This window comes from Ictalurus punctatus, chromosome 5, assembly GCF_001660625.3.
Source record: "Ictalurus punctatus breed USDA103 chromosome 5, Coco_2.0, whole genome shotgun sequence".
Classification (NCBI taxonomy): domain Eukaryota; kingdom Metazoa; phylum Chordata; class Actinopteri; order Siluriformes; family Ictaluridae; genus Ictalurus; species Ictalurus punctatus.
Window position 1 is genome coordinate 26,996,272 of NC_030420.2, and position 144,179 is coordinate 27,140,450.

Sequence of the window (144,179 nt, forward strand, 5' to 3'; positions counted from 1 at the left end):
GGTTGTTGAACCTACTTTTCCACTATGCAACTACGTAATATATCATATAGAACTTTAATGTTCTGATGAGACCCACACAGGATTGACAGGATTTTTTGCTCGGTGCATCCAGGCCCTAAAAACATATTAATGAAATAAAATTATTTTGATTATCAATACCCAAATATTTTGAGGTATTGATGCGGGATATGTGGCTTGAAATGGAAATGGAGGAGCATAAACCTATGCTCTGATTTAAAGTTTTCCAGTTTGATGGATTTACAATTACATGTTTTTGCAAAAACTGTTTTTCCCACATGGACTTCTATATAGAAATTGTAGAACCAGAAATGCATTTCATAGCTCAATTTAATTTCATTCTATTATATTGATGTGAACTACGTATATCCTGTGTTATTCTTTTGACTTGTAAAATAATTATTTCTAGGTAGGATTTGTTTTCTGATTTTATTTCAGCAAAATTACCCAAATAAGTAACTGCCATCATTTATATCTCTTTGGCTTTGTTTTTTTTTGTTTTTTTTTTTGCAGTGATTTGTGAAATGAATATCACACAGACACAGAAGCAGACATAGGCACACACACAAATGCACACAGGCACACACTCAGCTACCTTCCCATTTCAAGTGTTATCATGGGTCATTTCTATCCTTTCACCTGGTTGGATAATAAATTAATTTTATTTACCATTTCATAATCGGAATAAGATTTGAGAAGAAGCACAAAATGAAATAAAACCTTAACAGCTCTCTGTATACTGGAATTAGCCATACAGTTTTAAATAAAAATCCACTTCAGCATCACACCAGGTGACATTTCTGCATTTGGTACATACATCTTACTTTCTGAAGCACACTAATAAATAATATAAATGTTATGAGTGTGTGTTTAAATGATTCAAATGACTTGGACTTGGCACTCAACAATGACTTGGCACAAAAATAAAGCATGTGATGTGTTTGATATTAAGTCCTAGAAAACGGATAACTGTACAGTTTCTGTAAAAAAAAAAAAAAAAAGAAAAGGAGTCTTTTAAATTTTGATGCACAAACCGTGAAAATGTATTGCGTACCATTGTGGAAAAATTTGACCAACCAATGACTAAGGCTCTTTGACAGTATAGATATAATACACAAACTGTGACCATAGCCACCCAACATACCAACTGTCATTTATAAGTAATGGCACCCCGTAGCAAATAAAATGGCTTCTATGGATGAACAATCATCAGGACCTGTATTACTGAATCATCACTAATAACGACGAGGGTCTTCAAAATGTCTCTTCCCCCCTGACTGAATATCATATTAACAGTTCCAAGAGTTGATGCACCACAACTGAGTAAGGTGATGTGTGTCTGAGTATATATGTGTGTGTGTGTGTGTGTGTGTGTGTGTGTGTGTGTGTGTGCGTGTGTGTGTGTGTGTGTGTGCGTGTGTGTGTGCATGTATGTGTGTGTGTTTGTGTGTACAAAAATAGAGAAGACTATTCTATTTAAAACAGGGCCTAAAAACAATACGTTAAACTCAAAAGTCAGCCAAGGTTCTCGTCATTTCGTTTCTTTTACCTAATCAAAATCAAATAGTGCTCCTTATAAATATTTTTGGACGTCTGCAACACATTTTGTTCAACTATTTCAAAACATAGTTCAAATACATATTTATAGATTCTATACAAAAAAAGGATGGGTTGATATAGAATAACTGTCACAGAAATGACTCGTCCTTGTGTCTGTAGTTTTCAATAGACTCCCAGACGCGTCCCATCTGTACATATTGGCACATATTGGCGTTATTGGCACATAGTTCTGAAAAGTCTGTTCGCCCTTTTCACAGAAAGCAGCCCATCGGGAAACAGCATTCCAACATGTCTGTGGTGGTGATCTTCCTCGGATACTTCTACACATACAGTAATTTATGTATATAATATATTAGCTTTAAGTATATTGTATCATTTCTAAATGACCGGAAGTCTACATGGAAAATAATCTGGAGTGGGAACCATAGAACGACTCTCATCAGTGATCAGCTTAGAAAAATAAACATCTTCGCTCCATGTCCAGGAACTCCATAGTTTGTAAAAAAAACGGTGTGTACGTTCTTATTCTTCTTTCTGCAATGCATGGGCTTTTGTTTCTTTTATTGTTTTGTATTTTTAAGTTTTCTTTATTTGAGAATTCAAGGTGTTCCAATGGGATTCTGTAATTTGGGAAATTGGGAAAAAGTTACAATTAGGACACAAAATTGCAAGCACTTTGCAGCACAGCTATTGTTTCATTAAATTCTATTACGGCTACTAATTACCGTGAACCGAAAAGTTCCACAAATAGCATATAATTACGGGATGTTTTCCAATCTTAAAGCCTACTTCTAAAGCAAGCAATTGCTGAATATAGTCTATTTGTGTTGTCTTCATAATTACAGTTTAAGTAAAACAGTGTATGCCATAACTAGTACTTCTCTAGTTCATCTACATGGTGTTATACAAAAGAGAAACATACTCCTTTTTTGAGCATCATGACTCAGTGGTGAGCCACAGCCTGCATGTTTAGCTGGGTAGAATTGTGAAACAACTGAGAAAGGGACATACCAGGGTCCAAAATTGAGGAAGCTGCAGTTACCCACAGGTACTAAAAGGCCTTCAGCAGGAGATCTCGAACCATTTATCAGACACAAAGGCCACAGGGATTAGCTGTCTTTCAGTTGGTGATGGTCTGGAAACAAACACAGTTATTTCTAAGATAACATTTATCTCTAAATATTTCTCTTAAAAATGGTCTGTCCGAATCCAATAACTACTTACATTGCACTCACTGATATTTAAATACATTATTTTATATGATGAAACACTTTTAAATGCTTATCACATATCCTCCCAGTGTCATTTATCCAGCGGCTAAACACTTCACAAGTTTAAAGCACCCATAAACATGTAATTTATTACCATTAAAATAACTTATGTACATTATATGTGTGGAACAGCAAGGTACAACCCTTCACCTTGAGACATTTGTATATTTTCTACTATATGCAATTATAATTCACCATGTAAACTGTGTCTATCTTTATTGCAGCCATAAGGGCAGTTGTGGCTCAATGGTTAAGGCTCTGGGCTACTGATCAGAAGGTTGGGGGTTTAAGCCCCTACATCACCAAACTGCCATTGTTGGGCCCTTGAGCAAGGCCCTTAAACCTAGCTGCTCCAGGGGCGCCATATCATGGTTGACCCTGCGGTCTGACCCCAACTTCCTAACAAGCTAGGATATGCGAAAAAATAATTCACTGTGCTGTAACGTATAGGTGGTAAACAAAGGGTTCTTCTACTGCTTCTTCTTCTTCTTCTTCTTCTATTCATAGCCTGCAGATAGACAGGTGATTTGGAAGTCCCTTCTGTTTAGGTAGACTTCTTGGATTTGTCACAGGTAGATATTAGTGGAATTTCAATACAGTTGCAATCAATATTATTCAACCCCCATTGCAAATAAGGTTTATTGTCAAAATTTACAGACCGTCAGCTGTTTGCAATGAACAAATCAAACAAAGGTGATTGAAATAGGTCTGCACAACGAATGCTTCAAGTGTTTGCCCCAACTTCAACTGAAAATGCAACTTATATTGATTTCTCCAGTTTCAAAATTATTCAACCCCATTCATGGCAAGCACCTTTAGTACGTAGTAGAGCACCCTTTTGCTGTTATGACCTGCTGCAAATGAGATGCATAGCTTCTGGCAGCGTTCCTGAGGAGTCTTAGCCCATTCCTCATGAACAATGTCCTCCAGTTCAATAATATTGACATAACAAATAACATTGTTCATGAAGAATGGGCTAAGACTCCTCAGGAACGCTGTCCTCCAGTTCAATAATATTCTTGGGTTTGCGTGCTACAAACGCCTTCTTCAAATCTCACCAGAGATTTTCCATGGAATTCAAGTCAGGCAACTGTGATGGCCTTGTATAATTGTCCAGGACCTTTTCTGCAACCAAGCCTGTGTGGAATTTGAGGTATGCTTGGGATCATTGTTCTGTTGGAAGGTCCAACGATGCCCAAGCTTCAGCTTCCTCACAGATGACATGACGTTTTCTCCTAGGATTTCCTGATACTTTAATGAATCCAGCTTGCCTTCCACACGCTGCAGGTTTCCAGTGCCAGAGGATGCAAAGCAACCCCAGAGCATCACCGAGCCACCACCATGCTTGACTGTGGACAGAGTGTTCTTTCATCATTCTTCTTTCTCCAGACATATCGCTGATCCATCGAGCAGAAAAGTTCCAGTTTTATTTAATCGCGCCACAGAACAGAATCCCAAAACTTCTGTGGCTTATTCATATTATTTTAAGCCGACTTTTCTTGTGCTTTTGGGTCAGTAGTGGTGTACATCTTGGAGTTCTGGCATGGAAACCTTCTGCATTTAGTATGCGCCATACTGTGCTCACTGAAACCTTAGTGCCTGCTGCCACCAAGTCTTGCTGCAGGTCTTTTGCCTGCCTTCTCAGAAATCTGGTTGTAGCCGTTGATAGCTTTGTTTTTCTGCCCCTCCAGGTATTTCATATATTTTCTGACCCTAGCCAGTTCAGGTATTTCATGTGTTCCAGCTCAAGCACACCTGTGCAACTAAAGAAGCCCTTGATTAGTTGCATCAGGTGTGCTTAAGACAACAGCTATTTTGCAAATTTGTCCTGTTGTGAGGGTTTCCATTCAGTGGGTTGAATAATTTTGAAGAATTGGAGAAAACATTATAAGTTGCATTTTCAGTTGAATTTGGGGAAACCAGTTGGATCATTTGTTCTGTTGATCTATTTCAATTGCTTTTGTTTGATTTGTCCATTGCAAACAGCTGAAAGTCTATAACTTTTGACAATAAACCTGATTTGCAATAGTGACATTCTCAGCAATTTATTTTTTAACAGTGGAAGTAAACTTTTTTTTGTTTATCACTAATATTAGGTAATATAGTTAGCAGAGATATTAGTTCCTAGTAAACTAGCTTACATTAGTCACAGGTCAATGACTACATGCAATGTTTACATGCACATCAAATTCTGTTTAAGGTCTGTTTGGAATGCAGGCATATTCCAAATACAATGTTTATATGCGTACAGGCATCAGGACATTCCTGTATGCATGGTTATTCTAAGTATGATGATCTACATGTGCACTTTTTCTTTCCCACTGTTATTTCCTGGGAAACTCAAGATGCTGTCATTGCTACCCACGACTCCTCACAGACTGCGCATGCAGGATTTTCTGAATAAGGTGTTTGCATGCAACAAATTTCCAATTAAAACAGGCATGTTCTGAGGGTTGGGATCAGAATTTGGGGAATCAGAATATGGTCTTAAATTGAATCAGGCAATCAGATTGCTGTGTTTACATGACTCAATACTAATTAGAATATTGCCAAATTGATGTGTATGCAAATGTAGTCAGCGAGATTAAAGTGCTGGGCTCATAATTTACATCCGCTTATTCTCTGTCATTTATTCAGCAATATCAAAACCTGTCAAAACACTATATATCATAACAACCACAGTTTTGTTCATCACTTCCATTAGTTAAAGGCGCAATGTTGTTGGTTTTTTTTTCAGTGGTGGCTTGACGGTTAAGGCTCTGGGTTACCGATCGGAAGGTCAGGGGTTCAAGCTCTAGCACTGCCAGGCTCTGGGTTACTGATCGGAAGTTCAAGGGTTCAAGCCTCAACACTGCCAAGCTGCCACTGTTGGGCCCTTGAGCAAGGCTCTTAACCCTCTCTGCTCCAGGGGCGCTGTATCATGGCTGACCTTACACTCTGACCCCAAGCTCCTAACATGCTGGTATATGCAAATAAAAGAATTTCACTGTGCTGTAATGTATATGTGACCAATAAAGAATCATTTATTTTTATTATTTCCTGCTTGTACAAATAATCTAGAAAATATGTAGAACATTATTTAAAAAAAAATGTTGAATTCATTGCCTCACCACAAGTGTATTCTGTGGCTGAGAAAACACATGGGTTATAGTCCAGAGTGCTTGTTTGTGTTTGGATGAGCAAATTTTGACAAATATTGCTTAAATCACTTTTAACTTGCATGGAGCATGGAGGATTGATTAAAATCTGATATATTAAGAAAGTTTCTGTTTTAAATGGGAAAAATGACACAAGTACCTATCTATATAATCAGTTATCCAAGACATTGAGGAATCAAATAATGTGTTTTTGAGTTCAGATTTACTGTACTATCAAAAATATTGTTTACTGGATTGGTAAATATGATACCATGTAGTTAAATCACATCTATTGATGCTAGTTATATAATTGCTTTATAGTTGTTGTAGTATGAGATCAGTTTTCTCACCTTGCAGCCAGCTGTACATAAAACGTAATGGGAGGCAGAGAAAGGACACTCATTTAGAAGGGACAGTTTGGCAGAGGGAGAACTTGACAACCTTACATGTCTAAATATTTTCACAGATTTATGGCCTGGGTTAGTAAATGTGCATCTGAATGCAAAAGGAAAGAAAGCTCTGAACTGGGTTTTGTTTTATTATGTGTAGTGAGTTTTCTTCATACCATTCTTCAACTGTTTTTTTTCCCCCTTGCAATACAGTGCATCCAAAGAAATTACATGTTCACATAACCTTCTTTGAGGGGAATTTGATAGCTCCAAAGACCTTTATGTAATATAGGACTGTCAAAGCCAATGAAATGTTTGCTCATTGTTCAAAATGTTACATCTTTACATGCCTTTAGACTAATTGCTAGGTCAAAATAATATCCTTTAATGCATGTTTGTGTCCCAGGCTATTCAACCAATTGAAGTATAAAGGCAGCTAAGCTTTACAAAACCAGCACAAATAATTAAAACACAAATATACTCTGAAGAAAAAGTGCAAAGAAATATCGGTTGGTCTCCACCATGCACATTTTCAAGCAGGGATTTTTAAAAAATATGAGGAATCAACAGAAAAAATATATAGTGCTTGAGGCAAGATTCTAAAAACTCTAAGTGTTTTGTAGAAATAGGAAATAAAACCAGCCATGCACTACTCAGAGTAAGACAGCCTATGATCTTTCCTCTTATGTGTTTTAGAAGTCCACTTTTTGTAGGCAAGATAAAACAATAATAAAAAGAAAATGAATAAAACATGTACACGCAACAGAAACATGTAACCATGTCAAAGTCTGTCATGATTGATGTCATAATGTGTCATAACAGTAGTCAGTGTTCCTGGGATATGCTCCAAATCCACCGCAACCTTGACCAGGATAAAACAATTACTGATTTTTTTTTAATTACTGAATAAATAAATAAGCCTTTACAAATCTTGTTCAAAGTTATAATTAAGCAGAAAGTAAGTGTTAATGCCAAAATTGTGATGAATTGTGTTCCTAGTAGGGTGCCATTCTTTCATTATGTGACATGTTTTATCATCACTGTTATGACCATTATCATATAATATGTGTAATGATCTGACATACAATATCAAGAGCACACTTAAGAAAAATTAGCATATGACATCAGCAGTCACTTGAATAACAACTATGCAGTGTTGCTGTGTCTCTAGATTTGGTGAATTTTAAGACCCCTGAACAACTTTATGTAAGAAAGACCCTAGCAAAAAAATACAACTTTATTAATGAAGGTTGTACAAGCTGAGAGAGCAGGTTTGGTCAACTCACCATCACTGTGTAAAGCCTGTCTTAATTTCGCTTGCACAAGCCTATGTTCCACCAATGATCAACTACTGATCACCACTGTTCAAGAACCCGCAACTTTTAACAGGGGTGTGTAGACTAGTTAAATCCACCATAGGTAGTGGACTATTTTGTAAACAACAACAAAAAAATTTCCTCGTTCTATAAGAAATGTTACAATATATTATTTTCTATTCTGACAAAACTGTATTGTATTTTTTATATATTCTATTCTATTCTATATAAAACGTTGGTCATTATTATTTGTGCAGGCATTTTGACTTAATACATCGTCTCCATTTCAAGACAAGTCTAACCAGACCATCTGGCTTTCAGTCTCCAAGTACAAGATGGAAAAATTAGTTTTGATAGAGCAAATCACTTGGTGTATGTAAATATATTTCAGTCATGACAACTCACAGAGTGAAATTGTGAGCTTTAGATGGGGACGGAGCGTAAATAGGCTTGGTCTGGTGGACTAGATCTGCTACTGCTGCTGCTGCTGAGCGAGTATGAATACTTGGTCTTATAGACATGGACAGACATAAAAGTAAAACTGAATGTGTTTGGATTGGAAATGTAAAGAACAAATTTTCAATTGATATCCCAGAAGTACAACAGTTAAAAGTTTTGGGAATATATATATATATATATATATATATATATATATATATATATATATATATAGATAGATAGATAGATAGATAGATAGATAGATAGATAGATAATGGTTGTGTCCATCATAATTGGTCAAAAAAAGAAGAAATCATACAAGTAAATGGAAATCATGTAGTCTAAGACATAAAACCAGAATCAATATTATTAAAACCTTTATGTTGTCTAAAATATTATTCCTATAATCTATCTTACCCCCAACAGATGTGTGGGTGAAAAAAATTTAATAAATTGTGTTGAAATTTTATATGGGACACAGCTACAGAGGTTACAAAAGTGAGCTGCTTTTTAACATGGTTAATTGCTGTAATAAGGCTTCAAGTAAGAGCAGTGTTTAAATGGAGTTGCTTCGTAAAAACAAGTAAATGCCCGATGCCTAACTGTGATGAAGAGGAAACACTCAAACATTTCTTTCTGAAGATTCTTGACTTTAAACCAAACCTTCATCTCCAGTTATGTTGTATTTAAAGGCATTCAAAAGGAATTATGAAGACTAAAGACCAACACATCCTGGTTTAATGACTCTGCAGTGTGGGACTCTATTTGTAAGTAATGGTACCTTGGCTATGTAAGTATTTTTGATTATGGTTGCACCGTTTCCATATTCCAATTAATAAAAAAAATTTTAAAGAAAGAAGAGAATCATCCTGCTGCTGCAAAGGGTATGGAAAGAGGAGCCCCCCCAGCAGATCCAGATGGTGGAGCTGTGATGGAGGGTAGGGTACAAAATTTAGTAGCACACACAGGCCATAGGCGCCGAGTTGGTTGGAATTATAAAGGGTTACGTGGGCAGAGAAGCGTGGCTTATAGGTTGTTGCACGGCATCGAGGGAGCCAATCAGCTCTCAGACAGCGTTTCATGGCTGAACTGGGCATTTAATCTTCAGAAACATAAGCAATTTACCATATGAAAGCTGTCATTCGTTTTGCTTAGTGTGTGTGTGCATTGTGTGCATTGTGTGCATGTACGTGAACGTGTCAGAATTTTTTGAGCATTGTTAAATATGTATTTAGCGCTCTGTTCAGGATGCCTCTCTCACCTGCTTCCATTGTAGGTGGTCTTGTAAATCGGTGTGTGTTGGATCATCTCGTCTGTGTAGACTGGCACAGCGGTGCGCACACACTCGTGAGAGCACTGTAAACTGTCATTGTAGGCGGTGAAGATGTCCACCTTGCTGGGCACACGTGCCGGCGTGAAGTCAGTCAGGTTCTGGCAGCTCTCTTCCTGCTGGTTGATCTTCCTCTGGTGGCTAGTGTGGCGGCCATTCCCCGACTGTGCACAGCTACAAAAACACGCACCAAATTCACAAAGCCAACATAAAATCATACCTTGAACCCCTGTGTCTGTTTTACACTTAACATTTACAGGGGAAACAGACACAAAAATTTCAGTCCCGATACAAGTGAAGGTATGAATGTGATAGAGAGTCAGACTGAATGACAAGGACAGGGAGAGACTGACAGAAACCACGAAAATATCATTAATTACAATTGTGATAGAAAAGAATCTTTCCTACCAGTTTTTAAGGACTAGTGTTGTTATCAAGGCTGCGACGACCATGATGAGGGAAACAGTGATAGTGATGATCTGATGCACTGCCAAACCTGCAAATATAGACAAAAGGCCACAAACAACCACAATTCAGTTAAATTCTTTTCAACTCTGGTCAGTAGCACATCTAGGTGGCATGTAAAGGGTCCATGGGTAGTTGGAGGCCCAATAGAGTAACACTGTATGAAAAGTAATCATTAAAGTGAAAAATTGTAAATTTTATATGGGAATTTTTTTTGTAACAAATGTACAGATGTTAATTAAAGTAAAAATTGGCTCTGTTGTGCTGTGGGAGGATTCTTTTTCTGGCATGGGTCTGGGTTCCTTAGTCACTGTGACATCACTGCATATCACAAAGTTTTGATATGAAGCATTTTGATGAAGTATTTTCTATCTTGGTGGGTGTTGTCTCTTCCAGGATGACTCTACCCCCACCCACAGGGTGAGAGGGCTCACTGAATGTTTCTATCAAGCTTGAAACTTATGAAAATCATATGCCATGGCCTTGACGGATACCAGATATCAACCCAACTGAACATGTACAGTATGTGAGATTCTGGAGCGACATGTTAAACAGCGCTCTACAACACCACCATCAACACTGAGGGAATAGCTTTTGGAAGAATGGTGTTCATCATTCCAGTACAGTTCCAAGGACTTGTACAATCTGTGCCAGGCCATGTTGAACTAATGCACTTTTTTATATTATCCTTTAAATTGTCACCCATCTGTATTCTACTATTACTACTTTTCACACGCTTGATATTCTCAAGCACATTGCCCTGGAGGAAAAGCAAAATGAAAAAAAAAAAAAACATAATGATGTGCTGATATCACTCACTAAAGAATTTTCTTCAGTTAGAGCCAAATGTTCCAAAAATGACAGTGAAGGTTATTACAGCAAACTGTACATACTGAACAGCCAGTTCAGATATTTATACCTAGAGCTCCAATCCCTGCAACTGACAGGAACTGAAGCGTTACCATGCTCTCTGTTAGTAAATTCATGCAATCTTGTTGTAGGATAAAATACATCAACCTACGTCACTCCTGGCTACAGACAAACTATACGACCCTGAGGCTTTTAGGGCTAACCCACAGAAACCTTGGCCCTCCGTGTCCTATTTATGCAAATACTGTATGCCTGGCGAGCACCTGAGAGCAACTTCAACCCCATTGAATGATGAAGCAGAGATGGTCTAATCGAGGCAATATGCCACCAATTTGACATAATCGGCCTACACATTAGCAGAAGTGGGGTGCTGCTGAGCAATACTGGCTGCCATGGTAAGTCACGGTTTCATATAGTTCTGCTTCCGAAGCAATAACACACTCCATGACCTGAAGACACCTGGCACGGACACTTCCCTTGGCAAAATGGTAAATTGAGCACGGAGGCCAGCAGAAGTCCACTGACAGAATATCATCAATAACGCTTCCACGCATTTTACACAGTCATCTCATTTATAGTTTATGTTATATTCATTACCCTGGCAAGGATACAAAATGAGACCATGTTCTGTAGGCTAAATCAATACATTTTTCTTGTGCAAACGTAACCTTTTAAAGGTGTTTGAACATGTCATATTATGAAAGATTGAAGCTTTGAAATGCCATATTCAATTGCCATTCACTGCCAGTGCTCTGGAATGCATAGCAGGCGACAGGTCAATGGGCTCAACTTGTAGTGATGTGACTCAAACTCAGATGAGTGAGATAGAAAGGGCAGCCAGCCTTGAACTCTGTGTTTATGGTATAATTGAGGGTATGGGCACAGCAAGGAAATATAACAATCCTGGGTGCTGAGTGCTTGGCGCTGGCTGAAATACCTCCTATCACTGCCTTCCTACTGTGCTACGAAAGCCCCAATTCAATTTTCTTCTAAAGTAAGAAAGAAACTGAGGTTCTGTAAACTAAGTTAGACACCAGACACTCAGTGCTTCAAAATACACAAGTACCAAGGCCTCAGGTTATGTTTTCTTCTCCAATAAGCAACTTGATCAAATTCATTTTTCAGTCCAGCACATGCCAAACTTTAATATACTGTAATAGCATTATTTAATATACTGTAATAAAAGCTATGGATCAACTGTGGAACAGGGACCAACAATCTTGCTGGAGCATCTGTTATAACAAGAAATGAATATCCACTATCCTGCTGTTTTCACATACTACAACAAATTTCGCTTAAATATGTGTGACCAGCTTTTAGGTAATAGGCTGAATGATACATCTGGTTTATCCATTTGTCAAAATCATCCAGATTGAACTGATGTCTGAGTGTTCATGGGTTTTGGGTTTTATTTTTTGCCATGTACCTTGGAGTTATAGCTGAAAACTCAAGTTTTCAGGTAAAATGGTGGCAGGTTCTCAGTTGAGAATGACGGAACCATATAATTCATTCGTTTATTCATTTTCCGTCACAGTGGCATCTGGTTGATAAGTTCTGTCCAGACTTCTCTATCCCCAGCCACAAATTCCTGCTCCTCCTTGGGGAATCCCCATATGTTCCCAAACCAGCTGTGAGATATAATCTCTCCAGCATGTCCTGGGTCTGCATCAAGGTCTTTGTCCAGTGGGAAAGTGGGATACAGCTATTGGAGGTTGTAAGGTGCACCTGTTTAGGAACCTCAGCTCCATTGCCTGTACTCATGACTATCCACAACTCAGGACCACATGTGAGGATCGGGATGTAGACTGACTGGTAAACACAGAGCTATTATCTAATCAGCAACATTTATTTGATTTGTCTTCACTATAGGGTCAATATTATAGTCTATTTATAATAGATTATATATACAAGCTACTTGATTTAAAAAGGAATTAATGTATTTGAGAAGCAGCTCAACCCACTGAGTCCCATTGAGAGGCAGAGTCATCTACAAATGAAAGCGGAGGTGATTCATGATTCGGAAAAATGTGACTCAGCAACAAGCACACTGAAATGAAATCCTGCTTATGCATCCCCGCTACTCACAAAAATGCCTGCAGTGGCATCATAGAGAATATTTAAGATATAGAAAATACATAAAGATGCATTTTGTTTTATCCATCACATTCATTAGAAATAAAGTACAAATTTTCTTATTTAATGATAAATAAAGTTCTTATTTAACGATCAAAAAGCAACAAGAAAGCTGCTATGCTTTTGGGATTTGCTCACCATGGTTTGCCACCTTAGACTTTTTAACACACTTTTTAGTACACTGAACTTGATATGGTACACCAATCAGTGGCCTGTGCTTTTTAATGAGCTGTTGTTGTTTTTTTAACCATTGCTGCTGTTGTTGTTGTTGTTGTTGTTGTTGTTGTTGTTGAGGTACTGTCTCGTTAGTGCCACATCCTAAGTTCTGTGCAAGGCTTCATCACTGTTGCTAATTAGCCTTGAGAATGTGGCATCACCACTAAATCGATTTATGTGCGTCAGTGTTTTTGAATGTAGGGCTGAATTGATAACCATATGTGGGCTGGGAGATTAAGGCAAGCAAGCAGGATGTCACACCAAGCCAGACTGACTCAAGCGCACAGGATGTTGAACATGTGAGAGTGAATGTTTTTATTTCTGCAAAGATTAAGCAGGATTATTGCAGCAGTCTTACTAAACACAGTGCCTCAGCACAGCTGTCAACATGATGGTGACTCAAGTGGTCCATTAGTAAACACAAAACGAGTATTAGTGGTAGGGTAATGTCTAATCAGTAACAAAAAACATCATACTTCATGATTTTACTAACAGTGGGCCTTTGTGCGGCGTATGTTTTAGGTAAGGAATAAAACCAGACAGGTGTGCAGTTATAAAAAATAAAAAAATAAAAATCAACAGCAGAGTGGCCTGGTGCATTATTAGACACATAAGCCCAAAGTGTCTAATAATTCTTTGTAAATTCTAGTATAGTGACAAAGAAATTTCCACCAGATTACTTAAAATCTTTCCTAACATCAGTAATATCAAGTGTGAATGAGTGTGATTTAATAGCATCCTTTTTAGACATTTAGAAATGAAATGATTTCATGTAAAGCTATGTACATACATGCTGAGTATTAATGTAGTTTAATTCAGCTTTATATCTCCCCCTAATAATAAACCACCATGCCAAATATACTAAGTTTCTGCACTGAGCCTGTACTCTGAATACTAAGGTGATAAACAGTTGATTTCTACAGTGGCACAATACTATTGGCCCAATTCTGAAACACTCACAACACTATAACCAGCCCTGACATTTCATTTACTTTATATAACAGCAGCCCACTTGTGCCAAGGCAGCTCAGTTTGAATAAGCAGCTCTACAGAAGTTTGATTGCACCTAAGAAGTAATGTTCTACAGTTTGACCGAGTAGGTAGCCCTTAATAATGGTGTTGTTGTTGTTTTGTTTTTTCTCCTTTCTCCACTGCACTGTATTACCTGCTGTCAGGGGGGTTCAAACACTCATTTAGCCCATATCGATTTGCTGAGCTGTCCTGATTGGTTAGCTGACACTGGCCCATGTGCTTCTGCATATGCATGAGGACAAGTTCACTTCCTTTGCCTCTATTCAGTTCTGCGGTCACAGCAGGTTAATGTCATCTCCTTCTCGCTTGCTAGAAAACATCCTGCACACCTATGTGGCTTTGAGGGTGGTATAAACCTCCATCACAGGGTTTTAACCCATTAAAAATAAAACAATATTAGAAATGCTTGTGCCAATGTGGTGTTCTTAATGTAATTTGTAAAAAAAAAATAATAATAATAATAATAATAATAATAATAATAAATAAAAGATACCTGCTGTCCCCTGTATGTAACCTGCAAGGCCGATTCTTTTGTTTTTGCTGTGCACTGAAGACAGTTGGGTTTGAGAGCAAAATATGAATATGAGACGATAGATTTAAGCTCAATTCAATTTCAATTGCAAATCAAGTACACCTAGATGTGTTATACAACTTAGAACATAGCACCTTTCATTTGAAACCACTCATTTTTCAAGTAATCAAAAATATTTGAATATATTCAAAGTTTGTTGTTGCCCTTGATAGATTGATTGTTTCAGCAATTAATAACTCTGAATATCTACTCTTGGTTTGAGACCTAGGTTTTGCCTGTGAAAACTGCATTTGTTGTTTATAAGGATAAACCAACATGAAGACCAGAGAGCTGTCCATGGGAGAAAAGTAAGGCATTCTGAAGCTGAGAAAAGAAGTAAAATCAATCACTGCACTTTGCACAGGCATTGGGCATAGCCCATACATCACTTTGGAATGACCAGAATAAATAAAAAAATACTAGTAGACTAACAACCAGACATGGAACAGTTCGGTCAAGGAAAACGGCAGTTGATAACAAACATTGTGAAAGCTGTGATGACAAACATCAGTGACATCACCAACAACCTCCACAGTGCAGGGGTGAAGGTATCACAATCCACCATTCGAAGACGACTTTGAGAGCAGAAATTTTGCTACCATATCACAAGATTCATCAGAAGGACAGATTGACATTTTGCAAAAAAAATAAATAAAATAAAATGCACAGTTGAGCCACAAACATTCTGGAACCAAGTTTAACCTCTACTAAAGTAACAGCTCCAAAACATACTAGCATTGGTCAAGCATGGTGGAGGTAGTTTCATGGCTTGGGCTTGGATGGTTGCTTTTGGAATGGGATCATTAATCTTTTTTGATGATGTAACTCATGGTGGTAGCAGCAGAATGAGTTCAGAAATCTACAGGAACATTCTGTCTGCCAATTTACAGAGAAATGCTTCCAATCTAATTGGGAGGAACCTCATCAAGTAGCAAGACAATGACCAAAAATACACTGCCAGCACAATAGAGAATTTCAGCATGGGGAAAAGTGGAAAGTTATAGACTCGCTTAGTCAATCACCAAACTGTAACCCAACTGAGCATGCATTTCACCTCATGAAAAGGAGACTGAAGGGAGAACACATAAAAAAAATAATTGGGTGGTCTGTCACAAAAGGTGCCATGTTCTAAGTTGTTTAACACATCTAGATGCAAATATCAGGAAATGAAAGCTGAAATTCTGATTTATTGTCTCATATTCATCTTGATCTGAAACCCAAATGTTTTCAGTGTATAGCAAAAACTAAATAATTGGCCTTGCCATTCAAAATACTTTTGGATTCTACTTTACAAGATTTTTCATAAACATTTATATTGCATTTATATAACTCTCATACATTTTCTTCACCATCATGAGTAACATAATAAAGAACAGTCAAACAGTGTATGCCAAGATATTAATAATGGAACAATAACAATTATAACAGTTCAACAGTTTGCATCATATAATTATGTTCTAATAACTAGCATGCTCACCTTTTGTCTTCATAACTGCCTCCAACCTATGTCATATCCTTTAAGGAGACTTCCTGCCAAATTTGTTCTAACCCTGCCAGATTTATTGGCCAATCATCACCGGTTCATCTTGACATATCTGTTATAACTCAGCCAGATGTCATCCACTGCCTCCTTCATATCAGGTCTGGAGACTTTCATGGCAAAATATTCTTTCTTTTGGTTTGTCTTTTGATTGTTGCCTTATGTTTTGCAATGCACGTTTTTAGCAGGATTTTTAACTATTTGAACATTTATTTCTTTAAAATAAATTATTAAATAAAGTTACAATTTCCTTATTTTTTACCAAAAAACCAGAGAGGGTGCAAAAAGTTGCACTCAATCATATGCTCATTTCACCTGAACTCATACCTGTCATCATTGCATATGTCATGTAATAGTTGAAAAGGAAAAAAAACTACGTTTCCCATCAGCCACTGCACCATCTCACATGTCTCATTCACCTGTTTTGCGGTTAGCTCATTAGCACTGGTGCGTATATTTAGTCATGTTCAGCACTGCACTGTTGTCTTGCGTTGTTTGTTTTGTCCCCATTTATCACATTATGCTCGTCTATGATCCATGTAAGGCTTGTTTGTTACTTTATTAAACATTTCACTTATATTCTGCAATTGCGTCTGCCTCTAAATCCAAATAGAGACAAATATAGTTTTATAATTACTGCTAACTATGCATATAATATTACTAAATTAATAAAATTTTGGGCATATTTTTAAAAATATTTTACAAATATATTTTTTAAAGATATATTTCAAAAATTATATTTAATTGTGTTGCTATTAAGACAGTTTGCATCAATCCTCTCCCCTTTTCTCCTTCAAGTCTCTTCCTTCCTCTTTCATGCTCTGATGGATGCAGAAAGCCAGGGGTAAGGGAGTCTTGTTTACGATGGAATGCCAGAGTTTTTATGAGACTTGTGTTTTGCACTCGACCTTGAACAACGCTCAAAATCTAACAGGCTGATTCACCTCTTGTTCCACATATCGATTTCTATCAGGGGACTCATTCCCCAGCCGTCATAAGTAACCCATCACATTCATGAGACAAAGCCATATAATACCGAGAGGGACTGGTGCTAAAGGTACGTCTATTACTCCCTGGTTTACAGAATCAAAGAGAAGGGCAATGTGTCATTTCATTCAGTCTGAGCCTGAGGAGAGGTAAATACTGCATGCTGAAACCAATTTTCAGAGAAAAATATCCCTGGTCAAACTTTTAACAGTTTTGTTTAACTTGTTATTTATTGAAATATCTATTTAAACTGTGTATCTACCCCCCACCCCTGGATTCTATGAAGAAAAAGAAAAAGTTATCTTATTAAACTGCCAGTGGCATTGTTGCCAACTTAGCAACTTCATTATATTAACATCATTTCAAAAGCCAAGCAACAAAGCTAGTGTTTTTTCATTGATAACGAAATCATTCATCACTGATTACCATTGTTCTTAACAACCAATCACTGGTGACCAATGTTCCCAAAAGCCAATCATTGATAACCACTGTTTGTCCAACTCTCATATTTCCTTGTTCTTCATTTTAAACTCTCTTCTCAGTTATATTTAAAAGTTATTCTACCCATTATTATTTCCTTCCTGTACATACATTTTGCTTACTGACAGGTATGTGATTTACAGTTAAAACAAATATTAGGAATGTGCAGTTGTAAAAATCTCAATATACAGCACAAGGATTAAACATGCTGGCTTCAATAGAAACTAGTAATACTGGTCTCTGATAATGGCAAACTGTTTTATATTTATATTTAGCATTCATGGTGGCTTTGTCTAAGGAATATAAAGAGAATGTGATTTTTTTTTAAATAAGAAAATAATGCATGTCTATATTTGCTGTGTACAATCCACGTATGTCCATTTTAAATATGAAAATGTACACCAATGACCTTTCAAGATCATTTTAAGCTGAAATATGTCTAAATTTCAGACTTTTTTTCAGTGTGGGACTTTGTTCCTGAAAAACTGCCTTTTTTTGGAAGATGCATGCGTTTCATGAAACAATGACGATATTCTGCATTCCCAAATGAGAAAGAAGGCTCTGCAGCTCCACACAATTTGCTCTTCTGTGCCCTGCCACGTCACTCAGTCACCTTGCATTTGATGCAGTGATAGTATTCGTTTCCCAGGCAGTTTTGCCAATAAACAGGACAAAGGCACTTGTACCTGTGGGACAGAGATACAACTCGAGTATCATTACTCCAAAATTGCAGGTGTGTGCTGCTGTCAGCTCTATAGCTAAAACCAGATGTGATGGTGACAGGCCACACCATTCCCATCCTATAGTATACATACCCTCAGGGCATGGCACAGATGAACAGGGATTTTAGAGGGTCATTCAGAAAGACGTTACAGGTGCAAGGCTAAAAAACACTGCATAGTGTTGTCTATCTATAGTAACAGGCAGGCACAGAAATGTCAAAAGGACAGTGTAGTGGAAATAGGACACTTAAAAAAGTAACACGTTTATGGGACAAATAGGCTGCAGATATAGAGCTTACTGACAGATCTTTTATACAGCTTACCCATTTTTTTGACAAAACTATGCATTGCACATGGAAAATTGACATAGTATGTCTTGTGATTGTGAGCAATCAAGCTAATGAGCATGGAGACTATCTAAGTCAGATAGATACCAAGACCTTATGGACCTTATATCCCTATGGATATGGGTTTCATATAGGTTAGATAGTAGATCTATCACACTGTCGTGGTGTCCCCATTTGTGTCCTGCTGTATCTTTGTAGTTTCATGAAAACCTATTGTGCAATTGGTTAGTTTAAATCTGAGCCTTTTTCCAAGTTCTGCTTTTATTGCACTTCCTCTTTCCTTTACCTAGACATGGATTATGGATTATCCTTGTTTGAGGTTATCTGCCTGTATTTTGACCCACTCTATGAACTCTAACTATGATTCTTGGACACCATGCGCAGTGCGGCAGGTAATGACATCATTGACATATGTTTTGACATATGGATATGGCTTCCATATGAATCCATCCATCAGGAGCAGAAAAAAGAAAGAAAAGGTGCCAAGAACGTGAAGCAAAAGAGCAAGACGAACTTAAAGGTATGTATTTTTTGTAATATTTTAAATTCTTATTTAGTCTTGACAAACCATGCAATGAATTAATTAAAAATAATACTCTAGTCAGTCCATATCAACAGATTCAATCGTAGTCCATTGTGTTTCGTTAGAAATGTCCCATGATGAAATGTAATTTTCAGTTTGTGTCAGTAGACACCAATAATCAAAACATTCTTATACATGTTTTAATGTAAAACATAATCCTGTTCAGCAAGACAAGCTGCCATATGACTCCTGTCAGTGCTTTAAAAACAATGCCCATTATTCTAAAGTTTGCATATGTAGAGAGTTATTGATGTATTAAAATCAACTCACTATGTTGTTTGTTGACAGTAAAACTGCTCTGGCAGATTAAGGGGTGGGGTTATTTGGGGGTTTTTATGAAGGCACTGATAGGGGCCCCATGACAAAGTTTTGCTTAGGGCCCCCAGAAGTCTAGGGCTGGCACTGAGTCAAACTGTTATTAAAGGTCAAAGTAAAGGCATTTGCACACTTGGTCCAAATACTTCTACCAGTTCTGGTTTCGTTTAGAGGGACTTATAATTCCAGGTTTACTTTCACATAGAATAATACCTTGTGAAGTCTGTACATGCTAGCTTACAAAATGGTGGGCACCATGTCCATCCATATCTTATGAATTTGATTTGGTACCAACACTCAAGTGGTGAAAAACAATGCTTTTTGGATGCATGGTATACCATTGTGTATGAATACCTGCAAATGAAGAACCGTTTTTGTACAAGAAGATTTTAGCCATGCAGGCCAGCACACAACATGCAATTTCCCCAGTGTTCTCAGTGCAAGTACTCACATCGCAAAGATGAATGAATTACAGTGCTCTTGTCCTATGAAAGTCTGGTCCTATGAAAGCCTGGATTTATATATCAATAAAGAAGTCACCTCTGCTGACAATAACAACTCTTTACCTGTCATCATGAAACTTGAAACAGGAAGTGGCGTGAAAGTCACATTACTTGGAATGTAGTTGTGGGAGCGAATAGCTTCCATAACTGATGTGGATCACACCACGGTTCAGTGGATGCAAGCTCAAGACCACCATTATTAAGGAGAAAATTGACGACTCCTGGGCTCAAAAGCAGCTTTCACACTCCACATACCAAACTCTCGACCCCTTGTCCACAAAAAAGACTGAAAATGACCTCTGTAGTAATGATGGTTTGCAGTTTTGTTGAGCGGTTTGGTAATGTAGACCAGGCATAATAGACTGATTAAGCAGTAATTAATAAAGCACAGCCTTAAAAAATGCACACAAGGCATTTGATCTTAGAGCTATAATACTATGTAACAAAGGGTTAGAATGAGAGGAGCATAAATGACATTGGACCAAACAAACTTCAAACACTGACTCTTAGAAAAATGCTTACTGAGGTCTATTTGTGAGCCCTCTGAAGAGAAAATTCTCTGTTCCAAAAATCTTTGGCATGTTATGTTTCCTAAACATGTGCATTGTCTAGATAGGGTTATTTCTTTTAGGTTTTGATGATTTACGAAAATCTGGCTAAAGATGCATGTTGAACCCTACAACAGAAGGTGTAAAACCTTAATCATTCAAAGTACCATTTAAAATAAACCTTAAGAGAGTAGATACAGCACTATGCAGTAGCCTTAGCAACTGATCAAGGCAGTGAGTGTGTGTTTGTTAAAAAAAAAAAAAAAAAAAAAAAAAAAACTGTATGTGCAATTCATTTATTTTTAATTTGTAAAATGGGAAGATAAATGCCATTTTTTTTCTCTTTCGAATGTCTCCTTGAAGTACCGCTGCTATTAGTAGCCTGGGTGAAGTAGCCTACTGATTTTTAATCTTAACAAATACAATGTTAAATTGCACCACAAGCACATATTATTCCATTTAGACTCAGCCAAACCTGGTGTGCTAGTGGTAGAATCAAGCAAATATACTGCATATGCATACTGGGTGGTAATTATGAATACCTAGGTGCCTCAAGCAGGGTTTGGCACCAAAGTCAATGCTTAATCCCTGAGATGAAGTCTAGAACAAATTGTCCTTTTTGGGAACACTGCATGGAAGAAACATTTTTTGTAGAAAGACAAAGTAAAAAAAAAAGATCACAGACCTCTAAAGGCTATAAAGCATACCACAGTAACTAAAGGCAGAAAATCTTGAGTCATTTCAGGTGGCAGTATGTCAGAAGAAGAGATGGTAAAAAGCACACTGATGCCTGTCTGCACATTTTGTGAAGGTTGCTCTGTCATGGAGTGACTTCTTGAAATCTTGAAAAAGGCAACCTTAAGAAATCCAGGCTGCAGAAGGTTCAGATCCTTTAAATCATGTGGTTGTGAGAAATCCGGCTTCGAAATTTTCAAAATTTGTCAAAATTCAATAACTTCTATTCAAAAATAATTTACTTTAAGAATAATTTTCTCAACTCACCTAAAACATAAGCGCACAAATGTAGTCTTCACAATAGTAGTGTTAGTCTGTACTGCTCCAGCTCCCCTCTGGCTGGAAACTGTTCTCACCTGCAGATAGTCAGCTTCACCTTTGTCTTGTTGTTATGCATAATATAACAGTCAGTGTTTAAATATGTTGTTGCTTGTTGTGCCCTTGCAAAGTCTTTCATTAGTTAACTCCATTTTTGGAGTTTTGAGTTCCTGGTTTTCATACTTCTGTTCTGTACATTTCCTTGCATTTATTCATAGTACAGTATTTTCTGGCTCTGATCTCTGCTTGCTTATTTGAAAAGTATGGATATAATTAAGGACAATTATATGGATTTTATGGATCAAGTGAAAAAAAAAAAAAGCCTAGATTTAAAAAAGAAGAAAAAAAAGCAAAAAAATAATCCACCATGAAGCTTACTAAGTATTGGAAATAATACGGTGTTAGATTCAACCAAACCTGAATTCATGATACCTGAAATATAATGCATGTGTAATTTGTTGTTATATAAAGTCTCCACTTATTCCAGGTCTTACAAGTTCAGGATTTAAAAACCAAGCAGTAGAAAATTCCGAACCTTATATTCATGTGAAAATTCAACAAAAAAAAAAAAATCAGGTTCCAATCCTGATGAGTCTGATGTAACTCCATAAATGTTAGCAGTTTAGGATAAAAAGTACTGAAATGAAAGAAAATCCTGTACAATAAGCTGCTATGCATCAGCCAGATTTGATTGGCTTTTTTAATACCTTACTCTGATCCAAATGCCTGTGACAGGCATTGCAGATTCTCTCTCCAGTAATCTCCAAACTCAATTTACTTTTAATACGAATGATGAAATTTTATAGTGCAAGAAAATATGACTCACTGTGGGAGAATAAAGTGACAGAATAATTTCTGATGAGATCTGGGGGTCTATAAAGATTTCTCTCTTACCCTCTTTCTCAATCTCTCTGTCACTATAATAAAATTATTAGCTTCAGGAAATTCTTATAGACACCCCATGTGCACTTCAAGGGCATAAGGGTCGAACTGAACTGTGCTTAAATGACTTGCCAAAAGCAAGCGCACGTGTAATGTGTAATTCTAATATGGTGCTTTTAGGATCCAATTTCACTATCAGTTATATTTTTTAGCTACCTTTCTAATCAGATCAATCAGCCAGTAAAAAAAAAAGGTTGAGTAGAAGAATCCCTCATCTCTCCATTTGTCATTTCTTTAAGAAATGTTCTTAACAGGCCACAATCATTGAAACTTATGAGAGATTTAAACAAACAATTCAGCTAAGCCTCTGCAGAGAAATAAATTCTAAATTTAAAAGCAGTTTTAAAAGCCACACGGATAGAAAACTACATCTTAAAGCAAATTACTGCTCTGGTTTTCTCACTGCATGAGGCTGAGCCTCCAGCACTTTATTCCTTATAACAGAGAGAAAGCTCACATTTTCCATCTTTATTTGGAATTGGATAGCACCGTTATCTATCAGAGTGTGGAGGGTAACTTTTGAAAAGCTCCTTCTCCCATTTGTCTGAAAGAATAGACAAGATAGAAATCTTGCCAACCAACAGACCTCCAAAAGAAAGATAGCCAGCCCTGCCTTTTTTAATGCAGGAGAACTGCAGGGAACGGGTATTGCCTTCAATACATCTACGAATAACCTTCACTCATTGTTTTGCTTGAAATTTGGGGTATTTGTGGTATTTCTTGTATGTTTCTAATGATTTCACAGTAAGAAAAAAATGTGCTCTTTCTTGACCTTACCAGTCATGCACTGAGCACACACATACATACACACGTTTGCCTTACTATGCTTGTAAGGACCTTCCACTGACAGAATTATAATACAACTTCTTTTATTCTATGCCTGCATCCCAAACCAAATCCTAACCTCAGTAACCAAAAGGAAACCTTTTTATACATTTGTTTTTTTTAATAAATGTTGCATTTTTCTTCATGTGCACCAGCTACAGTAAATGACCCCACAAGGTCAAAACTGTCTGATATTTCTGTCCTTGCAACATTGTATAAAAAGCATGCCCCCCAACCACACTCTGTCTGTCTGTCTGTCTGTCTGTCTGTGTGTGTGTCTCTCTCTCGTTCTCTCTGGGCCACACCAGGTGTTTCTCTGTCTGCCCTTGTAGATAGTGAGACTGTGAGCACTGAATCAGTACTTGGTCAGAATCTGTATATGCTTTATACCTCTGACAGTGAAACGGTGCTCTTGCCAATCCATACTCTCTGTTCTAAAGCTGATATCAGTCAAATGTACCAGTCTAATCCCGAATTCTCACATGACGCATTGCAGCTATGACGCAGGAGTGGTTCGTCACAACTGTCCTTTAAATCCAGACACATGTTCCAGCACAGCAGACAATAAAAATGTTGATATATAGTTATTCATGCATATCATTGCTACACAAATTGTATTGGTTGCACAGTTCTGGCATCTTTGCAGATAATAATTAGAAATAACATTAACAGTATGTAGAAAGTGTGATTGTGTGATTTCAACGGTTATGTGGATTTTTTACACTTCACATATGCAAAAACAGAGATGAAACATAAACTAAAGACAGCCTGATACATGGGCTTGAGTTTGACACAGCTGATGTGGTTGAAACATTTGTTAAAAAATAAGTGTAACTTCTGCATATGACACAATTTTTCTTAAATGCTTCAGACGTGTGTCCAGTATAAATTGGCCTTGACAGTCCCAAGGTTGCAGATGTTCCAGGTGGGTTGTAAAGATGGTCTTTTAGCCTGCACTTTAAGAAAATCCATCATAATTTTATCATAAAATGTCAGCTTTCTGATATGTGTTCATTTTTTCATTTGCCCACCGTAATCAATCATCAGCTCAACCTCAGAAACAAATGAAGTAAGAGAAAGGTTTTACTATTATAAATAGACTGAGTACACTTTTTGTTTTACTATTCTTATTCAACAATTAATTTAGTACCTACAAATATAGCAAAGTAAATGAACATTACTGCCCACCTCTGATATCAAGATGGAGCACTGCTTAGCCAATTATGTTAATTAAATTAAGTCAAGTGTGGAGATGTAAAAATGTCATGCAAGAATGGGGCCTAAAGTAAGTGCAAGGAACAGCAGCACCAGGTCATCTGAAAAGGGCACAACTCTGATGCCTCGTTCCTGTAGGGGGAATCTGGAGATTTTTCCAAAAGGATCTCACTCTCACTAACTCATTAATATAAATGTTGAGTGTTTGACAGAGGCTTCATCACTTTCCTGACTGAAGAATTCAGACACTTGTCACTCATTCTTAACATATTTGTTGCTTATATACATTGAATTAAAAAAGTATTTTTCTCACAGCCACTGTCTACCCATCCTTATTCACCCCTCACTGTTCCATTCTCTCATTGCTCCTCTTCTCTTTTTGTTGTACCTCCCACATTCTCAACCTGGCCATAGGAAGCCTCTTATTGCACCTGCTGATGCTTTGCAATTGCCAATTAAAGCTGATGTCAATGTGTCAGTCTCAGCTGATTTCCACTGAGCCATGGCAATCCAAAGCACTTAATGGTGGCAAAAGGAGAAAAAAAGTGAGAAAGCGAGTCAGAGAGAAACACAAAAAGGAGAGCTGAGAAGGAGTGGAGGGATCAGAGTCAATTATTGTGAATGCCTTGGTCTTCAGTGTGAAAGGCTTTACTGCATAATTTAATTAATGTACAGAGACGGTTCTCTATAAGGCAGAAGGGGGTGGTCAGATATGTGCTCAAGTGACTGTGATTGTATTACTTAACACATAATAAAGTTAGCCAGGACACAACTACTTGATTTCTCCACTGCCTTGAAAGCTTATCTAGCAAATATTAAGCATCTTCTTAGACCGACATCTTTTTAAGAGGCTGCATTTATGATATGATGAATTGAATATGTCATGATAATAATAGTCCCAAAAGGGAAGTCTGAAATTGAGAGGTTTATGCAGCCTTCCAATAGTACTAGACATAATCTATTGCCTTTAATTGGCATTTTGAATTAACAAATAGAACAATTACATTTCAGTTCAGGTCTGCTGGATATTTTTTTGTGGTACTCACTGATGGCTGGCTATTAGAAGAAGATTTGCACATTATAGGATAATATTAAATGGATCATTTAAAGTCTATAATAATTATTATAATGCTCATCCTGGCCTAGATGTGGTTGGATAACCCCCTGTAGAGTCATCAAGATGTCAAAGCATAATTCCACTGTATTTTATAAAGTACCCTTCTGAATCCTATCCAAGTCTTTAATATTATCATTAATTCTTAAGCACACTTCGTTTCAGATATATGCATAATTTAACTTCTTACAAAATATGTAATTAGCCTATAGTCCGGGGAAAGGAATGGGTGGTGTGATAAAGAGCTCAGTGAGGAGAACAGCAGGTATGTGTGAGGCTTGAATCATCACAGCCACACTGTCTGACACTTCCATCTGGCAGCATCCACTCTACGAGCTCCCAGTGCTAAAGACAGAAGCACACCCGCACACACACACAGACACACACACACACACACACAGAGGCACACACACATTGTACCTGGCTAACTATATACAGAGTTGAGCAGAATACTCTGAAAAAGTATTGATAGCATTGATTGTATTTAGTTTGTTCCAAGAAAACCGTTCAGCGGTGGCTGGTCAATAGGGGGCACTGGGGCGCCACCCCTTCAAGTTATCCAGAGAAGAAGTCTACTTAAACATGTTAAACATAAGTTAAATATATATTGCAAAATAATTCTGAAATAAAATTATTTAGTCGTACTATTTGCCTGGTAGTCATGCTAGCATTTATTTAAAAAAATAAAAATAAAAACTGTATTTTGATCAAATCTGTGTACAGGGCTCCAGCCAAATGAGTGTGTATGTAGGTCCTTAAACTTTTGAAAAGCAAGTGACTTGAAGCTGCTCTCTAATTGGCTTGCCTCAGATTGTCCTCTGGGGTGTGCCCCAGACATTCCCTCTTGTGTTGTTAGCAAATCAAAATTGTTTTTATATTTTTTGACCCCATGTTATTGGACCATTCTTCACAACTCTCTTTCCCACTACATTAACAACGTAGAAGTAGGTGCAACATTTCTTCTAGATGAAAGAAAATTCGGTTTTATCTTTACAAAAAAAAAAAAAAAAAAAAAAAAACCCTAATAGGATAAAGGAGTTTGGACCAGATTAACCCAATTTACAAATTCAGCAGCAGTCAAGTGATAACGAAGTTGGCCATTTAGATGAGATGTAAGTCATGCATTTTATTGTTTTCCTTGTTAGCTGTTTCAAAGTCCTGGTACCGGGGGTACGAGACTTAAACATCTTTCTGAAAAATGCAAAAGGCATGAAAGTAGCTGCAGCCACCTTGACAATGCTTATGATGCTACAGTTTTTTGGGAAGCTTCGCTTTGCTGAACATTCAGTCCCACTTTACTAACGGTGTGATATTGCGTTTGTTTGTTTGAGTACCAGCTTCCACTGACACCTTTCCCAACTCCCGAAATATTTAATAATAAAAATATGCCCATTCACTTCTACCTTTTCCCTGGCTAGATTTTCAAATTTTTGATTATTATGAGGCAATATAAATGGAAATGCTAAAAAACAAATAGTTTTTTAGCATTTGTTCAAAAATCTGTCTGGAAGTCTATGTATCAAGAAGAACAGAAGGAAGAATGCAGATGCTGGCTTTTTAAAAGTATTTGAACCAAACAACCAGATGGGGAAGGCAGTAAATGTAAAGCATAAACAGGCAGAAGGTAAGTTGATTTGCAAACAGGAACGCGCTAGGGGAGACTTAATGAAGAATTAAATAGACTAAGATTAAAATCATAGAAACAGGCATGCAATGAGAGGCTCAATAACGCCACAGACTGGAATCTGGGGCAAGACTTTGCAATGGTTGAGTGTGAGTCTGGGTTATTTCAAGAAATGTGAGAAATTGGAAACGGATGTCCAAGAGCAGGAATGGGTACAGTACAGAACCCTTTGACCCGTCTCCACTGAAAAGCTCACTCCATGAGAAGACGTAGTTCATCTTGGGCTGACTTCAGGATGTGGAGCCTGACTAGTACCTAGAGTCTAGGATGTCCACAGCAGAGACCAAACTCCCAGTGCATGAGATATTGCAATTGCCCCCTGCGGTGAAAAGAGATAAGAATGGTCCACATGGTGTATGCAGGAGACCCTTTTGTATATCCAAATGAGGGGTGACTCGACCAAAGAATCAACCAAATGGTCCAGGGACTATGGGTTTGGGCAGTGATATGATGCCTCATAAATGTGTCAAGTGATCTTAAAGGGGTGATGTATTGGGGCATAAACATTTGACCATCTCTAGACCTAGGGCTTTGGCAAGACCACCATTATTGAGTCAAAAGATTGACCAGTACAAGATTAAGACAGGCAAAGATAAGGACTAGCTGAGAACAAGTCAAGAAAGAGTCTTAAGGTGATCATGGCCAAGTCAAGAATGAGTCCAAATGAAAGCGAGACCAAGTCAAGATCAAACAGAGATTAGAGATCAAATAGATTAGCCTTTAGTTCAATTTCATAAATGATTCTTTTGAGAATTGCAGTAGATTCCTGCAGAATCATTCTGCACAGTAAATTTAGAAGTATACTTGGATTACAACTAGAAGATTACATGAACATAATTTTTTACAAACTATCAGTCAAGAAAAAGACCATATTTTGCAAGACCAAGAATAAATCCCAATAAGTCCTAGACAAGTTAACATCAATACAGATAACATCCCCAAGACCTGGCTCAACCCCTACAGTTATATCTAGACCTCTCTAGTAGATAGCCCTACCCAGACCCCTGGTTCATATGTAGGTGTTTCAGCAGCATATGTCATCAAATTTGTTCTGTTGGATCATTGCAAGTGTGTGCTGGCTTCCTCCCAAGCTCTTTCACTTTTACAAAAGCACTCGTCTACTGTAGGTGTATCAATGGGAGAGGCATTGCTGTTGATAGCCTTGTACACATTACAAGTTGGGTTGCATGGATGCAAATTATTTTGTCATGAAACACAGGCAGGAGAAAACAGGGGGAGGTTTGGGTTTTATTAAAAGTAAACAAAGCAGACAAACCAGAAGGAGAAGGCAATAATCATAAAGCAGAAAAAAGTTCAAGCAATCAGTAAACAGATAAACACCTAGGGCTGGGCAATAACACAGTATCGGTATTTACAGACGGTACACCTTTATCGGTAACGACAGAAAAAATTTTGGTATAACGCTCGATAAAACGATAAAATGTTAACAGGCATAACGTTTGGTTGCATGAACAACCCTCAAGCGTGCACCGTCCCTACAAGTGACAAGCAAACAGCCAATAAGGCCGTGGTCACAGTAGGTTTTAGTGCTCTCCTGACTTACATTCAAACGCATCCGAAAACGGCAAACCACAAACACGAGCTCATGCGTAGAATTTTCATACTATGCTGCATGATGAAAGTTCAAATTTAAAAACTCTGACCTGCGTAATCGTCTCACGTGAAGACGTGTGACCAATAGATGATCGCAACGTCACTGTGTGAGCTTTTTATTTAAAAAAAAAAGACATTTAAAAATGGATGTGCTAATTTTAGCTGTATTGAGCTGTCCTGTACTTTAAAACACAGCTCTGAAAGATTATAAAAACAACTTATGTGTGAAGCAGCGAAAGTTTTGATGGATGATATCCATATCCTTTTCCCGCCCATATTCGCAGTGGTGTTCGACAAAAATATGCATGCTTAAAGCCTAGTGTGACCGCGGCATAACAAGTTGCATATCTGTGGGGTTCGGTTGCACCATCAGAGCACATGAACACATACGAAAATGAGTTCAGCACCTGACGAGGAGACTGTGAATAAAAATGGACATGTCAGCTCACCAGTGTGACAGTTTTTTTGGTTTCTTTTCGTCTGACCAACATCAGAACACCGTTGTGTGTAAGCTTTACAAAAAAAACCCATCCCGGCCAAACAAGACTTGTAGTGCGTGTGCAGTGCTCCGAGCATGTACAATGCGTATGACTCTGAACAGCAGGCAAAGAAGAAATATGACATTTTACCGCTTTTTGTGTTTTCTGTTAAAATGTCTGCTCTGGGGAGGACAGTGAGTGTCCTCAGAGCAGGAGCTCGGCTCGTCAGACACGGACCTCAGAACAGTGTTATCCGGAAGTAAGTGTTAAAGTGGAAGTTTTATACGAGGCTAGGCTAACTATGCTAACAGGCTGAGCACAAACCAGAGCACCAGGAGTCACGTTCTGCACTATAATGTGATGCTGATCTCCCTTAAAGTTTGCCTTGATTTTTCTACATTTACACTTTTACATTGCACACATTTTGTAACACTTCATTCATTAATTTCAAGAGTTTCTTTAACACTTGTTTATTTAATCTTCATATAAGAGAAGATATCCATTTAAATTCAATTTTTGTTTTGACTGTTAAAACTAAAATTATTTGTTGTTTGGGTAAAGTGGGTAAATTAAAAATACAGTAGTTAAATTCAAACCTTTTTGTCTACCAGTCTTTATTTAAAAATTATTAAAATTTATCAATTATATCATGATAATTTTTTTAGCTGTACCGCCCAGCCCTACAAACACCAAGCGAGACTTAAAATGTTTATACATAAAAACAACTGTATGCTGCCTTATCATAAAACTTATCATAGTCTTAATACAGATCCAGTTTTAAATGCTAAATATATAATGCCATTACTTAACCCTGTTAGCCCTTAACCCTCTCTGCTCTGCTCCGTATCATGTCTGACCCTGTGGTCTGACCCCTGCTTCCTAACAAGCTTGGATATGCGGAAAAAGAATTTCACTGTGCTGTAATGTATATGTGACAAATAAAGGCTTCTTCTTCTTTATAACAACCTTGGATATTTATCCATTTGCACACAAAATGGCTGATACTTCATGATACATCGCTGTTAAGTGTAATTCATGCTGTGACCAATCACTCCTCAGAATCAAACCCTTGGATAAAATCTGCACTGGGACTTGGCAAATATTACCTTTTGATGGAGAGGCTTGTATGCAGTAAAACTGCTCCATGACCTTAAGAGGAACACAAGTGAAATTCAGCGGAAAATGGATGCATGCAATTTCTAAGCAGCCTTGAACATTGATTAAATGATAATGTCAGCGGTTGTTTTTCAAAATTGCTAGAATCAGCACAGCAGACTGTGGTGTCACTAGATTTCATGAAGCAGTGATTCTGACTAATGTTTCCACAGAAGAAACAAAATCATGTTTGCGTTGATTCGACATGTACACACGTTTCTGCATCAAAATTGGAAAATAAATAAAAAGCTCTCTCTGTAGTAAGTTGAAATATTATTTATGATCAATAATAACTCCGTTAAAAATTAAGTTTAAAGAGAATATACTGAGACATTTTACTTAAGTGAAAGTATAGATATGTTGAAATCTTAATTAAAATTGAAAGTGTATCCAACAACAAAATGTGCGTCTTTTAAATGTAGTTAAAAGAAAAGTTCATAACTCATGAAATTAAGTTACTGATATGTTTTCATGTGAAAAGTAACTTATTACAATCTGAAATGGTTGATGATCATATACATGACAAATGCTACGTAGTTTGATAATGAATTAAGAATGAATTAAGATGCTGCCTAGCCAAATATGTTGGAATCATATAGAATATGTTACTAATCTAAACTGGCATTAGCAAACAGGATAACTTATTTAAATATACCCAGTTAACTTTAGAAATGACCAAAACTTACCTCAACATGACTTTTCAAATTAAATGGAGTTCATGCCTTCTAGAGAGGTAAAGGAGACACCTCATTTTATACCAGTATTTTCTTCCTCCAGCATATTGAAACACTTTTCTCAGTTAGAGCCAGGGGCACTCATCCTCAAGTTCCATACCACAGTCCAGTGGGTTATTCAACTGCACACAGATAGCTATATGCTAAATATAGCTATAATACCTAGAACGCATTACAAAGCCCTACAAATGCAATTAAATCTTGCCTGTAAAATAAAGCAATAACGTTTAATATGGGTTTACTGGGTTAAATATATTCTGATGATCCTTACAGCCACATTTCTATCTAGGGCCATTAAAGTCAAATTAATTTGTGACTACCTTACTACATTTCCAGGCAGGTTTTACAGTTACTAAAAAGCAGGGTGGCGTACAATAGAAAAGTTTAAATTGTAGACAATATTTCTGTACATTTTGTACTATGGTTTCTCAGGGGAGAAAACTGCAAATTTATTTAGCTGCAAATATTGGATTATTCTGCTTCCTGCACCATAATACCATAATATACAGTATACTGTAGGACTTAATATGGTTATGTTCTTAAATCTGCATATAAAATATGACTTTCATAAGCTGAGCATTATTATATTGTGCTTTTCATCTCAGAATTGCTGTGTGTATTATCACCTATTCCATGCCAGACAGTTTATCCAAAGTCAAATATTCATTCATTCATTTCCATCTTTATGCATTGTGTGTTTGTTAATCATTAATCTCTTGGTAAAGGCTTTGCAAGCTGGGAAGATATTATATAATCTTGAAACCATATACACAGCCAATATATATTAAAAGAAAGGGCTGTAATATCTCTTGACAAACGTTTTGTATGTAAGCAGTGCAGGTGGGTCAGTCTATAATATAACTTAATCCGGTTTTCAGGATCAAAAATATAATAGAAAAAATGCATTTTGAAATTTAGCAACTTAAGCCGTACAGAGAACTGTTTCCATTTCCACAACATACTTGACACAGCACAAGAAATGCTGGTTATTGTGCCTAACCTCAATACGATGCCAATTTTCACTGGATTCGTGTGGCTCACGATAATAGATCTCTTGAGGTGGCATTAAGCCTGAGGATCAACAGGCTGGCTATGATATAGCCAAGGACTAAAGCCTTTAAACAACTACACAGGGAAACTACATCATATGGCAACCCTGTAATATCTTTTTACAGGGGAAAAACAGGCACATGAGATACAAGTCTGCTTATTAAGGATAAAATATATACAGGACAGAGCAGTTCGATTGCATTATGAAAACTGGACTTAAATTCTTTTTTTTTTTTTTCCGTTAAGAGAAAGGTCTGACTTACTTGTTAATGCAAGCCCAGCTAATCATTCTTCGGTATCAAATAGGGATGCACCGAATGTTTGGCAACCAAAATTATTCAGCCGAAAATAGCAAAAAAAGTACTTTCGGTGTTCGGCCGAATAAATGAAAAGTCAGAATAAATTTGACCGAACAATGACGTGTTTGATGACGTGCCAAAAAGCCTAGCAACCAGAGTGAAATGCGCGAATTTCACGACCTCCACTTCCGGCAGTGCGCTCGGAGAGATGAGGAGGTGCGCGCATGCACGAGCTACGTGCACGAGCGCATGCTCTTCGGATGTTAACAACCGTGACATTGTTTACTGTGGACATGTGCGTTTGTTTTGTTTCTGTTCCGGAGTATCCTGTCACGTTGCGAGACGTAAAGGAGTAGGGTATGGAAGCAGGTAAAGACGTATTTATTTAAGAGAACATAACATTAACAACGTATCTAACTATACTCTATCTACTATAATACTCCGCGAGGTGTACAGGGACGCAAGTGGTATATATCCCCAATATAATCAGCCGAATATAACCATTTTCTGCAATCTTCTCAATGCACTTTTTAATGCACTTTTTTGTTGTAGGCTACAGAGTGTTACATTCTTTCAGCAGTCAGTTATAGCCCTAACATAGGCTACTCAAGGGGGGCTCAAAGATGACCACATCAAAATATTTTAATTTTACTAATTTATTTATTTAAAGTTATATTGTGCCTTGTTGGTAGCCTATGCCTGCTGGAATGGAAAAAAAATGTTCAGTGTTAAATAAATATTTTGAAATTGTAGTTTTTGTAATTGATTTTTTTTTCTTTGAAAAGCAAGACAAAATAGTAAAAAGCACATTTTGAGTATTTAATTTATGAAATGGTAAAATAAATGGAAAAAACGCAAAAAAAAAACGTGTTCGGTATTCGGCCTTCGGCCTTCGGCCAAGTTTTTCATTATATTCAGTTACGGCTTTGGACAAGAATTTTCATTTCGGTGCATCCCTAGTATCAAACTGAAAATGCTGCTGGAATTATTTATGTAATAAAAACAGATAATCATTAAAGCCAGGTAACATGCAAATATATGTTTTTTTTCTTTACCATATCATATTAATACACTAATTAATTTAACTCTGAGTAATTTCATTTTTTGTTCTGTTGGTATATCACACCCTATGGATGGTTATCAAAATATTGATATGTAGTTTTATTAATAAAATGACACTTAAAATTAAAACTATTCAAAAAGGTCTGTGAAATGAAGTGAATGTTGCTCATTGGAAAGCTGTGAAAAATGGCCAATAAACTTCAAATCAATAATAAACAGAATCCAGGAAACAGATCATCTTTCAGCACCAGTCAATTCATCATCTAATGAAATACTTTTACATGGAATACATAACATCATATTTTAAGAAATAAGTTTTTCAATGCTGTTGAATATTATGTGGAAATGCCTCATTATGTGGAAATTTGAAAAATTGTTTATGAGTAGGTAATAGATAATAAATAAATGGCTATATAGAAATAAAGTATTTATATAAATAATTATCAATTTCTTTTTACATATTGTGGAGGTAAAAAGTCATAGATCGTAAAATCTACAAAATGACGATTGGAAATATAATAATTTTTCCCTGTGGTGTCATGAAGATTATTCAACTAAACATAATTATTAAAGGTAAATAATAGTTTGGGGGTTATGGATATGATTTGTGATTTGTATGTATTGTATGTGTCTAGAAATTCGTAAAATCTTGTACAATATTGGTTAATGGTATCACTAACCCTGTTTAGCATTAGCTTGCACAGCCATAATAGTCTTTACACATATCATATCAAGGTTATCACCTAGTAGAAGTGTCCTGGAACAATCCTAAATACTATTATACCTGAACAAGGTATAATAGTTGCACCTAATAAAATTTGGTTTAACTTTGTATATGCTCTTACCTGGTGTATCTCCAAATGGCTTCTGTGGCTTGGCGGTCACGCCGAGATTAACAGCAGGCTGTGTGGTACTCAGCCTCCTTGGACGGGCAGTAGTGACCACTGCATGAGTCCTTTGTGGGCTGCGTGTGGTCGTGGTAGTTGTAGTAGTGGTAGTAGTGGTGGTGGTGGACTTTGTAGTGGCCATGGTCTTGGGGATAACTTTCACCTCATCCTCTGCGCCATCATCCGTCCCAGTGGGCCCCCAGTCAATAAATCCTGCCACTGTAGTGGTCCTTCCTTCCTGCGAATAACTATCATAACTATCCCACTTCAACTGCCTGCGTTGTCGCAAAAAGTGCTGCACAATGTCGGCTTTACTCCCCTCCAAAAACTCCAGCGACTCGCCTCCCTCTGAGACAGGGAAACTGGAGGTGCAGTTCTCACAAAGATGACGTTTGTGCCTCTGTGGCCGTGGTTTGGACCCTAACCCCACTCTTCCTCCTACTCCTCCTCCTCGGTGGTCGGGTAATGGTACCGGTTGTGAGACACCACGCTGCCAGGTACCGAGAGTCCTCCAGTGTGGACCACTGGGTACATCCCGGGTGAGAAGACGAGGGCGTAGGCGAGGCAGTGACCGAGGGAGCAGCCTAAGCCCAGTCCCCACTGGAGCACACATGGAGAGATCCATAGTGAGGTGGACAAGGGTGAAGAGGACCCACATTCTGCATCCCAGGAGTCCCAGTGGTCTCAATGCAGCCATGAAACTGGACAGAAGAAGAAAAAGGGCTATGAGTCTAATTGGGGCACCTTGACAACATTTATCCTATACCCTCCAGCATCACCTTGAAGTGAGTAGATGAGAGACAGGATGTTTTAGAGGTGTGTATCATTCCACAGGATCAGAAATAGGCTTGTTATAGACGCCCTGTTTTCCTAATGTGGTTTCACAGTCTACTGCTTACTGTTATGCTTCGTTCTGCTCCTTGACTCAGTAATTCTTGCAAATCGAACTCTAATAATTATTCATTTTGTATGTCCCCTTTTCATCACAAAGGTCAGAAAATAGTCACAGTGAAATACTTGTAAGGCTTGTCATCACTTTCCTAATCTCCAGTTTTGTTGTTATTGTTGTTGTTTACCTTGGGATGGAACAGTAGTTAGCTTTACTAGCAAGTTTTTTGTTTTTTCTATGGAAAATCCACTATGTGTGTGTGTGTGTGTGTGTGTGTGTGTGTGTGTGTGTGTGTGGCTGTGTGTGGGTGGTGGTTTTGGCGCAGGATTGGGGAGGGCTGAGGCATCACACAATGGCACTAATTTGCATTTAACATGACAAAAGCAAAACCGCATGATACAACTTTCCATGCTACAAGTCACCCACATAATGTCTGCATTAGAATATCAAAGCAAATTTAGACCTGCCAATCCCAAGGAGGAATAAAACCTAGCCACAAATGTAATACATTTCTATCTATTGTGCATATAGACAGGGTTTTACAGTAACCAGCAGGTGTTTGGAGATGGTGCTGGCACTGCACTTGTTTAAAAAAACTATTTTTTATTCATAGTGTCTTCTGTAGACTAACCGATGCATAACACAGATGACTATGCATATTTAATTGCTTTTAGAAAGTAGCTATAATTGGGAAATGACGTATTCACTTACCTTTTTCTCCGAAACCCCCACAATAACATAAAATAACTTTGGTTATGTGCCTACACAGGCTGTCTCAAACCACATAATACTGTACTAGGCTAAAACATTATATATATAGGTTAATCAAAAAATATATTTTTAAATATGTGCAACGATTATTGGCACCCCTATGAATTCATATGACAAAAATATATTTTAATATATTTTATATTCCCATTTATATTTAATTTTGTTTTAGTATACCTGGTTGACTAGGAACAGGAAATTGTTCAACCATGACTTCCTGTTTCACAGGGGTATAAATATGAAGTAACACATAGGCCAAATTACCTTAGTCATTCATAACAATGGAATATAGCTGTGATGTGTGGCAATTTCCACCACCAGGGCAATAATTAAGAAGTTCTAGTCAACTGAAAATGTTATGAATCAACCTGGAATTGAACGTGTGTCTATATTGTCTCAACACACTGAAGACTATGGTTCGAGTGTCCAAAAAATCTCCAAGGATCACAGCTGGAGGATTGTAGGTCTTAGTTCTGGTTTCAAGAAAAAAGCCTCTACTCTCATCCAAAAACAAACTCAAGCATCCTCAGTTTTCCAGATACTTCTGGAACTTCAAACGGGATCGGCTTCTATGGTCAGATGAAACCAAAATACAGCTTTTTGGCAATAAACACCAGAGGTGGTTTTGGCACACACAGAGAGGTAACCATTTGAAAAAGCACCTCATGCCCACGGTTAAATATGGTGGTGGCTCTTTAATGTTTTGGGGCTGTTTTTCTGCCAGAGGTCCTGGACATTTTGTTAGGATACATGGAATCATGGATATGAAAACATGATTGCCTCTGCCAGAAAGCTTAAAATGGGCCGTGGTTGGATCTTTTGGCAGGACAATGATCCAAAACATACATCAATATCAACATAAAAATGGATTACTGACCACAAAATTAAGGTCCTGCCATGGCCATTCCAGTCCCCTGATTTGAAACCCATACAAAACCTGTGGGGTGAACTGAAAAGGAGAGTCCACAAGCATGAACCTCAAAATTTGAAGGATCTGTAGAGATTCTGTATGGAGGAATGGTCTCAGATCCCTTGCCATATACTCTCCAACCTCATCAGACATTATAGCAAAAGACTCAGAGCTGTTATCTTGACAAAGAGAGGTAGCACAAAGTATTGACTAAAAGGGTGCCAGTAATTGCTGCAAACCTATATTTAACTATTGTTTTTCTATAAATCTGTGTTTTGTTTGCAATTATTTGATATGCACGAGAGTAGAGTATTTGTGTGATTTTTTTTTAACAAAAGAGCAAACTGTTAAACAATAAGGACAGTTTTTCACAGCCTCCTTTGCTCATATTTACCAAGGGTTCCAATATTAGTGAAGGGCATTATATATAAGAGAAAGAGAGTGGTCAAAGTAACAGTGATAGAACAGCACTACTTCAACAAATGGAATCATTTAGTGTAAAACTGCCAACTGGACAACAGAGCTCAAAACCAGACTTTGCGAACTACAACCAGACACCTGCTAACCAGACTTGGGGGGGACCTATAAAATATTGTATAGAGCCAGTTATAAAATGACACTAAACAGTGAAACACTTTGAGCTCTGACACTCTGTTCAGTAGCTGCAATCCCAAGGTACTGGTACACTTATACCAGACAAATCCCAAAATATCTTATCCTGGTTGGCTTGTCTGGTTTTTGTTTTGTTTTGTTTTCTAAATAAATATTAGGATATATTTTTATGGTGTTCATGCTCTCTATCTATGTCTTTGCCTTAAATATGTCTAGTTTACTTTTGAAGTCTGTTTAGAGTTAAACAGTGTAAGGACATTTAGAGATAAAATCACATATGGCATGGTGTCATTCAGCTGCTGTGATCATTTTAATGACTGGATCTATAATATAGCCTAACAGTAAAATTGGAGGTTTGGCACCATGGCTCAGAGATGATTTATTTCAAAAGCATTCACAATATCCACTAACAACTCCTGCCTCTGTAGCTGTGACTGTATATTTGAGGAAGCCTGAGTCACTCTAAATGTAGACAAATGTACTGATCAGTGATGTAGCTAATTCATCAAGATGTATCTGTAGACTGTCCTTCAGAAATAGTCAAAGGCTAAAGGAATTAGCAACTCTCACACACTAAAAGGGGGAAAAATGGCAGGTTTTCCAGCATCTGAAAACATTAATGTCATTTAGGTCATTCTTGGAAAAAATGGGTTTTCAGTTAAATGTCCGTTGGATAGTTAACTGTGCTCCTGAAGAGGTCTACTTGAAACCTTTTCTTAGAGTAACCCATCTGTCTTAAAGCTCCCTTAAGACAGATAAGAAAATAAACCAAAGAATTCAAGTGTCATTTGGATGTTTAAATATTCTAGATATTTAAAGAGATCTACTTGAAACCTTCTTCAAGTAGCCCATCTGTTTTACAGCTCAATAGAAGAATCCATTTTATTGGTCCAAACCAATAGCTCTGTGGTCTTTATTGCTCTATTGCATGCTACTTCAACGATTCAAAAATAATTTTGAATGATCTCACCCCCTGCTATAGCTTCTCAGAAGTTTCCTTCTGGAGTTTTCACCCTTGTGATCACCAGGGTCTACAAAGGGTGCCCAGTGCCCCTTTATCAACAGATCCATTTGATGTTCTAGCCATCTGCCACACCAAGATCAAGCTCACTCAATCAAGAAGCTCATCCAGTGCTCCAGCCCCTCAGAAGTAAGCCCCCTGCAGTTTCACCCGTATGATTATCAGGTGCTGCCAAAGGTTTCGTTGCCCTTTTGTCTTACATGCACTGTTCATGACTCAGCCGTCAGCATCATAAAAGGGCTTGCTTGCTTGGCACACCAATCATAAAGCATAAATTCATAAATTCTTCTTTGATATATGTTGATATTCTTGAATTTTGCAGACTTATATCACCCTATACCATGCACCACGTTATCTGTAAGGGAATTTTATAAATGTGTTATGTGAACTGAACTGCACAGGGAGTTGTAATGTTTTGTGTGAAACTGATGAACATACCATGTATCAAGTTCATGATCTACATGTTTTGAACATTGTCCTAAATGAATAATCCATTTAGAGGTGGGAATTAGAATAGCACCCAGGACATCCTTCTAGAGGACTTTCCAAACAGTGCATGACTGTGTGTTTAACAGTTTTATACTGCTGCACAGTAACAAATATGTCCCACAATAATTAACACTAAACCATTTTAACAGTCGATACTGAAACCTGTCCGGAAGGGATGCTTAGGCTCAGACATGCCATCTATAAGATGCCGCTTTTAATCTTCCAGATGCATATAAGGTGTGCAGATGAGTTGTACATATTGAGCAAGCACTGTGAGCATGACATATAAACCAAGCAGCCTACCAATATAATAGCATAAGAAAGGTCTATTATACTAAGTCTATTATTCACTTACATTTCTGAAAATTATAGTTATATCAGACATATTAAATGAATTCACATAATGGCATGAATCCTGGAAATGGAAAAAAGGTTGGCATTTTTTTAAAAAGGGGGGCTGTATTTTTTATTTATTTATTTATTTAGTCATTTGTCTTTTTATGGGCACAGCATCTTCCTTTTTATCTCCTCAAACCTTGAATATCCCATCTATCATTTGCCTTTCCTGTCCATTCTGTATCCTTATTTAACCTTTATAATTGAATACTTACTTTTTTCTATTATTACATTTTGTGTATTTGTTAATGTTGTGTTTCTCTCATCAAAGAAGCTTTAGTTTTAGCAAATTGACACTACATTTCAGCAAATAAAATTAATTCAGATATTAGATAAATCATTATTTCTTGGAAATAAGAAGATTATCTCAGCCTGGAATATTTATTTCCACTGGACTGGGGCATCATTTATGTTATTAATTATAATAATGTGTGATATTTTAATTGAAAATTTTATCAACCATTCTTACAATAGAAAGTTTTAGACTGTCTCTCTTTCTGTTTATATAGTTATATATGTATGTATGTATGTATGTATGTATGTATGTATGTATGTATCTGTCTGTCTGTCTATCTATCTATCTATCTATGTACCTATCTATCTGTCACTGTATTGACCCATCTACTCGTTTAAAAAAAAAAGTACCTGTGAGATTTAAGGTAAGTGAAGTGGGGTATGACCCTGAGTCAACTGCTCATCTGAGAGCTGATAGATCATGCAGGGAATGTAATTCCATTTCAGTTCAATCTGTAAGAACTGCTCCATAACCTGCTTCACTCTCCATGTTTCCCCTCAGTTCCTATATCTTACCTGTCTCGTTTTATCCTAAAGTGGGTAATTATTATCAGGATGAGTCCACTACTTTACATAAGACATGTTTGCATAAGAGATGTTTTACGTGAATCGTTAATATTTAATATTTAAAAGCAGTCTGTCGTCTGCTTGGTATTAATAAGATTAGCTGAGCAGAAACAGATACAAACATGTTCAAGCTACTGCCGGGGACTGTAATTTCTAATCGGAGGATGTGTGTTTAATAAAATTCAGAATAGGGTATAAATGCCAGGTTTGTTAAATGTACATCAAGTCAGGGTAGTTTTCTTTTTAATGTCTTTCTCTTTTAGACTTTTAGATTTTAGTACTGATCCACAGAAAGTAGTATGTACAAATAATGTGTGCTGATTAGGGATGGGTATCATTAAGGTTTTGACAGTATTACTACTCTTACTGATAGTGCGTAACGATCCTGTACTTTAACGGTATTCTTATTGGTACTTTGTGTGGTGTTTTTTTGTTGTTGTTGTTGTTGTTTTTTTTGTTTTTTATGAAAAAAAACAATTGAGAAGAGAATTAACATTGCTTTATTTTTTTAAAAATAAGATTATTATTATACATCTATTTGTAAATGCACCAGATTGAAGGCATTTTTATAAATACTCTAAAGAGTTATATATAGGCTATTTGTAAAGTAACTGAAGGTGATGTGCATTTAATTGCCCAAATGTTTACATACTGATTTATTTCTTTATTTGGGATTTTAATAACAGGTAGAAAGTATGTTGAATGCGTAATGTGTTTCACCAAAATGAAATCAACATCATTTCAACGTAAATTAAGCAAAGCAATTATTGTGATTTTACATTTATTTTATATGACGTGAAGAGCGTTGATTCAACATGACTTTAATGAGCAAAAAGATGTTGGATCAATCTCAGACATGGACATTGTTTCGATGCCGCGAGAGACCTCGATTATGCGATGATTATATGTCATTGTTGGTAAGGCTGCTAGCATACAAAACTGACATAGATGGGGCAAACAGACACGAGCTAGCTAGCCAGTCAAAAACTTTGCATTTCTCTGTCTGTACATAATGCACTTTTGAAAGATGCTTTGACAGATTGCTTGTGTTTTTGCCCTTACAAGCAAAAATCTTGTTGCATTTGTGGCAACGAGCGTTGTCTGCATCAAGTATAGTGAAGTGTAACAACACTTTTGAAGGTTTGGTTCTCTTCAATATTGTTACTCTGTGTATTAAATGGGAGCTTTCGTGTTGCGTGTGACAGACGGCCTCCGCGCACGAGAGATCTCACTTCTGGATTGCGAGTAATGAAAATGCAGATGAATGTCTTAATATTATCGCAAATTATAAATGGTTGGTGAGATAAAATGTGCAAGATAACATTTATAATAAATAATAATAAATAAATAAATAAATAAATAGGAAATACATTTATTTAATTTCTCCAGTATTGAAAGCAAAACCGATAACCTTATCGATACTACGGTCTTTCATAATTTAGCACAAGACCAGTTTAATACCGGGTTTCGGTACTCATCCCTAGTGCTGAAGTATACTAGCAGCATATATTGCAGAAACCATTTCATATAAATGTCACGCCCTCCAGGATTTAGCAATTTTGCAATTGTAGAAATTAACATGAAAACAAGCAAACTGTGCAATATTCAGAGGAGCTTGCAATTTTTCAAAATTACTGCAGATTTTCCACAGATTTGGTCCAAGACACATCATCACAACGTGCATTCAGCCAAAGCCCTCTTAGATTCACATGCATCCACATGAGTACAGCTAAAAGGTCTCATTTACCAACAAACATCACTGTGAAAGACAATTATGTGCAATTGCAATTTCACCAATTCAAGTAGTTTTCCGCAAAAAAAATCACAAAAAATTCTGCAAATTACATCGCAAATTTTGAAAAAAGCCACAGCAAAATCAAGCATTTATAATATATGCAATATAACAATAATTATTAATAAAGGAGATGTTTCTAAAGAGCGCAAGGTTTGTTATTTTTAATAATGATCCATGATCATGATCATGATGTTGAAATGTTTTACACGTTTTAGATAAAGCAACCACTCAAGCTCATGAGGCATAAGGCAGTGTACACCCTGGATGGGGTGCCAATCCATCGCAGGACACACTCACATATACACTCCCACACCCATTCATACACTACGAACACTTTGGACATGCCAATCAGCCTACCACGCATAGCTTTGGACTGGGGGAGGAAACCGGAGTACCTGGAGGAAACCCCCGCAGCACGGGGAGAACACGCAAACTCAGCACACACAGGGCTGTGGCGGGAATCAAACCCCCAACCCTGGAGATGTGAGACCACCGTACAACTATTACAGTATAACTATTAGTGTGAAAATAAAATTAATGATTCTCAGCCAAGTACTAAGAGCTAGAATGTAATTAAGGAGTGAGGTACACCTATATTACATTTACAATCATTTATTTTAAAATAAATGATATTTGCAAGAGTAGTTTTGAACTGTTTTTTTTTTTTTAAATGTATTGATTTCGCCCATATGAAACTGCCTGATGTACACACACTCATGCAAGAATCAGCCAAAATATGAGAATTAATATAACTACAAATAATTGAATAGAAATATGCATCCTTTATACTTGATAACTGAAAAGTTGGACTACGTTTCAACCTAGGCATGACAATTATGTCAATACCATACAGAAACTGACAATAAAACAGTTTGACATTTTTCCACATAGTGCATAATGTTTTATTACTAATGACCCTGTCCTTATAAAACATTTTATTTTACAAGTTCTCATTTCTGAAACTCTATATCCCCATCCTATTCATGATTACAAATCTTTCTGCTATGTAATAAAGATCAAGATCCTAAACGAGACTAGAGCTGCAACATCTAATCGATAAAATCGATAATAATCGATTATGAATACCGTTGTCAACGAATCTCATTATCGATTAGTTGGCCTGCATGCAGCACGGGGTACATTTACTCCCCACGTTACTTCTGTTCCGAAAACACACTTCGGAGAGTAAATACTAAAGTTGTGTCCCAAATGACGTACTATACACTTATACTTATTGTAGAGACTACAGTTTACAGACTAAGTTGACAATGTTTTGTATTGACACTTTATGTAGTCCTTGGACCGTGCCACTGTATTATGAAATAGTATACAATTTACATGGAGAAATGTTAATACAACCCTTTTGATTTGACTTAAAGATTGAGTAAATAACTAAAACAAGGATGTTCTAGGTATCTGACCTAATATTGATGTAACACTTCATATACTGACCTCATATTGATGTAACACTGGTACCTTATTAAAAGGGCCAAACTTGATCAATGAGATAATTATAGATAGGTAAAAATCAACTTCAATCTGAGAGTCAATTCAGGCTAATTATATTTGCATACAATGTTAAGAAATCACAAAAAATTAAGCTCCACCGTTGTTCTATATGATCGATGTTCTTTCTGCCAAGTGTAATTTGAAAATAAAGAATAAAGTAACTAAATTAATAAATAGGCTTGACCGCATAATAAATATAGGTAATGGCTGATTGGTACATAATAGATAATAGATAACAGCTAATAGTAATGATACATTTGATCAAGCAGAAAGGATCATAAAAAAACATTAATTTATACATTTGTCCTTGTTATAATCAATAATTGCTCTCAGTTCTTTGTATTATAGCAATTGTGTAAAGACAGTCACCATAACACTTACAACATACAGTACATCAGTGGATCAGGTTAGAAACGTTCTGTAGTTATGATTGTGAGGAAGTCTAGGTGAGAACTTCTAGGTCACTGTGTCTAGTGGGAGACTAGAATTCTTCAATTATGGGTACAGTGCAGTGACCTGTAGGTCTCATATCATTGAACCTGTGAATCACAAAGGACAACAAGGCTGACGTGTGTTTGTTTTATGTATAATGAAAGCCTACGGGGAAGATCTCTGACAGCAAACACTGATAAGATATGAGTGCATGCTTTGCTGATAGCATACACATACTTTTATACACACACACACACACACACACACACACATTTCAAGACATGGGATTATATATGCAAAGTACAAATAGTATGTATATGTATGTAACTATCTATATGTAAAACACATTTTCTATCATGGTTGTATTTGTTCAGTCCAAATAATGCATACATATTCATTCACATCACTGGAATGTAATTCTAATCCTAACCTTTACCTCAGTAACTTCAAACAGATGTGTTTTATCCTTACAGGTTTGCAAAAACAAGAACCTAACATTTAAGAGAAAAAAATTAGGCAAGATAAGCAAGATAAGAACAATGTAGGTTATCCCTATTTTATTTGCTTGCTTGTTTGTTTTGTTTTCCTACATAGTCAGGGCATTTTTGTCCTGACAATTCACTAACACAGACACTCAAGCTTCTTGGTCATCTTAATGGAAAGCAGGATTTGTTCTCAGCCCTGGGGAAGACCATCAGAGGGAAAGCCCAGCCGTCTTACAGTAATTACATCAATAAGTCCCACCAGGACCAGACTAGAAAGGCACACTCGTGTGCATATATATATATATATATATATATATATATATATATATATATATATATATATATATATATATATATATTCAATTCAATTCAATTTTATTTGTATAGCGCTTTTTACAATAGACATTGTCTCAAAGCAGCTTTACAGAAATATCAACATGGTATACAGATATTAAAGGTGTGAATTTATCCCAACTGAGCAAGCCACTGAGTGGCGACGGTGGCAAGGAAAAACTCCCTAAGATGTTTTAAGAGGAAGAAACCTTGAGAGGAACCCGACTCAGAAGGGAACCCATCCTCATCTGGGTAACAACAGTTAGTGTGAAAAAGTTCATTATGGATTTATATGAAGTCTGTATGGCCTTAGGAGCAGATGTAGTCCCAGCAGTCTGGAATTAAAGAAGATTTGAGCTCCATCCAGAGGCAGAAAGGATCTGGATCTCTAGTATCTCCATAAATTCGTGTGGGGCTCGGCAAAAGGAGAGAAGGAGAAAAAAGATTATTATGACTGCGAAGTAGTAGAACAGAATCTAGGGTAGGCTTGAGTAAACAAATACGTTTTAAGCCTAGACTTAAACACTGAGACTGTGTCTGAGTCCCGAACACTAATAGGAAGACTGTTCCATAACTGTGGGGCTCTATAAGCGAAAGCTCTCCCCCCTGCTGTAGCCTTCACTATTCGAGGTACCGTCAAATAGCCTGCATCTTTTGATCTAAGTAGGTGTGGCGGATCATATAAAACCAAAAGGTCGCTTAGATATTGTGGCGCAAGACCGTTTAGTGCTTTATTGGTTAATAAAAGTATTTTATAGTTAATGCGAGATTTTACTGGGAGCCAATGCAGTATTGATAATATCGGTGTCATATGGTCGTATCTTCTAGTTCTTGTTAGGACTCTAGCAGCTGCATTCTGGACTAACTGGAGCTTATTTATATTCCTACTGGAACATCCAGACAGTAAGACATTACAGTAATCTAATCTAGAGGTGACGAATGCATGAACTAGTATTTCCGCATCATGTAGTGACAATATGTTTCTTATTTTAGAAATATTTCTGAGATGAAAGAAAGCTATCCTAGTAATATTATCTACATGAGCATCAAATGATAGGCTGGAGTCAATAATCACTCCAAGGTCTTTAACTGCTGTACATGATGAAACAGAAAGACCATCCAGAGTAACCATGTGATCAGAAAGATTACTTCTAGCTACACGTGGGCCTAATAAAAGTATTTCTGTTTTATCAGAATTAAGTAGAAGGAAATTAGTTAACATCCAATGTCTAATGTCCTTTACACAATCCTCAACTTTACTAAGCTTCTGTCTGTCCTCTGGCTTCGCTGAAACATACAACTGTGTATCATCAGCATAACAGTGGAAGCTAATTCCATGTTTACGAATAATTTGACCTAGGGGTAGCATATATAAAGTAAAGAGCAGTGGGCCTAAAACAGAACCCTGTGGAACTCCAAAAGTAAACTCAATACGCATGGAGAAATCACCATTTACATCTACGAACTGATAACGATCGGTCAGATAAGACCTGAGCCAGGAGAGGACTGTTCCCTTAATACCAACAACATTTTCTAATCTATCAAGGAGAATAGTGTGATCTATAGTATCAAAAGCTGCACTAAGGTCGAGTAACACAAGCAGCGAGACACAGCCCTGATCGTAGGTCAGTAGAAGGTCATTTACTACTTTAACTAACGCTGTCTCTGTGCTATGATGAGGTCTAAATCCTGACTAATACATTTCATGAATGTTATTCCTATCTAAGTACGAGCATAACTGCTTTGCTACAACCTTTTCTAAAATCTTAGAGATGAAGGGGAGATTTGATATTGATCTATAGCTGGACAATTGAGACGGGTCAAGATCAGGTTTTTTAATCAAGGGTTTAATAACTGCTAATTTAAGTGATTTAGGTACATAGCCAGTGCTTAGGGAAGAATTGATTATATTTAAAAGTGATTCAATTACTCCTGGACAAATCTGTTTAAACAAACATGTAGGTACAGGATCTAGTATGCAAGTTGATGAATTGGCTGAAGAGATTAATGTAGCTAGTTCGGTCTCTCTAAGCGGAGCAAAACACTCTAAACATTGATCTAATATTGCTACATTGTCATGTAATGGGTTTGTTACAGTACTGTCCGGTTTTAATTTAATGGCCTGTATTTCACGTCTAATATTTTCAACCTTATCAATGAAAAATTTCATGAAATCTTCACTGCTATGTAATGATTGAGTGTTTCTTTCTGTAGTGGTTTTATTCCTAGTTAATTTTGCTACTGTGTTGAAAAGGAATCTAGTATTGTTTTTGTTGTCTCCTATTAAGGTGGAGAAATGGATTTTTCTAGCATCGCCAAGAGATTTCCTATATTTCCTTAGGCTCTCCTTCCATGCTGTTTGAAATATCACCAGTTTGGTTTGATGCCATTTACGTTCTAATTGTCGAGTTGTCTGTTTTAAGGTTCGCGTTTGATTGTTATACCAGGGTGCTAATTTTTTCTCTCTAATTATTTTCCTTTTGAGTGGAGCCACTCTATCTAGCATGTAGCAGAGTGTTGACTCCAAGCTTTCAGTCGCCTGATCGAGTTCTATGGATCTGACGGTGATCCAAATCTAATTGATGTTTCTGCAAGGTTATTTATGAAGCTCGGTGCAGTATATATATACTATATATATATATATATATATATATATATATATATATATATATATATATATATATATATATATATATATATGTATGTATGTATGTATATATAGGTGTGTGCGTGTCATTCTGTGGATAACCTACATGCATGTGAAAGCCTGTTTGAAAAGGTGTAGTAAAAGACAAATTCTTCTCGTATTCAGGGTTCCAACGTCATCCCAAAGCCTGTGCAATTTCTCATAGTAACATGGTGAAATGGAATCCGTTGCTGACATATAGAACCAACAAGATGGGTTACATTAAAAATGTGGCCAAGCACTTTAAATTTGTGAAAGTATAGTAATGGGTCAAATCACTCTACTTTCAAACAGTAACTATGCAAAGTGTACACTTGTATGCAAACCTGATATCATGAGGTAGCCAAACAAATTCAAAAGATGGAATTGGTGGATTTTGTTGCAAATAAAGTAAATTAGGGAAGTTACAGACAAAAATATATCAGCGAGTCCTGCTAATTTTATTAGTGAGAGAGCAAGCTGTGATAACCACAGAAACAATAACACTTAGTGTTATTAAACATATCAGTCAAACACTGGTACATAAGGATCAGTTTTTGCCATTGATATCCTAATGAATATGATGACTGTATTGTAGATCAGAAATCTTAGATAAGAATAGGAGAGAATGGGAGAGATTCAATCACATGCACTGGTTTCTGATGGTGGAATCAACTTCCCTATCAGTCACTGGCTGTCTTCAAATGAAGACTGGAAACCCACTTCTTCACTAAGAACTCAACTAATACGCTTTTGCGTTGGGGGTTTAAATCCTGCCTCTGCCCTGTGTACACAGTGTTTGCATGTTCTCCCTGTGCCCCGGGGGTTTCCTCTGGGTACTCCAGTTTCCTCCCCCAGTCCAAGGACATGCATTATAGGCTGATTGGCATTTCCAAATTATCCATATTGTGTGAATGTGTGTGTGATTGTGTGCTGCGATGGCTTGGCACCCCATCCAGGGTGTCTCCTGCCTTGTGCCCCGAGTTCCCTGGGATAAGCTCCATGCCCCCTGCAACCCTATGTAGGATAAGTGGTATGGAGGATGGATGGGTGGATGGGTGGATGGATGAGTTACATGTTTTACAAAGTTGACTATTGATTATGTGACTAATAAAATGATGATTTCATTGTTACATCAAGGTATGATTACTCTGGACAGAGAGCCTTAAAAAGTCTTTAAAAAAATCTGATGTGAGTGACTTACATGGAGTGCTTTCCCCACCAGAAAAAACATATTAAGACCTTTGAATTATAAGTTTCTACTGCTTATGTCATATAATTTCAGAGTCTTGGAATGAATGGAAAAGAATGCCACTGAATATCAGCTCTGTGGTAGCCTACTACTGTAAAAATATATTTTTGCATAAAGTACTATTTCACACACACACACACACACACACACACACACACACACACACACACACACAGAGAGAGAGAGAGAGAGAGAGAGAGAGAGAGAGCTATTCTATTAAACATGAATTGTTATGTTGAGTAATGGCTACTCCGATATTTAAAGTGAATGCTGGTGAACACAAAAGGCAATACCACTCTGTAGAGCTGTAGAGTTACACCTAGCTTGTGAATATGATATGTAATTCGCCCCTGTATGACAATGTCTCTCTCTTTCTCTCTCATTGTATTTCTCTTGCTCCCTAAATCCCTCATCCACTTTTCTTCTCTTTCAACGGTTAGTTAGTGATTACATGCACTCCGTGCAGTATAGATCCTACTCTTCAGATGCAGGAGCAGTAAGTGAAAGAAAGATGTTATCATCAGTTTCTTTCCTTTCCCTGACACCACGACTGCTTCGTCAAATGGCAACCATAGCAGCTGTTCATCTGAAACAGAGGACACACTGATGGCTTCCAGCATGCCTGTCTTGGCATCTCATTCCCTCTCCCTCTCTCTTTTTCTCCACTCGGATTTTAAGTAGACATATTGCTGTGTTAGGCATCAAAGTTTGTTTTCACACACACACGTCCCACACTGTGCGAGTCTCTGCACAGCATATTTCTGTAAGATTACAAGCTCTATGAACTACTAGAAAACAGAACCCCCCCACCCCAACATCTCACCCCCATACAAAATCGTATGCCTCTCTAGAAGATAGCATTTGTTTATTGAATCTAGCACAAGTTATAAATAATTGACTGGCACTTAAGATGGCACAGATTAGGTATTAATTATACAGGTTCCATATGCAGAGTGGCAACCAGATGATGTGACACAGCTATCTAATGAAATCATAATGTACAGTGTCCGTACCAGAGCTGAAACCCAAAAAATAAAGATGTCAGATATGAAGTATACACATTAAAGGTGTATATTTGTATTTGCAAATATCAGTATCCATTCATCAATTTTCTATATCACTTATACTACACATGGTCGCGGGAAGCCTGGAGCCTATCCCAGGGGACTCTGGGATCAAGACAAGGGACACCCTGGATGGGGTGTTAACCAATCGCAGGGCACACTCACACACATACTCGCACACCCATACACACACTACGGAAATCTAAAGATGCCAATCAGCTTGCAACGCATGTCTTTTTGCACTTGGGGTTTACAGATATGAATTGGGGTGCACTATTCTTTTTCTTCTTTTTTTTCAGAAAGCTTGCCAGGTCTACTTGAGACTAGAAGTGTATATCGTGGCAGGTTTTCCTTTCATGCAGGTGCAAATAAGGAGTCATATATGAAGTTGTAGGACAAACAAAGGCTACAGTCATTAACATAAATGTACAATGTTCATTCATTCATCCTTAGTAAGAAGTTACAGGCTATGATGATAGTGCTGGCATTCCTACCTCTGTGTTTTTCCCCCAGAGTTTTAGGACATGCCTACTTTGGATTTAAATCTGAGTACAGATACGAATGTTTGGAGCACTAAACAGCTACAGACACAGATTGTGACATTGTTTGACAGCCTTAAAACATGCATATATATTCATTAAAATTAATGTACAAAACCATTTCTTTGTGATTACTGAGGTTAAGGTTTAAGAGTGTAGAAATTTGTATTACATATAGGTAGTTACATAAATGTACATACTATTTGTACTGTGCATATATAATCATGTCTTGAAATGCATATGTGTGTGTGTGTGGAGAATGTATGTGTATGCTAATATCAATATCTGTATCTGTACTCAGTTTTAAGCACAAAGTAGGCATGGGCTAAACTGTCACTGTATTTTTTGTTTGTTTGTTTGCTTGTTTGTTTTGCTTTGTCTCTGGAAAACCCTTAAAAGGAACACAGCATCAGAAATGCCAGCACATGGCATTTCTGTTGTATCCCAGTGCATAGATCTACTCTCAACCAGATCAACTTTTCTGGAATGCTTTCTAAAAAAAAAACTCACCTCTTAGTGCTCCTTCTATTCATATCTATATTTGTATCAATTTACAACACATTATCTGTTCAGTCTGGCTAATGAATTTGTATTCAGTTACATTAATACACACAAGCTCTGAAAGAGGCTAAATTCAACACTTCAACACAGGTGTATTCCTCAAATCATTCCCCTTCCATCTGTTAATAAATTAGATATAGCATGATCAGTTGGACAATAGGCCTAGTCCCCTGCATAAAATTAAAGTATGAAAGTGAATCAGGGAACATGGTCACTCTCTCTCTCTTTCTCTCTCTCTCTCTCACACACACACACACACACACACACACACACACTCAGTACAGCTCAGAGGCATCAACTGTAATCTGTTCAAATGAATATCATACCCGCAGGCACTTAGCGCGGGCGTGAGAGCAGCATAGATAGATAACAAGGGTGGGAGGGAGGAAAAGATACCCATGCCATGCCAGCTTAACCAACCCACATTTGAAAGAAAAAAAGGGCGGGGGGCATAAAAAAAGAGAAAAAGAGAAGGATCTAGTTTACAAAGCATGCCATGGGAATCACCATGGCAACTGTGCACTGCTCTGTTTTCTATATAATTCATATTGCTATGTCTTTCTATCACTGCAAAAAAGTGAAGGCCAGCATGCGTGATGTAACAAACTCACACGCATGCACACACACACACCTAGCCACTTTTTATGTAAAGCCTGAAGAGAATGTGATCACAGAGGTAGAGAGGAACAGCAAGAGCAGAAGAGTGTGTGTTTGAAGGGCTAGCTGACCCGGAATAATCAGGATTTGTGAGCCCGGAGTCAGCAGTGCTCAAGCATCTGAACTAAATGGCGCAGAGCTGCTGAGAGATCAACACATTAGGAAAGGAGCTTTAGAGCGCCGGCTCCATTTTCCATCCGACTGCTCAGCATCACATTAAAGACACGGGCATGGATTAAAGCACCAAATCTCCCATTGCATGGCCTACACTACAGTGTGTGTGTGTGTGTGTGTGTGTGTGTGTGTGTGTGTGTGTGAGAGAGAGAGAGAGTGAAAGAGAGAGAGAGAGAGAGAGAGAGAGAGAGAGAGCAACCACATTATTAATGAACTAACAGAAAGGGAGAGGGAAAGATAAGCAGGGGAGAAAAAATATGGAGCAAGATGAAGGAGAATGAAGGAGAATGCATCTTAATGCTGAGGAAACGTTATGCAAGGAGGAATAGCAGGCGGGAGGTGGGTGTAGGAGGATGTTGCATTGTGAGCTTTGGCTCTATGAAAAGGATCGAGAATAAACATCAGGAATGTGCTAATAATTTATATTATAAACTGTGATATCCACCATGCATACATATTATGGACAATTCCTATTAAGATAAAAGTCTTAAAATCTTTCACAGATGCATCCATGATGGTGCAATTAGTCACAAAATGTTCCCCATCATAATAATCATAATTATTTGAACTCAAATTGCAACAGAGGTTGCAATTAATCAATTCCACAATCGTGAACATTTTATATAAATACACTGTATAGTGATACTGTAATAAGCCTGTAATTTGTCTTGCAGCAGAACTGCTGCCAGAGCTGCTGTTTTAGAAAATTGATCAACACCTTCTGAGAATTTTACAGCACTGTGGTGTAATTTCATTTCAATTTCAATTCGTTTCTGGTAATACATCATCAAATTGTAGCATCATCATATATTAATCATTCTTCTCAGTCAAAGGATTCTGTCTACATGGAACAAAAGTAATAATTACTGGATTCATGTAGCCACCAATTCAAATATGCTGTAGATTTAGGAAATTAGTGCATTATTTATTTTCATCTAATTTGCTATAGTACTTTTTTTTACATTCTTTATTGTTCAGTAACCAATTTGGGTATCCCAGTAGTACATTTAATATATTCTTTGATTTTTGCACTCATCTGAAAAGAAAAACTGACCTACAGGTTCATTAATTACAAGAGACTGTGTATATGCAGTGTTACATACTGCTATGGTTATATTTTCAAAGTGAACAGAAAAGACAAATAAGTCACAATTATGTGTATGCCAATCATCAACAACTATAACAATCATACCAAGCTCTTCTAATTTCTGAATAAAAACATAAACCTACTCCCACACATGGAATTTATAAACTATCTCGATTAGCTCACATTAAACTAATCTCATGGGTTTTATCCAAGCTATGTCGCATATATCCACTGAAGCTGACATTTAAATTTAGGTATGGAGTGTGGTATGAAATCAAACTGAAAAGCGCAGTGAGGGCTAAACTGGGCATGGCTAACATTTCACATGGTTGTCATTTATTTTGCATTCACCAGCCACGACTCAGGGCATAACTGACTGCATTTAGCCCTACAGTCTGTCCTGACTTTTAGACAGCACTTTGGACTCATTTTCTTTCCAGCTGACACACAAACACACACACCAATTCTCTGCAGCTGCTGCCTGGCACTGTTCATGTTTGGTCACTGGGATATGGGCAACTTTCCTGAAGCAATACCAACTCATTGCCAATGAACGGCTGAGAACAAAATGCTGAGAATGGTCCAATATGTTGAAGATTCTTTCTGTGCTCCTCAGAGAGAGAGAGAGAGAGAGAGAGAGAGAGAGAGAGAGAGAGAGAGAGAGAGAGAGAGAGAGAGAGAAATAGAGAAATCCTAGTTTTCTTGTAGACTCAAGAGATGTTAACACTGAGATGTAACCATTCATGATGTGCATTTTATGAAGCCAGATGTCAGTAGAGAAATCCCATCAATAGTAATTATGTGCCTTTAATACTGTTTGTGAGCTTCACCTTCATAGAACTGTGGATTGCACTTGACAATCTCAATGAACAAGATATGCAATATGGATCTATTTCATCTAGTCAGCCAGCTGGATCAAAAGTGCTATGGATTTATGAAAAGCTCTTTTTTAGGGTGACATGCTCCTTTTTCAGGTTAGAAACAACCCTGTTTGTCCCAAATGCTCCCTTTTCAGGTCAAACAGAATCTCCTCATGGAAAAACCTCACTGTTTTGAAATTTTTTATTTCATTTTTTTTTTTTTTTTTAATCCAAATAGAAGAGACAGGTGATGGGCTGTCAGTTAGTCACCCAGAGATATCTGTCAGCCATTTTGGAATTCTTTTAGAACTTTGCTTCTATATTTACCCAAAATATCCCAAAACTCAGTGTTTGTTATTATCATCCTATGCTTGTCGGTCCTAACTACACTCAATTCATTATTATTGTTCATGGGCAAGTGTAGCACGCCCCCCGTCCAACTGGCGGTGCTGCAGTAAGTTTTTTATATAAGAGATGGTCAGAGATGTGCTGTTATTCATCCCCTTGTAATGGCAGTCTTTTCTTCGCGGCTCACTGTTACCCTCGCAGTCTCTCAATAGCACATCGTCTCCCCCTACTGTACGTTCAGGGCATTTCACGTCATCAGTCCAGCATTCGTATAACAATCGTAAACAAAATGATAAACACAATAAAATAATCAAATACATGGAAAAAAATCATTATTCCTGTGACTATACATAAGCAATTAAACAAGCAATTGAACAAGACTGTAATCATATCTTAAGTTACGAGAAAAAAAAATTCAGTGTAATCCTCTAAACTAGTTGTGTGAATTTCATTAACAGCTAAGCTATTGTGCGCTATCAGTGCATACTTAAACAGCAGCTGGAAGGACTGAGTTATTTTTGCTATGTGTATTAGGTTGGTGGAGTTAGGCGCAGATCTGATTAAAGACTCAGTAAAGACATAAAGAGAAAGGTGGACGTTGCATATGTAAAGCCACTTACCATAAGCCATAAGAACAGGTATGAACTTTGTTGTATAGTGTGGAGTTCTAATAACCTGACTGTCAGAACTCTGGCATTAGAGACAATACAAGTATAAAATTTTCCCATTATCAGTTGTATAGTGTAGGCAATAATATACTTGTGTAGAAAAAGTAATTACTTTCTGGAAAATGACTGAAGTAAAGATTTCAAATAACCTATGAGATATCTGCGCAAGTAAAAGTTTTAAAAGTATCTGCTACATACAGTATTTATTATGTTTGCATTATTGTTGTGGAATTCAGTCTACTATTGTACACTTTTTGGGGTTTAATTTTATACAAAAAAAAGCTCCTTTGTTCATCCTTTAATATTCACTTTCTACAACAGCCATGCAACATAATTGCAGTGGTAAGTAAAATGTGCTATTTTCCAGGCTGGAAATTGCTTCTGCACACAAAGAGGTCTTTAATATGTTTAATAAATGCTCCACCATATTGTACGAGCTGCAAAGGTGCATTTTCTTACATCCAAATATTACCTTTTCCGCTAAACATTATTAGTCTCTGATAGCCAACACACTAAGGCATTGCTCCTAATGAATGCTGGCTGCTGTTACAAGAGCTATTGTTTGAATTTGTTGATGCCACCAGATTTACCCCTGGCTGCTCTGAGTTTGAATGTACAATTATGGCTTTATTGGAATTACAAAAGATCATGTGTGCTTAAGCTCTTATCCGAAGTGACAAAGCAAACAGCGCTCAGGCAGCTAGAGGAAAAGAATATGGTACTCACCGAGTCAGTGTGCCATGCAGAGCCACCAGGATCACTTTAAACCTAATTTTTTAGCTCAAGGCTCTCGGATTAAGTCCTGAAAGTGTGGAACATCACACAGTTCAGTGTCTCTCACTGCTCAAACACGGCTGGTAAATCAACTGGTTTAAACTGGGAACTGACTGACTTTAAACTGAGCTGAATTGGGTGCTATAAAATAAAAGAAAACACACAGAGCCAAATGTGAGGTGTGTAGAAAATCCTTTGTGGAGGTACAGAGGCTTGCCAATGTATCCACTTGGATTTTTCCACATATTGTAGCATTATAGTGAAGCATGATGGTGGTAGCATCATGTTGACAGTTACCCTTGGCCTCTTGATTGCTTTTCTGACTAATCCCCACATTACCTGGTCAACTTGTATGACAAGGTAAACATAAAACTGTTGAGCAAAAATGTAGGTAAAAGAAAAATTTACACCAATCATCCTGTACAAAAGTTCACACCCACCTGGCTCTTAATGTAGTGTCTTGCCTTCTTGAGCATCAGTGAATGTTTGCACCTGTTGTAATAGTTGTGTCTGAATAGTCTGGCTATGTCTTCATTTTTGCTCAACATTTTATGTTTAATTGCTAGTTAACTTTCTGGCATGTCACTGTTTTTTCAGTGTTTCCACATCACTAGGAATGTTAGTAAGTGTTTGTCTGATTTTTAACTCGTGTCTGATGTTTAAAAAGCAGGCCACCATTTCATTTTTAAATCTTGCCAAATAATTTGAAGGACACGCAGCACCTGGAAATATATATTTTTTATTTTGTGATACCATTATTTATACGAGTTTATACTACAACATTGAATTAATATTCTATAACAATTTTAATTTACAATACGTTTTCTATAACAGCAACTCTGACAATAGTGCTGCAATTCATATCACATGTTTATGTTAATGTGCTCGTTCCGATGTATTATCCTTACTATAATAAAAGTTCACTCACAGGGACTTGTCAGGTGGATGTGCCACATAATTTAAGGCTAAAAATAACATAGAAAAATGTGTTGTTATTTAACAAAGAAAAACTTATAACCATTGATATGATGAAGCTTTCTACAATGAGATATTTGTTAATTTGTGGAAAGAAACTTCAGTCACAGCACTTTTGACAGTTTTCCAACAGTTTACAAAGATGGGAAGCCTTCAGGACAGAGTAGTTTGAGCTTTCCAGTTCCTCTGTAACATGACAAGCTGCAATTTAACCTCAAGATAGAAGAAGAAAAAAAAACAACTGTTTATAGCTGCTAAAGGAACTGATAACAGGAACATATAACAGGAACTAACTTACACAACATTAAACATTACTATGAATGGGTAAAAAGTACAATGTGTGGTTCATTATGAATGAAGGCATAAGAGGAGTAAAAGCATTTTACAATAGGAAAACAACCAGTAATGCAAAGCAGAGGGTTGTGACCACTCTAAGATTAATTATTTTCCTATTACAGAACATGCTGAAGTGTTTATTTCTTTAATAGCATCCGATTGCTTTATTATCATCCCTGTAGTCTGGACTAAGCTTAATACACATGGTCTCTAGTGAACCCATTCAGATATTCACTGATGACTGCGTATATTCTCATTGGCAAACACTAATTCTATTCTTTTATCTGTAAATACGTTGAACCATTATACCCATATAGGAATACTGACAGTCTGTCTTACTGTCATACACAGCCAGTAATTACCTTCTTAAATTATATTATTAATGTACGGCTAAATTGTAATTAGCAACAGGCTAACTTGAAGCTAGCCTTACCCTGTCAACTACCATTCATGCTTTATTACAATGACTCATAGTCTCGTCATTACAGGACACGATGTAGCAGGCAGCTATTTAACGGATGTCCCACTCACTATTTATGCAACATCTCTAAAGCATCATACGCTTTATTAAACCTGTCTAGGATGCTGTAGTACTTTATTTCTTACTAGATATATGTGATGTTTTATTACTGTGTAACAAATTTGATGCTCTTCACAAGGACTGAAAGAAATAATTGGCATTACTAATTTAGCATTTCTAATTTCTGAATAGACCTCCAGTTGACATTGAGTTAATGACTCACAAATGGCCCAATTGTTAGTGTTTATCAATGAGGAAATACAATACACTTCTACAGTAAGTGTTTAGACTGAAAAGTTAGTTGTGGTACACTTAACATTCATAACGTTTAACAGCTTTAACAACTGGAATGTCTAAAATTTGTTAGCTTAAACAAAAGTAAAAAGCTCATCCTGTGATCTTGCTCATACGTAATTGTGAAATAAAACAGCATCAAACATAATGCTGACTAAAATACTGCAACGGAGGGAGATATAATGTACATATGCTAGGTTTAATAAATCTTGTCTAAAGTGAAATTATCTAAAGCATTTTCCCACTGTTTTATATGTGAATAGCAAATTTCATTCAATTAAATTTGACTAGATATTATAGGGTTATATTTTTTTAATAGTCAAAAGTCATAAGTTGTTCAGACGCAAGAAAGTGTTATTATATTGTTAAGGAAAATATTTTAGTTTTTAGGGTCAATACAAGTCAATATCACAATGTGATAAAGCAAAAATTTCATCTTTTAACCCCTTCTTTCAGTTTATTTAGAAATATTGGCCATATCAAAATATGGAAACCTCATTTTAGAAATCAGGCATTAGTACAAACCCTGTTGTTATTTATTAATTATTAAGTCAATACATGCACTGTACATCATCATATTAACACATCAAGAGTAATAACCAGGCACCTATCAAAGCATAAAACTACTTCCGCAATTAGATGAATGCATTGATTAATAATGAATTGCCAAAGCCTTGTGAAAACCCTTATTACAATCACTATCTTGTGAATTCCCAAATAAGCCAAAAATCGGACTAGTTTGTTTGTTGTTACGTAAAATATCCTCTTTTAGACTTATGTACATGTGAACACATATACAAGCCTTCATACAGTCACACCTACACACAGACACACACAAGCGCATACAGAGTACAGCAGTGGCCTGCAGGCTTGGAATCAGCTGTTATAAGGGGTGAATAGAGGAATACTGCATCAGAACTGATGGGACATCCTGGTTCCTTCTGAGTAAAATTTACTGATAAAAACAAGCAACAGCCGCAGGCACTTGAATGGCCCAGTAACAAATCCCCTCACACAACTGTCCTTAAATCTCCTGAAGTAAATACTCCCACACTCACACACATGCAAATGCCAGAGTAGAAAACTCAGTGAATGGCAAAGCTATTAAAACCCACCAATTCACTCGCCTCCAGCAGATCCCACTAATAATAAACAATGATCACTGGTTTGCATCATATCTGCAATTAAAATATCTGGTCCTGTTGGACTACAAGGAAAAAGCCCACAGAGACCATTCACAATCAGCTAGGAAACTTTTTCACTTCCTTTCCACATGAGTTGAGAGCGTAAGGAGGACAGCAAGCCCAGGAGGACACCAGGATAAGTTGAAGTAGCAGTGTGATGGATAAATCTGAGGCTTTTTAGAAGCAGTATTGATTGAACAAAAGCTCCAACATGAATCGGTATATGTAGACTCCCTCAGCCCTATTAAAGACTTCATACAGGAAGGCTGAGGGCGCCCCTCAGTCACTATGACTCATCCACACCATTGCTTTCTGACGCACTCGGGACAATGTTCCCGTGTCTTTACATTTATGGCTCCCACAAGGCAACTTGTATGACACGTTATGATTTAACAGTAGGGGCGTTCAGAAAACAAGAACAACAGTAGTAGGTGAATGCAAGTATAAGAATTAAAGGGACACACCAACCAAAATGTTTAAAAAATACTATCTTTTGGCTGTTGTCTACTCAAGTCTTTTACTGGTGACAGAGTTGCTTCATACTGGGAGTACATTTAGAAAAACTTTAACCATGTAGGATTATTGCTGGTATTTTTATTTATTTATTTATTTTTTTGGTAACTGCCTCAGATTTAAGGTGCATTAAAGGACAAATGGTGGAGAAGGACATGTAAAGGGAAAGTGGGTTCAGGCAATAAAAGCTCACATTCAATCAATCAATCAATCAATATCTATTTATGTGAAATGATGAAAAATACCTTTAGCAGGGATGCCAAACTAAACCCAATGCAGTCTTCTGCTGTTGTAGCCCATCCACCTCAATGTGTGCATTCTGGGATGTTTTTCCACTCATCACAGGTGTAAAGACTGGTTATTAGAGTTACTGTAGACTTCCTGTCAGCTCCAACCAGTTTGGCTATTCTCTCTTCTCCTGCACTCTCCCATTTCTGCCCACAAGACTGCTGTTCACTGGATGTTTTTTTATTTTATTTATTTTTTTTTTTTTGATTGATTGATTGATTGATTTTTGCATATAATCACAGCCCATATACATACATAGGTGATTATGCATTTAGTGTTTGCATTTAAAATAGACTCCAGGTTACATACTTGATTTGCAGAACATTGATATAGATCAGCCTGCAGCCCAAAGCAAGTCAAAAATAGCCCAATTCTGTTACAAAATACTTGAACTTGGCAAACCTGAACTATAAGTCGACTGGCTAGTAAACTGGTTACTAATGAATCCTGGCTTGCACTAAGGATTCCCAAAGATTGTATAACATATTTGCATACTACATGCTGAGTTTGAGACGAAATATATTCATGGATGTAAATTCTGCCAAAATGCTGGTGCAATGCTGCACAAAAAAACATATTAAATGCTAATGTTAGGAAACCTCAGAATTTATCCTGGGAGTCAATTACTACAATGTTAGCTGGTCCAAACTTCCTTTAAAACATATTTGTTTTAATTCACCAAATAAAAAGAAACAGTTAAATGAGTAAAAAAAATCAATTATTCTTTACTGAGATACCAAGTCTGTGCTATTCAATAAGATAGTATCATATTTTTCAAGGTGAACACTTTCAGCAGTAATAATATTCTGTGAATTCTTCACTATATTCATTCAAACTCATCAGATTATGATATTTTTGAATTTATGTCCTCTGCTCCACTTGCTTCTGTACAGACCACTTCTTCAGCCTTACTGAACCTCTCTGTGTTGGTTATGCAATGATGTTCAACTGAGAGTGTGCAATCTAAATCTGTCCTACTCTACTATCGGCCTATCTACCCTATACCAGCAACAAGTACCCGAAATCAGCTCACACTAAATATATCACTTTTTATAAGAGATAGATGAGCAGAGAAGGAAAAAGAGATAAAAGGAAGAATTTGGCATTAAAAGTCTACAGAGTGGCCGATATGACATGCTAGTTTTCTGCTAATGAGATGCTGTGGCTGCTGCAATGCTATTAAATGAACTCTATATACAATTATTAAACATTTCTTTTAAAAAGCCTTTTGTAAGCTTCACAAATAGTCTGCAAACATAAAATGAACATCAAAATATGTCTCAGTAGTGCAGAACTGTCTAGACACTACGCCAAATTCAGCAAACACAGCAGTGTTAAATTCTTGAATCTAATTGTTTAGATGGCATTGATTATTTTTCTTTAACAGCAGGTCTGTCAATTGTTCCAGCTGAAATTCAATTGAGTAGTTTATATCAATGCACTTGTTCTAAATGTTATCTTCTATCTATAGTAACAACTCATTCATGGGACTTGTATGGCAGATGTTCCACAAGGGATTCCAGGGATAACAATATGTGAATTTTTAAATATGTGTTGTTATTTAACAAAGAAAATGCCTGTACTTACTGATATTCTGAAGGTTTCTGTTAGTAGTCATTTTTTTTTTGTTAGTAAACATTTATTTTACATTTATGGAAGGAGTCTCCAGTGTTAGTGCTTAGTAACAGTCAATAAGTTTTCTACCATAGGAGTCTCCAGGTCAGAAAAGAGGCTGGTGAAGAAATTCCTGTTTATAGTTGCTATATATCATAAGTGAAAAAAGTGCAAACTCTATAACATTAAATTGAACTATAAATGGTTAATAAACATGATATGCCTTTCATTAATAAATTAAAATTTGTAATCCTTCTAATGCAAATCACTGTGGTATAATACTTTGTGTTGGTGCAAATCCGACCGTATCCCAACAACCCCCCCCCCCCCCCCCCCCCCCCCACTGTAAATTATTTCCCTGTGACAACATGGCCTGTCGTGTATTATTCCTTGCATACAGTATATGGAAGTCCATATCAAACTTAGACTCTGGAAGAAGCATATATCTTGCTTGTAGCGCCCTTAAAGAGATGAATGCTGGCAGGAACAGCATGTTTTCTTCCACTCTGCCTTGTATTGGAGGAGAAGAGGTTGTCTAGTGGGATGTAACACACCTGGACTGTCTTTCACTGCCAATTCAGGTCTTCCATTGGAAAAAAAAAAACCTTTACAATGTATATCAGTGTTCATTTGTGTCAGTGTGAAAAGCACACTGTCACATTAAATCAGACAGTCATAACACTTGAAGCGCTCTTTCCCACATTATGCCATAATGAACTACTGTTAACTGTGTAACATTTAGTACTAAAAACACCTTACATAAATCTAAATGGTCGAAATTATTTAGTGGGAGAACGTAGGCAGGCAGCCTCTCTCACACTCTGCTGCTCACTTTACAAGGCAATAATAACTCTCTGATCAGAGCTTTAACAGCGAGGTCCTCATCAGACTGCTGTATCAAAGCCCATTTTTTATGAGACAATGTGGTGTGCTGCATGTTCTAAGGACTGAATCAATGAGGTACAGAATTTATTTTATTTATTTATCTCTGTACACCCACTGAGGACCATTCATCTTTCTTCTCCTGATGAGTAATGATTATGTGGCTATGGAGAGCCTAGAGGTGAGAGATATGGCTAAATAAACCAAAACAAAAAAAATGTAAAGAAAATAAATAAGTAAATAATGTTTTATGATATCCTACTGATATTGTAAGCAATATACATGGCACCCTACAATGAAATATATAATAGATAATATATTATATCATAGCAATAGCAATATCATATCATCATATACAGTAGCTTAGGCTACTAACCCTAGAGCATATTCTCTCTCTAGCAAAAGCACGGTGCTCACCAGGATTAACTTTTTCCCCCTTTTTCATTCTACAAAGCATAGCCATATTGAAAATGACATAATGACCACAGAGACCCCAAGACCATGTTCTTAATTAAATCTACAGTTGATGGCAAGGCCTTTCACCCTGCCCATAAATGAGGACGTGATCTATACAAGGTCACTGACAAACCACTTTCTGTTTCAGACCACACCCATTTCTATTATTTTAATTTGGATGTTTGACCATTTGAGGCCAAACGCTATTTAATTGGACATAATTTTGATGTTAAAGTTACCCTTACAGTGAGATAAAAATGTGTATAGAGGATGCCACAGAGAGGCTACCTCTTAATAAATATTTAATAACAGCTTTTTGTAGCTTTTTTAAAGTTTCATAAGCTTCATATGGCTCTTGCTACTATCTATCAAGATTTTTCCAGTCATCATTGAAGTTACATATATATATATATATATATTGTTTGTGTGTGTGTGTGTGTGTGTGTGTGTGTTAGAAATCAATTGATTGTGCTCCTCGATTTAACTGACAGCTCGTGTCTGTGAGCTGCATGACAGGTATTCACAGCCAGAAATCAAGCGTGGGCTGATAATGTTTGCGCTGAGAAAATACACACTTCCACAATGTGTTCTCCTATCTCAGATGCCATAACAAGAAAAGCAAACACTTCTTCTGTCCCTCGAGCACATCATTAGATACAAAATACCCATGCAACTCAAGATGTGTTACAATATATTCTGGGTAAACCAAGTTGGTGACACAGAATAGATTTAAGACGACTAAGAAACTGATATTTCTGTGGTATTAGTATACCAGCCCACTTCTCTCTCTATATGTAGATTAGACACACCTCGCGCATACAGTTGAGGGTTGATTAATTTGTACCTTCATTGGGTTTGACCCTCCCTCACTCAAGCATGCCTTTACAACCGGCAGCTCACATAAAGCTTGAGCCCTATAATTAAAATGTAATTTTCATAGCACTGTCTTTTGATGAACCGAGTAGATTACATAATAATCTTTAAAAAGACAGTACGGGCATAGAGTTAATTGCATTGTGCTGCGCGTGCGCGTGTGTGTGTGGCAGGTAGCCGAACTAATTGCCAGCGCTGATGTGTAACGCGCGCGCTTTGCGGTTGTGTGGCGACCCCCAGCGAGCGTGAACGTGAAAGCTTGCTTCGTAATTGCGATGTGTGTCCTTATAAGCCTGCCAATATCACAGCTGGGATTTGTGATCGATCAGATCGACCAATAAGAATAGATCATGTACGTGAACTACAACGACGGATTTGATTTAAAACGACAGGTGCAACTGTTTAATTGCATAGTTTTCCCCCTTCCTCCTCCTGGTCTTCTTCCTGTGCATTTCTCAGAACAGCAGGATGCTATATTTTTAAGCTTTCCAAAACATCAAAAATATTTGTGCACAAAAAAATGGATATACATATATATTACCTGCGTTCTCTATACCACTTTATCCACATATTTCACGAGACCGATCCAGATTCAGCCCAGCTCCCATTTACAATGGACTCCTCAAATGTCGACGCTCTTGTGACACCTTCAAGTTAGGAATCTCCGTCCAGATGTCATTAAGGCTAACATTTTCAGCCAAGCAGCATCAGCTAGCTCCAGATCTCCGGAAGCGCACACAAAAAACACACACACACACAAGCTCGCTTTGGATTTTTCCTCCTTATTTTCTTCACTAAGTGAGGATGCGCGTCAGCGACGCGCGCTCGCGCCCCAGACGTTGTTTAAAAGCTGTCTTCTTTAGCCCGAAGTTTATGAAACATGACTATACACTCCAGTGCTACAGAAAAGTCAGGAAGCAGTAGAAGCGTCATGCTGGATGCAGAGTGAAAACGCCAAGTGGCGCGCATAATGACCGCGCACTTTATTATGACTGCGCGCTCGTCTGTCATTAACAGGAAGCTCGAGATCAGGCGCGAGAGGGCATTTAGATGAAAAGGAAAAACCCGTCCGCGACGCGGAGTCCGACCGAGTCGTCACGTCAGCTTTGGCACATTGTAGTCGATGAACTTCAGCGATGTTTGCGGAGGCGGCTGGAAGGTGTGATGTGACGCGGTGGAGAAAGCGAGGGGCGACGGGAGATGAGCGCCACTTCAGGCGCGCTGAGGGGAAAACAGAGCGCTTATCGTGTGCGCAATTGCGCAGTGGTTACAGCCCGAGCGCGCTCTGCTCGCTTTCTCTTCTCTCTCTCTCTCTCTCTCTCTCTCACTCTCTCTCTCTGCGCGCGCGCTCTCTCTCCTCTCTCCTCTCGTCTCCCCCGTCCAACTAACAGCACAGCCAGTGCTGCTTCGACTCACACCCCCGTGACGTCATTTTAAAATACAATATCGTCGGTGTCGACGAAACCGAAGAGAGGACGTCTCGACAAAAACGACGCACACCAGGTGCTAAGTGTTTTTGATCAAACAGAGGCCAATATTGTACACATTTTCTTCAGATTTTGACCAAGATATATTCTGCAACCGTCCCTGAACTGAAATTTGTTTTGTTTATTTTTTATTTTTTCCAAATATCAACCATACCTTAAATACTTAGTGTCACAGTGCCATCTCACAGCTCCGGCATCCCTGGTTAGACCCTGAGCTTAGAATCTGTGTGGAGTTTCTGTGCATGTTCTCTGCACATCCGCATGGGTCTCCTCCAGGTTCTCTGGTTTCCTACCACCTCCCAATAACATGCCAGTATGTGGATTGTGGATTGCCAGTATGTGGATTGAAGAGAAATTGCTCCCTGGGTGTGAAAGTGTGTGTGCATGCTTTATGCTCAGTTGAGTCCACCCTAAACCTGATCAGAATAAAGCAGTTACTAAAGATGAATGAATGAATGAAAGCTCTAGCATTTTCTAGCAAGTCTGGTTCCCGCACAAAATTGAAAAGGGAGAAGGCTGTATCTAAAGATCCCAGTCCAGTTACCTTTAAAGGTGCCCATCTATACTGTATCTGCATTTATAATCTAATCTTCTTATGGAAAAACTGCCAAATTTGAAAGAATTATAAGTTTACAATGAGAAATAAGTTCTCACTTTGATTAAGCGCATCATCAACATCAGTATCTGTCTCATCACATGACGTAAAAGTCACTCACAGTGTTTACACATGACATTACATATCACTGTCTCATCACTTGATTGATCTCTGATCTCGCTAACATCGGTGGGGAAATAATTTCTGATTCGATCACTCAGTTCTGTTCTTTTGGCCAAATTAGAATGTTAATGACATGTTATTAGGTCATTTAAACATTTTAATACTTTGCTGTTGTCATCTTGATGTAGTCTAACAACTTGTCAGCTGGTATCTGATTGCAAACTGAACTGATTAGACTTATACCTAATTTGCTGTAGTACGTAGTAAACCAACAACTTGATCAAAGCATGACATTCATCTTGCAAGTTTTTTAGCCCTGTTTAGACAGATTGTCTGCATTTACTACCGTGTTTATATACCTGGCTCCACATTCAATGTGATATTTGCAGGCAGACAGTCAAAGCTTATAATACAAAAAATATTAATTCACTGTTTTGGCAAAATATTTTTACATTTTCTTAAATTTGAGAAGTGTATTACTAGCAGAGAAACTTCATTTTGGCCAAAAAAAATGTTTTTGTGATTTTTGGCTGTTTTCCATATAGTAATGATAGTCTAATTATGTCTCATGTACCATTTTGGACATTATAATATGGTGTTGCTAAAGGCTTTTTGTAAATTATCTATGTGCTAAGGTTTGCTCAGACTGAAGGTAACTGCAGTAGCTGCCTGTAGAAGGGGTTTGGATGGTGCTCTCTACCCATCTATCACAAATTAATGTATGCACTGAAACCCTATAATTGAAAACATATCAGTTATATTACATCAGAAGATGTAATATGTCCCATTTATCTTCCTTATATTGTACCTTTTTATTATTTAATTACAGACCAATCCATGAAAAGATCCATAAAGATCAATCCCTCTGCTTTATACCTAATGTTGAGTATCTGTTGCTCTCAGAGGTTCTGTTAAATATGAGAGCTGGTCTGAATCCTTATTAACCAGAGCAGTTAGACCATAGAAGGCAATAAAGAAGATGTTCTGTGGATTTTACCAGAGAGAGATAGTGAGAGACAGGATATCAAACATGCTTGATGAGGAAACCATAAAACTATGTCTAGAGAGACTGAGATATATAGTACCCTAATAGGTTTAGGAGTGGGTCATGGGATATGAATAGCTGTCACAGTTTGCTTGTTGTGTGTTGTTATTCTGAACTTCAAGGAACACAAAAGCCTCTAATGAAACATCTGTTTAGGGCTCCTGCTCATCCGAGGCCAAGGGGAAACATTACAAAAGCCTTCTGGCAAGCAGCAGACTTATGCAAATCAATGTGGACTAGAGACACTCTAACAAAATCAAACTTAACACACATTCACACCAAGTGGCCTATTAAGGATGGCACTGAAAAATTACATTTCTGTGTGTGTGTGTGTGTGTGTATGTGTGTGAAGGTGGAAAAATTAGAATGAATGTTTACTATGGTGCAACAAAGCCAGGATTCAAACCATCCCAATGGCTTCAGAGGATAGTTTTATATTCTTATAATTACCTACAGGAATACACTTTCTTCTTTTATTATATCTATTATATATAATGCAGTCATCCACCCAGTTACATGATCAGAATGTCAGACTAACGCAACTTGGTGGAGGCCACTGGAAAAGCCAGTATCCACAACCATTAAGCGTGAAATGAGAGTCCACGGAACAGTCGGATATTTATGAGAACTTCAGTCTGCTCTGAGGGATCAATATATGTCCCCTCTGGTGGAATGCATTTATGTGAATGTGAGGAACTTGTTAATTGACTATTAGACACCAATAACAGGCTTCATTAGCATTCTCCAGTCCCTGTGAACCATATTATTGGCAGAGAATTTCCCATTTTTGTTAGAGAGAGCAATATAACTCTGGAAATTTCACAACTGATGTTAAAAAAAAAATTCACATGAAATGAGGTAAGGATATAAGATTGCTTTCACATTTGGCCAGAATACTCAATTGAAAAATTGAGTCTGGGCACATATGGGAAAGGACATCATCATTTATTTATTTTATTTTATTTTGTTTTTACAAATTGCAAGAACAATTGTGAAATGAACAATATGTACATTCCTTGATCATTCTTAGAAAGTTTATTTAATATAGTATGTATTATGTATTTATGTGTTTATCTACACTGGTTAACGATCATGGCAAGTCCTGCATTCATTGTATAAACTGCTTTATACATAAATAATTCCAAAATAATCCAAAATAATAAGCACAGATTTGCATGTGCAGTTGTATAAACTGTGCATACAAATAGTGACTGTGTTGTAGTTAATGTAGAAAGATTCATTGTGGTAATTACATCAAGTATGGAGAGGAAAATATATGAAAGTTATGTTTTGTGTGTGCGTTAAATCAGTAGCTGCTGTGACTGTGAGACTCCTCAAAGAGAAACCTTGAATTTGAAATGTAAGTATAATGCTGACTAAAAGGTCAGTAAATGATTAGAAATCTTAATCTGAATAAATTAATCATGACATGAGTGTGCCTTCTGTTAATTGAAACCTTTTTAAATGACTCTATTGAAATGCTATTGGTATCTGAGGTATCTGTCAAAAATCTAAATCTAAAAACAAATTTACCGTGGTAATAATGCATTCTTAAAACAGATGTGTTGAAAATAACACATCATATGTTATTTTTTAACAAATCTATGTGTCTAGTTAAGGACAACATAGTTGTGTTGCTTTTATTTATTTTAATTGTTGTTTACAATTGCATGAAATTCAAGTGAGATTTATTAAAATCATTTAATCATTTGACAGATGTAAGAATTAGAGCTGATGCATCTTCTTACAAATCTCCCGGCCATCTGGGAACACAGCAGACCCACTCTCTTCCCATTGAAAAGCTGTAAAAGAGCATAAAGAGTGTTGGTAAGTTGTTAACCTTTGTGTTTCAACTGAGAAATTGCATTACAAAATTGTGTAATTTTGGAAATGTGACCTCCAACGCTCTTAATGAACAAAATGGTGCTGTAGACTCACCAGGAAAATCTAGCTAACTTGCAACTATTTATTTTCCAGCCTTTAGCACCTCACCGCCAACTTTTTTGCAGAACCTAATTAAGTCAACCAACATTACAGTGATAGTGGAAACCATTACAAACTACTGTAACCCCCAACCTCTCTTTGTGTCACGTTAAACTTTTGTCCTCGACAATACTGAGCTAGCTAATTTTCGTTAGCCACTGACTGTCTGTAACTGTTAACCAACATTAACAGCCGCCAAATACGTGAAGAAACACGGCCATAACCCGTCCTCCTAATGCTAATCACTACAGCTTTCCTTGTCCAAAACACTTGCTAAATATAAGTAATATTAACCCACTCTCTATATGACATTATAGCATTTAGAAGACACCCTTATCCAGAGCAACTTACAATTATCTCTTCTTTTTTTTATATACAACTGAGCAGTTGAGGGTTAAGGGCCTTGCTCAAGGATTAACTTTCAAAAGGTAATGGGAACGTCTAACATTACCGCGAGCTGTATGCTAAATTAATGTTATCAACTCAAGAGAGCATTTATGTTGGAATCACTCATCCCTACTGTGATTGGTGACAACATCCAGCTCGCTAACCCTAACTTGGAACCTCAGATAAGATACAGACCCAGAGAATTATAGAATAACCTCAGTCCATATTTCACAGCAAACATAAACACGACATTAGTAGTGTAACACCAACACTGCAGAAGCAGTACATGATATTCACTTTTGAAACCGTCGCGATAGGTAAAGCTAATTATCACTTGCTGAGTTACTGTTTTCCAATGAGTAAATTTTTGAGAGCTCTCTATCTAAATATCACACACTCGGCCAGGCATTTTCAGCAGCATTAATGCTAAATAGTGATGAATGCTAACTTACCTGCAGTCATTTCGTTTACTTACCTCAGGACTCCGACTCAATTCGGTCACAATCAAAAGCTCAAAGCAGTGAACATTCACTTTGGGCCGAGTTTAGATTTGGATGATGGCATCAGTAGTGCAGTCTACAATGTGATTGAACAATAATTTAACACATGTTTTGTTGGTCACTCATGTGAAATAGTTTTCTTTTTTTAACACATTTATTGGGTAATTTAACATAAGTGCTAAAATAGTAATAACACAAAAAGTGTGTAGGATATTAACACATCCTTTCTGAGACTATAGGTCATCATTTTAAGAAAGCTTCTCATTTTATTATTAGAAGATAATTCAATAAACTGTCTCATTATTATGACTAAGGAAATAGCATAATTTTGTCTGCATCTTGTGGAAACAGGCTTTCCCAAATTCAATATCTGCCCTTTTTGCTCATTAACTTGAGCACAATCACCATTCCCAAAATAACTTTTAGACTTACTAAATTTAATTATCACAATGAATCATTTTGCCTTCACATTGTATTTTATACCTGTAGGTAGAAATGCCCCTAAATTGCATATTCATTATGCAAAAACAGAGAAGTTGCTTAGACCTTGTCTGTAAAGCAGCTTGCACATTTTTTTGCAGATGTTCTAAAGTTTGCACCTGTTTTTACACATGCAAAACTTTATTAAACCAGGGCCTGAGTGTTTATATAAATTGCAATTATCTGTAAAGCATTTTCAAAACCCCCCTTTGCTCTAAATAGCTAAACATCCCATAGTCCATCTCTTCTTCAGCCCATAACAACCCTTTTCCTGATGCTGTGAAACTGAACATAACATGACAAGTTGAACCAATTGCACTATTTGATGGAGTAAATCAGGAGTAAATCACTCTTTCACATGGTTCACTTGAACCTTAGACCGATGTTTTCAAGTGGACCAGAGATCGATTACTTGGCCCACACCTGGGTTTGAAAACAACTTTCACATATGACCAAACATGTCAAGCAACCTTTGGCTGGCGGAAAACAGTGCTAAACTGCTTGAAGTGTGACAAAAATTCCATTATGTGGTAAAACAGAGGTTCTCACCTCCAATCCTGAGGACATGTTGCCCTCCAATGTTTCAAGAGTTTCCTTTCTCTCAGTGCACCTCACACACCTGAATAAAGGCTTAGCTGATCAGCTGAATCAGGCGTGTTGGCATTTAGGAAACTTTGAAATTGTGTAGGTCAGTGGGTCCCTGAAACTAGAGCTGGACTTGGTAAAACATTGCACTTAGGTTCAGGTGGCTATGTTTGTCCTTCTATAACTGGCAAAAAATTAGATCACTGGAGTAGATTTTGCAAATGACCATGGCCTTATTGGTCTCACAAAAAATAAAAAAGTAAAAAATAAAAAATGAAGGATCATGTCAACCATTAATGGATATATTAATCATATGCAAATGTACTTCAGAGCCTACTGGCCATGGTAATTACTCTGAACTATAATAAATTCACTTATCAGCTTATAACATGGCAGTTAGGAGGTTATGATACAGTTTGTCTGTGCAATACAAGACAGGGGTCATGCTTAAATCTGCACAAGTTTAGCATTAGCTATAAGGAAATACTATTTTAATATAACCTGTGTTTTATCTCCTCTGTAGCGAAACTCTACAGATTCTATTGAATAATCATTTTTTTAAAAAGATCACAAAGTCAAATACATGGTGTCAAGCAGTGGTGGCAAAAGAATTCTCTCTATAGAGCCTTTTTTCCATTTTGCTGAAGCTGATGAGACATGACAGAAGCAGAATAAAGTGTCACCCTGGCATTCATTTTGATAACTGTCAACTACATTGAGCCAGGGAAGGGAAACCGGGGTGTACATTACAGAACTATCAGAATAGCTATGATTTCTTACAAGAGGGGAAAACAAGAAAGCATTTAAATGATATGAGAGAATGAGCAAGCGAGAAAGAGAGAGAGAGAGAGAGAGAGAGAGAGAGAGAGAGAGAGAGAGAGAGAGAGAGAGATCCTTGGTGTAGATGAAGCATAAATACATAAAATATGTCTGGCACTACTTAAGACTGGTCCATCTTCCAACTTTTACCACTTACAGTTCTGAGAGAAAATAATCTTGTACTCAGACTTTAGACTATAAAAGCGACAATACTGTTTGCGTGTGTGTGGGTGGGTGGAGGAGTGTGGCTGTTTTTGGACTCTCCTGCAATAGATACTGTGAACATCAATAGCCTTCAAAACATATTTTATCATGCTGCTGACTTCACACAATTCTGGAACATACCCGTGAGACAGGCAACATATCTCTTATACCTTCCTTCCTATCTGATATCAAGTGACAGGGCCACCACTTTGTCACAGGAAGCAACAGAGGTGTGACAAGAGAATAATTTTTGTTAAGTGTTGAAAGGGCGAAGTAAAAAAAAAATGGTGCCTGTTTTTTCCATCTCCGAATGATGATTCTACTTCCTTTTATTCCTGGCCACCAGGATGATTTAATTCATAACTACTGGAGTATTTCTGTTTGCTCATTTCCTTGCCAGGTATTTAAAGCAAAGTCGTCACCTAATGACTGTAACATCACAAGTGCAGGCTATAAATGGCCCCCAATACGTCATTCACATCCTCTTTCCCATTATCTTTTGCCAAGGAGATTAGCACTAAGTATATCACTGTAATCCTTTGCTTTTTGCTATTACTGTAATTGTTTAAATCCTTGCTGTCAGAGAGCGCATTGTAGGTGACGGTATTTCTAATATTTAACTTATGAGTAATTTTGCTACAATTGGATGTCTTTCTGGCCAAAAACATGTGGCTTAATGTTTATGCTGATGTCTAGCAGCAAGGAGTTCCTCTTAAAACCTTTAAAAGTCCTATGTCTTAATATAGAGGTTCACTATCTTTTTGGTAGCTCAACACAGATGCAGACTGATGCTTTGGCAAAATTAGAGTTGCATCCTCCATCCAATACGGCTAGACAATTGTCTAATCCATTTGTCTGCCACGAAGTACTGATGTCATTGTTGAGACCTTATTTGTGTTTAAAAGCAAACTGAAGCTGCAGCTGCAATGAGTGATGCAGAAATCCTAGACTTAGAGATCAGTGACTGTGGTAGAGAGACTGGTCACCTGATTAGTAGTACAGGCTAATGAAGCTTTGCACATAAATCCATAATTAGTATAATAGGCTTATGCTTGTAAAGCACGTCATATAATAGGGAGAATAAGTTGGCTCGTCAAGGCATTGGCACTTGAGGAAATAATGCACTCAGTAAGAAATGCATTGGACACTGAGATCTTAAAGACAGCACTTTAAAGCTATTGGAGTCATAGCAACAGGGTCAACAAATCACTGGGACTTTTAACGCATATGAGGAGGTCAGTGTAGATGAAGAGAAGATTGGACAGGGCCTGCTCCAGATGCCATCAGTATCTAGACAATTCTTTGGCACACAGTACAGGAAGAATGTTGACTAAATTTGACCAGAAGCTTCTTAATATTGTTCCTCAGTAAAAAAAAAAAAAATCGATAGAAGCACTTTTGGGGACATGGTAGATTAGTGGTTAGAACATTTGCCTTGCACCTCTCACCTCAGCTCTATGTGCATGGAGTTTGCATGTTCCTGGGAGGTTTCCTCCGCAGTCCAAAGACATGTGTTGTAGTCTGATTGGCAATTCCAAATTGTTCGTAGTGTGTGAAGGGGTGTGTGATTGTGCTCTTTGATAAGTTGGCACCCTGTCCCGGGTGTCCCCAGGCTTGTGCTCTTAGATCCCTTGGATAGGCTCCAGGCTCCCCCACAACCCTGTGTAGAAGTGGTATGTAAATTGGATGGATGGATGATAGAGGCACGTTCTTTTTAAACCCAGACATCTGGGATTTTGAAAATTTTTGCCAGTAGTTTCACATATTTAACCATTAAATGCTCTGTTTATGTTTACAAAAAGATTATCTATTCTAAAACATTCTATCCAGCAAAGTTTCCTTGTGTTCTCTAAATAATTTTAACATGACAGTTAACATACAGAACATTACATACAAATATATAAAAAGTTTGTATACATTGCCATAAAGTCTGTTTAGATTGATAATAATCAAGAAGACAATAATGTTAGGTATATTTGCCAGAAGATATGGTCTGGAACAATGTGCGTTAAAAAATGAAGTGAACAAAGCTGCAGGTTAATGGGGTTTGGAAAATGAGGGTTTAACATGATGCTGGTGTTGATGGACACCAATACATTATGATCACAAGGGAAAAATCTTTTCAATTTCATAAAGAATGCAGGTTATTCTGGTTGACAGCTTTGGTTGAGAAAGCAACCGATGTTGAGGAACAATATCTATGCTTATCTGACAATTTGCTAAGTTAAGAAGATGTGGGTTGTAGCTTTAGCTGTAGCTTGAGTCTAAAACCCTATCTGGACATTGTTGCTGACATTAAGGACAAGGGGACCAAGGGCAGTCTTTCAACTCACCTGAGAAAACATTCCAGCCTAGACCACACTGAAATGTTTAGGAAATGAAGAGATCAGAATTTTTGTTTCACAATTCATAAATTCATTTCTGGGGTAAAGACTCATTTCCATGCAATACTCAGACCACCTTGCTGCACTTCTGTCTGCTGAAGCTGACAGTTCAAAATGGGGAGTTAAGTTTCTTCATGCTCTTAGGGAAATGTGACTGGCAGGAGATATAAGAGACTGGATTTTTTCCTCTTCAACCTTCATTTAAAATTCTATTCATCCTGTCTGCTTCTCATTTCTATCACCAGGTCTTGAAGGAACATGAATATATGCAGGCAAGTAGATATGTCATAGGGCTGAGATAGGAAGTGCCCTTGGTCTTGGAGCATCTCTCCTGGGCTTTGGTTTAGTCATATTACTGCTTTTGTAGTTGTTCTTCAGTTGAAGAACTTAAAGTCTCAAAATGCTCTGCAGGATTTTTACACACACACACACACACACACACACATACACACACACACACACACACACACACACACACACACACACACACACACGCGCGCGCACACACACACCCAAATACAGTGCTGTGAAAAAGTATTATCTGATTTCTTCTGTTTTTGTGTATATCTCATTCTAAATAGTTTTAGATCTTCAAACGAAATGCAACATAAAACAAAGGCAACTGGAGTAAATACACAATACAGTTTTTATTTATTTATTTATGTATTTTATTGAAGCAAAAAAAAAAAAAAAAGTTATCCAACACCTGCATAATCCATTTGCACTTAAGTTTCAACTTACGGACTGAAGACCGGACATTCTCCTTTAGGATTTTCTGGTAAAGAGCAGAATTCATGTTTCCCTGAATTATTGCAAGTTGCCCAGACTCTGAAGCAGCAACGCATCCCACAATATCACACTTCCACCACCATGCTTGAGCGTAGGCATGATGTTTTTTTGTTTGTTTGTTTGTTTTAGAATTCTGTGTTTTGTTTATGCCAGATGAAACAGGACCCCTGTCTTCCAAACAGTTCCACTTTCGACTCATCAATCCACAGAACATTTTCCCAAAAGGTTTGTGGATCATCAAGGGTTTTTTTTTTTTTTTTTTGGCAAAATTCATATAGTCTTAATGTCCTTCTGGGTTAGCAGTGGTTTTCACCTCGCCACATTTTTGTCCAGTGTCTTTGTGATAGTGGAGTCCTGAACAGTGTCCTTTATTAATGAAAGAGAGGCCTGTAGTTCCTTTGATGTTGTCCTTGGGTCTTTTGTGATTTCCTGGATGAGTAGTTGAATTTTGGAGGGTTGGCCACTTCTGTGAAGGTTCATTACTGTGCCGAGTTTTTTCCATTTGGAGATAATGGCTCTCATTGTGGTTCTTTGGAGTCTCAGAGCCTTTGAAATAGATTTGTAACTCTTCACAGACTGATGTATTTCAATCATCTTCTTCCTCATCATTTCTGGAATTTATTTCAACTTTGGCGTAGTGTGTTACCTTTTAACCAACCTCATACTGTTGAAAAAGTTTTATTAAAGTGTATATTTGATTTAACAGGGTTTGCAGTAATCAGGCCTGGTTGCGTCTAGTCCAGCTGAACCCCATTATGAATGCATTTTCATAGATGTGGGGAATTAGTAACTACGGGGCAAATAAATTTTCACACAGACCCAGTTGATATCAGATAACTTTTTTGCTTCAACAAATAACATTATCAATTAAAAACTGTATTTTCGATTTGTTTTATATTACATTTTGTTTTCATTTCTGAAACCATTTAGTTTGAGATATACACAAAAACAGAAGAAATCAGGATGGTGGCAAATATTTTTTCACAGCTTTGTACTTGAGGGAGACTTCTGGTTTTAAACCTGTAATAACTGAGAGTGAGAAGGATTGGAGGGAATATTTTGTAAGGAGTCTCAGATATTAGTACTGACTGTCTGCTATTTTTCAGAAATGCACCTCTGTGTCCTCTAAACCCTGGACTACACCCGTATATGCTTTTTAGGTGTATATACATATACACACATTTTTATCCCCCATACAGCAGAACATCTATGGAAAAATCATTTGTATGGTTTGTATCTTTGTCTGTAAACAGAGTAAAATCAGTGTTGTACTAAATAGGGACAATTTCATAAAATTGCATAACGGGACACAAACTATAAAAGCAATCCCAAAGACAAAATGCTGTTGCTCGAAATCTTTGCATAAACATTTTAAATATTCCTACTAGCATTTACAGTTCAGCTATACAGCATTTACTGACTCTATGCTGTTGTCTGTTTCTCAGATTCCCCCAGTGGTGTGACATAAGATCCTCGAGAGCCTGATGACACAAGCACTTACCTGCAAGGAGTTCAAATGCTGGAGCCCGGAAAAAGTCATTGCTATGGAAACAGGCATAATGCGCAAGCATTGTGAAGAAGAAGCATTGACTGGGGAAAGAAAATCAAACTTAAAGAGACAGTTTTTAACTGACACACATCATGCTTTGGAGTCAAAAGACAAAACAGTCTCACATCTGACCTGTGCCCAGTGTAAAAATTCCTGATTTATTAAAGTAATTTCCATTGTCTTTCAGTGACTATCTATGTGTATGTCTGTACTAGGGATGTAACAGAATATTAATTACTTGGACTGAACAGATAATGTGTTCCAAACAGATGCAAATACAAATATGAATCCATCCTCTATACCACTTATCCTTTTCAGGGTCACGGGGAACCTGGAGCCTATCCCAGGGAGCATCAGCACAAGGCGGGGTACACCCTGGACAGGGTGCCAGTCCATCGCAGGGCACAATCACATACACACTCACACACCCATTCATACACTACAGACACTACAGACACTTTAGACATGCCAGTCAGCCTACCATTAATGTCTTTGGACTGGGGGTGGAAACCCCGGAGGAAACCCTCGCAGCACGGGGAGAACATGCAAACTCTGCACACACAGGGCCACGGTGGGAATTGAACCCCCAACCCTGGAGGTGTGAGGCGAACGTCCTACTCACTAAGCCACTAAGTTATGTTTATTTTAGGAGATTTTATACTTTCACATGGGCAAAAGCAAGCTGTCAAATATGAAGCTCATATGAACACCATTGTTACCCTGCGATGGATTGGCACCCTGTCCAGGGTGTACCCCGCCTTGTGCCGATACTCCCTGGGATAGGCTACAGGTTTCCCGTGACCCTGAAAAGGATAAAGCGGTATAGAAGATGGATGGATGGATGACCACCATTGTCATGCAATGGTCATGCTCATGCAAAGGGTTGTGGTTGTTTCAGATTGGCTACTTGTTTGTTTATATTTTAGGGAATAGTATCAACTAAATTTGTGAATAAATAATATCCGCATAAGCAGGGTAAAAAAAAAATAAGCAGCTCTCACATCACATCTCTCAAGTGATGTAGCTGAGGTTGCGGAACTGTCAGAGTTCACAGATCCTGCTAAAAGTTCTGATGTTTCTAGCTCTTGTGGATTTTCCAGTATTTTCCAGTGTTTCCAGGGGCATCATGGTAGGGTTCAAATGTTTTTTTTTTTTTTTTTTTAAAACTTCCAGTTTAGATCCAGAAGTTACAGTACTGTGCAATTAAAAACTACTGTAAAGAAAAGTAAACAATAATAAACTAAACAAAGTCAATATTTGTGTGACAACCTTTTGCTTTTAAAAATGCATCACAAGTCTCAGGTACACTTTGTTCAGTTATATAAGGAAATTTACTGTAAAGCATCTTGGAGAATCTTTCACAGTTCTTCTGGAGACCTACATTGTCACAGTTGTTTCTGTTTTTGCAGCTAGTCCCTGACAGCTTGCAGGTTTTTTTGTTTTTTGTTTATTTTTTTTATTTTTTATTTTTTTTGTCTGAAAAGTAGCCTGTTACATAATATATTACTTTCTTTATTGGCAAGCAAACATTTATCTGTAACATTGAATTTTTCATGGAAATCTAAAATATTTGTAATAATCTAGAAGACATAAAATAAATGACTAATAAAAAAAATGTAATTAAAAAATTAGGCTGCCCAAAACTTTTGCACAGTACTGCATATATTTGTAAACAGGGTTGCATGCTGTAAAACTCACAATCAGAGTCAGCAAAACTCTAATGGGAGGGCATTAGTCTTTCTGCAAGAGGGCACAGATTGCTGCTTAATAAATGAAACAGTAAAGGAAAATTGTATTGGGAACCATGCTTTCAGGCCAATTAATGCAGAAACACACCAACACATATTGATGTTCAAACACACATACACACACACACACACACACACACACACACACACACACACACACACACACACACACACACACACACACACACACACACTTGCCATGTTTGACTTTCACATAAATTTACCATGTGTGGAACTTCCTGATATTCAGAGACAGGTTTTGCAGCGGCTTAAATTGATTTTCTTGGATCCCGATTCAGATTATTAAAATTACTTGCATGTAGCTCATGCCTCCAAGGTTACCAAATTTTTCTTAAGTAGAAGTGTCAGAGACAAGGTTTTTCAATAGCGTCCAGACCACCACCTTTAAATAATATGCACTTGCCTTTAAGCAAGAATAAATTCTAAAAAAAAAAAAAAAAAAAAAAAAAAAAAACTGAAGAAGCAGATCATGTTTTTTCTTTGCCAACAAATATAATACAATGTGACATAAAAGCAATGACAATTTAAAAGTGAAAAAGAAAAGAATGCTAATGTGATTTAATATATAAGTGAGAAGATGGCAAGCATTCAAATGAACATCTAATACTGTTGTGTGAATAGTCTTACTTGTAATTATCTCATTAATCACTGCAAATTAAATGTAATTTAACAATACTATACTTTATTATTTGGCATAGATTCTTTTGTCCTCCAGGCAAAAAATTAAAGAGACTGTACTGTTAATTAATTCATTAATTAATCAATAATGTCATATTTGTGTATTTAGTATTTTCCTGTCAGACAGTGACACTGGACTTCATGTTGCTCCCTATTTAAACCAATATTAAGCAAGAAAAACTGAGGCATGCATTAGTTTTTGGCAAACTTCTTTGCGCACTACTCCTGTGCAACTGTTTGTGTAGAGCTTATATCTATAGTCATATCTGAAGTCTGAATACTGATTTGCACACTTTCAGTATTAAATCTTCACTCTGCATCGATAACTCATCTTTGATTGTGGCTCTCTATGAAAAATGCCTTTAAGAATCACTATTAAAATATTTACTTCCTTCTGCTTTTCTAGCAGTTGACCATCCGCTAAGCATGTTTGCTGCATCCGAATCCAAGTGAAATTGTTCCTGGTGCCCCCCACAGCGTTGGTCTGGTTTCAGTGTCACAAGATTCACTTGATCCCTGGTGCATTTGCATTCATCTTACATCATCACAAACATGCATGGAGAACCCAACATATAGTTTTTGTTTATTATTTTGGTGCTTTTATGCACAGCAGAGGATATGCACAGCAGTGGACCCCTTCTGTGTCCCACAGTGTTCCCCTGCCACTCATGGTACACGTGTGTTGTGGAAACTAATGATGTCGTCATCGTAAAACTCATGCACAGGTTACTTTACTTCCTGAAAAAGTGTGAACCCGAGTACGAGTTGCTTTCACATTCACGGGAATCACGGCACAGTTCCAGCGCAACGAAATTCATATTTATATTTATGTTTATATTATTACCCATAGTTCAGTGACACAGTGAGGAAATAATTCAAAGTATCAAGCATACACACTAATATATTTCTGTTCCACCAACTTTAAAATCTAAGCATTGCCAAAAGTCCAATGGTTCAAGAATTTCAGTTGATTATATTAAGGAAAAACATTTATCACAGAAAAATAAGACAAAAAATTAAAAGATTAAGTAAGAGTATTTGCTAGGAGGGGACACCATAACTCATCTAGGGGTTCATGGCATGTGAATGACCCTATAAAGCTAACTCTGCCCACAATGAACACTAAAATCAGGAAGTACAGCAGAGTTTTCTAAAATACTAAAGTATATTATCATACTATTTATTATTATTATGAGAGCCAATAGAAATATGCTATACTGTTTATTTCCTGGCAAGCACTTCCATATCCCAGTGCAACCATTAGAATTTCTATCTATTGATTTTTCACTCTTTTAATCTAATCTAATCTAGTTTTGTTAGTGCATCATGTATTGGGTGGTTATGTTGTTCTCTTGAGATAATGTTTTCTTTTCTTGGCTCACAGGACTTTTAGGCTCACTCACATATTCGTTGAAGCAATTAATTAATGCTGGATTCAGAGTCAAAGCTGAAGCAAATTGATTTCTTTTCTTTTATACGCACATTTAGTGGTTTTGAGTTGGCAGGAAGTTGAGTACCAAGGGCTTTTTTTGCGGAGTACAAAAGTTGTTTTACACTTAAGGAAAGTGCCTTTTTCAGGGGTTGTGTGTTTGTAGTTCACTCTGCAATGATGCCTTGTTCCTCTTTTAACTCCTGGCTATGGAAACATGGCTGTCTTCCTGTTCATCACCTCACACAGGGTGTACATGTCACTCATTGCTCCATCTTGGATAAATAACATGTACTTCATGTCAAAAAGAAGAAGTTTTAAAACTCTTAGTGATGTAAGACATTAATAATGAACAGTTTCATGAATAAGCTATAACTAGAGTCAGGATTATTATTTAGATTCTAGTACTTGCACTCACATTTTCAAATGCTCTAATTATAGTGCACGTGTGTTTCATGCGTAACTGTGAGCATTGCAACATCACAAACCAGAAGCTTGGCTATCACTTATTTTAGTTTTGCCGAGGGGCCCGCCTATTCTCACCCTGTCTGATGACACACTCGCAATCTCGCTGACAGCACATTCGTCTTTTATCAACACTACAGTTTTGCTCTAGCCTGTGGAAAAGATCCTTAAATACACACAGGGTGTGATGGCTGCACTTTCTACTGCCTGGATGTCTGTGTATGTATGCTTATGTGTGTAGAAGCTATCTCTATGTTTGTTAGTTAGTGTGCATCTGTTGATGTGCTGTACTGTATGTATGTGCATGTATTTTAATGTGAGTGCTAATGGAGTGTATGGTTTTGTCTGCCAGAGACCCTAGCAGTCTACTCTCATTGGACACATCCTCTGTCACCAGAGGATGAAGCTTTTTCCAGCTTCATCTTTAAGTGCATTCTGGGTGTAAAAACCACTGGCCTCATCTCAAATGTCCCCTATGGCACTTCCATCCTCACTCTGCCCTAGCCCCATGACCTCTGAAGTGCAACATCAATGTGTGATTCATGTATACACCCTGTGGCTCTGCTTTCTGCCAAAATGATCACACTGCCTGCCACAAAATGGTGATTAAAATAAAGCATTTATGTGCCATTTAATTATCTGCCAACATTAATTTTATTGTCTGAAGGAGAAAAGACAGGAGCCTTTTTTAAAAATCATACTTTATAGCACTAAATTGTACCTGATACCTGATTTTATTAGACTTTATACAAATGAAGTTGTATGAAAAGCTACCCCAAGTCTAACCTCAACCTTTGTAATATTTTATACAAATTATGTTCTGCCATGTCTTACTCTCTTAAATTCTTACTTTCTGCTCTCACAGGAATTCTGACCAATCCTGCCTACACTCTTAGAAAAAAAAAAGAAAAAGATCATATATTTCACAATTGCAAGTGTGAGACCATGTTGGGGTTTTTAGTCTAGTAGATTTGGAGTTTTTCTCAATCAGCTCCCTAGTTCAGTAGTCAGGGCACTGATCAGGGAGTCTGCCATTTGAAGGACAGTCGCAATCGCAAAATCCTTCCAGTGCACTTGAACTAAAAAATCTAACAATGCACCACAAAAACCTGGGAGTGTCAATGCTCACTATGTTCCATTACTGGAAATGACATGTTTTCTGAAGCCTTTCAGTTAAAAAAAAATAGTGGATGAACTCTCGGCCAATTTCTGTTTACAAATGTAAGTAGCTTGTTATCATTGTTGTAGCTCAAATGATTATTTAGATTAGCAAAAAAATAATTACTTTATTTGATGTTCTATATATGGTTTGTTTGAGTCTAATGACTTTTAAGTGTTTAATTATTATTATTATTAATCCACTAGCTAGCCTACGATCCTGCTTGACGTACCATGACAGGAATGCATGTGATTAAGCTAACAAATTTATATAACATATAAAATCTAAATGTAAATGTAATGTAATGTAAAACATAAACATGTAATAGTAAAGTTGCCCACTGACATAACAGAGTCATGTGCCAGTTGTTATTAATGTCATAATAGCTGTTATAATGTTTAATGTCACAATAGCTTGTCTGAGGGTGATTCTTTTATGTTTTATGATGTATTTTATGACAAACAACAGCATGACATCTTCTGTGACATGTTTATGATATGGTTATTTCATATTTCATTATTTACCTAATGATTTATTACATTTTGAAATACAGCAAAGGAGACACTGTGGTAAACGCTCTTTATGTAGCAAATCCTCTGTAACACAGTTTGTGAGTAAAGTCATATTGTGGCAGGCCAGGCCGCTCCTTGCTCTCTTACTGACGCAGTCATAGATACCCAAACTTTATTATGGTGGCCAAGATAGCGCAATGGTTATGGCTCTGGGTTACTGATCAGAAGGTTGGAGGTTCAACCCCGAGCATTGCCAAGCTAAGGGCTCTTGAGCAAGGCCTGTAACCCTATCTGCTCCTGGGTTGCTGTACCATAACTGACTCCAAATTCCTAACAAGCTGGCAAATGCAAAAATAGTAATAATAATAATTTCACTGAGCTGTAATGTATATGTGCCAAATAAAGGCTTCTTCTAATAACATCTCTTTCTGCTTCTGTAAATGTCAGAGAGAGAGAGTGGGGAAAAAAAAAAATTCCAAGTACCACAAATCTGTTGTATGACATTTTTTATAGCAGAAGTGGGAGATGATTTAGCCTGACCTCATGGCAGCAGCAGTAGAGTCAAACTATAAATTTGAACTAATTCTGTTTCAACTGCAAACCGGTACCTTTTTTACCTGTTTTATGTTGCAAAATTCACTTCCTCTGGTCCAGAATGCCCTATACAGGATTATATTAAAAGACACATCGAGATCCACACAGAGATCCACACTCATTAATCATGCAAGCCTCATGCTATTTTTGTCCAACTCTAATCCTTATCCCTACGCTGAGAATGTCTTAGTGCCAGCTTCAATTAGTTAAAAGCAATTACATACAGCATAAAGTTGTATGATGGAACAACCTTATTGCACATTAAAATGTATAAATAAGGCAATATTTTAAACACCAATTTAGGAGACAGCAAGGGTGTGCAAGCTCTAATCATCTATATCTGTATTTGTGTGTGTGTGTATATATATATATATAAACATGTAGCTGACTTGTCTTTTCACAAATGTCTCATTTTTCCTGAAGAAGGAACAGCCTTCTATCTAGCTAATGTGAGCTAACGAAAACTATTCGACTATAAACTAGGACATAAACCACCATTACTAGTTAATCTAGCCAGCTAACATAATATCATAAATTTTATATAATATAGCTAATATGCTTTCTAGCTACATTAACATTATCAAAACAGTTTTGAACAATGCAGCTAACTAATTCTATCTGCTTCTTTCTTGTTAAACAGTGGTAACTCTCTAACAAAGTGAATATGACCAGTTTTAATGTTACATTGGCTAATACGATCTCTTTGAGAATCAGAAAACTTGATAGCTACCAAGGGTGAGCAAGCTTACTATTTTTACTGTTTTGCCAACATTTTTGGACCAAAAATGGTGGTGGTTGAAATGAGGTGATTAGGACATTCATGGACTGTCACTATACCTATCCGAATGTCAGTGTCTAGCTATCTTGAGCACAACTCAGTTATGTGATGTATTCAGTGATTCACTACATTAGCTTTATGTGCTTCAGAAATTTAAATAACCAGAAAGTGAGTTATATCATGGTTTTTAGAATTATTTCTGTGTCCTAGAATATATAAGAATTAAAACACAATATGTTTAATATGTAACATTAAGGGGGAGACGAGACCCTAGCTGGTGGTCTGTATGCAAACTGGGAATAAATTATATTCACAATACCAAAGAAATGTGTTATAAACACTACACTCTACATATAATGCATTCTGTACTAACCTATAAAACATTATAAACATTGGCATAAACTGTAATGTTTTATAATAAATACATGTATTTGTATCATTATACATAGAAAGTGTTTCAAAAAAGTTTATTTTTTGATGACTTTCTGGCAGTGACTATATGTAGGTCATTGTTGCCCATGATTAGCAATAATGCATTATACAAAGTAGGATTTTGTGGTATTGGTGTTATAATATGTTACAAACACTACTTATAATACTATAGGTTAAGAATTCATAATGCATAATAAAGGTTGCTATAGGTAGGCTATTTTGTGCTTTCACGCTATTTATGTGTAACAATTAATCATTTTGTAATAGCTTACAAATTCATGATAATGTTCTTAATGTGGTCATAGTTCATTACATACATGGACTTTTCCGTCATTAGAAAATGTTGCCCAGCTTAATTTAGGACAGTTTAAATGTGACAGATTCAAACTTGGCCTTAGTGCCCCAGTTGAAACACAGAGCACTTTAGAAGCCTCAGTTCAGCACAATCAGCATCAGGGACTTTGCTGCTGGTGATTCCCACAGTCAGCAATACACAGCCGCTACAGAAATAGAGCGACAGCATTTAAGCAGACATATATACAATTAAGAAGACATTTAACTGAAGTGTAACTTATACTCAGTCAGAATGATAGGTATAATTTGCACTGGGGTGTTGAGATATCAGATTTTCTGTTAAACATTTGTTTTTAAATGGAACTAGGAGCAATATCAGAGTTTGTGATATCAGCAACGCGTGTGCTTCAGCATTGTGTTAGTTCTGAATGTGTTAGGTCACTATTACACTGACTTTTCACCGCACTAATTAACATTTAGAAAAACAGCAAGGCATTTTGTTGTATGTGTGACTGAAAAATAATAAGAAGAATCTCCTTCATTTCTCACCATCAAAAGAGACCACAGTTTCACCTTCCTGTTTTCAATTGGCTCCCAATTCCAAGGCTCTTGGATTCACAGGTAAAATTCACCTAGAAACAGCATTTGTACCATTTTTAGCATTTGTGCAAAGCAAAAGTAACCACTTAGAGAAGCTGGTGCCTCTTTCATGTTCCACGTCCTTTTCCTATTCAGTAAATTGGCTTTTCTGCTGGCTGTATTTTATTTATGTTCAGTTTGACTGCCGCTTTAGTTGAGAACTCTAAACAGCATAGTTTTCAGGTGTCTTCCGTATTGGTATAGCAAGTGGTCAAAAAGTCTTAAATATTAACCCTAAACCGTAGATATTGGCAGTTCTGCCAATCAAAACAAGGTTACACCCATGCTTGGAATGTCTGAGAGCCAGGTTCAATTAATGATCATTCAGGCAAATACACACGATAAAAGGTTTTATGTTTGAATGCCCTTATGGCACAATAAAAATTAGAAACAAATTTAAAAAACAAAATATCTGAAACCTATATATGTTCAAATTTCTCTTCACTTCCAGTGTATTCTGTCTTTTTGTCTTGTCTTTGCGTGTCTTTAGTTAGTTACCTAATCCTTGGTGGTTCTTTACTGTACAGAACCTGAAAGTCTTATCGACAGGTTTTGTTTTACAGGGATAAGCTGAAGAAGTCTTCTCTGGAGCTTTTGTGTCAACTTTCAGAACAGAGACAACTGTTCAAATAGAGGTGATTATTTGGAAGAGAGGTGCTGGTGAGAGCTTTTCTCTGCCCAAGGTCTCAGTGAGGTGATAAATGAACTCCAAAGTGCAGGCTGTGTGAGGGAGATGATTTATAACATGCTCTTATAGCTTGGTTTGCCACTTTCCATAGCACTTCCCTGATTGAGAAGCCACTTTAGCTAAACAGCCAGCTGTTTCACCAACATACAAAGGGAAACACCTAATAAGAGTGTTTCATTATCTATGAGTCTTGCCTAATTAATGCTATAATAATGCTATAACACAATTTGAGTATTACGAAGAGGTCAGTTGGGTTATGCTGCAAATTGCCAAATTGCATAAATGTACAACTGACAAATGAAGTGGCATTTGTGATGCAAAGTACATTTTAGTGTAGATTTAAATTCAAGAATTAAAGAAAATGAGCCCACTATGCATTTGTCTCTCAGATATATGGTTTATATTTCTTTCTCATTTAAAAGAAAAATCATGACTCATGATGGACTCATAAATCTTTCAACCCCCACATGAAAATTATACATACTTACCTGCTGTATAAAACAAGCATTAAACTTCGAAGAAATATGTATGAAGATGTGCAGAACCATTCGATACAAATACTATTATGGCATGTATGAATAACATAAAACTTTTATTTCGTTGTATAAGCCATACTTATATTTCTTGAACAAGAAAATGTTTTTTGAGTAATGTAGTTAATTATGTTATGCCACAGTGCCATTTCATTCACAAAAAAAAAAGAAAAAGAAAAAAAGATGTGCATTAATTTTCAATAAAAGCACAAATCTGGCAGAAGTTCCAGCTGTAATAGAAATTATAGGCTTATGTGAATGTGCTATAATTGTTATTTAAGAAATAAAAACATATAATCATTGCAATGGCAAAGTCTTCTGTAAGGAGACATTTATTTGACATTAAAAGATGGAGTTTTGGGTGTCCATGCTGCATTTTTGTTTTATAAACTTGAAGAGAGAGAGAAAAAGAGAGGCTGGTGAGGAAACGACAGTTTATAGCATCTATAATGTAAGTGATGCAAATCATTGTGGTATAAGAAGAATAAAACACTTCAGGACATGCTGTTATAGGAAAATAGTCCACCTAAGGGTGGTTTAAATATTGTAATAAAACCATATTAAACATCGTTCACAAACGTGATGAACATGAGCTACAGAATGACTATGTGTGTGAGAGAAAAAGATAAATGAAATTCATGCAGATCTGTTTAGCTTTGCAGTAGTTACTGCAGTATTAATTTAGCTATTTATTTACTTGGTAAATCATGCTTTAAATAAAATTCAGTGCAGAAAGAAAACATAAATTTGAGCAGTGTAATGGAAAATGCGTTATGCAAATTTGGTTTCCCAGAATAAGCTTCTCTTTGTAAATCAGAAAGCATATTCTTTATCTGTAACCTTTATCTGCTGTGAGACTCATATCCCAGTGCTGCATATCTGTTAGTGAGGAATCGAGAATGCACCTGGTAATTTATTTGTTACAATAAAGCTGAAACAGAGCAGCAAACGGGTGATGGGTACTCTGAGGGATTGTGGGAAATGCTGTTATCTGTGGGAATGGCAAGGTTTGAAGTACTCCCTGTGTTCATGCTTTAATTTGGGCAGCACCATTGGCAATCGCAATAACTGCATATTAGCAACAGGGGGATTTCTCCTGGGAGGAGTTCCATATGCTGAAACACACATCCTCTACTGCAAATTATTCTCTTCTCAAACGCTCCTCTTTCCAAAGGCCACATTCCCTGGACTATCATGTGCTCTCTCTTTCTCTCGCTCTTCCTCTCTCTTTCTTTCTCTTATTTTCTTCCCCTCTCTCTTTTACTGCTCTTTTGAGAGACAATTTGTGCATGCTGCCTGGAAGTTTTATTTGTCGGTACTTGGTGCAGGGGAGAGGAGGACATCAAATGAAAAACATTAATCACGCGGGTGAGCTACAGGGAGATCTGGGAGGAAAGAGAACGAGAGAGCGAGAGAGGAGTGAAAAAAAGGAATAAATCAGATAGAGTGGAGCAGCAGCACTCTATCGAAAAACCACATAACAAACAACAGTCTGGTCTCCTCTGAAAATACACTGAAAATAATATTGCTGTGGCCTGTCGTGTTGTGAATAAGCACTATGCTGAAGTGATTGATGTAGACAGAGAGGAAATACATCACATGCAACAAGAGCCTATCTGTTATATGTCTTTAGAGCTCAGTATCAGTCCCTAGTTAAAGCTTAGTATCAGATGTCTGTTACACATTAGCATCAAGCCTCTCCCATTCGCCTTTCAGCGATGAGCTTGGGCTTGACTTTAAACTTACACTAACATCACTGACGTTATGAATGCACAAGTTCTTGAGTGTGTTTAATCATATCTGAGCTATTTAAAGTGATGGTACTTGAAAACACTTGAAGCCACTCCGAGTCAGTCCCGATCACCAAGGTTGTGCTCTTCATAAGCTGCAAAGGTGATAAGGGCTAAACCAGGCTATGGCACAGATGGCACCAATACATGGAATCCACTCGCTCCTGACCTGCTCATCATCAATCACAGATGGCAGGCCTGTTCAAACGTGGAAATGTGAGTGTCAGCCTCTGTGCAGTTCCTCTAGCCTGAGATACATGGTCGAGCAGAGAGGACGACTAGATGAGCAAATGGCAGACAGAAATGAAGTGAAAGAGAGCGCATGAAAGAGAAACATCAGCTATGGCTTTCAGTGTAAAAGTACGTGGGCTATGTGTGAGATGAAAGCAGAAGCTCTCAGTGCAATGTGTGGTAGCGCTCCTCAGATGTGAGACAAATACAAAAGCCCAAAATCCAGGTTTTGCCATGTGTACATGTTCAGCTCATATTTATTCTATAATTATCTGTGATTCAGAGAAAAAAGAAATCTGTTTTGTTACTCTGCATACCTTTTCATTGTTTACAATAGTAAAACATGGTGCATCACAAGAAGTTATACTTTTTTTCTGGTGTTTTCTTCCCTGTAACACTGGTGTCTTTCTCCTTTCATGAAATAGTTTTAAAGCAGTTCAGAAAAAAAAATCAGTAAATTATTATTTACAATTATTTCAGTAAATAAGTGTGGACTCATGCTGGATATATCTGTGGCCGCTTGGGAAAACCCTTCACATGGTGAAATTTTACTATATATATATATATATATATATATATATATATATATATATATAGAGAGAGAGAGAGAGAGAGAGAGAGAGAGAGAGAGAGAGAGAGAGAGTCATGTGAAAGAATAAGAAATATATTGCATATATTTGAACAAGCAAACATTTTATCATCTTTGAAACAGTCCCTATTGATAACGGTGATACACTATCAAATGTTTTAAGATATATATATATATATATATATTAATTTTGTAGTAATATACAAGTTGATATACTTGAACAAAACCACAAGGAAAAATAGCTTTTTCAATAGATGTGCTATCCTTCTGTGGAAAAGGTAAGTACACCTCAGAAGCTCAGTATAGCCACCATTAGCAGAAATAACTTATTGTAGGCATTTTGCATAACTGTCCACCAGTCTCTAAAATTGGCTTGCTGGAATTTTTGACCACTCTTACATGCAATATTCATTCGTTTGCAAGATGTTTGAGGGCTTTCTTGCATGTGCTGCCCGTTTCAAATACCCAAGAAACATTTCAGTGAGATTCAAATCCAGGCTTTTACTAGGCCATTCTATAACCCTCCATTTCTTCTTTTTGTGCCATTCCTTGGTGGATTTGCAAGTGTACTTAGGATAATGATCCTGTTGAAAGGTCTACTTTCGGTTCAACTTCAACTTTTGGACAGATGGCCTCACATTATCTTCAAGCGCTCTTTGATGTGATGCAGAATTCACAGTTGAAGCAATGAATGCAAGCTGTCCAGTGTCTGAGGCAGTGAAGCAACCCCAAACCATAACATTTCCACCACCGTGCTTCACAGTTGGTATGAGGTGCTTCTCCTGAAAAGTTCTCTTTGGTCTGCACCAAACATGTCTGCTGTCACTGTGGCCAGACAACTCTATCTTTGATTCATCTGTCCAGAGCACATTATTACAAAAGGCCTGGTCTTTGCCTATATCCTCATTGGCAAGATGTAGTCTTGCTCTATGTTCTTTCAGCGAAGGCTTTTTCCTAGCACACCTCACATGCAGGTAAAATTTGTGCAACCTCTTTCTGATTGTAGAAGCATGCACTTTGACACCAATAGTTGCAAAACTTACTAGTAGATCCTGTGATGAAATGCTGGGGTTCTTAGGGACTTCTTTTTGCATCAGACGGTCTGCTCTTGGGCTGAATTTGCTGGGACAGACAGTCCTGGACAAATTGGCAGTTGTTTGAAATCTGTGCCATTTGTAGATTAACTTCCTTACAGTGGAATTATGTATTTCAAATAATTTGGAGATCTTTTTAAATCTCTTTCCAGACTCATAGGCATCCACACCTTTTTTCTGAAGGCCTTACAGTATTCTTTTGATGTTGGTATGATGATAACACACACCTCAATAGCAAAGGGAACACCAGACACTACATATGAGAGAGGTATAAATAAGACAGGTTCCACCTGCACTCCCTAAGCAGGTTCTAATCACTGGCACCCAATCATGAACACCTGATTCTAATTATATGGATTCTATGGATTTGAAGGTGTGATAAATATAGGTATGTACTTACTTTTTCTATGTGACTGATCTCTTTTTTGTTAAATTAAATTGAGAAAATTACTACGAAATGTAAATTTTCTGTCATTTGATAGAGTGTATCACCTTTATTAATAGGCACTGTTTCAAAGAGGATCAAAAGTTTGGTTGTCCAAATATGTAAAAAAATAAAAAAAATAAATAAATAATTTAAAAAACCATGTCCATGGGGTGTACTTATTTTTTCACATTACTGTGTGTAGCACTAATATATATATATACACATACTTGAACCCCATAGAAAACCTGTGGGGTGAACTGAAGAAGAGAGTCCACCAGCGTGGATCTCAAAATTCAAAGGATCTGGAGAGATTCTTTATGGAGGAATGGTCTCAGATCCCTTGCCATGTATTCTCCAACCTCATCAGGCATTATAGGAGAAGACTCAGAGCTGTTATCTTGGCAAAGGGAGGTAGCAGAAAGAATTGACTAAAAGGGTGCCAAAAATTGTTGCACACCTATACTTAACAAAGAGATATATTTTTTATATAAACCTGTGTCTTGTCTGCAATTTTTGATATCCATGATATCCATTTAACAAAAGATCAAAAGGTGAAAAAATAAAGACAGTTTTTCACAGCCTTCTTTGATCATATTTACAAAGGGTGCCAATATTATTGGGGGGCACTGTATAAGTAAATAAATAAATAAATATACACTGAAATATATATATTCTTGGCTAATTTCATACAAATTATCATTAATCATTGGATCCAAATTATTATAGCATGTGCATGCACTCCTCTAGCACCATCATGGCTCATTAATGTCACATGCAATGGATTACCAGTTGACAAATTTTAAGAGGGAAGTGCTAACCTCAGATGTACAGCCCTTGTGTAAATCTATACTATTATCTCCAGCAGCTGTGTGTCCCAGAAGGAAGGTCAGTCAATGCAAGCCACCCTACATCCTACAAGCCACCATGACTGCTCCTATCTACAAGATCAATGGGCATCTTGGGGTTTGAGCGATATTGCAGGCAGCACTTGGTCCCCAATAGCTGCAGACCCACAGACTGATGGAGCGTTGTCATCTGCATTCCCAATAGCTGCAGAGTAAATATCATGGGTTCACACTCAATCTCTTCAGTAGCCCCAGAATGGGGTGGCATTTGCCAGTGATGTAGTGGATTTGTATAAGGCTTATGGGAGACAAAGTCCTGCTATCCAGAAGGGTTTATATGGAATATTGAGCAGACAATGAGGCAAATAAGGCAAAGATAGGAAACAAGTTTAAGTTTAAAGGTGCAGTGTCTAATTTTTCTAGACCTGTAATAATGATTATGATATACCAAAGACAAAATGTTATTTGCAGACATTGCCATGCAGTAATCTAGTTAGTTTATTCTGGCTGCTGAATGCTTTATGACAGTTCATTTTGGCTACATTTAAAAAAGTTGACCTGGAAATGAACCTCACAGCCAACAGAGGGTTCTGGAAATTGCCAACTTCAAGTAATATTTACAGCCTTAACAACACCAGTCCAAACTCAGTTTAACACCTTAAAGTCACAGGACCCACTAGCAAGCCCAGACTAAGATTTCTCACTTTTTCATAACTCCATATAGTTAGTGAATAATTCATAGTAGTTACTGAGAAATGCTTTAAGATGAATAATAAATAAAACACATTAACTTTAAGGGGTTAATGTTGTCCTAAAGGTGAAGATGAACTAGTTTCATTATTTATAACACAGATGGTAAGCCCTTTAGATTTATGGAGAAATGCCCAGTTGTCATGACCTACAATTGTTTTTCTTACAAAAAAATAAAAAAATAAAAAAATAAAAATCCACCCACCTCCCCGCCAAAAAACAAAACAATGACATATCGCCTAATCACTTTTCTAATAGTTCGCCCTTGGCTTCCTGATTAATTATCTGATGAGATAGGGAAGTGCTTGTTTCAGTAATCCACACTATATCACAATTCACTGGAACTCTGATTAGCATACTCATGTATTTTCATGTTTCCTGATTTGGTAACACACTTAACTTGTAATGATCAATACTCCACACTGACTCTATGTATCAGTATTGACTCCTAGCTAAAATATGGTAAGAGGTTACATTAACTGGAAATACGCATAATCGATTTTTACCCACAGGATAGTTATCTATTTATCTGTGTCCTCTGCATTTCACCGGATTCCAGGCTCTTTAAGCCCTCTGTGTCAATCTGGTCTGAGGGACTTGATGTAAAGCCCAATTAGCTTTAGAACAAATGACCCATGGGAGCACAATTCTCCCCATCAGCGAAATGCATGCAAGTGAGCAGACTGAACATGCTTTGTGCTAATTGACAACAGTAAAATGTGGCCATGAAGGATCATCTGCAAATGAGAGGAAATGCAGGAAATGAGAAGCTGCCATTTCATAATCAGTGCCAGAATCAGATTTGTGGTTTGGAGCAATGTGTTATCAATAGCGCATCCCTTTAGGTAATCAATGAAATAACGTCTTCAGCCAATTAGTGTCCATATTATATTTAATCATTTCTTCTGAGGAACTCGTTTTTCATTGAAAAAAAATTGTATAGCCTTTCAAGTCACTTTTAAATATAATGATTGCAGCTCTGTCTTGATAATTGAAAGAGATTTGAATGAATATATTAATCTCTATTCTCTTTTACTAATCTCTATTCTTATCTATTACTAAGCTGTTTTTACTGAATGTGTGAAACTGAAACCCAGGGAGAACCATGAACTCTCAGATAACATGAAAAAGTCAACAAAAAATAAGAGTATAGAATAAAAAAATGTCTGTTTACATAGTATTTACATTTTGCATTGCTCCTTCTCATCTACAGTGCCCTCCACTAATATTGGCACCTTTTGTAAATATGAGCAATCAAGGCTGTGAAAAATTGTCTTTGTTGTTTAACTTTTTGATATTTTGTTAAAAAAAAAAAAAAAAAACTGTTAAAATTGTGTGGCACAATTATTGGCACCATTTTAGTCAATATTTTGTACTTCCCTTTGCCAAGATAACAACTCTGAGTCTTCTCCTATATTCCATGATGAAGTTGGAGAATACATGGCAAGGGATCTGAAACTGTTCCTCCATACAGAATCTCTCCAGATCCTTTGAATTTTGAGGTCCACACTGGTGGACTCTCCTCTTCAGTTCACCCTGCAGGTTTTCTATGGGGTTCAAGTCTAGGGACGTGGATGGCCATGGCAGGACTTTGATTTCGTGGTCAATAAACCACCAATAAAGATCCAACCATGGCCCATTTTAAGTTTTCTGGCAGAGGCAGTCAGGTGTTCATTTAATATCTGTTGATATTTGATAGATTCCATGATGACACGTATCCTAACAAAATGTCCAAGTCCTCTGGCAAAAAAAACAGCCCCAAAACATTAAATAACCAGCACCATATTTAAACGTGGGCGTGAGGTATTTTTCCATATGGCTACCTTTCTTGTGTGCGCCAAACCCACCTCTGGTGTTTATTTTCAAAAAGCTCTATTTTGGTTTCATCTGACCATAGAACCCAATCCCATTTAAAGTTCCAGAAGTATCTGGAAAACTGAAGGTGCTTGAGTTTGTTTTTGGATGAGAGTAGAGGCTTTTTTCTTGAAACCCTTCCAAACAACTTCTGCAATTATCCAGCTGTGATCCTTGGAGATTTTTTGCCACTCGAACCATCCTCTTCACAGTGAGTTGAGACAATATAGACAACACGTCCTCTTCCAGGTTGATTCATAACTTCTCCAGTTGACTGGAACTTCTTAATTATTGCCCTGATGGTGGAAATGGGCAATATTTTTATATATATATATATATATATATACATATATACATTTTGTTATAGCCACTTCCAATTTTGTGAAGCTCAACAACCTTTTGCTGCACATCACAGCTATATTCCTTGGTCTCACCCATTGTTATGAATGACTAAGGGAATTTGGCCTATGTGTTACCTCATATTTATACCCCTGTGAAACAGGAAGTCATGGTTGAACATTTCCCTGTTCCTAGTCACCCAGGTGTACTAAAAACTGTAAAATATATATGGGAATATACTTCAAAGGGCATTAAGGTACATTTGATCGAGAGTGCGTTGCTCCTTTATCATACCATGAAAACAAAGATAGACATGTACAGCACCTCCAGGGTTTACTATTGAAGTATTTAGAAGCTGCTTGAGGCCAGGAAATGTTGGCTGGTTGATTATTATATCTGTACCTTGGCCCAAAGATAGACATTCCTTCAACATAATCATAAAGGAAAAAAACAACAACTTTGAATTAACAAGATGTTATTGTTCCCACCCATTGTCAAAAATGAATAGGATCCGGCTATATCACAGCTTAGTTTAGAAATTCTCAGTAAGGTTTCTGGCCTACTCGGCATTGAGCTGGATGAATTTCTGCATTCAGTATTCAGAGATGACTATGTGACCCACGGCTGCCTGAATTTCAGTCAAGACACTTGTTCTTATTTGTTCTCATTAGCATCATGTCACCCAGCAGCCCTGTGTTGTGTCTTCTGCTTCTATTTCTGTATTTGCACACCTGTGGTCAGCTATGACAGAGCTAAAACAAAAGTATCAAGCTCTATTCATACCAGACAGATTAAAATGCAGTGTAATATCCATTTTCAGAAGTTGTCATGTGATAAATTGGATTGTCTGATCACACTTCTATAAAAAAAAAAAAAACCAACAACAGGGTAAGTTGGATTCTGCTCAGTAGATTTTACTTTAAAAAACACAGAGTCTCTCTTTCCTTGTAATGCTTATGGGAAGACAAAAAAAAAACGGCTAAATTGCTGTTGCATAAAGAAAACAATAAAAGGCGTCCAAACTGAGAAAATGGGCGATTCTGTTTACACTGTGCAGAAAGAGGTTGCGTCTTTCACTAGTCAGTCCTCATTGCAGATTGGGTCTTCATATTGAGGGTCACAAAAATATTCACAATCAGCTTCAAGAGTAAACTCAATTTGTTCTGGACAGGTTTAATGAAAATAGACATCTGCGTCAATGAAGGACAATGACAAATCAATAACAGAATACTCTGTATTCTGTTATTATAAATCACAGGTATATCACAGATGCTGAAATAGTAATTTGCATGACGAATTAGCATCGGCTCAATCAGTTTGTTGTAAATCTATTCTTACCTCTCTTCTTTTGTAACAGACACTGGCAATTTGTACAAATATCTCTATCTCTGAATTCAAAACTCAGCTCTAAATCCATTTGCTCACCCAATATTATCAGTCATAATGTGTATATGCTTCATGTACTACTCATTGTGTTTATCTGCTTATACCGCTTACACTTTCTGTGCACTTTAAGTGTCTGTCCCTTGTTATGGATTTGAATATTGTAAGATTTATTATAACTATGCACCTGCATTGCTTCTTGTACTGGACTGGGCAAATGTCCACTGTCCATATGACCCATATGTTTGACTGCTTTACTGTATTGTTATTGTCTTTTATTGTGAAGTGTCCTTGAGCTCTGGAAAGGCGCTATACAAATTAAACATATTATTATTATTATTATTATTATTATTATTATTATTATTATTATTATTATTATTATTATTATTATTATGGCAGCGGTACATTATGAAGATAAGTACATTTAGGTAAAGTAAACATGCTCCATTACCAAGTAATAACACTGAAAATTCCATACTACACATTACATATTATTCTGGCCATTTTAATTGAGACACCTATACCCGTGCAATTATCTAATATTATCTATATCTATATCTATATCTAATCTGACTGGGGCATGTTTGTTAGGGCCACACACTGGCTTCAGTATTTCAGAAACTGATGATCTCCTGGGATTTTCATTCATAACAGTCTCTAGAGTTTACACAGAAGTGTCCAAAAAAACAACAAAAAAATGAGCAATGGGTGGAAACACCTCGTTGATGAGAAAGCTCAGCAGAGACTGCCCAGACAGGTTTGAGCTCACCGGAAGGCTACAGTAAATAAAATAACCACTCTTTACAACCGTGGTGAGCAGACAATCATCTCAGAATGCACATCACATCAAATCTTAAGGCAGATGGACTACAAAGGCAGAAGACCTCATTGTGCTCCACTCCTTTCAGGTACTGTATCTGATGTTACTTTGGGCACAAGTTCACCGAAATTGGACAGATGAATATTGGAAAAATACAATTTCTGCATTCTGGTGTTTGGCATGAACATTAACTGAAGCTCTTGACCTGTATCTACATGATTTTATGCATTATACTGCTACCACAGGTTTGGCTGATTGAATAAATGCCTGAATGAGCAGGAGTAAATGTATTCTTATTAAAGTGACTGTTGAATGTTTATACACTGTATTATATACTACACCTGATTTTTGTAGGGTAAAAATTGTTGGGACAGCTTCAAAATTGGAACAGCTTCAAATCGATCAGTCAAGGTATGTCTTAAATTGGCATACTTAGTCTACTTTTAGTGCAATTAGAAGTGTGTACCTCAGAAATTCTGTGATATGTACTGCACTATTAATATACATTTAATAGACCATTGTACAGAGCAAAAGGGGTCATCAGAGGGCACTGTGGTTTGAATTTGTCTAAATGGCCAATGCACCAGGTGTAATGTTGGTTCTGGACAATTGTAGTAGGTACTGCATTTGATATTTTAATATTTGATATTTTAGTAGGTAATTTTATATTTTCTTGTAGTACAGAACATTTGGGTTTGATTCTACATTCTAAAATGGTTCTACTTGGAACGCTTTTGCCTTTTCTGAGGAGATCCAAATTCTAGTACACAATTTATTCCATGAAATCTACAAATATCCAACACGCTGATGACCCAAGCTTGTCCCATGTAAAGACATTATCTTTAATATTCCTTCGCACTCATTGTGCCATCTGGTATAGTACTGGCAAGATGACAACTAGAACCAACACAAGCTCACTTCTGCAAATTCACACAAACTAAATTAGGGGTGGGACCAGTTTAGTAAAAGAGTCATAGCTCCTCTTAGTTCCTTTGTTTGGAATTCAGTAAAATTTATTTTGTTTTTGGTAATCTACCTGAGTTTTCTAATGTTTTCTTCTATACGAGGAGAATTTAATCTTGTCTAGAACAGAGACATCAAAGGTAATCTATATTGTTTTAATGGCATCTGTCATGTTGCAGCCCAATGGTAATTTCCTCAGCTTATCTGAAGCCTCTACTTTGTGGACATTGATTTTGTCAGTATTGCATTCCTTCCTTCTGCCAAGTGCTGGGAGAAGAATTATTTGATTGGGATCATAGTTAAGCAGGACTGCAGGCATCTTAACAGTCCCTACCCTGCTATCACTGATTTCCATAGCAAAGACCTGCACAAAATATGCACAATAAACACTATGAGTACTCTCCAACTAGCAAAGACTATATACTCAGAAATGCTTGGTTTGTTATATTTTGGAGACAGCACATTTGTGTACACTTGTTATGCCCAGAATTCTACTTTTATTATTGAATTGGCAAGGTGAAATGCATTGTATAGATGTCATTGTTTTACCGTAATCTGGTTAATCTCCTTATTGATCAGGCTCTTTGCTGTTACTGTTCAACACCGACCTTTTCTCAACTGATAATTGTCATGGCAGACAGACAGACTCAAATGCTAGTAGCAGATGAGTCAAAGGGCTAGGCAACACTCTGAAGTGTGAGGCAGGCAAATGGTCAAGTGATCAGAAAACAGGCATAAAATGTGAAAACTTTTGGTCAAGACACAAAGAAAGTAATGTGATTGCAAACAGGTGTGTTTCCATTAGTAATTAGGTGACAAGATGATGTGAGCTTGACTGAAAGTCATGTGACAAGATCACGGGCTGAGGAACCTGGGAATTGACTTATGGGAGCTCGCTCTATCTCAACGGTCTGTATGAAATTCTCTTATGAAATCAGGGTTTGAGACATTCTTTGAAAAGAACATAGCAATGTTCCTCCAGGCCATAACCATCCTAGTTTTTAAGATACTGGATTTGCCCTTGGTGACAACAAGGATGGACCTTACTGGAGTTCCTTCAGTATCCAACAGTGGAGAGGGGTTTCAATTGAGATGTCTTCATCTAATGGACCAGGAATAAGAGGCTTGACAAAGAAAACATGAAGGCTTGGAGAATGGTTCAATGACATGGCAGTTGTAGCTTACAGGTTGTTTTATTATTATTATTATTATTATTATTATTATTATTATTATTATTATTATTATCCATCCATCCATCCATCCATCTTCTACCGCTTACTCCTTTTCAGGGTCACAGGGAACCTGGAGCCTATCCCAGGGAACATCGGGCACTATGCAGGGTACACCCTGGACGGATGGATGTATGGATGGATTACTCTCAATGGGCCAAAGTAACAGGGCATTTGTCCTTGGTTGACAGCCATCCCCTGTTGCCTGGTTCATAAATGGGAATTTATCAGAGAGGTGTCTCAAAAATTATTTTTGTTGTTGACTGCTTAACAGCCAGTGTGAATCCTCCCCTCCCATGCGCCCTCACTTTTTTAAACACCATTTGTCAGGTGCATCTGTGGGTGTGGAGTTCCAGGGAAAGATGGCTGTAGTTTATTTGATTATCCCTTAAGGAGTGATCTGAGTCAGATTGCAATGATACTGAAGTTTCTAATGAATCATTGGTGGAAATTTGTAAAACCTAGGAATCTTTCTAGGTCTTTTAAAGTTTGTGGAGTTGGCCACTCTGCTAGTACTTAGACCTTGGCTTTGCCTTTGAGAACATCCTCAACATATTTTTCAGTTTTGACAAACATTTGATGTTTGAGGGGTTATGGCCTCCTCACTCACTCGTTTTCCATGCAAACCTTGTACATGAATAAGGTCCTTAGGTGGAAGCATGGGAATACCAAAATGATTAACTATATCAGCAACTATCAAGCTTATAGTTACCTCAGTATTGAATGCTGAAAAAGTAAACAAGGTGTCTGAATGCTGGATCATGACAGGAATTTGGAATGGTTCAGCTGAAACAGTATAGAGCACACTCCCGATATTTGCTGTCAAGATCATTGTGCCTCTTTTGTTCTAAGTCAGACTGGAGTAGTGGGTTGGCTCACCAAAAGCAGAAACTTTGATCCAGATGAGGCTGATGTTCTTAGATGATTAATTTGATGTGAGTTATTTGCATGGGCTCTGGGACTTATATGTTGAGATATATATGACATTATTGTGTTGAGATATATCTCACTCTCAACACTTGCAGAGACAGAACAAAGATTGAGTTCTCATTTTGTACAGGCAAAACTGCTCTGTAATCACATCCACATGAATGTGGTGATGAGTGCAGACTCATTTAATCTGCATCTAGGAACTAGCATGCAAAACTCTAGAAATTACTCAGCTGCTGATCATAAACCTTGTTTTAGGGACATGAGACATTCACATGTTTTTTTTTGTGATTTGGAGAGTGATGGAACATGCTATGAAATGGTTGATGAACTATCATTTGACTATATGATATCAATCTCATTCATCTGCACAGCAGTGGCCCATCCAAGTGCCTTCCTTGTGAGCTACTTTGTCTGGTAAGAAACTTTGGCACTTGGACAGAACTCTTTCATACTGGTCAGGTTGGCAATTAAAAGCCTATGTGATAATAATATTTTCTAATTTTGTTGATCTAGTCTTGCAAGAATTGGGATTCATAATCTCTCTGAAGTGCAAAATCACAGTTTTATCTCTTTATCTGGGATTTTAATCATACACAATACTCACCACTAAACAGATCTAGGTCAGAGATTCTTTATTCTCTACAGGCATTATCAAGTTGATACTTCTGAAAAACACCCTCTGAAGTGACGGTGATCGAGCAGGGAAAGTTGCTAAAGGGACTAGTCTGAGCGTGTGGGTGAGAGAGAAACAAAGATGCAAACAGAAAAAGAATAATACAGGCAAGGAAAAGGTCCAAAGTAAGAGCTTGTATTATTTTCATTGTGTATTTGAAGCAAGGTCAGGCCAAGTAAAAAGCCTCCAGAGTAGAGAACAAGGCCTTTGACAAAGTGTTGTGTGCAACACCACAGGTCAAACACACACAGTGCAGGGTGAATCAGATGATTTGGGCAAACAGAACAGACTGTCTGCACTGGATCTGCTCCAGCCTTCATGGGTTTGTGCCTGTAGTTTGGCTGAACCAGCTTGAGTTCTCTAGCTCTGGCTCTGGTGGCCTTTGTTTGGTGTGTGCAATCTATTTCCTCTGCCTGTTGCAGCTGTTTGTGTTCTGTTATTATTGTGGAAAGGGTCTCGATTCATAGGCACAAAAATTCTCATATATTCACACACACACACACACACACACACACACACACACACACACACACACACACACACACACACACACACACACACAGGCCACTATATCCAGGAAGTTTTAACTGGCACTATTCTATAAGGCTGACAAGAACCCTCCCCTTTGGGATCTGAGGAGCCTCTGCTGCACGTGTAGTGTAGATGCAATTACAATTTTTTTTTTTTACAACCCCAATTCTGAAAAAGTTGGGACAGTATGGAAGATGCAAAAAAAAAAAACAAATGGAGTCATTTGAAAATTCAGTTCACCCTGTACTATATTGAAAACACATTATTTGATGTTTTACTTTGAGAATTTAATTTATTTTTGGAAATATACACTCATTTCAAATCTGATGACTGCAACACACTCCAAAAATGTTGGGACAGTCGACTGTTTACCACTGTGTAACATCACCTTTTCTTTTTATAACACTTATTAAGCATTTGGACACTGAAGACACCAGTTGGTTAAGTTTAGAAGTAGAATTTTCCCCCATTCATCCATTATGCATTTCTTCAGCTGCGCATCTGTACGGGCCTTCACTGCCTTATTTTGCGATTCATAATGCACCACACATCCTTAAACGGAGACAGGTCAGGACTGCAGGAAGGCCATGCTAGCACCCGCACTTTCTGCTTACGCAACCATGTGCTTGTAATCCGGGCAGAATGTGGTTTGGTGTTGTCCTGCTCTGGATGGCAGCGTATGTTGCTCTGTGTATATGTACATATCTTTCTGCATTAATGGTGCCCTTACAGTTGGCAGAGATGGGCATTGACACACCCCATACCATGAGAGACCCTGACTTTTGGACCTGACGCTAATAACAACTTGGATGGTCCTTTTCCTCTTTGGCCTGGAGAACACGACAGCTGTTTTGTCCAAAAACTATTTGAAATGTTGACATGTTGGACCACAAAACACGATTCCACTGTGTCCATCTCAGATGACACTGAGCCCAGAGAAGTCAGCGGCGCTTCTGGACTGTGTTGATGTATGACTTCTGCTTTGCACAGTAAAGCCTTAACTTGCATTTGTGGATGCAGCGGCGAATGGTGCTGACTGAAAAAGGTTTACCAAAGTATTCTCGAGCCCATGTCAGGATATCCATTACAGACTTATGACGGTTTTGAAGACAGTGATGTCTATGGGATCGGAGATCATGCGCATTCAGAAGTGTTTTTCGGCCTTGCCCTTAACACACAGAGATTTGACTGGATTTACTTGAATCTTTTAATTATATTGTGCACTGTAGAAGGTAAAATGCCCAAAATCCTTGTCTTTGTGGAATGTTGTTCTTAAAGGCTTGGATTATTTGCTGATGCATCTGTTGATTAGACAGTTGCCGCACCTGTTTCACATCACCTTCTTATTTCAGCTTGTCACATCGCTATTAGTCCTAAATTGCCCCCTGCCAACTTTTTTGGAACATGTTGCATGCATCAATTTCAAAATAAATGTTTATCAAATATGCTTTTTTGTTTAAATAAAAGTCAAAGTACATTTACAAATCATTTCTCTTTGTTTCTATTAGCAATTTCCATACTGTTCCAACTTTTTTGGAATTGTGGTTGTACAGAAACTCAGTTATAATGGACATATAACTTTAACTATGTATTTTTTTAATTAAGGTTTTTTTAAATTAAGCTCTGAATCTTAGAGATGGGACAGCCTCCTTTTTTCAGAGAATGTGTACTTATGCATCACAACATATTTGTTTCAGTGTCATAACGGTCTTTTCATACTGAACAGGGTCTGACCGTATTGCTCCAGTATTGAAACCTTGAATAAGAACAACTTTAATAAGATTTTTTCCTCATATGGTACAAATTTTTCTCATGTGTGTGTCATCCTACAAGTTTTATTGTGAAAGTGTTAGACATTCAGCAATTGCCCTTGGATTTCCTTTGTTAATGAGTTTTGAATAAACAGGGTGTAACAGTCTTGTCAATATGCCACTCAAAGGATACAGCAGACCCAGGGTAAAATGTTTGCTTTTTTATTTGTTTTATTTCTTTATTTTATTACCCTGGCATGCTAATCAGACAGTAATATAAAACTTTTTCAAAACGAATTGTGTTGCAGCTTTCCAGCTGGCTCATCAAATTCTGGTGTTCTTCTCACACCTCAGTGCTACATGCACACTCCATCCTATGTTGGCCAGGGAGCCATCAGATCTGTGATTAACTCCCTACTTCCAGCACTCTCTGATTCTTCATCCTGCAGCACAAACAGGGAGAGAAAATACAGGCGTGGTCCAGAAAACCAGAGGGCCCCGACAGAGAGCTGCTTTACAAAGGCCAAATCACACTTCACTAGGTTTGAAGTGAGACCAGCTCAGCTCAAGGATTTTAGGAATGCCCTCATATGATTCTGCCTTCATTATGTCATCTGAATAAGCAGCGGTATATGTGCAGTGGATCTGTTACACATAGCTGATTAGTCGTTCAATCATCTTGTGTAGATCAAAAAGGGTGGAGAAAGCTTTTTTTGCATTAGACTATTTGATCCAGGATCTCTATCATTACAAAGAATTAGGTAGGTATCACATTTTAAACTGCCCCATCCAAATTAGGCACAAGCACAATGGGACTGTTTTATTCACCCTATTACTTCCATCCCTAGCATTTTCACCAGTTCACCCTGAACCACTTTTATGTTATGTTCAGGCAAACTATATGGCTGGCTACACACAAACATGCCGGAGGAGTCCCAATATAGTGTTCTATGAGGTCAATGCTCCCAGGCTGGGAAAAAAAAATGCATTCAAAAATTTGGCTTGTAACCTTGCAGCCTTTGCCATCTGGGATGGTGAGAGATGGTCTCCAAATGAGGTCTTAGTAGCATTTGATATTTTTGAGCACTTTGGTCCCAGCTCATGTTTCTCTCCTCTCTCTTCTGTTTAAGGAGGTGATAAATCTGCACCCACCCATATATATATGGAATGATTTGGAATGCTCCCCATGCTGACCTGGGTCATTAGATGTGTCATCATGGGGAACATTCCAAATCAAGCATACCAATTCAAGCAGATCGTGGTAAGCAGAAGATGGTGGAATGGTGCATTTGGCTTTGCTGGCGGATTCACCAGCCAACATTTGCAGCAGGAAGCACACCAGTGCATCACCACAAATGCCCTGGCAATAGGAATGAGCCATTAATCAGTGGAGTTTTTTTATTTACCTGTGGTTGTCCAGCTATGGGATTATAATGAGCAGCATGGAAAGCATTTCCATGCAGCTTTTTGGAGCCGACACTTGATCGAAATTCTACTGATTTTGCCCTTGAGCTCTCAGATTTCTTGATTTAGTTTGAATTTAGTTTCTAGTGACAGACACTGATTCTCAAGATTGCTTTTTAGAATAAGTGCTTTATTGTTCTACCTTCAGCTGCTTGTTGACACATCCAGAAGGACTCTTGGGTCCTTTGCAGGTCGTCTTCTAGTGTTTTCTTCTCAGATCTCAGCTTTGCATTTTGTAAACTCTAAGTGTATGGATTATCCATCTAGCTTGTCCCCAAACACCTCTTTCCCAGTGAAGATGTGCTAAACCACATCACCACCTACAGCACAGTTCTTCCCTTTTTTCCTGAATACAGGAAAATGCGTTGAATTTCTTTTCCAGGGTAAATGCACACATTTTACAGATGCAGTAGATATAGAGATAACCCCAATAGATGCGGTTGAAGAATGCTAGAGCATTTCTTTTATGTGGTGTTTTTTTTTTCTTTTCTTCAACCAAAGCTGAATTTTCTTTAAATAATATATTATTGTAGAGTTGCAGTATGACATCAATGCATTTCTTACACCTTAATTATAATTACTATTTAGCTCATTTCCATCAAAACTAAAGTGTTTAATTAATGTAGGAGTGCGACATCATTGCCAATAAGCAACACTCTCTGAAGGTGTTTCTGTCTGAGCCATATTCAAATGTGGAGTTCTTCATTCAGCACTCATACAGTACTAATCAACCTTACAGAATGTGTGGCAGAGAGAGAGAGAGAGAGAGAGAGAGAGAGAGAGAGAGAGAGAGAGAGAGAGAGAGAGAGAGAGAGAGAGAGAGAGAAGGTGTGACAGAGTGAAGAACTGAAGATTTTGTTTGTGTTGCAAGGTAAACGGAAAGCACGCTTTTAAATGAACATCATGGTCTCAGAATTTATTTATATAATAACATCTAAAACAAAGTCTCTTAAAAAGGTGCTCTTAAAACATCCTTGTGATATAAAAGTCATAATCCATAAAATTGCACAAATTTTTCCATTCATTATATCCTTCAAGGCCTTACTGACAGCCCAGTCCATATTAAGTCTAATCTGGCATTTTGGAGAGGTTGTGAAAGACAATGGGCCAGAGCGAGGCATTGCGATGAGCTTAATGGTGCCGTCTCTTTAAACAGCTGCTTCCTGTTTACTCTCACTGGCACCCAACAGCGCTTGTTTTGCTCATTACACACAAATGGAGGAATTGCAAAATGACATTCAGGGATGTTGCTATGTTTTACTCTGATCAGAGTTCATTTTCTTTTGGAATGGTTCAGGGTTTCAGGTGATGACTGACCATATGGGGTCTGGACATTAAGTAGTGTACACTGACACAACTCCCACATAATAGTATTCCAGTAAGTCAAAGTATATTTATAGATGCTAATGCTTGAACAGTAACACAGTGGGAGGGAGAGAGAGCAAATCCAGTGCTTCAATGCTGAGTGAGAAATCACAAAAATGATAACAAAGCATTATGTTTTATCTCCAGCTCTGCTGTGGGCTAGACAGACCATGGCAGGCTTTGAGCCAGAATTATGGGTCTGGTGGCATAAATTGTAATTGGTGTGAAATGACTTTTTGGAGTGGTTTCGGAATCCAGGCCTTGGTATTGTGTGTTGTGAAATGTAACTTGGTCAGGCATGCTAAACTGATCTTTGATGAGGTCTACAGTATATGCATACTTGTGCTATTGTGAAAGGTCAAAAGTATGTAGCAGGTGTTCACATTATTAGTAGATATTACTCACTTGGATAAACAGCAGTTTACTACAAAATGTTGCATTATTACTTAATGAGCCATTGTACTGTAGCAAACCATGGTCTGTAGCCTCTAATACAAATCGCCATAAACACTATCCCAGACATTTTAATTGTTTATGGTGAGAGAAAGCAACTAGGGGGCTCAGAGAAATCATTTCAGAGGCCTCTGCTAATCTATTTAAAGTAGTAGAGTAGCATGTGGAAGAAAGAGATAAAAGATGCTTTTGGATTAAGTGGCTGCATTAGACTCTGTTTTTTGTTTTATTGCTGTGGCTGTATCATAGCAGGAGTTGATTGTTTAGCTTGGCTTAAAAGACAGAAGGCAATGAAATTAAAACCTGTTAAGAACAACAGGACAGTGGGCCCGTTTCCCTGATAGAGTGGCCCACACTGTGAAAATAAACAGTGAATCACAAAAACATGAGGGTGTGCTGAGATATCGAGTTGGCAAACAGTCATGCACATATACCGTGGGCTTGATTTCTATGGTGTCAATCAGTCCACAAACGTTGAAAATAAAGTACATATATTAAGTAATAGTAATGGAATAAAGCTGCAGTGGCAGATAGATTTTGATGGGACAGGACAACATTGATAATGACATAGGCTCAAACAAAATTAGGTCGAGAAGCTGTCACACTTGATTATGCTGTAGGCTACTGTGTACAAAGTTAGAGTAACCCCATAATAGGCAGTTGAAAGTGAACATATGGTCATCCAGTATACAGTCACACAGTTCATTTTCAACAGAATCAACAGAATGTTAGCTAATTTCTGTCAACTAGTGACACTTTTTAAAATAATTTTTCATTCAAAAGAGGTTTTTTTTTAATTATCAGTTTTTAAATGAGTTTAAAATGTATGTAGTTGTGAATGAAGACTTTATAAAGATTAACATTTGTTAAATGGCTGATATATAAATGGCGGTGCTCTGCCTCACATGTGCTGATCGACAAGCCACTTTTGGAATAAAGGTTAGATGGCCAAATGCAGTCTGTTTTTCAGAAACATTCCAGTGATAAGATCATCACCATAGGAGTGTGCAAAGAAATACTTTCTATAATTAGAAAATAGTCTTTGTGCTCTGATGCTTTTGCAAAACATACCTTTAAAGGCTTACTGAGCATAAGTAGATAGTCTATCAGACACACAAATGTCACTCTGTAAAACATGAGTAGGTGGTAAGACTCTTTTTCTTTAGGCCAGTGGTCACCAACCATGTCCCTGAAGATCTACCTTCCTGAAGACTTTAGCTCCAACCATAATCCTACCCACCTGACATCTAATAATTGCCTTAAGAAGTTCTTGATCAGCTAAAACAGGTGTGTTAAATTTTGGATGGAGATGAAAGCTGCAGGAAGCTAGATCTCAAAGAAGAGAGTTGATGACCACTACTTCATAAACTGTTGAAAATTTTAATCTAAATCCATGGCAGAGGCCAGCATCTGTCTATACCCATTCTGCAGACATACAAGCATTCTAAGGTCAAGTTCAGAAAACACTCAAACTACAACTTATGAAGAGGAACCAAGCTTGAAAATGACAACTTAGAATTGTGGCATACCGTACATGGACAAGATTTCATAAAGTCACATGACTAGTGAAGGGTATTTATAAATACTAACGTCTGGGTTACGCATATAACCCTGTTCCCTGAGAAGGGAACAAGGCATTGCGTGAGCTTCATGCTGTGGGAAGTACCCTCAGGCTTGACTGGTATCTGAAGTCTGTGTAAAATCATGCCTATTTATAGGCATGCCGTGATCAGGTGACATGGAATTTCGTATGTCGCATAACTATAAAATGGCACCCGTAAACCACATCATCAGCCTCTATTATCTGAAGTGAAGATGCAATTCACAGGCATGCCCCAGTATGATAAACCTATGCAATGTCTTGTTCCCTTCTCACGGAACAGGGTTGCATGCATAGCCCAGACGTTCCCTTTCAAAGGGAACTCAACATTGCATGAGCTTCACACTGTGAAAACGAGTATACCCACTCCATCATACTGAGGGTATGGCCTGTTACTAGGCTCCATCAATAGGGGCATGGCTGGCCGAAATGGCGGCCATATAGAACCAAATTGTAGAAGGAGCTGACCTTGCTGAGAAACGTTCCTGTAAGAACTCCAGGATTGTAGCCATTGTGCAGTTACTGGGTCTCACTGGTATTCCTCTCACGACGATAAAAAGTTGATACTTGAACGCATACAATTTTCTCATGGATGGTGCTCTAGCATTCAACATGTTCTTTACAACCTCTGTTGAGAGACTGGAATCTATGAGCTACTGACCCTCAGGGGAAAAGTGAAAACTTGGGATGACATTGAATAGGGGAGCCCTACAATAATACTGTGGGCTAACTTCCCTGACAACCTCTCGTCCCCTGATACCTCTGCAGGGGGAGGTGGACCGCTACACTCGCCTTCTGTGCCTCCCTCACAATTCAGCAGGTCTGCCTGGATTCCATTGTACTGCATTCGGGTGTCATGATGGCCAGTGGGTAGCACTGCCACCTCACAGCTCCAGGGTTTCTGTCTCAATTTTGAGTTAAGGTTGGTATCTATGTGGAAGTTTGTGTGTACACTTGGGTTTTCTCTGGGTTCTCTGGTGTCCTCTCACTATCCAAAAGCATGCAGGTAGTCAGATTGTCAAAATTGCTAAACTGCCCCTCAGAGTGTGTGTGTATGTGTCTGGATCTAGTGCAACCCTGACCAGAATTGAAGATGAAGGAATGAATGTATAGTAGTTGTGTTGGAGTTAAGCAAGGGATTATAGAAGATAATCTACAACACATCCAACATTATAACTTTTAGCATGCCATTCATGGTCGCATCCACTGTTAGAAAGGGTGAAGACAAAATGAAGGTTTATGGACAGCCTCTCAAGAACAGTCTTATTCTTCACACTGAATTGCAGAAAAGTGAGAAAGATTCAAGCTGAATCCAGACAGCATAGCCTGTAGGGAAATTCCACCACATAGAATTCAATACAGTATATGGAGCATGAGCTATGAGGACACATCTCTATTAAAAAAGCAGCTTGTCTGTGCTGTGATGACTCCAGCCAGGAAGCACCACAAGGCACGATTTCTCAGGTCCGTCCCAGGCCCCACCACTCCCGCTCGAATCTGTGTCATGAAAATTAATAGCTGTTGAAAAGTTTATTGAGGTCAGAGCATTTCAAAGATAAAGGCACATTGTTTGAAGCCCCAGGTCTAAAGTGGATAATTATGATGTTCTAAAGAAAGCAAATTCAGGTGGCGTAGTGTTATTGGGAAAATCTCAGCTTTATTATGAAGACAGGTGGCTCTTCTCAAAAGTTGCTGTGAGCCTCATTTTTGCTTTGTGTGCAATACCTGTTGGGATGCTGATGTTCCACTTTGTATTATATATTTATAGTTGAATAGATACAGTACATAGTTGTCGTGTATTAGCTTCTTTTTATGGAGAATTTGGGAAGCAGTCATAATAGAGAACTAGATCTTTGTTCCAGAAAGAAATGGTGCCAGTCACTGCACTGGCACTGATAGCAGATGCCTTGAGACATCTCAAGTTTTGCTAATTAATTTCTGTAGAACTGTCACAACTTAATTGAATCAGTATGGCATTTTAGGTAAAAAAAATATAAATCAACTATTTTAAAATCTTCCTGTCCTCTTTTGTGAAATATTGGTTTAGTGTCTGTTTAAAAAAAACTCAAGAATGAGAAACGCTCATGTTTCAAACCAGGTCTAAGAGATACATTTATCATGTGGAGAATATTACTTTGCTTGGAGATAGTGTTCATAAGGCTTCATAGCACCTGCATAAACCATTCATGATGCTGAACATAAATCTAGATAAACATTTATGAATGCTTATACCAGTAGATATTAGCTGTCATAAAGATAGCTTTTCAAAAAAAATTTGTTATGTGTAAATGCTAAACTTTCCTGCTTTTCCAACTAAAACAGCGGTCAGGCCAAATTGAATCAGTGGAAAGGATGTGAGAAAAGAAAGACACATTATCAGTTACTTCATCATGCTACATCACACCGACTTTAAGTGAGCTTTGGCCTGTAAATTCCCTTAACATGTACTGGTGTGCTGAATTATGGCTGTATTGTGGGCTCTTTGGTTGGTAAAAACTGTTGATCGGTGCACACTGATGGTATCATGGGATGGTCTATGTGCTACCAAGAAAGCCTAGCTGGATATAAGTGGGGAGAGATGAAATAAGTTAACTGTTTTCAGAAATGTGGAATGTGTTGGGGGCTTTTGTTTGTTTGTTTGTTTGTTTGTTTGTTTGTTTGTTTGTTTGTTTTTATGATGCACAAGTATTTGATTATGTATTTAAAATGATATGGACATGAAAATGAAATGGACTGTATACACTCAGCTGATTGCTTAAAAATCCAAACATTCTTGCAGTTAAATAGCTGTTCAATGTACAATATACATGTTTTGTTATTCATGCTGTTACTTGGAGCCATCTGTCCATCAACATACGCTAGGGTTCTTGTGGTTTTTCACTCTGTCTGCCAGGATTTTCTTGTTAGAAATTTTAGCACCTCTGTGTAGCCCTGTAAACAATGCCCTTAATAAAAGTGTTACCACTTTGTTTGAAAATAAGACTGTAGATTTCAGTGGCATGCTACTCAAGAAACCAGATGACCTAACGTGAACTTTCCTGTGAGCGTCTTTATATTTCCCTTAAGCTCGTACTTTATTTATCTCTTAATTTCGTACTTTATTTTTCTCTTAAGCTTGTACCGCAACATGTAAAGCAGCAGCTTTTTGGATTGCTCTGTGTTCTAGACTTAGTTTGGGCTCATGACCATATATCCCTTCCGATCACTCCGTGAGAGAGAAACACAAACAGCTTTTATATATATATATATATATATATATATATATATATATATATATATATATATATATATATATATATATATATATATATATATAGTACGTATATACATGGCGAACTGTGTTCACAGACAATGAGTTCTGGAGGTATTTCTGAGCCCATGCAGTGATTTCCATTACAGAATCATGCCTGATTTTAATGTAGTGCTGCTTGAGGGACCATAGAGCACGGGCATGCAATATTGATTTTCGTCTTTCCCTTGCACATGGAAATTTCTCCAGATTCTTTTGATGATATTATGTACTGTAGATGATGAGATTTACATTGAGGGACATTATTCTGATATTGTTCCACAATTTGTAGACTTTTTTTCCCAAATTGGTGAACTTCTGCCCATCTTGACTTCTGAGAGACTGTGCCTCTTTAAGATGCTGTTGTTATACCCAATCATATTACTAACCTGTTGCCAATTAACCTAATTAGTCACATTCAAAATTACCTTTATTTTTTCCTTAAATTTTTTCCTTAAAATACATTTCTTCAGTTTAAACATTTGATATGTTTTCTATATTCTATTGTGAATAAAATGTGGGTTCATGAGAGTTGCAATTCATTGCATTCTGGTTTTTATTTACATTTTGCACAGTGTCCCAACTTTTTTGGAATTGGGGTTGTATTGATAGGCATATGTTTGGGCAAAACTAACATTTTTGTTTTATTCTATAAACTACTATTTCTCCCAAATTCCAAAATAAAAATATTCTCATTTAGAGCTTTTAATATGTAGCACATCAGCGTACAAGATCAAGCCTTAAATCATGAGCCCCTGTGTGCAGTCTTTGGGGCACCAAACCAATTACAGCTCATGGCTGATTGCTGGATTCTCACTGTCCTGTAAACAATGGATGATCCCTCACAGATTAGCAAACCTTTCTTAAAACTCATTGATCTAGGCCATTGGCCGAAATGTGGTGGCTGGCCTGCAAGATGAAAGCCCAGTCCCTCAGCTGATAACCTTGGGAAAAGAGGGGTGACTCACCAAAACAGGCCCCAAGGACTATCAACACAGGTGAGGCTCTTTTGTTCTTTTACCCAGTTCACTGTCTTTATCATGGTCTTTATCACACCAGTCACACCAACTGCATCAGGACACCACATATCTTCTAAAAGACGAAGGACTGCAAAAATAATACAATAACAACTGAAGTTGCCTATTTTCTTCTATGTGTTACCCTGTAATTATCATGCTTGTAACCACAACGTCATATCTAGACATTTGATTGTTCAACATGCACGAGTATGGAGTATGATTGATTATGTATATAGGAGTGTGATTAATTATTAGTAATGAGTTAACAATGGCCAACATATGTCTTATTTGGTATGTGTATGTTCCTTGAGTGATTTTCTGAAAGATGAGAGTAAGGAGAATCAGGTAGAACTTTAAGTATAGGTAACAACAGTAGGACTAAAAGTTTGATCCACACTCTAAAAAAGAGAACAGAGAAGACATGAAATTATGTGACCACAAAGACAATGGACTAGTAAATCCATGGGTAAAGCCATCGGCAGAGAACATAGCTACACCCCACCCCAACTTCATGCTGATTGGAGCAAAACCTTTTGGGTTCTGCCCAGCTAGGAAAAGTTGAAACCCTTGGACACCATGGAAACAATGAGTTCTCTTCTACCAACACTTTTAAAAGGTACTCCCTAATCAATATCCTCAGGGAGTCCTCATCAACTAACAACAGCTGCAAGAGTCTTCCTCAAACCCACATCTTAAGGAGTTCTCTCTTTGATTAACATCTGCAAGAGGGCTCTGCAATCAACATCTGCGTGAAGTTGTTCCGGAAAAGCTTCCTAACTGCAGTCATGAAAGAACCAGAAGAACCGCCACCAAGCTTATGAGACTCCACTCCATTCACTATTCCTATTGGTCCTCCTAGATGCCGCTCAAAAGCAGCCAGACCTCTGACAAGTATACCATCTGGAGCAACTTCAAATCAAGTAAGCACCTCCAGGTCTTAGTCGAAGCTGGTGTATTTAATAGAGCCCTTCTGAAATGAGCGAAAATAAAAATTAATTGTTGATGGTTAGTTCAGGTCGAGGTCTAAGAACAGCGTACAATGTTAAAATAGGGAGTCATTCATTCTCCATCAAAGCTATTTTCACCCCTTTGTGTGTGTGTGTGTATGTGTGTGTGTTAGATTAGTTTGTGTATATTAGAGTAGTTTAATAAAGTCTCGTCTGATTTTAATAGCAAGTGTCTCTTGTCTATATCTATGATTTATTGTCTTAAGTAGTCCAATCATGTTACTATGCTCATAATTCGTGTTCAACATCAGGATATTATTACCGCTGGCCATGGGATTAATATCCTAGCCAGATTAATAAGATATATTAAGTTAAACTCATCAGTGGACGAATAGTTGATCAGCTCTTGAAATATTAAGTTTGCACATTTCCCCCTTTGAGCTCAATCTAACAAATGGAAAAGTTCATTTTTCCCTACAGTTTGCAGAAAATATCAACTGGCCAAAATACCAAAAAAGATACAGTGTTGTCAGACCTAATAATAATGCAAACAAAATAAGTTCCTATTCATTTTTAAACAACACAATACAAATGTTTTAACTTAGAAAGAGTTCAGAAATCAATATTTGGTTGAATAACCCTGATTTTCAATCATAGCTTTCATGCTTTCCACCAGTCTTTCACATTGATGTTGGGTGACTTTATGCCACTCCTGGTGCAAAAATTCAAGCAGCTCAGCTTTGTTTGATGGCTTGTGACCATCCATCTCCTCTTGATCACATTCCAGAGGTCTTCAATGGAGTTCAGGCCTGGAGATTGGGCTGGCCATGACAGGGTCTTGATCTGGTGGTCCTCCATCCACACCTTGATTGACTTGGATGTACAGCATGGAGCATTGTCCTACTGGAAAAAACCAATCCTCAGAGTTGGGGTACATTGTCAGAGCAGAAGGAAGAAAGTTTTCTTCCAGGACAACCTTGAACATGGCTTGATTCATGCATCCTTCACAAATACAAATCTGCTCGATTCCAGCTTTGCTGAAGCACCCCCAGATCATCACAGATCCTCCCCCACATGTCACAGTGAGTGTGGAACACTGTGGCATGTAGGCCTCTCCAGGCCTCTGTCTAACCATTAGACAACCAGGTGTTGGGCAAAGCTGAAAATTGGACTCATCAGAGAAGATGACCTTACTCCAGTCCTCTATGGGCCAATCCTTATGGTCTTTTGCAAACTTCAGCCTGGCTCTTCTTTGCTTCTCATTGATGAAGGGCTTTTTTTCTAGTTTTGCATGACTTCAGCCCTGATTTTAAGGATGGAAGCAACCCGACGCTCTCTGTATCTCTCTGCCAGTTAAGCGAGAATTGAACTCTTATTTTCCTCACTCAGAACTTCCCATTTCAACTCTTTTGACATGGTCAAAAGTTGTTTGTTTTTGTTTCCAATTACTTTTGAGGTACTACTAGCACTGTCTTTGCCATCCGGCTGGTCCTAATGCAAGAGGATAGTGATCACCACTTCAGTGGTTTTTATACTTTTCCTTGTTAAATAATATTTGGTGCAGGTGACCACTACTAATCAGTACCTCAGTCAGTAGAATGTGTTGGAATTCAACAGACACTGTAATGGAATGGCTGCCATACATGTAGAGATGCTGATTTAAGAAAAATTTGCAGTGGTCTCTTAATTTTTTATAGAGCTGTATATACACTGTAAATAATAGCACAGGTAGGTGTCTCATGTGCCTATAGCTCATCCAAACCCAAAACCCTCCTACTATAGATTTACAATCAATTATTTAGTGTTCATCTTTGAATAAAATTATATATCGTGCTCAAATTATACATCATATTCATCCAATCAAATGTCACTATTATTTTTCATAATTTTTTACTTAATTGTAGAAATTTCTGTCATTCTCTTTTACAGTCTCCTGTTACTGGCAGGTACAGTATTTTGAACAATCGCAGCTGTTGCATAACCTGCACAGTCTCCAGGCCACACATTAAAACTCCACACATACACAGACAGGAGAACATCACCTCGAACAACAATTCCTCTTGTATTCCAGAGTGTGCATATATGTAGAATAGCTGCCAGTTCTGAGCCCTGCATATCGAACAAACTCCCACACGCGCCCACTAATGTGCTACAGCCTGAATGTCTGAGGCTCTGCTCTGTTGGTTTCTTTTCTGCATCTGAGCCTGTGCACAGAGACGCAGTCTGCGGGAGGAGAGAGAGCAGCCGCACAAAGACGACACGGCACCCACGCACAGCAGCACCGAGATGAGATGTTGACTCCTGCAGCTCGAGAACACAGTTTAACACTGCTAATTGCCATGTTTTGCAGAACATTATTCTATAAAGTGTGGGCATGTGTCGTTGACAGTTTTTGTTTGGAGCCTAACTGATTCGCAAAGTTTTGCCGTCTTTATTGTTTATAAAGATTGTTTTATTGCTTGCAATAGGGAATTCCTGGATTAATGTGAAAAAGCTACAGAATACCTTAGTGATATAATCTGATTAACTGATATATAATAAATGATTGCCTACCTTTTTCAGCCAGGTTGCAAACTACAAAGCTTTTAGTGTTATTTATCTTCAGCATGATAAACTTCAACATTATTATGCATATGTAATGTTAACAAACCATCAAAGATATGCTACAATCCATTGTACTCACTCTAACCCCTAATGCTAATTCCAAGTTAATTTTACAGAGGATGGATCTAAGAGAATTCTATTGCTTCAGCTCGTAAAATGCCCAGAGCAAGGTCATATTTCTTTGCCTAGTCTCGGAATTTGATAAATATATTCATGAAATGTATATGAATTATTTCTGCATGATTAACAAAAAAAATGACAATCTACGTTAACTGTCTTGTTCATCTATTCATAAATATGCTGTTACAGTGGTCTTGTCATGTTAGTAAATGTTTTGGATGAAATCAGCAGAAGCAACAGAAAAACTTAAAATCAAGTTTTATGAATTAGAAAATAATGCAAAGGGAATTCTGTCTACTGTTGAATTTGTGCTGCCATATTGTTGTTACACCCCAGGCAAGGTTCTGAATTGACTGACCAATCCATTGCACATTGCACAATAGATTGTGGTATTAATATGTGCATTCATTTATATTTGTTTAATTATAATTTAAGTAATGTTTATTTTAGGTCCACATAAACTAGCATAAATTAAATTACATTTTGTTATTAAATGTTCAGCTATACTTATTAAACAATCAGTCAATAAAAAAAAGTGTAGGTGTAGATTTTCCCAAACTCTGTTCAGCCTCACTTATGAATTATGTCAATTAACCTCTGCAAATATATTAATCATGGCACAGGTTTATATTGGTGGTTGGTTATTTAAACATTGTTTCTCATGGATGAAATAAACATTGGTTCATGTGTGTTTATTTGACTTACTTAATTTATTAACTTTTAACTGTTAATTTCTTCATTTCTAAAACACTGCTTGTGTTATTTAATTTGCTTACTAGTGCTAGTAAAAGCATGGCTTTTCACAGCACCAAATAAGAAGGTCCAAGTCTATCCCTTTTATCCCTTTTATCCCTTTAGTCCCTTTCAATCACATTTTTAATTATATTATCAATAGTGGGCTTATGAAAGGGTAAAATAATATTGTATTGGCCATAGGAAATGACTGATAAAGCATACTGGTATTCACTTACAAAACAATTTATATTACAGAACTGTTTTATATTACCGTTTTCTCAAATTTTGTAAGTTCCTTTATGCATGTTTAGGTTTTATTTTTGGCATCTTTGTATTTTAGGTATTTTTTTAAGTCTGAAGTTAGGTTTAAAAAAAAGAACTTCTGTTAAGAATCAAAAATCAAAGAAAATAGAAGTGAATATTCTAATTTAAGTTTTGAGTGCATATATTGTTTAAATTACCTTCAAATTCTGTTCAACTTTCTACTGCTATGTTTTTTTCCCCATCAATATTCATCACATTCTACCTCAGAGCTTTAGTGGCAGACTATTACACTTAAGACAACTGTCTAAGGAAAAAAAGCTTTCTCCTTGTCTCTCTATTTGAAAGCCATTAGGCTAGACTGATGCATTATTGACACATTCTACATGGGCACTAAATTGTTACTGTTTGCATGGTTTTGCTTCCAAACTGGATGTAATTTGGTATGCCTGTGCATTTATTCATACATACCAAATCTAATGATAAGTTTTGGATGAAATTAATGATAAAAGTCATTGCAAAGATACAGGCCTAAGGCAATCCCTCTTGACAGTTTGCTATCATTCTGAGAAAGAGTTCATTAAGTATACATTTGATTATGAATAAGTTTGCCTATGATGCATTAGCAATCCTGTTGAAATCCAGGAAAATAGGCAATTGCTCATATTATATTCTGAAATTATTAACACCATTTACATCCTAAACACACATGTGCCATTATAAAGGCCATAGACTGTAAGTATGTTTCAATGTTTATTTCTGTGTATAGCTGTTAAGATACAGCTGTTAATTTGAATATCAAAGTTGATTATATTCATTTTTACTAACAGTTTAGTTCATTTTTTTGTTCCGTTTTGTGTTTAGTTTTACACCAAACCAAAAAGTAATATAATAATAATAATAATAATAATAATAATAATAATAATAATAATAATAATGAATAAATAAATAAATAAATAAATAAATAAATAAATAAATAAAAAGTCACATAACATTATTAACATTACAGATGTGTTTTCGAAATAAGATTTCAATATCATTCCCAGATAAATAAAACAATTTTCCAAGTCTAGTAAAATATCATTTGTTTTTGCTTTTTTTCAGTTTGGAGCCCTGTTTAAGACAAATTCTTTCAAATTTGAGAAAACTTTACATACAATGACACAGAAACACTGAAAATTATACACAATTCATTCAAGGGAATTTAAAATGCACTTTCGAGTAAATCAAGACAAATAAAATACCACTAAAACTCCCACTCTGAATACACAGGACACATAAGTAATCAAAACATTAATTTCAGGATGGGACACGTACCGAAGGTCGGATAATTTAATCCAATTCCTGGCAGAGTGAAATCTGAATTCTTGATTTCATATGAGCCCTGTGTTTTCTCTCCATACTCAGCTTGTTCAAGGATGCTGTCAGATATCACATTCTTTCTCCACATTTGCTTTTGTTTTCTTTTCTGAGTTTCTCTCTTTCTGCAACTCTCGAAAAAAACTTCATTATTAATCAAGCCTCCACAAAGATTCATTCCAACCTGTTTCTTCCCAAGCCAAGACTCTACATGAGCAGAAAGTGTTTTTGTTTTGAACTCTCAGAACTAGTGACAGCATGTGTTTAAAAATATATATTTTTAAAATATTTACAAACACAACAAGCAATATTATTCTATTGGAATGTATGTATTTTGCAGTGAATGTAGGGTATGTGTATTTTTCGAAGTGTGTTTTCCACAGTAGGAATGCTGTGATAAAAATAGATTCAAATAGGGTACTCACACAGTAAAAGCACAAGGGTTGCTTCAGTTACACCACAGTAAAATCAGTAGTGTTGAATAAACTGACAGTAGTATTCAACACAAGAGCTATGGCACCTTGCCATATGTATTTACTCCCCACCCTCCTTCAACTTCATAACCTGTTACACCCTAGATTTAAAATGGACTTAATTACACAACATGCCAAACATTTGAAGGAATAGAAAATGTTCTTCTTTAAATAATCAAAGAAGCAGACATTTGGTGGTTGCCTAAGTATTCAACCCCCTGAGCCATTTCTTGTTAGAACCATATTTGGCTTCATTTCCACCTGCAAGTGTTCTGGGATATGTCTCTATCAGCTTTTCACATCTATATCGAGATATGTTTGGCCATTCTTCTTGCCGAATTTGGTCGATCTCAGTCAGATTGGATGGAGGTCATTGGTGAACAGCAATCAGATTGAAGTCTGGGCTTCTTTCTGGGCCATTCTAATGCATTCAGGTTCCTGGTTTTTGAACCACTCCAATGTAGCTTTTTGTAGAACAGTTTGTGTCAATGCCCTGTTTAAGTGCATTTGGTGACATCCATTTTGCACTCAACTCAACAGTTTTCCACTCCTATGAATGAAAAACACCCACACAACATAATGCTACCAACACTGTGCTTCATTGTGGGGGTGGTCTTCTTAGTGTAAGACACTAAGTTCTTTAAAATATTGTCTCCTGCTTCTAGACAAATGTGCCACAGATTTTATTAAGTGTTTTACTAAATGTACTTTTTTATTAAAGTAAATAACATTGCAGCTTTAGTCATGATTCACATAGTTATTCTGTCTTGAGAACATAACAAGCAATAACTGTGAAAATACTGCATTTAAGGGCTGTGTTCATAGGATTACATGACACCTACATGCACCTTCCATGGACTCATCCTTCCTTAAAATTAGCATAGCCACCCCATATGCAGGCATGATATTGGAAGGTCAGGATTGAACCGGAGACCTTTGGAGCTGTGATTTGGCAACATTTCCTGAATATACATTAATTTAGATTTACCTGGAATTTAGGTACTTTGGGCAGTGGTAGCTATTTGTCTTGTCTTGTGTACCATGTTTCAAGGATGCTTAACAAATGTGGACCTACTATTAAACTCTCCTGACTTATCATAGCCAAAGGGGCAGAGACAAAGAGGGAATCAAGGACAAGAGAGGGGGAAGAGAGAGTGTGGGAGGATGAGAATTAACCATGGATGAAAACCCACCGCAGCTAGTAGATAAGGGACCAATTCAATCTCAATTTCACCCACAGCAAAAATGCAAAGCAAAACAGGGGGCTGCTTTCCAACATCTCAGTGCAAAACCAATGCTTCATTCTCTTTTCATTCTCTTCCTCTATCACTTTCAAATCCTTCCTGTTAGACTGACTTTACATAATAACATGCTGATTTCATGCACGTGTGCCTGTCATGGTTCTGATATCGCAGTCACTCATTTACATCACTGCAACCTAAGAACCAGAACATTGAACAGCAGCCTCAAAATTTCATGCCATGACTGCACTGATAGTGTGGACTTAAAGTCATATAAAGCATACGAAGCATATTAAACCTAGTGTACTTAATTTAATATTTATATTTGAACCAACATTATAATGCTATTGGCAGTACTCAAGATAACATGTTTGCACAACTTAAACATTTTGATGGAACAAGTCACTCAATATATATATATATATATATATATATATATATATATATATATATATATATATATATATATATATATAGCACATGCATATACACTGAAATAAAAGTGCATTTACTTTCATAATGTCAGGCAACTACCCCTGTCCTTTCATATTTGTTAACATTTAAAACAAGTGAACTTGTCCCACACTGACTATTACAGAAAACTTGTAAATATATTATGAAAGAAAGAATGACAGAATTAAAAAAGGAAAGGGCATGAAGGTAAAGTTTTATCCATTTGATGTCAGCACCCTTTAGTTAAGAACTTCAATATAAATAGAAGGAGAACAAATAGCAGAGGTGTGCAGTAGGGAATAAAAAAGGAATGGACATCATTCAAGCAAAAAGCCATTTATCTTTTTTACATATCCAGTCGAGGAACGAAAGCTGTCCCCAGAGAGCTCCAGTTGTCTGAGGAGCTCTTTGCATGCCCTAGGTAAATCAAAGTGACTGTAAAAGGATGCACACTGTGTAAAAGCATCTGGGAAAATTACTGCACAGCCAGTGGCACAGTGAGAGGACCTTACGGGAACAGTGTCACAAACACACCAGACATCCTTCCAAATTTAAGTACCCCTCATAAGTTCAACACGTTAATTAGAGAAGACCTATAAATTTGTGTGTCACAGATAATGAATGTGCTTTGTGTGATGATGGCCATGTCATTGACCAAGAAAACAGTCAGGGATTCAACACACATACATATTCAGAGAACAGCAAAGGTGAAATGGCAGCGCTTTATTTAATCATAATGAAAACACAAAATGACTATAAACCAAAGTGAGTCTGTTCACAGCTTTGAAAGATCAGCCTTATCAGCTTGCTCTCTTTTAGCTACTTTCTATCAACAAGGTGGTGGTTCTGCAGCTATTGTTCTGCGGATTTCACCACAAAATTCATTTTGTTTCAGCACCAACACCCATGATGTCATGTTGCCATAACAACAACTCAGGCATCTCAAGTATCTCAATCATGACCACCAATTAAAAGAATTAAGCTTTGTAAAGTTACTCACAATACAACCAATGAGAGCTACATTGCTAATGTTTAGAAAAGTTCATTTCGGAAGTGTAACACTCAGAACAAACAGCTTCAAGGTGTAAAACAAGCATTTTATTTACAATCTCACAACTCCAGGATGTGTTATTGTTATTGTCCATGTAGATGTTTCACGTGTTCTCTGCAAGTCTGCATAGGTTTCTTTCAACCTCATAAAATATGCTGGTAACAGTTCCCCCACACTACAATCACTAGTGTTAAATAAACTGACAGTATATTCAAAACAAAATATGGCATCTTGCCATATGTATTCACCCAACACCCAACACCCCCCACCACCCTTCAACTTCACAACCTGTTACAACCTAGATTTAAAATGGACTTAATTACACAATATGCCAAACATTTGAAGGGATAGAAAATATCACAGAAAGTATTAATTTATTATGACACAAAGTTTAATAAACAAAGAAGCAGACATTACTTGCCTAATTACTCAACCCCCTAAGCCAGTACTTGGTAGAACCATATTTGGCTTCAGTTCCAGCTGTAAGTCTTCTGGGATGTGTCTCTATCAGCTTTGCACATCTATATCGAAACATGTTTGACCATTCTTATTGGCAAATTTGCTCAATCTCAGTCAGATCATTGCTACAGTTTCCCGATCAGATTGAGTATTTACATTTACATTTATGGAGTTGAGGTTTAAGGGCTTTGTTAGTGCTGGGCTTGGTAGTCCCAGCGATTTGAACTCATGGGCTTCTGATCAGTAGTCCAACATCTGAGCTTTATAAGTGAGCTGTCAAGACCACTGAGCTCTTTTAAAGCCTGCATGCCACTCCTCTGATGAAGCACATCTAACAATGATGGAGAGAAGCATGCAAACAGGGCAGAGCATAGGATGCACCACACAGACAGAAGGTGTTTCTACAGAGCTATAAAAACACAGCAAAGCTTCCAGGTCTTGATCTTCCAGGTTTGAGTAGTGATTTCGCCAATTGTTGAGTGATTTCGAACATACACTTCTATGTATAGCCCCAAAATAATGAAGAGACAAACAGGAAAACTAAGGGTTCCAGGAAGGTTTAGTAGTCCAGTCAATACGTCTATTTGTTAAAACTATGATGATCAAAAATTTAGACCTATGAATTGTTTGCAGCTCGTCATAAAAGTAATGTTTCCCTTATGTAAAATGGTTTAGTCTGATGAGTTTTCACAGTAAGAGCTACCACACCCACTGACAATTTTGTGGATAAATGCAGGTATTTTGTCTCTGGCTATTAGTTACATCCACCTAGTTGCGTACAGTTCACATGAGGAAGAGCAAACTGAGGCTGTCAGCTAGCTACAGCTAGTTAGATATCGCAGGGATAGATTGGTGTTTAAAAATATAACTGCACATTTTCCTTCGTCTGCCAGTGTCTCAGGTGGTGAGTGTGCATTCAGTAAATTAAACTGAAAAAAATAAAAAATAAAAAATAAATATTTATGTTTTTATGTGCCAAGAGTTTGCTCAACAGTTTGGCAAAACTCTCCATGGACAACCAACTGGCCCAGAAACTCCTACTTCTAAGATCTTATACATGACTGCTACAAAAAAAAGTTCAAATAAATGAAATACAAATATTACAAAGTAGGAGTGCATTAATTTTTATGCTTGATTAGGATAATGGCTGACTATATGCTTAAGAAATATTGGCTACTGCACTAGAATGAGTCCTAGTTCGATTATGTGTTTGAGCCATTTATATTTCATGGGTTGTTAAATGCTTTGTCCCAAGCCCAGGCAAAATGCACGACAAGTCTGATTATAGCTCATAATGACCATAGTACCATAATCTATTTGCAGTGCATGGTCAATAATAAAGAAACAAATCTTTGTCCTTCTCACACCTGAATGATCAAGGCCTTTTTACTTTCTGTATATGTCCCACTTCACATTCCTCCATTCACCTTTAAACATGAGAAAGAAACTTCCAGTCTCAGGTCATTTCACCCCTGTAACATGATGACAGATTATACACTACACCAATAAAATCAATTTTTTATGAAATTGTAGTTCCTAAGCCTGCGTGAAGGTCAAAGACCATGACCATACAGTTACACATCAATCCACTGCTTTCTAACTTGTTCTGCTTGGATGCTCTTGGCTCTTGACGTGCTCATGTCCAATGGGTTGTTCGATCTCTGCATTCTGCCAGTTTTCATGTTGGTAATTCACAGATCTGTCTGTTTATTGTGAATTATTTATTTATTTATTTATTTGTCTTTGCCTGTCACTTTGGTTCACACTGTGGAAAGGGTTGAATGGACTGGTGAACCGAAATGACCCGTTATGCATTGGCCCAGGTGCCTTCTGGGAGAGAGAAAGAAAACAAAGAAGATACCAGCATTCTAGCCCATCAATCAATTGGCTGCAGTGAGATCTGAGAGAAAAGCCACCAGAGTAGCTTTTGGTCTTTAAACCAAGAACAGAAAGTTTAGGAAGCTGATCAGGATCTCGTTGTCATTAGTCAGTATATACATTGAAATGGGTGAGAATTCCTCCTAGGATTAAATACACAGTTGTTGAATAAACTGCGTTGCACAAAAGATACAGGAGCAGTCCATTTATATTAAAGTGTCGCATTTGCATAAACTTTAAAATAAAAGGCTTCCTGTTTAAACAAATGTAATTACCTTGACAGAGTTACTTTAAATTCATAATGATTTTTCAGTTAGTGATTGCTTTTTTCAGAAAAGAAAGGAAGAAGAATAACAGGGGGGGTATGCTAGCTTAGTAGTTAGCAGGTTTGCCTCACACCTCAAGGGTTGGGGGATCGATTCCTGCCCCCGGGTTTCCTTCCCCAGTCCAAAGACATGTGTTGTAGGCTGATTGGCAATTCCAAATTGTCCATAGTGTGTGAATAGGGTGCGATTGTGCCCTGCGATGGGCTGGCCCCCCATCCAGGGTGTCCCCCGCCTCATGCGCCAAGTTCCCTGGGATAGGCTCCAGGCTCCCCGTATCCCTGTGTAGGATAAGTGGTACAGAAAATGGGTGGGTGGAAGAAGAAGAAGTAAGTTTACTGTATATGCTAGTTTTATGGGGAGTTTTTGTTGTTAGTTAAGGCGCATCGATATGCTTAATCTTATTGAGACTAATACTGTGTCTGCATACTTGTTATTGGTTTGGTCTACTTTTTGCTAGTTTGTTTAACCAATTAAAAGTAACTCTTGCAAAACATCTCAAAATAAAACGTGGATGAAAAAAAAATCCACGATTAGCTCTAAACTCAGCCCTGGTTTATAGCTAATTTATGCTTATGCATATGTGACATTTGCAACACATCAGTGTGCTGGTTCTCCTTGTGGGCTAAATTAGTACTTAAAAAAATACATTAATAATTCATTAACATTTCACTACATTTAAAAGTGTGTCCCAATGTTTACTAGAGCTGCTCGCTTAATATATTGTTTTTTAAAAATAAGTGGGGAATACTAATGATTCAGCAGATGTCTTTGCCATCCCTCATGGTTCACTTCACATGTTTAGTGCCCAGTCTGCTTGTTTGACTGTTATGTAGGCAGTGGTAATTACACTCTGAATTCCAATAGCCATGTAAATGTGCTTGCCATTTCACTGGAGAAATTAAGTGTTTTAAGTAATTTAAGCAAGCTTTTGAGAGCAAGCCACAAGTGCTACAGTGGTTAATACTACTCTCCAACCACAGCCAGCTTGTTATTTAGCAAATTGCTGATTTTAAGTGAACAGACCAATCCATTCTGAGTTCTCTCTCTCTCTCTCTCTCTCTCTCTCTCTCTCTCTCTCTCTCTATCTATCTATCTATCTGAACTAGCATTTGAATAAGATCAGTAACTATTTATTTTAAGCAACGTGTGTTTAGCAGTTAATTAAAGTCTACTTATTTGTCTAATAAAGCTCAGATTAGACACTTGTAACGAGTTTCTTTATTTATTCATAAAGACTACCTCTGTTTTCACACCAAAGAGGAATATTTTCCTATAAAAGCACTTCCCAAAGTGTATAAGTGTTCTTATTATTAGACTTAGGTTATGTAGACCATCTACCATACAAGTTCCTGTGAATCAGTCATTACTATAGAAAGGATCATCTATTCAAACAAGTGCATTAATATAAACCTATTATTTGAAATAATGCTGGAACTAGTGACAGAGTCGTGCTGTTAAAGAAAATGAATCCAGACCTTCAGATCTGAGTATTCAACAGTGCATTACTGTATATTGTGGTATATTGCAGTATAATGCACAATATACATGCTGTGCAAAGTATTGAGCATGAATTAATAACTTTAATTCACATCATAATTTACATAATGTAATACCTTTAGGTTTTAGGCAAATCATCAAGTGAGTTCTGAAGTTTATGGCTTTAAAAACTGAATAAGTCACTAATACTCCATCTGCTACATATACTAAAATAAAAATTTTAAAAAGTTCTAACAAGTTTTTAGTAAATCAGTTTGCACTCTAAATTCTCAGGTCAAAGCCATTTGTTGTCTATTTGGCTGTCATAAATAAATATTAATAAATAAAGCATCATATTCACCAACCAATTTTATTTTTCCACCTGAGAAAATCAATACTAAATCCTATTCTACATTTTTATTTGAAGAGTAGCTGTCATGGGCCCTTTTTAATGCATTCAGATGTGCTGCATAAATGTTTTACAAAGCAATGCTGAAATATGTAGGAAAACTCATGATGCAACATTAAATAATATGTGACGTTTGTATCTATAATTTCTTATCTTTGCCTTGTAAGCTTGTATTTACTAAAAGAAGAGCCCTACATTTCATCTAAACGAATAGTAATGTAATGGATACTTCACAGAAAAAGTCTCAAAGCTTCATGAATGTGCTTTGGACAAAACAAAACTATTAACATTTAGTAATCTGTAATAAAAACTAATAATCTTGAACAGTTGACCCATAATGATAATTGAGGACTCTTGTCTTAGACTTGTAAAAACAAAAGTAATACCATAAAACCTTTAATGGCACATTGTAAGCCTTTTATAATTTTTTTCCAGCATTGCTTTATAAAATGCTGTATGTTTGCAATGCTAATGAATGTCTTTACGTAGATGTCCTCCAAATAAAGTGTTACTCAAGCTATAATTAGTTTATTGGATAGGAAGCTTTTGGCCAAGAAATCAGCCATTTTTAACATTTTACTAGAGTGAATGAATGAATGAATGAATTATCTCAGAGCAATATTAAAACTAATCCTATTTATCTCTTTTTTTTCTACAGCAGCTTTCAAAGAATTTCTAAGTTAAAGAATTTCCATATTAACCTTTAATTATTTCAGTTTTACATTAAGTCAACTCGATAGATGATGGCTCAATTCTTTCCAGACATTGCATTTGTCAAAATTCTAGCATTAGCATTTGCGTGTGATGAATGAGAGCTATTAAAGGTGAATTTGTATACAACATTTTAATGCTTGCACCATTACCTGCTTGCTGTGTTGAAATGAGAAATGACCCCTTTGAATGCTGTGGGTACATTTTAAACACAGACAAAGTAGCTATTTCCATTTTCCTCTTCAATGTTGCTAAAGTGCCAATAATTATTATAAATGGGGCGCGTTTAGCCCATTTAAACAAAGCACTTGTGTAGTGATGGATGTGACTCTGGAAAACAATAGCAGGGTGAGGTCGGATGAGCGATTTGCAGAATCCTGTCAAACCCTCTTATTTATTTTACAAATTCTTTATTTATATATCTATTCACTGGACAGGACAATTTTAAGGATAAACCATAAGTCTTATTATGGTGGTGTTTTAACTCGTGAAAATAATGCATGGATTTCAACATTAACAGCCTGATATATCATTACATTTAACTCAGTGACACTAATAGCACTTTCAGCCAATTTGATGAAATCATCTTTCATGGATTTTAGGTTAAAAGCTCTTATGAGACATTAAGGTAGGGATTTCTCCGCTTGATCCTTGCGGGCTGCAGTGTCTACAAGTATTTCTTCCAGCTCGAAACATCACCTGACTTTGCTGATAAGCTCTGTTTGTTAAACACAAGAGTAAATCTAATTTGTGAATCAGATTGTTTTGAGCAAGGCTGGGATGAATTCCTGCAAACACCATGACCCTTGCTTGGCTGGGGTCTCTTTTCATTAATTTATTCATGATGGTAAGGATTCTTAATTTATAACAAAAATTCATGATGAAATAAGAAGGCCAGACTTGATTCTATGAAAAATGGCCATAGGTGTTTAGTATTTGTTTTACATACAAATGAGTGTAATAGCCCTCTCCCACATTCTCACACAGAGAACACTCTGATACATAGTGTGGGCTCTTCCTCTTTGCTTTCTGCAAATGCTAGTTGCCTAGCAATAAAATCACTGATTTTATGGTCTGTGAAGCTCATGCACATAAGAGCTATAGTGAAAGAGAGAAAGAAGCAGAAAGACAGAGACATGTCAGATTTAGAGTTGAGTTCACCTACATTAATTCCCAAATGCCAGAACCTAATGGTCATAAATACAACTTATATAGATAGACATGCATTTATTTGTCCATTGGTTTTTTGTTGTTTTGTTTTTCTTTCTTTTTCGTTTTTTTTTTTTTTTTTTTATCTGATACGATCTCCAGCTTTAGTCAAGATCTGTGTCTTTAACACTGATGTAACACTTCATGAACGCAGAACCATCCGACTGCCGTCTACAGGCTATATAACCAAGGGCAGGTTTATTCTCAAATCAATTAAATGAAGCCAGTGGCACAGTCGTTATGTTCAAAACCCATTAACTATCTCTGTCTTTCATTAAATCAACCATTAAATCAGATGACAAACAAATGCATGATATAAAATATCATATTTTGTTAAACAGGATGATGATTATGTCCTCTGTTTGTCTGTTTGTGACATCGACATTAAGCTTCAATGCAGTATTAGGTATAGAGTGTGTTTAAACAGGCGTTCTCCATATCCAGTATGAACCACATTGCATCAGATCTCTTAGGGCCACATTCATATAACAGATCATCCAGTAAATGATCCTGCGCCTCGAATGTACCTAAGCCCGCATATCAGTTAAGAAGAAAAATAAATCCAATTACATACCCCACCCACCACCAGCCCCCCAGCCCTTGACATTTTCAGATAGCCTTAGTTTGAACAGATACAGCTCATTATTGATCTGTATATTCATCTGCTTTACAGACAGGAAGTGTACATTATCTGTTGTTCCTGCCGCAAGCACAGTCTCTCTCTTTTTTTTCAAATTTTTATTTCTTTCTATTAAAGTTCATTTTCTGAGCTGAAGGAAGCTTACAGAAACTGTCAAAAGTTTTTTGTTCTTTGAGGTTATCAAGGTCCACAAAATCTCATTTGTCCCAGCAACAAAAAACCTTCCAACAGCTCAAGCCAGACATATTCACAGAGCAAGTTAAGTCATCACAGGACCCGGGAGATTCCATAAAATCTTATATCTCCAGGCAAAAAAGGATTCAAATTGCCGAAGTCATATTCACAGAGCAGGTTAAGTCATCACAGGGCCCTGGGCTGAATATTAAACCTGGTGCAATTTGTACCCAACAGCTTAAACTGCAATGACCTGGATCAATGATCACCAGCCCTCCTCCTTAAGGTACAAACTTTCTGCAGAGTTTAGTTTCAAACCCACACAATTCAGCCAATCAATGTCATTTAGACCTAATCTTCAAGTGTTTCATAAACTGAAATTAGTTGTGCTATAGCACAGAAAAACTCAATTCAATACAATACTGTCATCCAACTCTGTCATTTGAAACACTGACTTGGAAAAATGAGGATGAATCTGTAATGACACAATTAATTTGTAACAAGCAAATCTTGCTGTATGTTTGGTGTTTACTGAAGAATGGATCACATCTACCACCAAGCATCCATCCATTTTCTGTGCCGCTTATCCTACACATGGTCACAGGGAGCCTGGAGTCTATCCCAGGGGACTTGGGGCATGAGGTAGGGGACACCCTGGATAGGGTGCCAACCCATCACAGGGCACAATTGCACACACATTCACACACCCATTCACACACTATGGACAATTTGGAAATGCCAATACATTATTAGCCTACAATGTATGTCTTTGGACTGGGGAGGAAACCGGAGTACCCAGAGGAAACCCACGAAGCTCGAGGAGAACATGCAAGCTCTGCACACAGAGGGCGGAGGTGTGATTTGAACGCCCAACCCTGGAGGTGCGAGGAAAACGTGCTAACCACTAAGCTACTGTGCCCTCTTCATTATTTCTCTGAATTTGAAACAACTAATAGGCCTTTTTTGTCAGGCTATGACCCATACAAGAATAACAAGACCATCATATCAGTGACAGTCCTGAGTAGTCATTTTAATGTGCAGTGTAAAAACATGGCATTAATAAAAGATTCAGTTTTTGTGTTTGTTTTTCTCTATATTTTTAATTACCCCTGGAAAGCATAATTCTGCAACAGTCCATAGAAAATGCGGACAATGACTCAGGATCACAAGGTCAGAGACACTGGACCTGTTTCTCACATGTTCAGTCAGGTGGATAAAAGCAACCAAGATAAATCAGCACGCTGAGAGGTTTTAAATGAACTGAGAGTTTTATTACAAGAGAGCGATACACACAGACACACGAAGAGCTAAAAACAGATTCAACAGAAGTAGAAAGATAAAATGCTGGCAGATGCATAGTTTTCCTGTGGAACTGTTACATAATTTTTGTTTCTGGGTTGAGCATTTTGTATGCATTCGATTAATGATACATGTAAATTTATAGAGGAAATTATTCTATTCTTTTCAATCATTATTCTTTTTGTTAGAAGGATTTACTTTTGACCAATTTGTGATTTTAAAATATTAAGACATAACTTTGATCCTTAATAATATGAATGCAGGCACAGTTTTTTAACTTTTACTTTAAAATTTAATCATTGTACATTAGGCATGTAACAGTACACACAAGTCACGGTTCGGTACGTACCTTGGTTTAGGGGTTACGGTTTGATATGAGTTCTGTACAACAGGAAAAAGCAAGAAATACCATGTGCTATGTTTCTTTTCATTTATTTTGAATAGAACGTAGAGCAAATTACAGTTTGTGCCACCTAGCTGCATTTATGCCCCCTGAGGTAGTTGGTACAGTAAAGCCTCCTTTAGTGTATTAAGCAGTAAACATAGGCCTTTTTTTTTTTTGCAGGGTTCATAAAACGGTATTTGGACACAATCAGCTACAAAACTGAAAAGCATCTCTTGTGTTATCAATATAGGGCAGGTAGTGTAACGTGGCACGAGCACTTTTAATAAATACTTGAACCTGGGCTCTTCTACAACTGTATATGGGTGCATAGCTGATGAAATGTGTATGCCAATTGCCTCGGTAATGACTTTGGTCCTGTCTGCTCTCTCATCTATAGGTTGGTTAAAAGCTGCAGGGATAAGCTTTTTGCACTTCTGTCCTCTTTTTCTGCCTAACTCTGGTCATTGGCACATTCGGATGATGAATTCTGATATGTGTTAGCATGTTGGACGTATTTCCACTCACATTCCATACAGCTGCATTAAAACACTGACACACCATCTTCACCCTCTCTACCACTTGCTCTCCATTGCTGCTGTAGTTCACTGGGAACCCGAAACTTTCCCACACTGCTGATTTAAAAGAAGCAGGCGGGTCTTCGAGCTCATGTGTGTCAACTGAACTCGCCATTCTTGTTTTGGGTTGGTGCATGGATGGTTTCTTCTTCATCTGCTCTTTTTCGTGTTGTGGCAGTTACCATACAGCATTGTATTACCGCATGAACCCCCTTTGGATTGAGACCCATGTACTCTTCGTCTGACTGCATGCACCAAACCGTGACATCTGTACCGTGACAGTTCAAGACAAATACATGTACCCTTCCACCTCTATTGTACATGTATGTTTAATTAATAATTTTGTAAAAAATAAAAAATAAAAAATAAAAAAAACTCTCATATGATCTGTGGCATGTAAGTAACACTTAGTACATTAAATAATTTTGCCAAAAAAGTCAAATAGGTTCTTATATAATTGGTCTTGCTTTATGACAATATAGGAAATAACATGAGACCAGAGTAAAATAAATATTTTGGAAACTGCTTTTTTTGTTTGTTTGTTTCTTATCTGGGAAAATGTGGTGATAGTTGTAAAAGTGCAATAAAATGGTAGTTTCTTTTCAAAGTGAGGCTTCATGCTGTGGGAAGCATCCTCTCGCATGGCCGGTATCTAAAGTCTGGTAAAATCAGGGAACTATGAGTCTGGCCCCTGAGGGGCACCAGCTGATGCATTCCAGTCTCCCAACTGAGGTTGTAGAGACCATGTTAAATGCTAGAGCACCATCCATGAGGAATTGTGTGCATTCAAGTGGCAACTTTTTTATCGTGGTGTGAGGAACACCAGTGAGACCCAGTAACTGCACAATAGCTACAGTTCTGGAGTTCTTACAGCTCGTATACGGTTCTCTGAGGTAATATCTCTGTGGGACGGCACTCCCTGGGAGATTCCCATTCACAGGGATCTATTGTGTTAAGCTAGAGTGTAAAGATTTATCACCCTTGACCAGAACTATCTACCTGTGAGTCTGGCCCCTGAGGAACACCAGCTCATGGATTCGGGTCCCTCAATCGAGCTTGTTGAGACCATGTTTAAAGCTAGGAACCTCAGTGAGACCCAGTAAACTGCGCAATGACTACAGTTCTGGAGTTCTTACAGGATCATTTCTCTGCATGGTTGGCTCCTTCTACAATTAGGGTCTACATGCCGCCATTACAGCCAGCCACATCCCTGTTAATGGAGCCTCTGTGACAAGCCATACCCTCAGTATGACGGAATGGGTATACTCGTTCCCACAGCATGAAGCTCACACAACGTTGAGTTCACTTTGAAAGAGAACGTCTGGGTTGCACATGTAACCCTGTTCCCTGACAAGGGAACGAGATGTTGCGTAGCTTTGTCATACTGGGGTAAGCCTGTAAATTGTATCTGTGCTTCAGACAAAGAGAAGCTGAGGATGTGGTTTACGTTTTACAGTCACGCAACAAGCGTTATGCCACATCACCTGACCATGGCAGACCTATAAATAGGCATGATTTGACCAGACTTCCCACATTGTGAAGCTCAAGTAATGTCTCATTCTCTCCTCAGGGAACAGGGTTACATGCGCAAACCAGATGATCTCTTACTAGTATAAATAACCTGAAAAACATTTAGATTTTCTTTTCAAATCATTGTTTAAGCAGTGCCATAAAGCACCTGTTTTATGTGGCCGAGAAAATCTATTTGGAACACTGCGGTCTGGGCCAGACTGCTTATATTTATTTGCGTGGTCCCCTTTATTTTTCCAAGAGGGAGAAATTTATTAAGCTACTGGAGAAGTGGATAAAGTTGGATGCAGAATTAGCAACATTGCCTCGGACACATATTTATGGCCAACGTTAAGTAATAAAGTAGATACATTTTACACTTACAGAAATCAGGTAAGCTAATGCTTTGGATGAACCAGTTCAAGACAAGAAAAAAAAAACATTGTTCCAGTGTTGTTTTATGTCACCTACTGACCTGCTAGAGCTCCAATCTTGACTAATTCTGACAAATGCACCTTTAAATATTAAATATGGCAACGATTTGTACGAAGGTATTAGAGGTTACAAAAAGTGTAAATGACCTGCTACCACCTCACCCTGACTCTGAACACCACTCCACTCCTGATTACAACCATGGTGGAGAGAGTGAGAGAGAGAGAGGGGGGGGGGGGGGGGGGTGAGTGCAAATATGTGTTAGTCCTCGTTGGTTATTACAATTACACGAATATGGATGCTACATAATCTGCTGTGGCTTAAAAGACTTTCATTAAAAGCAATGGAATTGCATGTACCAATTCCCCTCAACAATTTTCCTCAAGAACGTCATGGCAAAAATAATGACTACAACTAAGCGACACCCTAAAGAACAGCATTTACATATTTATACCTACATGCGGCACATTGCATTTACTGTCACTTTACAGTGGATAATCCACTACAGGAATTACTTATGAAGGACACTATTATTGCACTGGACACTGGCCTGGTACAAACGGTGCATTCTAGCGGTGTGAGTGAGACTGTTTTTGTTTGATTGTTTTGTTTTGTTTTTAAATCTCATTAACCTCAGAACTCCCAAATTAAATTTCACCAATCCCACCAACTCCCACAGATATTCTTGACCAATCCCATCAATCCTGCCAGCTCCTGCAGACACCCTTGACCAGTCCAACCTGAACCCACAGAAGGTTTGACCAACTGCACCCAATCCCACAGAAACTTTGGGCAATCCCATTCACTCTTGACCAATCCCACCAACTCTCACAGAAAGTTTGACCAATCTCATCATGCTCCTGCTGAAACTTTGAGCAATTTCATCCAAAGACCAATTCGACCTGATCCTGCATGCAGAAACTTTTAACAATCTTCCTGCTCCTGCAGAAGGTTTGACCAATCCTGACCACTTCTGCAAAAAGTTTGACCAATCCTGCCCACACCCTCAGACACTCAACCAATCCCACTGCTCCCACAGAAAGTTTGATAAATCTCATCCTCTCCCACAGTAACTGCTGCGTGCACATGCCAGTGATAATTTCTGAAGATATTTGTTGCTGCTGTTTTTCATAATTAATTTAAATGGGCATGACCTTGACCAGGATAAAGGAGTTACAAATGATGAATGGATGAAAGTAGCATATGCCTCATTCACTTACGTTAATGAACATGGCCTTTCTTTGTCCCATGTGCTTCAAATCGTCAAATCTTAAATCACGACATTATAGTTGGGTCTAGCAGGATCCTGGTCTTAGTCCTTATCTGCTATTTGTGTCTATCAATGATATACATCTACAAAATGTGTTATGCTAGACATTCTGTCATTTTGACTCACAAACCACAAAAAACACTTTTTTAACAAAATGTAAAGCAAAGATGAAAAGGAATAAAAACAAAGACAACAGGAAGCATCTGTCTGAAAAGATGCAAAACTTGTCACAGTTTGAAAAGGATGTGAAGCCTTGAAACATTTAAAAATGCAATAATCCATGAAGCCTACTTTTTGAGCAGATCAACCATGATCCCAGTTATCTGAAAGAGGAACATGAATGTTTTATCACAGCAAGCATGTAATCACAACACATCCCAGCGGTACAAGCTACCACTTAGGAGAATTACATAAACGCTGTAAAAACGTTTCCACATCATGAGTTGAGGCAAAAAATATCCCACTAAAATGTAGTCTCCTGGACTTCAAATGGAATTCTCATTTTAATGCACTTCACTAAATATGTGAGTGTCCTGATGTGTGGGTCAAAAGATATTTAACATGCATAAAACCCCTGAAATATTATGAAGAGTTTTTCCACAGTGGGAGGGTGAGAGACGATCATGGAATGCAATCAAATTGGATCTGAATCCTGTAATGTCCTAATCCAATAAACCAGGCCATATTAAGCAAACTAGAGTAATTTACAGCTTTGACCATGGCACTGAATGTCAAACATAATGTGATTGCAATTTGAGTATGCAAATAATGAATATGATGCATCAGAAATGTGTTGCCATGAAAGCAATTAAGGTTTGCTTCCAACATAATGAGGCATCATCATGTGTGGTTTGCAAAGAAAAAAACGATGTCAAAATGTCATACAACCAGATCAAAGAAATATAAAAATAACTTACTTTAAAGAGCCGAATAACATAGAGGGCCACCATTAACTTGTTATACAGTGTATCCCAACTGTTCACATGACTTTTTTAAATAATTGCAAGCATTTTTCTTTCATCGCAGACAATACTAGTAATGGAGATGGATAAAACCATGTCTAGTGAGGGAAAGATGATGTTTCCTAATAACCAAAGCAGGTCATTTATCATGTAGAGTGCTGGATTATAATAGACTACATGTATATGAATCACATAATTTGATAACAAAATTAAATACTGCACAGTTTTGTGGTGCAACAGGTAGCATTCCTGCCTCTCAGCTCCAGCATGCCTGGATCTATCCTAAGCTTGGGTTACTATGTGTGAAGTTTCTGTGCTTATAAACTATGAAAGTTTCTGTGTCTGCTCTCCCCATTGCCATGTGAGGTTCTTCTGGGTTCTCTGGTTTCCTCCCACCTCCAAAAATATGCCAGTAGATTGATTAGCTATGCTAAATCACACACACACACACACACACACACAGCACACAGCACACACACAGCACACCGTACACACACCATAAAATGCATTTTTCAAATCTGCATGTAAGATGGGACAAGAAAGATTGATACCATGAATTATTGTAGCACACAGTGGAACTACAAAATATTGGTATTAGTAATTAGTAATTTTTAGAGCTATCAACAGTTTACAATTTATGCAGTACAGTCTAATATGTCTGTGCAAAGCAAAACAAAACATGTTTGCCATACAGTTAACAGTTAAAGGTGATTCATAAAGGTTTTGCTCACCTTCCAGTGAGCATATAAGCTCATTAATGTCATACTTTTAGCATTAGCCAGTGGTGGAATGTAACTAAGTAGATTTGCTCAAGTACTGTACTACGTACAAATTCGAGGTACTTGTACTTTACTTGATTATATCCATTTTATGCAACTTTTTACTTCTACTCCATTATATCACAGAGGCAAATACTGTACTTTTTACTCCACTAGCTTTAGTTACTAGTTACGTTTCAGATTATAATTTTTCATACCCTTCCTATCCAGTGAAAACTGTGCATCTACAAATGTGGTGATTTTGAATGTTTATGATGAACTGATGGATTAACTGTTCCTTCATGGGTTAAGAAATTGTCCTACTTCTTAATCTAGAAAACTATTTCAAACCCCCTTGGGTTAGATGGAAAATGTATTGTCACAAAGCTGAAAACAGAGCTGTTTTTCTGAGTTCTTGACTTTTTAGAGATACAAATATTATTAAAGTAATATTAACCAAAAACATCATATATAATAGTAAAATGCTGACAGGGATCATTTTACTGCACAGTGAGTACATTTACATTTGATACTTTAAGTACATTTTGCTGATAATACTTAGATACTTAAGACTTCACCAAAGTGCGTTTTTACTGGAGGACATATATAAAGATTTTAACTAATTTCCACCAGCATAAGAGAGCCCAGAATTGCAGCAATTAGAATATCTACATAATGTATATGCTGTCATCAGTCTAAAAAAAATCTTATTCATAATACAGTGTTTATGTATCAATCTAGAGATGAGAAAAGAGAATAGAGATAAATATCATCCTTAACGTGTATATATTTAAACATTACACACACACACACACACACACACACACACACACACACACACACGAGTATTGCAGTATTATAATAGGCTACATAAAAAATAGGTTAGGGAAGAAAAACTACACTCTACCATACTTAATACTACCATATTAAAGACATTTTATCATTGGAATGAATCTTACTCTGATTCTTAAAATGAATCTTAAACAGCTTTAGCTATGAGAAAGCTACTTGTTTCCTCAGAGAAATTGTCATTTGTCAAGCTATTTTAAAATAACAAGGGAAATTGGTTGCAGAGTGGTTACAAAGCTTTTGTATGTTGTCGCAATTCCATAATGGACTAAATTCATTTGAACAAATCAAATGACAATATGAATTATAAATCTTATTATAAAAGAACATCTTGTGGGGCAAAAGCCCCCTTGTTATGTAGTACAGAGGGCCACCGGGGGCGCTGTATGATTTATTATGTACCCATAGTGACCTAAATAGGAGCTACATTAGTCACTGGCAGCAATTTATTGTTATACATTGTTATATTATAATATGTAAAACTATATATATTAAGCCAGTTATCCTCATTTGCTGATAACAAAGTGAAATTAATTTGTGTTACAAAAGGTGCCCCTCGTGTGTTTTAGTTAAGGTGTAGACACTAAGAAGGTTTGCATGCACAATTTCATATTAATTGCTGTATGTAATTGCTGTATGTCTTTCTTAGAACAGGAAGGAAGAAAGCAAACATTTTACCTTTCCTGCATGTAAACCTTTCTAGTGTTTGCACCTTAATTAAATGCCCAGAACAAAACATTGCACTTTCCCTTAAAAATTCTACAAAACAGGACCTAAATTGAGAAATGACCTTGTTTCTGAAATCTGGAATTGAACCCTAGTGCCTGGAGAATTCTCACTGACACTGCATATTTCCATCTCAATTCTTTATACCCTTTAACTCTATTTCCAGCCTAGTATGGAATTAAAAGGTAAACAGGAAAAATCAATGATGTTTTATTTCTCTCATCCTGAGCGGGTCACCCTGGAGTATTGGGATAAACATCCTTTAATTATAACCAGACTCACGGTGAGCCTGGCCGGAAAAAAAGACCTAACATTTAATTGAGAAGAGATACAACATTTTAATTGGGTGAGGTAACAGATTTTGTCACCTGCTGTCTCCTCCAGCTAACAGATTTGAAACCATCATTAGCTATCTTCATTATCCATGGCTCTGTGCCAGCAATTGATCATGATTGATCAGTAGTTGGCACATGTGCCAGAGGCTGGAATGCAATAGGGTCTCTGAGCTCAAATCAGTCGAGACAAGTAAAAGTCTGACAAGGAGGATTGGGCTGGAAACGACAAGTGCAGAAACTGTGCTAATCACCTGAATGCCAAGCAGGTGACTAATTATTAGTGATATATTGTAGCCCATTGCAGTTTCAGTATTTTCCTGATAAAAAGTAAAGCAGAAACACTATCATCAACTTGTCAGACTTGGAAGGTGCCCTCGTGCAAACATAACTATCTTTGGGAGAAAGCTGACATGAGAAAGTTCCGGTCAGGACTAGCTTTACTCCAGAATAGAGCCAAGCCACAGTGTTTGAAATCAGAACAGCAGTTAGGTTAATATTTCTCAACCAGAAGTCCGCAGACCCCTTGCGGTCCGTGGCATAATTACAGTTGTACAAGGGGTCCGTGGGATTGTTTCAAAAAATATTTAAAATATGTAGAAGTTGTATTTATGTTTCAAAATACACTTCAAATACTTTTTTTCCAGAAAAGCCACAGACTGACTTTTTTAAAAATTAATTTATATGCTTAGTCATGCGCATTCAGAACTCTCTCATTAACATAGCTGGAGAAATCTATGCTCAACTTGTGTTGATACACATGAAGGAGGCCATCATTAGGCTGGAAGAAAAGAAAAAAAAAGACCTATCAGAGAGACAGCAGAAACTTCAGGAGTGGCCAAATCAACAATTTGGTACATTCTTAAAAAGAAGGAATGCACTGGTGAGCTCAGCAACACCAAAAGGCCTGGAAGGCCAATGAAGACAACTAAAGTGGATGATCACAGAATTCTTCCTTAGTGAAGGAAAAACCCCTTCACAACAACTAGCCAGGTCAAGAACACTTTTGAGGAGGTAGGTGTATCATTGTCAAAGTCTACAATCAAGAGATGCCTTAATGAATGTAAACACTGAGGATTTACCTCAAGATGCAAACCACTGGTAATACTCAAGAACAGAAAGGCTATATTAAACTGTGCTACATATATATATATATATATATATATATATATATATATATATATATATATATATATATATATATATCCACAAGGATCAGGTTGAGAACACTGAGCTAGGTTCCTTGAGATACAATATATTAAGGTGTCTGGTTCAGATCCCAGGATTCATAGCTGTAACAATCCCTAAGGTCTCTGTAAACAGTCCCACAATGTTAGGATCTGAATTTTTCAGGATGCTAGTTTTGAGACCTAGAATTCTTAGTGCTGCGCTGCTGCCATTGCCAGCATCGTGGACAAACAAAGAACAGAAAGCCGCACAGCGTGTGGGTGTAGATTTGTGCATGTTATTTATGTTCACACAACTGCACTGTGAAGACCTTGGAGAAGCATTATAGACTAAGCTTTTAAGTTCCAGTTTGGTTAAAACTATTTTTATGCACACACTAACTCACAATAACTTTGAAAACTTGCACATTGTTAAGTAATAGTAATAGTGCATTGTGTAGGCAATTTAACTACCTCATCATGGTCATTTGGTAAATAGTGTTTAAAATGAGATGAAGAAAAAAAAATTGTTTAAGCACACATGTCCATATGGAATTAACCTTCAACATCAGTCTTTCTTGTCACACAACTTTCAGTTTTAAGGCAGAAAAAGAAATGTATACAACTATATAAACCTATAGTGATGTACAAAGTGATTAGCATTGATTACGATTAAACAGAAAACAATAATGAACACTAAACATCTGCTCTCCATTTTATTTTTTGTTTTATTACAGCACATGACTTTATGTACATTCCAAGTTAAATACTCTCTCACTTCACAACCATTCGTACTGGTTGTTCCTAAAACTATTAGTAAGAGCAGGAAACAATCAGACACGTTAGGACTCATTCATCCAAACAATTTGCAAGATCATGTACCATGTGTTTTTCATGTAAATTCTGTTTGGATTATTCATTTTCAAATCATATATGTTTTGATTATGTTGTATGCTGTATGTTGAATTAAGTTGTATAATCTGTATAAATCATTTATTTATTTCAACTGCACACATGAATTTTGTGAAAATTTTGTGAGTCACTCATTTCAAATTAATGATTTGAAAGAAAGTGAATCTAAAAGAAATGCATGAATTAAAATAAATAAAACTAGTCATTTAATTAGAACAAAAGAAATGTAACCCTATAAAGGAGGAAGCTACAGAAGCCCTAAGCAGCCATGCATTATTTTTTTTCTTCATGATCTCCACATAGCAAAATAATTTTCTCATAATCTCGACATAATAAAAGTTTTCTCATGACATAATTTTATCACAAGAAAATCATGTAATGTACATAAATGTAATAACTGCCTGCTGGAGAGATGGACTTTATCTCCACATTAAAAGAGAGGGCTGACCCCTTCTCAAGTGTCAGACACTAAAGTGGAATTTGTCAGTCACTGACAGACATAGAGCTATTTCATCTTGAGTGAGTTATGAGTCTGAAAAACTAATTTGTTCATCCATGATACTGCAGGATTGTGCTATGCTTTTGCTGCCTCCAGAACAATAAAAACAACTATTTTGTTATAACAAGATCACAAGAAAATTAAGTCCTGATCATGAGAAAACAAGAAAGAAAAAATATAATAATGCATGGCTGCTTAGGGTTTCCATCAGAGCTGACTTGCTGCAGTGGCTGAACTGCATTATTGGAAATTTAGCAACACATACCAGGCTTAGGAGGCACTCTTTCACTATTTAGTCATTCTTTTGTCATTTTCAGCACTCTGAGTTTTGTGGCCATCACTAAATTTAAATCAGCTGTGCCGTGAACATACTTATCAACATATGCATGTTATTTCAAAACTGCCAAATCTGAGATTTACTTCTTTTTCCTTTTTTTTTAGGTTTGACCTGCGAAAACACTTACACACAACTTTGTTAGATTGATTAAATTTGAAAGATTGATAAATGAACCTATTGCTGGACAACAGCTTTATCAGTGGCTGGCAGTAATGAAGTGCAGGGCGCCAAGAGGCCTCCTCAGACTGATGCCAATAATCACAGGTAGCACTTTATATTGAATTAGTGCCAGGTGCAAATTAAGCAATAAGCAGGTAATCAAAGTTGTTTGGCCCTGGAAATAACCCCTACCCCAGTAACAGATATATGATAGAGGCTTTAGTGGCAAATAGCATTCAGTAGCCAATGATGATTGGCAAGAAGAACATGGTCATTAAATGAATATGCAATTACTTTCGATTGAAGATAAAAAATAAATTTTAAAAATCCATAATATATGTTTTTTAATTTGCATTCATTAAATTGTTGAAATAAAAGCCAAACATCTACAGTGGCTCTACATCCAACTATAAAAGAACCAGCAATAATGATTATAATAATGAATAATTTATAACAATTGCTATTAGTAACTATTTGTAACAACAATTACTTACTAATTTTATTCTCTCCTTAAAGGTTTAAGGAGTAAAAGCTTATTTATTCCATCTTACCACAATATTTCTATTGTACTCTCAAACCCTACAGTTTACAGCAGTGATAAATCTCCTTCAGTGACTCTAACTCATGACTGCTTAATGTTTTCGGGAACACAAACCCTATCCCTTGCACATTTAACATTTCAAAACTGCATCGGTTTGTATTTATGTGCCGTATTGCATGTCCTGTGTTTGTTTTATGAGTGTTGATGTTAGTTAGTTTCTTACAGTTACATTTATATAGCACTTTTACATTGTATGTGGGAAATCTCATCAACCACCACCAGTGTGTAGCATCCACCTGGACGATGTGACGGCAGCCATCGTATACCAGAACGCCCACCACACACCAGCTATTAGTGGGGAGGAGAGGAGAGTGATATAACCAATTTTGAGATGTGGATTATTAGGGGGCATGATAGATAAGGGCCAGTGAGGGAATTTTGCCAGGACACCCCTACTCTTTTATGATAAGAGTCCTGGGGGTTTTAATGACCACGGAGAGTCAGGACCTCGGTTTAATGTCTCATCTAAAAGACAGTGCTGTTTTTACAGTATAGTGTCCTTGTCACGGACCACAGGGTGAGCACCCCCTGCTGGCCTCCCTTCTCCCACTTCCAGCAGCAACCTTAATTGACCCCAGGAGGACTCCCATCCAGGTACTGGCCTGGCTCAACTCTGCTTAGTTTCAGTGGGTCACCAAGCAGGGAGATATGGCATATATGTTGCATTCTACAAATGTTGTGTTCTACTGTGTAATAAACTGCTTTCTCTTTCTCTGTGTGTCAGACTACTTAGGTAAACTGCACAGTGGATTCTTATGTGTTCACCGAATGTTTACAAGGATCAGGTACTAAGCTCAGTAAATACTGCTACCAATGTAAACCTGTTTGTGTTGTTGCCTTGTTGGTTTGTTTAGTACTTGCTTGCCTGCTTTTTGCTGATACCCAGGGGCTTCTACAATGTGTCAGTGCAGAGAGTGTGAGACAGTATTAATTATTTAGGTTTGCTCAAGAGGATACATGTAAGAAAAATACAAACTGAATAACCTTTCTTTTAAAATAAAACGTTACAGAAGTTAGAAGTTATAAATTGTTAATATTCAGCTTGACATGCATAGTTTTTAATAGCCTTCTCTATGTGTATATTCCACAAGACTGGTCATCATCTGTCAAACAATAATCATGTCTCAAAATAATATTTCATTTCAAAATAGATTGTCAATTTACTGAGATAAGTCATAAGAAAGAAATAATGTCATTATACTTAAACATAAGAAAAAAGCAAGAGATGATGTCATATAATTAGACATAAGTAACAAGAAAGAGATGATGAGGATGTCATACTTAAACATAAGTAGTAAGTAAGAGATGATGTCATTATACATACAGTATGAAAAGTAATAAGCAATAGACAATGTAATTATACTTAGATATAAGTAATAAGTAAGACAAGATGTCATTATACATACAGTGCATCCGGAAAGTATTCACAGCGCTCCATTTTTTCCACATTTTGTTATGTTACAGCCTTATTCCAAAATGGATTAAATTCATTATTTTCCTCAAAATTATACAAAGAAACTCCATAATGACAAGATGAAAGAAGTTTGTTTGAAATCTTTGCAAATTTATTAAAAAATAAAAAACAAAAAAAGCACATGTACATAAGTATTCACAGCCTTTGTTCAATACTTTGTTGAAGCACCTTTTGCACCAATTACAGCCTCAAGTCTTTTTGAGAATGATGCTACAAGCTTTGCACACCTATTTTTTGGAGAGTTTCTCCCATTCTTCTTTGCAGGACATCTCGAGCTCCATCAAGTTGGATGGGGAGCGTCGGTGCACAGCCATTTTCAGATCTCTCCAGAGATGTTCAATCAAAGTCTGGGCTCTGGCTGGGCCACTCAAGGACATTCACAGAGTTGTCCTGTAGCCACTCCTTTGTTATCTTGGCTGTGTGCTTAGGGTCGTTGCCCAAGTTGGAAGATGAACCTTCGCCCCAGTCTGAGGTCCAGAGCTCTCTGGAGCAGGTTTTCATCAAGGATGTCTCTGTACATTGCTGCATTTATCTTTTCCTCGATCCTGACTAGTCTCCCAGTTCCTGCCACTGAAAAACATCCCCACAGTATGATGCTGCCACCACCATGCTTCATTGTAGGGATGTTATTGGCCAGGTGATGAGTGGTGCCTGGTTTCCTCCAGACATGACCCTTGTCATTCAGGCCAAAGAGCTCAATCTTCGTTTCATCATGGTCTGAGAGTCTTTCAGGTGCCTTTTGGCAAAATCCAGGCAGGCTGTCATGTGCCTTTTACTGAGGAGTGGCTTCCATCTGGCCACTCTACCATACAGGCCTGATTGGTGGAGTGCTGCATAGATGGCTGTTCTTCTGGAAGGTTCTCCTATCTCCACAGAGACACGCTGGAGCTCTGTCAGAGTGACCATCGGGTTTTTGGTCACGTCCCTGACTAAGGCCCTTCTCCCCCAATCGCTCAGTTTGGCCGGGCAGCCAGCTCTAGGAAGAGTCCTGGTGGTTCCAAACTTCTTCCATTTACGGATGATGGAGGCCACTGTGCTCATTGGGACCTTAAATGCTGCAGAAATGTTTCTGTACCCTTCCCCAGATCTGTGCCTCGATACAATCCTGTCTCGGAGGTCTACAGACAATTCCTTGGACTTCATAACTT

At 37.3% G+C, this 144,179-nt stretch overlaps 1 protein-coding gene across 1 annotated transcript; it reads right to left on the bottom strand.

Moving 5' to 3' along the window:
- Positions 1 to 2,084: 2,084 nt before the first annotated feature.
- On the bottom strand, positions 2,085 to 65,541 carry ajap1 (adherens junctions associated protein 1). Its single transcript, XM_017467267.3, has 6 exons — positions 64,510 to 65,541; positions 34,843 to 35,585; positions 9,868 to 9,955; positions 9,391 to 9,633; positions 2,590 to 2,713; positions 2,085 to 2,198 (listed from the first exon to the last, which is right to left on the bottom strand). Exons 1-5 carry the CDS (start codon positions 64,536 to 64,538, stop codon positions 2,641 to 2,643), a joined length of 1,176 nt encoding a protein of 391 aa, XP_017322756.1. The 5' UTR covers positions 64,539 to 65,541; the 3' UTR covers positions 2,085 to 2,198; positions 2,590 to 2,640.
- Positions 65,542 to 144,179: the final 78,638 nt, after the last annotated feature.

Coding starts and splice junctions, on each gene's coding strand:
- ajap1 (XM_017467267.3), bottom strand. CDS start 64,538: ATGTGGATAAAGTGGTATAGAGAACGCAG. Junction 35,586..64,509: donor AAGTGGTATAGAGAACGCAG/GTAATATATATG, acceptor TCTTCTGTCCAG/TTTCATGGCTGCATTGAGAC. Junction 9,956..34,842: donor GCCATTTGGAGATACACCAG/GTAAGAGCATAT, acceptor CTATATTTGCAG/GTTTGGCAGTGCATCAGATC.